This window comes from Nomascus leucogenys, chromosome 25 (genome assembly GCF_006542625.1).
Source record: "Nomascus leucogenys isolate Asia chromosome 25, Asia_NLE_v1, whole genome shotgun sequence".
NCBI lineage: Eukaryota > Metazoa > Chordata > Mammalia > Primates > Hylobatidae > Nomascus > Nomascus leucogenys.
Window position 1 is genome coordinate 29,587,969 of NC_044405.1, and position 103,315 is coordinate 29,691,283.

Below are 103,315 nucleotides of genomic sequence, written 5' to 3' on the forward strand. Positions count from 1 at the left end.
CCATTGAACTCGTGCTCTGATCTGAAAGTTCTCTTCAGACTCAGACTGTAATGTTGAGGATCCGAGATGGTGGCTGCCTGGTAGGGACCTGGCCCTGCAGTGGGAGGGTGAGCAGCTAGGCCCAGGCCTCTCAGTGGGTGACCTCCTGGAGGGATGCCATGCAGGGTGGGGCTCCATCCACCCCACGTTGGAGGAGCTCTCTTTCGGACAGGCCTGGGTGGGAAGGCATCCAGGAGCCATGTTGCTGACTGCTGCCAAGTCTCAGGTGGCCCCGTGGCTGTGCCCTGGAGGTGGCCCCATGTCACCCTTGTGAGGACGATGCCCCCTTCCCTCCTGGCACACATGCCCACTGCCACCTGAAGAGCTGACCGGGCAAGGGGCACAGCTGAGGACAAGATGTCCTGGCCACAGCTCAGACATGTGCTGGACTGGGAGGGACCAAGACAGGAGATCCTGCCCTGAGAGGCGGGTGGGGGCAGCCTCCTGGACACGCCCACAACAGGGAGGGATGCTGTCTCCCGAGCTACTCCATGTTCTCTGTGCTTTGCACACATGCTCTTTAATCCTCACTACCACTTAGGGCTGGGGTGTGACTGCCATCAAACCCATTCCCAGACCAGAAAACAAAGACCTAGACAGCTTCCCTAGCTAGCCCAGGTCGTACAGCTGCTGGGGTCTGAGGAAGGCCAAGCCCCAGCAGGCTGGCCAGAGCCACCTTCAACTGCCAGGCCCACAGCTCACCCACAGCCACTGACCAGGCAGCAGTGGGGCTGCCCCATGTCAGCCTCTGCCCACAGGCAGAACCACAGAACATACCCTGCCCTCCTTCCGACCCTCCCCCCCACCACCACCCCACACCAACTCTGCCCATGCCTATTCGGCGAGCCCCAGACAACAGTCCTGGCAATGCCATAAGCAGCTTTCAGGTCTGTGGCCCCCACATGACGGCGCCTATCCCCACCCACAGTCACACGACAGGGTGCCACTACAAAGCCTAAACCGGGGATAGAGCCCTGTATTGTCTCCCGACCACAGAGATGGGGCTGAATGCTCTGTGCTTACACACCTGAAAAACCAGTTCCTTTCACTTTGCCATCCTAGCCTCTCGTGAAATTGTACTCAAAAAAGAAAGCGATGGCAAAAGAAAGCTACAGTACGCGTTCTTGTTATCCCTATGACAAGCAACTTAGAGCAACAGCACTGCCAACTACCAGGCTAGCCAATCTTCACCCCAGCCCCCGGGAAGTTCTGATAAGGATGTAGGGGAGTGAGTCACCTGACCAGTGCACCACCCAGCTGGGGGCAGGGCCGCCGGCGGCTGCAGGGCCACACTTGTGGGAGGTGGACAACATGCGTGGCCACTGCAGGGGGAGGAAAATCTAGAGTCTGCAGCAGAAGGAAAGTGGCTGGGGCGTCCAGGGCTCTTCCCCGCTGAGCTGGTGGACAGAGGAACTCCCGGGCATGTAAGGGAGGGTGCTGAGGGCCGGGCCCTGGTGTCTCCTGGCCCCGAGTGGAAGGTGAGGCTTTGCCAAGTGCAGCAGGTGGGCTAATGAGCCTGATGGTGGAGGGACTTACAGGACCAGACCAGGGTGCGAGAAGAGGTGTGAGGTGGCTGTGTCGCAAAGGCCAGCATCTGAAGTGGGGGAAGGTGGAGCAGTGGAGGCTGCCCAGCAGGCCCCTGGGTCTGGGTGGACACTGCATACGAGGGTGCAGTGGGCCTCATGCCACCAACCGCACCCCATGGAGGCAGAGGGGCCACAGTCCTGGAGGGTGGGGGGCTTTGCAGATTCAGTGATGCATCAGGGCAGGGCGAGGACCATTTCTTGGCTGGGGCTGTGGCAAATGACCTCACCTCCCCCACCTCAACTCCTCAGAGCACGCCCTCGGACATCTCATGGCTGGGTTCACAGGGAAGCCTTCAGAGGGGAAGATGCCCGATCGTGTGAGGACTTGCCAACTTCTGGTGTCAGAGCTCGGGCCCTGGAGGTCAGGTCACAGCCAGCAGCACTCAGTCCAGGCATGGGAACGGGGGCACAGGATGGGCACAAAGGTGGAGAGCCCCATCTCCCTGACGCTCCTACAGAATCCCCGAACCAGTGCACCCACCCAGCAGAGGGCAGGGCTGGACATTCAACGGGGTGAGGCCAAGGGCTGGGGTTACAGCTGTTCGCCAGGGGATGACGAAGGGCATGTGCCAGCTGCCTCGGGGGCACCAGACAGTTGGCACTGCACAGTGGGTGGGTTCGGTGGGTGTTGAGGCCTGGAAGGTGTGTCCGGGACGGGCAGGGGGTGCAGGCTATGGCTGGCTGAGTGGTGCTGGGGTTTGGGGGAGGAAGCTGGTGTTTCCTGCCTCTGCAGGGAGGTTCACATTGCTTTGTCCCCTCAACAAAGCCAGGCTCTCGTGACAACGGGGCACAACCTGGACAGATCTGAGGAGCTGAACACCTCCAGCTTCCACAGGGCTCAGCCAGGACCTGGGCCCAACAGCACTGCCTCCCAGATGGGGCCACCACCCCACATCAGCACAAGACCTCCTCCCAGGGTGCCCCCCACAGCCCAGGGTCCAGGCCCCAGGCCAACACCCAGAGGGGTTGGCACTGTCCACAGCCCCTCTCCAACCCCTGCCCCCACCCCAACCGGCCCCACGGTCCCCTCCAGGGCAGGGTTTCCAGAATCCACCTGTCCTTAGTGTGTTCACTGTCCTTTGGCAGCCCCGAATCTTTGTACCTGTTTCCTGTCCCCTCCTTGTGTCCAGGTAGCATCCCCAGGGCCCTCGCCTCCAGCACAAATTCCAGCCTGCAGAAACCTTGTCAGCTCAGGGGGCCACGGTGCAGGGCACGCCCAAGGGAGGGAAGCTGGGGCTGCCCTGGGGTGCCTTTCTGTGCAGCTGGAGTAGTTCTGTATCCTATGAAGAAACTGATACAGAACAGCACTCCTCTGAAAAATTAGCAACCTCATCTACACAGAGACTGGACTGGAGAAGCCCCAGCAGGTGCAGCAATCCCGGAAGTGAGAGTCAGAGCTGTGGACGTCACCCCTGCTGTGGCCCAAACAGTGAACTGGGGCCGCTAGCCCCCAGAAAGGGTGAAAAGCCCCAACACCCAGAAGATGAGACCCTAGAGCTTCCCTGGCCACCCCAGCAGCCCTCCCCATCCCAGGAAGCAGACAGGCGCATGGGAAAATCAAGGACGGCACTCAGCCAGACAGGCAAACAACTGTGGCAAACCAGTGCCAGCAGAACCCAGAAACGCAGAGCAAATGAAATGGTAAAAATCACTATCAACCCCTAAGGCTATCTGTGCAGAAAGGGTCCATACAGTGGGTGGGGACGGCCGTCCTGAGGCCCGCTGGCCAGGCTGGCCCTTGGCTGGCGTCTGGGAACTGGGATTTCCGAGGCGCTCCCCGAGCCCCGCCTCGCTGGGCCTGTGCTGTTTGTACAAGGTGGTTTAGGCAGAACACCCACATCCCTGCTGAGAGTCTGGAATTGTAGCACAGCCCAGGCAGAAGCTGCTCACGTGACCAGTCCCCGGGTACATCACCAGGCAGGGCATCCCCAACATCACATGCGCGGCGTCCCAGCTGCTTGCAGGGGAGTGAGGCGCGTACTGCGTGACCCCCACCCCAGGAGAAGCCTCCAAAGCTGAGCCTGGTGCCTCTGGACTCGGCCCCAGGAGCCTTTCCCTTGGCCGATTTTGCTCAGTGTCCTCTCTGTGGGAAATCACAGCCATGGGTACCACGACCTGCGTGGCCTGTGTCCTCCTGGAGAATCACCGCCCTGGTGGTCTTGGGGACCCCAACTCAGTATCACATTAGAGTTCTTAGTCATTAAAAAGTATGCTTAGTGAGAACACTGGGCAAAGGGCAGAACAGACATGCCTGGGGGCCTGTGCTGAGGCACTCGCCCAGTGCACCCCACCAGGAGCAGCCTGGGAACCAGCCCAGGGAATGAGGCACCAGCACCTGGGGAAGCCTGGGGACCCTGCCTCACAGGATTACAAAGGAAAGCTGACCACCAACTACCAAAACAGAAACAGCAAATCACTGACACAGGAATCTGCCTCTTTATTGACATGCTAAGTAACAAGACGCAGAGGCAGGTCTCATCGCAACCGACTGTGACCACAGAGGACCACAGAGGACCACAGAGGAGTGATGACAGGGAGCTGTGCTTCTACACAACTGCAGGAGGGAAGGGCGGTCGGAACAGCCTGCTGGCTTCTAGTGGTCAAATGTGCCACTCACACGATGGCATCTGCTGAAAAAGCTAAAATGTCATTTATAGGTTAGTGAACACATCCGTCTGAGAATTCCAGAGAAAAACCACAGAATGACGGAAGGGAGATCAGAAACAGAGAAGAAAACGTGCCAGAGCTAACCCAAGTCTGCAGAAAAGCCCCCGCCGTGAGGAATCCCAGCTGGGATGACCTGGTGTGCTCCCTGGGGGCAGTGGCCACAGACTCCTCTGACAATACGACAAAGGGACACACACTGCAGGGCAGGGAAAACACAGAACTTTATTTCAACAGAGTGATTAGGTTCCACCACACAACAGGGACACCATGGCATTGTTTTTTCATTTAATAAACACAAATGAATAAAAATACTTTATTTTGTCAAGAGACTGCCTCTCCTCCCTCTCCCGATCTCACAGAAGCCTCCATGCAATTGTGTGCCCCTCCAGGGCCTGCACCCACAGACCCCGTCTACTTGCACAAATGACTCTTCTTTACAGAGAGGGCTCCATCTCATTTGCCTGAGAATACTACTTAGGTACAATACCGCTCCTTTCCCCCATCTCCTTCCAAATACGAGTTCTTGCCCTGCGTTCCATTTTCTTTTTTTTTTTTTTTGGAGACGGAGTCTCACTCTGTCGCCCAGGCTAGAGTGCAGTGGCGTGATCTCAGCTCACTGCAAGCTCCGCCTCCGGGTTCACGCCATTCCCGTCTCAGTCTCCGGAGTAGCTGGGACTACAGGTTCCCGACACCATACCCGGCTAAGTTTTTGTATTTTTAGTGGAGACAAGGTTTCACCATTAGCCAGGATGGTCTCGATCTCCTGACCTCATGATCCGCCCGCCTCAGTCTCCCAAAGTGCTGGGGTTGCAGGCGTGAGCCACGGCACCCAGCCTCCAAATTTTGAATGAGTCCCTTGTGAGAAGGAAAAGAATCTGCTGTCCACAGAAGCCCAACGTGGAGCTACTTCAACCAGAAACTGTCACCCATGACACTCTGTGTGGGTTCAGTCACACAGACCACGATCCATTATGGAAGGGAGGGAGAAAAGGATCACATCAAATCTACTGTATGCCTCGCAGACCATCCCTTATTTCAAAAATAGAAATTCCTATTTAAATGCCGCCTGTGTGCAACAGGCCTAATATTTGCTTCTGCATGTGGCAGATCTGTTATTGCTTACACAGTGGCCTCCTGGCCTGTGCTGCTCAGCTGGCCCTGTTAGAGAACATGGGAATCACATCAAAATCCTAAGTCATAAAATAAGGGCTCTGTCCCCAGCCTGGGCCCAGAGGCCCACATGCCCACCTCCACAGCCCAGTCAAGTGTGGGGATAAGGCACTCCTCTGTGCTCTGAGCTACAGTCCCTTCTGACTTTTGAGTTGCAAAGAATGATTTTGTGCTAATAAATTCCCAGTGCATCCAAAATGTACAAAAACCCTAGAATTTCCAGTTTTTAGATTGGAAAAAAAAAAATTTCCGTAGATCCAGAGGAAACTTCCATTGAAACTTTAAAGACCTCACCTGCACCTGCTCTAGTAATGCACTAGTTACTAATATACAAATGTAAATCTTTGATGAGTATGGTTGGGAAAAATCTGTCTGTCCTTGTGATCAGCAATAAATTTCTTTTTTCTTTTTTTTTCTTTTTTTTGAGACTGAGTCTCGCTCTGTTGCCCAGGCTGGAGTGCAGTGGCAGGACCTCAGCTCACTGCTACCTCTGCCTCCCAGGTTCAAGAGATTCTCCTGCCTCAGCCTCCTGAGTAGCTGAAACTACAGGCGTGCACCACCACGCCCAGCTAATTTTTTGTAATTTTAGTAGACATGGGGTTTCACTGTATTAGCCAGGATGGTCTCAATCTCCTGACCTTGTGATCTACCTGCCTTGGCCTCCCAAAGTGCTGGGATTACAGGCATGAACCACCGCGCCTGGCCAATCAGTGATAAATTTCTATCTACCCCATTTCTTATTAATTCACACTTTAAAAAAGCATGTCCTGGAAGTATTTCTAAGTGTGATGGTTTGTAATACATAACAAATGAAAAAGATGTAATTAGATTATAAGAAAAGCATCTGCCTGTAAAATATGAAGGAAGAAAGGAAGTAATGGACTTCTCATGGGGCCCACAGGGAACCAGGAGGGACCCAGAAAGGGTGCCGGGCCCTTCCCCTGTGCTGCAGCTACAGGGCCCCATTTCTTCAGAAGGAGCGTTCTGGGTATTCCATCGTGCCCTGGAAGTCTGGCAGGTACAACCCCCTCAACACTCCAGGGATGGAGGGAATCCACAGGAAGCCATGAACTGCTGGTTTCAGCGGGGAGAGGTAGTGCTGACAGCTCTGATAATCTACCTGAAGCCCTTTGTGAGGAATACTGTAAAACTGCAGTAAGCTGTCAATATTCGACATTAAGTCATCATTTCAGAAGAGAAGCCTGTTTGAAGTGGGAAAGGTTTGGAAAAAAAAAGATGCTGTGGTTCTTGCAAGTCTGCCTTGTTTGGTACCAGCACAGAGTATCACTGTCACTAAGTGCTCGGGGGAGAATGCTGAGCTGCTTGGCGGTGTGTGTGCGCCTGTGCGAGGCCCGGTCTCACAGTCCCAGAGACTTCTGGACGATCTGCTTGGCAATCTTATAGAACTGCTCCCGGTCATCGCGCCACATTTTGGACGCATCCACGTTAGCTCCACTTTCGTCATTGGGCTCTGAAAGAAAAGGGAACACCCTCCATGTAAAAGGGATCTTATACATAAGCAGGCTGGCAAGGTCTCCCATTTATTTAAAACACTGGAGGGGGCTTTCAAGAGCTGTGTCCCAGAAACAAACCAGAACCCGAGAACCGCGTGGGGTCGGTCCCACCTCTAGAGTGCTGGCCACGCAGGTCTCAAAGACAGCCACTCTCATGACTCCTGCGTTCTGAGTATCGGAAGACACCAGGACAAGTTGTCATCTGTCTTGCTGTGAACATGCGACAACCACCTAAGCACAGGCCCACACGGCCTCCCACAGCAGCCCCCTGGGCCACTGCACTTCTGGCACCTGGACAAGCTACACGGGGCCCACCTACTGCTTATTTCACCTTTCTCAAGACACTCTGCAGTGTGGCTTCTCTCTCAAAGAGCGCCCTCTCAGCAAAACTGCCCCTCACAGCTCCTACCAAGACAATCCCAAGCAAATGTGCAGCCTAAGACACCAGACCCCAGGATACCTGACCCACCCCCTAGCCAGTGGCACCGGCAGTCACTGCAGAACTGCAGTTAGGAGGCACGGAGGGAGTAGCCAGGGCCTGCCGGAAGGCAGAAACGAGAGAGACCACCAGAACCGGATGACATGTGCTGAAGCAGCAGCTGTGCAGCGTGGCGGCGGCGGCGCTGCTCAGAATGCACGTGGGGACTGGTTCAGAGCAGAGTTGATGAGGATAAAACCCACAGCTGACATCTGAGGACAGCCTGAGCCACTGCCTCCCTTCCAATCTCCAATCCCCTGGCCTGGCTCCCTCCACTCAGCACATGAAGAGGGTTCTGCCTCAGCCCTCTCAGCATACACACTCGCGTCACAGGCCCTGACGTCACATCCCTCTAGACCCCACTCCACAGCACCCAAGGGCTCTGCAGAGAACAGCTGAGGGGCCTCACTCTGGCATCGACCCCTGGCCCTCTGCTGGGTCTGCTCTTTCCTCTCAGACTCGCCGCCTTCCTTTCCCACACCCTTCCTCCTGCCTGCCCTGGAAGACTCCTCCCTGCTATGCTGTCACCCTCTGCCTCATCCAGAAATGACCCCACATCTTCACTCCCATGTCTGACCCCCTTTTGTGGATGGAGGCCCCTTGTCCCACACACCTCAAACTATTCCCGAAATCCTGCTGTCTCCTGAACCCAGAGCAGCACCTCTGGTAGACAAAGAACCAGGAGTCCCAGAGCCTGTACCTTCAAGGTCTCCCAAACCCACCCCTTCCTCTTAGCCCTGGGACCACTCAGCCCTTCTCTTTTCTCTCCAGGCTACTGCAACACCATGAAGTCTCTGTTTGTCTTCCATTACACTACTGGTAACTGCTTCAAGGATGGCCCCTCAAAGGCACAGCTCACAGGACGTCACACCCCCAACTCCAATCCCCAGGGTCTGCTGGGGCTCCTCTCCCTGCAGCCTTGGCTCCAGCCAAAATGAGCTGGCAGTGCCCCCATCAAGTCAGCCACCTCCTGCCTCTGGGCCTCAGCCCAGGCTGCTTCCTTTGCCCCAAAACGTCATTCCCTCCCTCCTACCTCATCAACACCTACCTGTCCTAAACACACCCCAGACAGCCCCACCAGGAAGTGGCCCGAGAGTCCCTGCATGTGTCTGATCTCAGGGTGCATCCCACTGGCCTCTAACTGCTGGTAGGCTTGGACAGTTGCCTAGAATGTAGGAACACAGAGTTGGGGTCTTTGTCACACAAAGCTTTACACCCCCAGTCCAGTGTGTGGCATGTAGCAGGTCCTCAATCAACACCTACTGAGGGAAAAAGACGATCAAGGACCAGAGACCAGTTAACTATGGCCGACAATACAACATACGACACCAGGCTGTGCTAGAAGGTATGCTTACAATTGGAAGAGTGTATGCAGATAACATTAAATGGCAATAGCATGTGTAAACTAACTGCAAACGAGTAAAAGTACATTATAAAGACAGGATGACGCAAGGCAGGAGAACACCTGCAGCCTGGGTGTCCACAGCAGCTCCTGCCAGGAGGCTCAGGCCTTACCTGCCAGCATGCTCACCACCGACAGCAGGATCTTCTCCACGCTCTGCACAGGACTCCACCGCTCCGCGCTGCTCTCGTAGCCCATTGGGTCGTCGCCTGGCGCGTGGAGGATGGAAATGCAGACTCTCCCATCAGGGTAGACTGCAAGGGTCAGAGGCAGCCAGGTGAGCCCAGGAATGGTGCCCAAGGCATCGCCGCGCTTGGGCAGGCTCCACAGATAACGAGAACAAGGATTGCAGACACAGCAACCAAGCTGTTTGCACAGCTGGGGCATAGCCTGGGGCCCTGAGTGTCACGCTTCATGTCTGCAGGAATCCTGGTGGGGCCTGCTCACTCACTGACAGGCTCCAGGCTGACCCAGCCAGTTCTAATCAGCTGTAGTAGTCTAATCCACTTTCATATGAATTTTTTTCAGGCAATACATACAAAAAGAGTAAATGAAAGGTTATCTGGCAAATATTTTATCAAAATATCTGATGTGATTAGGATTATGTACAATACTTTTCAGAGCTAGCTCCTTAGATATTTCTAATTCTACCATTAAATCCCTGAACTGGCCTGTGTAAAATATATGTTCACATGGCTACGATAAAGGCAACTGGAATTACTTAAATATCTACAAAAAGAAAGGCACCAGGATTTCTCTTGGTAGCTTACTCTAATAATAAGTAAATTATCATCAGTACAACCTGGAATGTAGGTCGGTGTGTCTAAATCAAATCCCTTTCCACCAAATATCATCATTAAAAAGATACACAAGGTCTGATAAAGAGAAATAAATTTTCAATTCACAGCATGTAATCAGTCCTCTTCTACATATAATTGAGAGGAATTATCAGATGGCTCCGTATATACTCAGATATCCAGTAATCCATCTAGATAGACTCAACTGTAAAATTATAAAGCCATTAAAGTTATAATAATAGAAACAGCAATTTTAAAATACATTTATTTAACTCACCTGAATTAATGAGTTCTGAATTTCATGAAAATTTACAAATGTTAACGGTCATCATTTACCTTCAAACAGTCTTGTCTTTCATACCTGGTCCTATGTGTTTCCACTCATCCATTGTTTCAGTGGTGAACGTTCAGCAGTGAACGCTCTCTACTATCCAGGAACTGAACCACAACTTCTCATTCAAGAAGAGTGGAAGAAACTAGAGGCATATTTGCCCTGGACATCAGGCTGTCCACCTAAGATCCACATCCACAAAATCAGGAAGTTTCCCACTTCTGTGTTGCCTTCTCCAGGAGTTGGTCCCATAGGGTGATACTGCATCCACAGAAGCACCAAAAGCACCTGTGTCCCTGCCACAGCCCCTCCTTCACCAAGTCTCAGCAGTGCCACATCCTAAACCTCTCGTGGATCCACCCACATCTCTTTATCTTTAGTGCCCACATTTAGTTCCCAAGTTGCCGGTGTCTCTACCCTAGACCACTATGGCCGAGGGCCTGCCTGGCTTCCTGCCACCTGTCCTTTGCACTGTACCCAGAGCCAGCCGTCAGAAATCATTCCAGTCATGCCACTCCCTTGGAGTCTTTCAATGGAGTTCCGCCACTCCCAGGAGAAAATATCAAAACCTTCAGTATTGACCAAAAGGCCTGAGGTAGTTTGGCCCCGGCCTTCCTCTCCCGTCACTTCCTGCGCTGGGCCTTTGCACATGTGAAGGGCCACTCCTCCCCGAATCACTCAGGTAACTCCTGCTTCACTCCCTACAGATGGTCCATCCAACCACCACCTCTTTAAGGTGCTGCCTGGAACCTCCTGATGTGACTTTGCGTTTTGTTTGTGTGATTCACCTATCAATGTCCATCCCTGTCCTTGGAATATAAGCTCCTGAAGGTCTATTATTATTTGCTCACCACTGTATAGCAGCAACTTTCAGTAAATGTGTTGAATTGCTTTTATTTACTGACTGTCTAATTTTTATGATATTGGTAGACCTACAGTTCTCAAAGATAATTTTTAAAAAATCAAAATAATCCAATTACACTAAGGCAAAAATTTAAAACTATATTATCTAAGCATTAAAACTAATTACCAGAACATTGAAAATAATAATCAGACAACCTGTAGTACAGTCACATAATGTAATCAGTTTATTGGTCATATTTGTTGCTAATGCCATGTCACAGGTATTGTTCTGAATAATATATGTATCCTCAATACAATCTTAGTATTTTAATTACCTACAATCCTCTTCATAGTTGCGTTTTACAGCTAACCAACTTGAAACTGACTACTTCAATTACTCTTACATATCAATTATATTTTTTAACTTTTTATTATGGAGAATTCCAAAAACACACTCAAGTAGACAGCGTATGATGAACCTCCATGTTATCATCTAACTCGGGCTCATGGCCAGTCTCCCTGAAGAAGGCACGCTTCTGAGCATCTCCTGTGCACACAAGACTGAAGTAGCTTTGAGATAAGAAAAGAAGTACCGAATGGTCTCTCTCAGGCGGCCGCCTACTACCTATGTGTACCAATATCTGCAGTAAATGAGAAGTCCTAAACGAGGGTTAGGACAGCAAGTCTAACAGCAGACGGCATTTCCACCAGGGAAGTGGCCGGGGGTGGGGGGGCAGTCCTGAAAACCCCTATGGCAAGGATGTAAAAGGAATGTAAAAGGAAAAAATAAAAACTACAGCTGTTCAGGAATTCCAATTCCTACTACTGGACACATTTTCAAGTAAGCTACAGTACAATTCACTTAAATGACCTTATTTTTTTCCTCCTTTTAAAATTAATATATATTAATTTTAGGGCAAAAAAAGATTTACAAAAAGGAAAAAAAATTTCAATCCGAAAAAAGAATCACTTTTAACATTTTTGTGCTTACTTTTCCAGTTATATATTTACATGTGAATTTATTTTTCAAGAGGAAATTATAACAGTCCTACTGCTTTTCCCAGTCAATATAACACAAATATTACTTTGTATCACTGATTCTTATTTTAGATCATTTTAAAAATCTACATCACATTCTAACATATATGATATGGTCTGGCTGTGTCCCCACCCAAATCTCATCTTGAATTGTAGCTCCCACAATTCCCACGTCATGGGAGGGACCCGGTGGGAAGTACTGAATCATGGAGGCACATCTTTCCCATGCTGTTCTCATGATAGTGTATAGGTCTCACGAGATCTGATGGTTCTGTAAAGGGCAAGTTCCCCTGCACACACTCTCTTGCCTGCTGCCACTAAGATGTGCCTTTGCTTCTCCTTTGCCTTCTGCCATGATTGTGAGGTCTCCCCAGCCATGTGGAACTGTGAGTCCATTAAATCTCTTTCCTTTATAAATTACCCAGACTTGAATATGTCTTTATTAGCAGTGTGACAACAGACTAATACAATATATAACTTAATTTATCCTTGTGTTAAAAACCCAGGTTAAGTCAAAATTTTCACCATTACAAATAACACTATGACAAAGATTAGCATAACCCCTTCTGAGCACACACCAATGTGTAAAACTTCCTCCCCAGTGAAGTAGGTGGCTGGGTCAAGTGGCATCCAGTTTTAGGTGCCTGTTGTCTTTTATCTATATTAAACTGACCTTCAAAATTGAAATCATGTGCTTAATACCACCATGCTTACTTGGCTGAATTTCAAAACATAAGAAGTGTTTTCTAAAGATCTACATCATAGACATATAGAATATACCACATTTCAGGTGGCTGATAATATTATCTCCGTACGTATCCTGGTACCACAAAAACTACTTCCAAAAGCACTTACTGTTGGGATGAAACATCTCACAGGTAAATCTCATCTTTGGGGGACTTAACGGGTAATCAAGTGGGAAACTCAAGATGGCAGGAAAAACGCCAAACTCAAAGCAGGTGTCTTCTGGGCCCCTAGAAGATATAAAATACGTAGACTGAACTTCGAAGTACATTTTTCAACGTCGAACACAATTGACAAATGGGTTAAGAACATTTTTACCACTTTAAAAATGCACATGAGGCCGGGTGCGGTGGCTCACGCCTGTAATCCCAGCACTTTGGGAGGCCGAGACGGGCAGATCATCTGAGGTCAGGAGTTCGAGACCAGCCTGGCCAACATGGTGAAACCCTGTCTCTACTAAAAATATAAAAATTCGCTGGGTGTAGTGGCACATGCCTGTAATCCCAGCTACTTGGGAGGCTGAGGCAGGACAATCATCTGAGCCCGGGAGGTGGAGGTTGCAGTGAGCCAAGATCTTGCCACTGCACTCAAGCCTGGGTGACAGAGCGAGACTCTGTCTCAAAAAATAAGCAAAAATAAAAATAAATAATAAAAATGCACACGAAAATATTATCTAAGTAACAATGAATTGGTACTTTTTTCTCAATGGAAAGCAATGTCTCATTCTCCTGTTTCAATCTGGTCTAAATCTTAGGTACAAGTACAAAGACTGAATTCCAGGCAGTTTTCACATTTATAAAGGTTAAGAGTCAAGCAGCAGAACCTCTTGATAAGAAGGGGATCAGAGAAAAGAACTAATGTCAATGCTCTAAGATCTGGGATTTTTTTCTGCAGATGTTGTACAATCACATTTTAGGATAAGGGTATGAATTATGGCACAGGGTATGAATTATGGCACAGGGTATAGCAAGATTCCATTGTATTTCAACAGATGAGGGGCTAAGGGTTGTATTTCAAAGGTGATTTTTAATTTTTAAACGTGCCCAAGAAGGCATCTTTGCAACCTTCAAGAAGCAGATGAGGAGCACATGTGATCACTGCTGCATGCTCAGTGAAAGGCTAGGCACACAGGTACCACCACTCCAGGCTGCACCTGCAGGCCCACGTGCTGTGCCTCATCCCACTGATGCAACATTGAAGCAACTCCCCGTCATGGACACAGACACAGGCACGTGAGTCTCCCTGGACCTATACTTTCCTCACGTGTAAATGGAAGAAACAGATGAAACCATTTCAGAAATCCTGCTTAAGGTTTAAAACCCAACAAGTATAAATTAACACTATCTTGACCAACAGTTAAAGGCATGATGGCCCCAGGAGAGGAAGAGTGTCAGCCACCATGTCTGTACCTTCACACCAGAGACAAACTCCTCTTCTCCTACAAATCACATTAATAAAACACACATTCGAGGAGTTCTAAAAGATCTTGCACCATCTTTCTTTGATAAGAAAGCAGGACCGCTGAATGACAGTGACAGACACTGAAACAGTGGAAACTGCATTGGGTGTGACTCATCAGATCAATAAATAAGTCAGTAAATCCGTTCTACTTCTATGAACTGAAAGAAGAAGTCCCTTCATAGACAGCTCTGCTCCTCTAACAATAAAGGCTAAGGCAGAAAGAACAGTTGCGCAGCGGCCAAGGCATGGATGAGCAGAGGACAGTCCACACCAGACCTACTGCCTTCAGAAAGAATCCAGGATATGGCACAGGAAAAAAATAATTTTAAAAAATATACATTTTTAATCTTCAGTTAAAAAATAGATTTCTTAAAAGTAAAAATTTGTTTTAAAAATCTTAAAATTATCTTGGTTCAGTGAAATTAATAACAACAGATTTGGAAATATTTATCTCTACGATTAAAGGAAAAAGACAAAAATCAAAAAGAAACTGAAGGAAGAGCTTTAGCTTTCACCTGGAGGCGGCACTCAGGGCTGTCGGCAGCAACAGCAGATGCCAACACGGCTCATGGCCCTGGCGGGGCTGATCTGCGGGCAACAGTCAGAAGAGAACAAAGCAGTGATTGCTTCATGGAGACAAGATTTTTCAATCTAAAAGACAAATTTTGATTCTGAAAACTGTCTTTGCTACCTTTTCGGAAGAAGATAGTGAATATGGCCACTTTGTTTTGGGGAGCCGGGGTGGGAGTGGGGGGTTACTATGTGACAGTCCCCAGGGCCTCAGCATGACCAGCACAGGGAACGCCACCGAGGGCGGAACGAGCATGAGCTCTTGCTACTGGTAAAACAGCCACGCTGGAGAGGGCAGTGTCCGGATGAGTACCCCCCCACCCCGGCCCACACTGGCACCCAGCGCCCGGCAGCCTGGGGACGCCTCAAGCCTAGGTTACTCTGCTCCCCCTGCAATGGCCTCAACAAACACATTCCTGAAGCCCCACCTTCTCAACACAGGATGGGCACACCCCGTGTATCAGAGTGATGCGTGGCCACCCTGAGCCTCCTGTCCAGTACAAGAGCTCATAGCAAACGATAACCGCCACCCATTCACTCTCCACATGCCCTCTGATGAAAGGGCACCAAGGATTGTGGTTTTCATTTTACAGTCAAGCAAGGCTGGAAAATCCAAGGATGAAATGACTTAGTCAAGGTCCTAGATCAATTTAGTATTAGAGTTAAGAGAACACAGTTCAAACTGCGAAATCAGAAGTCAGGCACATAAAGATACTATCTTTAAAAGTAACACTGTTCATATGTCAGGAATGCTTGCCAGCACTCAATATTTCTGGCACCTCTGAGTCTAGAATAAGAAAAAATGTCTGGGTAGTGTTTTTGGAATGAGCCAAATGGTATTTGCTCAATACTTTGATAACAGTTCTTTGTTTCTCATAATAGGGCTTTCTTTTAAAAAAAATTTTTTTAATCCACCGGGTCGTTCCTAGCCTCAGAAGCATGACCAAACATTTCCTGAAGTGCGCCCACATCTTAAATATCAAAGTTATTTGCAAATGCTCCGGTTTACTACTGGTTTGAAACTGGGGTTTCTTTCTCTTTTCTAGAACGCCTGGCGCCCAGACAGGAGGGCAGGTGGGCAGTGGTGTGCAGCAGCATGCCTGACCCTATGGAACATGCCTTCCAGGCAACTCCCGAGCCAGGAGTGGGAGACGCCACAGTGCTGTTTTTGGACAAGTTTTATTGCCATAATCCCAGACAACCTCACTTCTCTTTCACCGAAGATGGCCTCACCTGGGAATCTTCAAAAGAAACAACAAGAACAAGGAGGACGCAAATATATCCAAAGCAAATGTAAATTTTTCAAAGCCTGCAAATTATGCTGTCTTATTGATTGAAATCATGACCTAAACTGTTTTGGAGCTGAGCTAAGGACAAGCATTAGATTAAGCATCATAACGACCCTGCACTCTACACAGGAGGCACGCTTGCAACAGCTCAGACTGGTTTGCTGTCTTGTGGGTGATTTTAGATACAAAAGCAAATATTGAAAACACCCACGGCCTACTCCTAACTGACTAGCAATTCTCCCTCCTCACAAAGGACAACTGCCTTGTCACTGTCCTCCCCCAGAGCTGTGACCATTCCTCAGCAACAGTGTGGGTCACTTATAATGCCAGTGAAAAGCGAAGATCAGCCTCTTCTGTCTTTCCACACTCAACTCAAGGGAGAGATTGTTCTTCTTTGCATTGCCTTTCTAACACTTTTTACTTTCTAGATAACAGAAGCGGCAGGCAGGTCAGAGTGCCTTATGGAGCACCCAGGGCAAGTGGGTGCCCTGAGCTTCGCCAGCAAGCGGTGCTCCAGGAACTGGTGTGCTCGCCACTTCAGCTGCATGCAGGTGCTGGGAAAGCCGACTGCTTTTGCTGCTGTTCTCTTTATCAAGTTTGTCACAGCACATAGACAAAAAGTCTCCAACGCACATGTGATAAAGAATTAAAATCACAGAGAATGCAAACTCATCCATCAGTACTTAAAACCTGAAGTGGATGACTAAGGGACGATGGCCCTCCAAAAGCTGGAGCCAGCTGAGCTGGAGACGGGAAGGGCAAACTGCTTCACAGGCACCCTCCACTCTGGGGGAAGGATCCGCACCTCCCTTACACTACAGAATCGACAGAGGGCACCCAGCAGGAAGGGCATGAGGGCGCCTGGCATCTGAGCTTGGGTGCGTCTCCTTCCTTCAGTCCCTGCTCTGCAGTTCAGCAAAAGCTTCTTGCCGATGTTCCCACCCCACTAATGCCTGGGACAGCAGGACCAAGGTGGGCTGCACACACAGCCCCCGCACTGGGCACTTTAAACGCCCTAGGACGCCGGCTCTGCTATGCCAGGTTGTGCTTGTTGCTGTGCCAGGCAGTGAGGAGTTAAACAGAAACTGATCCCAATACCCTCGTAGTTAGAGGACGAGGCTGTAAGAAGCCATGATTTGGGGGAAGTGCCTTCCTGCACTTTCCTCAAGCACTTGGTCTCCACCAGGATGACATATTTGACCCTCACCCCCACAGCAGGGCCCTGGCTCTGGTCTAAACCCAGAGATCCCCTGTGTTTCCTTTCTGTTTTGTGGTGTTCTAGGCACTCCAGGCGATGCTCAGATAGATAACCAATGCTAAGAACTGCTGGGAAGAAAAGGGGGAACATTTCCGTTTTATGAAATCGTAGTGGGGCAAATAGAGCTTTTGCTCCATCTAATTATTTTCATAGTTAAACCTGCCCAAAAGGCCGCTACAGCCACACCCTAATTATTTTTTGCAATATAGATGTTTCTTAAAATTTTTAAATCCAATATATTTGAACTATAAAGCGTACTAAAAAAGTTCAACAATTATAAGAACTTTACAGTATATTCTAACATAGACAATCACTTTTACAACATAAACTTTGACCTTATTTAACTAGGAAAATAAGTTAGCCTGGCGTGGTGGCGGGCGCCTGTAGTCCCAGCTACTCGGAGAGGCTGAGGCAGGAGAATGGCGTGAACCCGGGGAGGCGGAGCTTGCAGTGAGCCGAGATTGTGCCACTGCACTCCAGCCTGGGCGACAGAGCGAGACTCCGTCTCAAAAAAAAAAAAAAAGGAAATATAAGAATGTTGGAAAGTATTCAAATACAGAAGTATATAAAATAAAAAGCAAATACCTCCCTCACTCCCCCTCCCAAAATCACCTCCTTGAGGTAACCAGAGTTAAGTTTGGTTATTGTTCCAGCTTTTCTCTGTGTGTGTATAAATTCACATACTCTGATCTACAATACTGGATTTCTAAAAATTCAAATGTATCATGGCATTGCTGAGAATTTTAAAACAACTAAATAAATGGAGAGACAGTCCATGTTCATGGATTAGAGCACCTCAGTATTGACAGGATGGCAATATCCCTCAAACTTATCTAAAGATTCAGTGTAGTCTCAATCAAAATCCCACCAAGCATTTTGTAGAAATTGACAAGCTGACCCTAAAATGTAACGGAAATGCAATGGCCCAGTAAACAATCTTGAAAAAGAACAAAGTTGGCAGACTTAAATTTCCCAATTTTAAAACTTACCATGAAGCTACAGTAATCATGACAGTGTAGTAATGGCCTAAGGAGAGGTATTGATCAATGGAATGCAATTCAGAGTCCAAAAATAAATCCTTGCATTTATAGTCAACTGATTTTTGACAAAGGTGCCAAAATTATGCAATGGGGAAAGAACTGTCTTTTCAACAAATGGTGCTGAGACAACTGGATAACCACATACAAAAGAATGAAACAGACTCCCACCTAACTCCATACATGACACTAACTCAAAATAGATCAAAGGCCTAAATGTAAAAGTGAAAAAACACAAAACTTCTACAAGAAAACATAAGAGAAAATCTTTGTAACCTTGGGTTATATACAACACCAAAAGCATGCTCTATATAAGAAAAAAAATGCAAAATCGCACTTCATCAAAATTAACAACTTTTTAGTTTCAAAAGACTCTATTAAGAAAACAAAATGGAGAGTTGCAGATTGGAAGAAAATATTTAAAAACCCTATGTCTAATGAAGGACTTGTATCAAAATATATTTAAAAAACTCTTATGTCCCACCAACAAGAAAACAACCTAATATAAAAATGGGGAAAAGTCCTGAAGTTCACCAAAGAAGATACACGAATGGCCAATAAGCCCATTAAGAAATGCTCAACATCATTAGTCATCAAGGAAATCCAAGTCAAATCTGTAAGGAGACCCCACTTTACACCCACAAGAACAGCTGTTATCAGACAACAGCAGTGTTGGTGTGGAAGTGGAGAAACTGGAATGCTCATACACTGCTGGTGGGAATGCAAAATGGTGAGCTACTCTAGGAAGATAGTCTGACAGTTTCTTAAAACATTAAATGCAAATTTACTCCACACCCCAGCAATTCCACACCTATCTGGTCTAGAGAAATGAACTCCATGTCCACACAGACAGTGTGACATGACAAGTGTTTACAGCAGCATTGCTCAAAAGAGCCCAAAAGTAGGAAGCCCAAATGTCCATCAACTGGGAAATGGAAAAGGAAGGAGCTGCTGATACATGGTGTAACATGGATGAATCGCAAACATGTTCTGCCAAGTACAAGGAGCCAGGCACAGATGATGAGACAATGTATGATTCCACACATAGGAAAAGTCAGAAAAGGAAATCTATAGTCAGAGGAAAGAGTAGGGATTGCCTGTGGGTTGGAATGGAAACGGACTGCAAATAGCCGTAAGACTCTTTTTGGAAATGTTCTAAAACTGGATTGCGGTGATGAGTACAAAACTCTAGAAATTTACTAAAACCACTAACTTTTATACTTAATGCAGGTAAAACTTACAGTATGTAAATTATCTCAATAAAGCTGTTTAGGCTGGGTGCCTTGGCTCCTGCCTGTAATCCCAGCACTTTGGGAGGCTGAGGCAGAAGGATTGCTTGAGGCCAGGAGTTCGAGACCAGCCTGGGAAACAGAGCAAGACCCCATCTCTACAAAGCATTTTAAAAACTAGCTGGGCGCAGTGGTGTGCACCTGTGGTCCCAGCTACTTGTGGGGCTGAGGTGGGAGGATTGTTTGAGCCTGGGAGTTTGAGGCTGCAGTGAGCTGTGATCAGGCCACTGCACTTCAGCCTGGGTGACAGAACTAGACCATGTCTCCATAAGAAAGGGAGGGGCGGGGAGGGAAGAAAGGAGGGGAGAAAGGAAGGGAGAGAGGAGAGAGGAGAGGAGAGGAAGGAAGGACGGACAGACGGTTCCGGACCTATTATTCTAGAATCTGCCTTTTCCATTTATATTGTGTACATCTTTCCACGCCAGGATAAAAATTCCACCTGAAGTGTTTTACAGCTACGTGGCATTACTCTATATAGATGCTCCATAAATTATGTGGAACAGTGATGCTTCCTTTTTTATTATTACTGCAATGAATGTGGCAATAACTTCTTCATATAGGGATCTTTGTAACACTTTTGTTGAAGAAACTGCTATGGTGAGATTACATACAATACAAATTATAAACACCTATTTTATTATCTCAGGTTTATTTTAGCAAGGCATAATACTGGCAAGAGATGCTCTGTGACAGGCTTCAGTCAACAAGAAACCTGGACATAAAGGGAGGCTGCTGTGCCCCTGACACTTGCCCCCAGTGTGAGAAGGGCTCCTGGTAGAAGAAGTGGCAGCCTGGGAACCCTCAAGCTGGCTGCCGTGAGCCAGCTGGAGAACCTGAGAGCATCCATCCACCAACTGGGCCCCAAACACATCATTCAGTAAAGGAAGGTCCTTCTTATTTCACCACAGCCTCTAGAACCACTGGTCTGGGGAGGTGACAGCAGTCAGGCATGAACCAGACAAGAAGGTCACCAAGCCAGCTGATTTAGGAATGCTGGGGCAGGACACAGAGGACAGCAAGGGCCAAGGGATTCCACGTCTTGTCCGGCCACTGGGGATGAACAGCTATCAAGGGTTCCTTCTGTCCTACATAAGTGCATCAATGAAAGAGGGCATCCACCCTCTCTGCAGCTACACCCCCGTCACCGTGGCTTAGTGGCAATGGGGTCACAGGCCATGGACCCTAGAGCTGGGTAAGACCTGTAACCATGTGTCTAGAAGATGCTGATAAACCTCTCTGTTTTGATCCAAGTAAGTCGAAGAGAGGCAAAGTGACTGGGCCAAGAGCAGCAGGCCATGCTAGCAACCACAGCCACGGTGGCCACATCCCCTGGTGTGCCGCCATCCCAGCCACACTCGATTTGATCCCAGGCTCAGACTCCACCTGTTCTTCCAAGGTAAAGATTTCAGTGCATCTTTGACATGTCTGCAGCCTCAGACAAGGGCCCTAATATATAAAAGGCACTTAGTATTTGTTGCTTAGATATCTAAAACGACATTTTCTTCACCGGCCCTTAAGGCAATCACAACAGCAAAAACCAACAGCCATTCGACTTCCGTGAGGCAAGCCCGGGTTTTAGAAATACTAGGGTAGAGAGGCGGCCCTGGAAGCCATCAAAGAATAAAGAGAAAAAGACGAAACTTATCACCAAGGAGCAAAGACTTAGCCAGATGTCTGCCAAAATAGCAGGGTGAGACAAATCTATGGGAGGACAGTTAATTCCCTAATAGTCGTTCTAAGTGCACTTGTAAACGGCCTCTTGTTTGTGAAGGGTCTGGAACAGAACCAAAACCCACAAACTCACCAGGATCTTCAAGCAGGGGAATTCCAAACTAATGCAAAAAGCCTTGTTCAAACACAAAAGTGCTCTACCTAAAAATAGTTCTAATTACTTTTTAAGACAGGTTTTCAAAATATTGGTTTAATTTTATACTGTTTATTTAAAATTCGTAATAGTTACCCTAATCAATTTTTAACAATGAACATTTTTTTAAAACCACACTGGACGGCTCAAGTGTTCCTTTAATGAGCTTCCAAATAGGCCTACTGAGGAGCCAACATCCCCCAAATACTGCAGACCCGACAGGCGCCTTCAACCTCTACACATAAGACAGGCCTCCCGCCACTCTGCCCTGCTGGCATGAGTGCAGGTGCGCCTGCGTTAACACATGAAACAAGCAGGTTACACATCAGTTCATGTATATGATCTCCTGCTTCTACAGAAATAAAAAGAGCTGCCCCAATATAAGTACACAGCCCCACAGTCCACTAATGAGGACAGCCCAGACTGTGGGACTCGCCATCCATCTCATAACTGCCTTGGGGGCCACATTACACACAAACACAGATTCCAGAAACCTTCGGACACAGAAAAAACGTGTGCCATAGGCCCAAGCAATTAGGATATTACAAATGATCAGGAAATGGCAGGCGTGCTGTACCATCTGAATAGCGTTTGATGATTTTTTTAAAAACATTTTGTTTATCCAAAATACTAATTTTCATATCAATTTAACCTCCACAGACAACACTTAGCTGCAATCTGTTTCACAGACCAACCCATAGAACATTAAGAATTAATGTGATCCAAGCAACTGGCAAATTCCAAAAGCATAATGAAGTTTAAGGTCACATCAAGCCAGAGCTCACACTTCTTTCACGGCCCTCACTTTTCCGGTCCTTGCCCTCTAGAGCACTTCTCAATGCAACAAAATCCAACCCGAGACCTTGCTGCAAATTAAAAGACCTCACTAATGAGAAAACAGACTGGGCTTGGCGCGGTGGCTCACACCTGTTATCCCAGCACTTTGGGAGGCCAAGGCAGGCGGAACACCTGAGGTCAGGAGTTGGAGACCAGCCTGGCCAACATGGGGAAACCCTGTCTCTACTAAAAATACGAAAATTAGCCGGGCACGGTGGCAGGTACCTGTAATCCCAGCTACTAGGGAGGCTGTGGAAGAATCGCTTGAACCCAAGGGGCAGAAGTGGCAGTGAGCCAAGGTCATGCCACTGCACTCCAGCCTGGGCAACAAGAGCGAAACTCCATCTCAAAAAAAAAAAAAAAAAGAAAAAGAAAGAAAATGAAAAGAAAGAAAACAGAGACTGATTACAAATTTCAACTTCCTGGCCGGGCACGGTGGCTCATGCCTGTAATCCCAGCACTTTGGGAGGCCGAGGCAGGGGGATCACATGAGGTCAGGAGTTCAAGAACAAATTTCGACTTCCTAAATTTTATTTAACCTCACTTTGCTGAAAATACACTAAGAATGGCCAAAAACTGCACATCTAAGGTAGAAAGAAGAAAAAGCAAAGTGAGTCAAGGCCACAGAACACTCTAAAATCAGGGGTCCATGTGTTTCTCTTTCCAAGCAACGTCACCCTAAGTGTAATGCCATGAATCCCAGAACCACACTGCTCACTTACTAAGCCATGTCTTGGGTCAGAAAGAATGCAAGGCCAACAAGCCCAGACAAGGCAACAGAAAAAGGAGAAGCAGCACAGGAAGATACGAAGTGGGAGGAAAGGAGAAGAAAAAGAAGTCCTGGCCCAAAGCAGGGCAGGCGAGGCTGCGCTAACATGCCTGGCATGGTCAGACACATCTTTGAGGACCCTTTTCTCATTAAAATTTCAGACCTGTAGGGACTACTTTTGGAAGCCAAAGCCACCTACACCATTTGAGGTTATTTTAACCACGATCATACAACATTCCAAAATTACCACCTTAAAACTCTCAAATATATAATACAGATATTACATAATTATAACTAAACCTTTGATTGGCTCTAAGGAAACACTCGGTTCTTTTGGATCAACACTCAGGTTCTCTGCTTTCAGACCAGCAGCCTAGACGAGAGCTGGGCATTACTGGAGAACTTAGTCTTTTTTCCAGCTGATGCTTTTGGGCATAGTCACACTGGCTGATGTGATTCTTACATCTGACTCCCAGCAAAGCCCTAAAAACTAGTACAACTAAGATTAACTTACATGATCAATGCCTCCCATTCAAAAAAATTCTCTTCATTCATGGGGCCTGTAGGGTGAGAAAAAATTTCACAACATTTTAACTTTTAAGGAACTTTGGCAATTAAAAGTAAATTATAAGGAAGTTAACTTTGGTACCTTACCTGCTACAATTCCTTCCGGAGGATTCAGTGTTAATTCTATAAAATTAATAAGTAAAACCATTACCAAACAGAATAAATGTTACATTGTCATTTTCACAAAACACCTTTACAAAATATATAAGCCTATAAACCATAGAATATGCATATTAACAAGTGAAAATTCTGTTTGCCCAAAGTGAATACCTAGTACAATAACGGTTCTGATAAAGACTACACAAACAGTTTTTTGTTTTTTTTTCGAGACAGAGTCTCACTCTGTCGCCCAGGCTGAAGTGCAGTGGTGCGATCTCAGCTCACTGCAAGCTCTGCCTCCCGGGTTCATGCCATTCTCCTGCCTCAGCCTCCCAAGTAGCTGGGACTACAGGCACCCACCACCACGCCCGGCTAATTTTTTGTATTTTTAGTAAAGACAGGGTTTCACCGTGTTAGCCAGCATGGTCTAGATCTCCTGACCTCGTGATCTGCCAGCCTCGGCCTCCCAAAGTGCTGGGATTACAGGCATGAGCCACCGCGCCGGCCCAAATAGTTCTTTATACCAACAAAACATAGACTTTTCATTTTTGTTTTTACAAATGCAAAAGCAAACATAAGGGGTAAACTGGCTGGAGTGCAGTGGGCAGAGTACTGGGGAAATTAATAAAACAGTAAGCAAACATACAGAAAAAAAAAAAAATCAATGAAACCAAAAGGTGGTTCTTTGAAGAGACAGAAAATTAATAAATCCTTGCCAAATAAATATAAGGACTGAAAAAGAAATAAAACTCATTATTCACAGATGCTATATCCATATACACAGGAAAGCCCAAAAGAATCTAAAGATAATTAGTAAAAGTGAGTTTGGCACAGTTGCTGAATATAAGGTGTGTATATATATATATATATATATATATATAGAGAGAGAGAGAGAGAGAGATATAAAGAGATATATATAAAGATATATAAAGAGAGATATATATAAAGATATATATAGAGACATATATATAAAGATATATATATAAAGAGACATATATAAAGATATATATATAAAGAGACATATATATAAAGATATATATATAAAGAGATATATAAAGATATAAAGAGATATATATAAAAATATATATAAAGAGATATATAAAGAGATATATATAAAGATATATATATAAAGAGATATATATATAAAGATATATATAAAGAGATATATATATATAAAGATATATAAAAATGCAAACAATCAAGAATAGCCAAGACACTATCTTTAAAAAGAATAAACAGAGGGCCGGGCGCGGTGGCTCACACCTGTAATCCCAGCATTTTGGAAGGCCGAGGCGGGTGGATCACCTGAGGTCAGGAGTTCGAGACCAGCCTGGCCAACATGGCGAAACCCCGTCTCTACTAAAAATAGAAAAATTAGCCGGGCGTGGTGGCATGCACCTGTAGTCCCAGCTACTTGGGAGGCTGAGGCAGGAGAATCACTTGAACCCGGGAGGTGGAGGTTGCAGTGAGCGGAGATCATGCCACTGCACTCCAGCCTGGGCGACAGAGCAAGACTCCATCTCAAAAAAAAAAAAAAAAAAACAGAAAGCTTCATCTATGAGTTACCAAGCCTTCCTTACAGAGCTATGGAAATTAAGGCAACGGAGCACTGGCTCAAAGTTGAATTGAACAATGGGGCAGAAGAGAGAACCCAGAAGCATACCTGTGCCAACACAGACCCTGACTCGAGGGAACACAGAGCTATGGCCCAGAGGCAAAGGGCAGTCTTTTCCATGAATGATGCTCATCTCTAAGACAAAAAAAAAATCAAACTTTCCCCATCTCACACCACATATAAAAATCAAAATAGGTAAGAAGAAAAATGGAGGCAGAGTTGAACAGAGCCACTGCCAGAGTCAACACTCTGTGGTCCAAACGCCTGTGTCCCCCAAAAATTCCTATGTTGAATCCTAATGTATGTGGTATTGGGAGGTGGGGCCTTTGGGAGGAGATTAGGTCAGGAGAGCAGAACTCTCATGAATGGAGTTAGTGCCTTTGTAAGAAGAAACGAGAGATTTGCCTCTTGGCCATGTAAGGGCACAAGGAGAAGACAGTCATCTGCAAACCAGGAAGACAGCCCTCACTGGACTTCCCAGCCTCCAGGATTGGGAGCAATAAATGTTTGTTGTTTAAGCTCCCTGGTCTTTGGTATTTTTTTACAGCAGCCTGAACTGACTAAAACAGACGGCAAATAAGCACGTGAGAAAATGCTCAACAGTGTGAATCATAAGGTAATGCAAATTAAAACCACAATAAGATACACCTCAATAGCTTCAGCATTATCAATATCTTTAGTCACAAAAGAATGGCCAAAAGCAAAGACTTAATCTGCCGGCAAGTTTAGCAAGTAGATCTCTCATGCACCACTAATGGGAATGCAAAATGGTTTGGTTACCCTTTGGGAAAGAAGTTTGACCATTTCTACTAAAATTAAATATATACTGACCCTAAGACCCAGCAATTGTACTGGGTCTTATGTTGCCATAGACTTTTGTGTGAATGTTCATAGTAGCTAAATTTGTAATAGCCCCAAACTGGAAACAACCCAAATGTCCATTGATATGGTTTGGCTTTGTGTCCCCACCCAAATGTCATCTTGAATTGTAATCTCCAGGTGTTGAGGGAGGAACCTAGTGGGAGGTGACTGGATCATGGGGGCAATTTCCTCCATGCTGTTCTCATGACAGTGAGTTCTCATGAGATCTGGTGGTTTTATAAGTGTTCGAAAGTTCCTCCTTCACTCTTCTCTCTTTCTTGCCACCTTGTGAAGAAGGTGCTTGCTTTGCCTTCGGCTTCTGTCATGATAAGTTTCCTGAGGCCTCCCTAGCCATGTGGAACTGTGAGTCAATTAAACCTCTTTCCTTTATAAATTACCCAGTCTCAGGGAAGTTCTTATAGGAGTGTGAAAACAGACGAATACAGTAAATTGGTATCAGGGGTACTGCTATGAAGATAACCTGAAAATGTGGACGCAACTTCGGAACTGGGTAGCAGACAGAGGTTGGAACAGTTTGGAGGGCTTAGAAGAAGGAAGATGTGGGAAAGTCTGGAACTTCCTAGAGACTTGCTGAATGCTTTTGACCAAAATGCTGATAGTGACATGGACAATGAAGCCCAGGCTGAGGTGGTCTGAAAAAAGACATGAGGAACTTCTTGGGAACTGAAGCAAAGGTCACTCTTGCTATGTTTCAACAAAGAGAATGCTGAGATTTTGCCCCTGCCCTAGAGATCTGTGGAACTTTGAACTTGAGAGAGATGATCTGAAATTGGAACTTGTGTTTAAAAGGAAAGCAGGGAATTAAAGTTTGAAAACTTTGCAGCATGACGGTGCAATAAAAAAGAAAAACCCATTTTCTGGAGAGAAATTCAAGGCAGCTGCAGAAATTCACATAAGTAACAAGAAGCCAAATATTAATCGCCAAGACAATGGGGTAAATGTCTCCAGAGCAGCAGCCCCTTCCATCACAAGCAGGGAGGCCTAGGAGGGAAAAATGGTTTTGTGGGCCAGGCCCAGCCCCGCCGCTACTCTGTGCAGCCTTGGTACTTGGTGCCCTGTGTCCCAGCTGTTCCAGCTCCAGCCATGGCTAAAAGGGGCCAAGGTACAGCTCAGGCTGTTGCTTCAGAGGGTGCAAACCCCAAGCCTTGGCAGCTTCCACGTGGTGTTGGGCCTGTGGGTGCAAAGAATTCAGTAACTGATGTTTGGGAACCTTCACCTACATTGCAGAGGGTGTATGGAAACGCCCGGATGTCCAGACAGAAATCTGCTGCAGGGGCAGGGCCCTCATGGAGAACCTCTGCTAGGGTACTGGAGAAGGGAAATGTGGGGTTGGAGCTCCCAGAGTCTCCACTGGGGCACTGCCTAGTGGTGCTGTGAGAAGAGGACAACCATCCTCCAGACCCCAGAACAGTAGATCCACCAAGAGCTTTGCACTGTGCACCTAGAAAAGCCGAAGACACTCAATGCCCACCATGAAAGTAGCTGAAGGGGGTGGGTACAGGAGGGCTGTACCCTACAAAGCCACAGGGGTGGAGCTGCCCAAGACCATGAAAGCCACTCCCTGTATCAGTGTGCCCTGGATGTGAGACACGGGGTCACAAAGGAGACCATTTTGAGCTTTAAGATTCAATGACTGCCCAGCCGGATTTCAGACTTGCATGGGAGCCTGTAGCCCTTTGTTTTGGCCAATTTCTTCCACTGGAAATGGGAGTATTTATCCAATGCCTGTATTTCCATTGTATCTTGAAAGTAACTAACTTGCTTTTGATTTTACAGGCTGCTAGGCAGAAGGGACTTACCTTGTCACAGATGAGACTTTGGACTTGGACTTTTGAGTTAATGACGAAATGAATTAAGACTTTGGGGGCCTTGCTGGGAAGGCATGATTTGTTTTGAAATGGAATGGTTTTGAAAGGAACATGAGATTTGGGAGGGGTCGGGGGAGAAATGATATGGTTTGGCTTTGTGTCCCTACCCAAATCTCACCTTGACTTGTAATCCCCAAAGTGTTGAGCGAGGAACCTGGTAGGAGGTGACTGGATCATGGGGGCAGTTTCCCTCACGCTGTTCTCCTGATAGCAAGTTCTCAGGAGATCTGATGGTTCTATAAATGTGTGGCAAGTTCTTTCTTGGCTTGCTCTTCTCTCTCCTACCGCCTTGAGAAGGGGTCTGTTTCCCCTTCTTCCATGATTATAAATTTCCTGAGGCCTTGCCATTTATGCAGAACTGTGAGTCAACTAAACCTCTTTCCTTTAAAATTACCCAGTCTCAGGTAGTATCTTTATAGCAGTATAAGAACGGGCTAATATATCGATTAACCATTTAATGAACCCACAACCTTGTGTAGAACAAGGCCTACCCAAGGAAAAGTTATTTCACTCAAAATGCCACTAACACCTGCTGAGAAGCCCTGATCCAGGGAACAGAGGTCCTGAAGAGACCTAAGTGCTGTCACAAGGGTGTGCTGACACCCAGAAGTGAGAGGAGGCAGAGTGGCAAGGAGGGGCCAGCAAAGCAAGCCAAAGGCAAGTGCTGGCCCCAAGGGCCAAGTGCATTAAACATTTCAGGGGCAGATGGGAACTGAATGTGAATGAGGTCAAGTACCAAGCCGACTAAGACCTTGGATTTCACAAGACACACCCTGATGGTCTCCCTCTGTGTCTCTTCATGTGGAGCAGATCAGGAGAAATAACCACAGAACCTAATTTGCCAGGCTTCCTACACCCAGTCATCTAAAATCTAGTCCTATTCTTGTGTCTCGAGCCAAACCGCCTAATTATAAGAAAAAAATAACAGATTAAGGCAGACAGACTGTAAACTGCTAAGCAGGTGGGGTGCGGGAGAAACACAATGTCAGTGGGCAACTAAGTAGAGGCCTGGCAGCAGAACACACAAAAGTTTTACAAATCACTTTCGTGGGACCATGAAGAAGAGCTCGTACCAAAGAGAGCTGGCTTTATTCTTCATCTGGAGTTCCCCTTTGGCACTCCCCTGTGTGACACCCTCCCTTAGGGAGGGGAAAGGGTGGTCTAAAAACTGCAGCTCCAGACCTGCTCCTGGCGATGCAGGCTCTGCACAGAGACCTGCCCGGGTGTGCGTTGGCCTTCCCGCCAGCTTTGTTATTCAACAGTGGCCTCTACTGGTCAATAAAGAATTACAGCAAATGAGTTCAGAGGCTGGAGGGAATGGTTCTGGACACTTGATTTTTTCCATTTTGTTTTTTGCTTCCAAAGCATATACGTGCGTACACAAAATAATATACAGTTTCATGTTTACTGATAAGAAACAAGTTCAAAAAAAGAGACGAATCTTAGTATCAGGGAAATTTTCAGAGGCCATTCCTTGCCACTTAAAATGGCTTAACAAATAGCTACCACCACAAAGTGAAATATAAATTTAACCTTTGACCCAGCAATTCCATTTCTAGGAATCCATCCCACAGATAACATTGGTGAAGATAAAAGATGTATACACAGGCTATTCATTTCAGGACTATTTGTAAAAACAAAAAGAAATTAAAAAGGACTCGAGTGTCTATCAACAGAGGACTAGTCAAATTATGATACATATACCAGTGGGGTACTTTGCAGCTATAAATACCTCTACCTGCTAGTACAGAACAAACTTCAGGACATATTACATGAAAAAAAACAAGGTGGAGAAAAGTGTGTAACTAGGGCCTTTAATGAGGTAATTAAAATTAATGTGGTCATTAGGGTGGACCTTAATCCAATCTGACTAATGTCCTTTTAAGAAGAGATGAGGACACAGGCATAGAGGACAGGGCCTCAGAAGAAACCAGCCCTGCCCTATCACTGATCTTGGACTTCCAGCCTCCAGGACTATGAGGAAATACATTTCTGTTGTTTAAGCCGCGCCCAGCCTGTGTGGTAGAGCAGCCCTAGCAAACACAGTGCTGAAACAACTGCACTGCCATTTACAAATAATTTACAAATAAACCTTGGCCTTTATGTCACACCATATGGAAAACTTTGATATGGATCCTAAACCTAAATATAAGAGCTGAAACTATAAAACATCTATCAGAAATCATAGGAGAAAATCCTACTGCCACCTGATGTTTGGCAGTTATTTCTTAAATATAACACAATAGCAAGAAATATTTTTAAAGTCAATAATTGAATTTTATTGAAATAATAAAAACTCTCCTTTTTTATTTTTTATTTATTTATTTTTTGAGACGGAGTCTTGCTCTGTCACCCAGGCTGGAGTGCAGTGGCGCGATCTCGGCTCCCTGCAAGCTCCACCTCCTGGGTTCACACCACTCTCCTGCCTCAGCCTCCTGAGTAGCTGGGACTACAGGCGTCCGCCACCATGCCTGGCTAATTTTTTGTATTTTTAGTAGAGAGGGGGGTTTCACCGTGTTAGCCAGGATGGTCTCGATCTCCTGACCTCGTGATCCACCAGCCTCGGCCCACAAAGTGCTGGGATTACAGGCATGAGCCATTGCGCCCAGCCAAAGAACTAAAACTTAAAAAAATCAACACAGTTTTAAAAGAAGCAAAGACTCAAGTCACTTCATCAAAAAAGACATATGGATGGCAAATAAACACGTGAAATGATGCTCAACAGTCTTATGGAAATGCAAATCAAAACCTCAGTAAGGGCCGGGGGCGGTGGCTCACGCCCATAAATCCCAGCACTTTGGGAGGCGAAGAGAACTCCTAAGGTCAGGAGTTAGAGACCAGCCTAGCTAACATAGTGAAACCCCGTTTCTACTAAAAATACAAAAATTAGCCAGGTGTGGTGGCACACGCCTGTAGCCCCAGCTACTTGGGAAGCTGAGGCAGGAGAATTACTTGAAGCCAGGAGGCAGATGTTGCAGTGAGCCGAGATCATGCCACTGCACTCCAGCCTGGATGACAGAGTGAGAGCACCTCAAAAAAAATAAAAATAAAAAAAAAAACCTCAGTAAGACTGCTATACACCCAATAGAATGGCTAAAATTTTTAAAACTGGATGGGCGCAGTGGCTCACAGTTGTAATTCCAACACTTTGGGAGGCCAAGATGGGCAGATTGCTTGGGCCCACGAGTTTGAGACAAGCCTGGGCAACATGGCGAAACCCTATCTCTACCAAAAATACAAAAATTAGCTAAGCGAGGTGGCATGCGACTGTAATCCCAGCTTCCTGGGAGGCTGAGGTGGCAGGATTGCTTGAGCCTGGGAGGCAGAGGCTGCCGTGAGCCATGACTACACCACTACACTCTAGCCTGAGTGACAGAGTGAGAACCTGTCTCAAAAAAAAAAAAAAAAAAAAAAGAAGAGAAAGAAAAGAAAAGAAAACAAAAAACAACTGGCCACGCCAAGTGTCAGCAAGGAGGTGGGGCAACAGGAACGCTTAATACACCGCTAGGGAAATGTGAACTAGAGGAAAACAGTTTGGCCATTTCTTTAAAAATTAAACATACAATTCCCATTATAACCCTGGTTATTTACACAGGAGAAATAAAAGCATATATCCACAGAAAGACATGTACACAAATGTTCATAGCAGGTTTATTTCTAATAGCCTAGACCTGGAAACAATCCAAATGTCCATCAACAAGTAAATACATAAACAAATTGTAGTCTATCCATGCAATGGGCTACTACTCTGCAATAAAAAAGAACAAAATACTGACAACAACACAAATGAATCTCAATATAATAACGCTGAATGAAATAAGTCTGACAAAAGGAAAATACAAAACAACCTACATGGTAGGTGAAAGTAGATGGGTCACTGCCTGAGAACTGGGGCAGAAGAAGGGAGGAAGGGAGAGATGAATTAAAAAGGGGGCAGGAGGAAACTTTTGGGGATAATAGACACATTCATCACCTTGACTGTGGTGATGGTTTCATGGGAATACACACATATCACAACTCACCAAATTCTATGCTTCAATACATCAGTTTACTATACATCAATAGTACTTCAAAGCCTTTTTTTTAAGGTGGCTGGTGAAAAAAAGATAGCATAAAGGCTAAAAAGATGAAGCACAAACAGGGACAAAATAATTATAGCATGTATAACCAACACAAGATTAGGGGTACATAAAGGGATGGGAATATAGAAAGAACTCCTACCAGTCAATAAGAAAAAGACAATTCACGTAAAATTGATTAAAAAAAAAAACATGAACAGAAATTTCACAAAGGAAAAAATATGAATGGCCTATCTACATGAAAGGATGCTCAACTTCATTCAGAGTCACAGATGTACAAATTAAAACCTCAAGATACCACATCATACTCATCGGATCACTAAAAATGAAACACAGCACACCACCAAGGTGTTAGCAACCATGATCAGCACTGGGAATGTTCAGCTGCTGCTGACAGCAATACATACTGGACAACCACACTGAAAAACAGTTCGGCATTACCTAGTAAAGCTGATTATGAGTGTTCTGTGACCCTGTGTTACGACCCAAATGTGTTCACCAAGATACATATTCAAAAACATTCACAGCAGCATTATTTGTAAAAATAAAAAATTGGAAATAACTCAAATGTCTAAAGATTAAATGGATGAATTCTGGCTTATTCACAAAATGAAATACTACTCAACAGTGAACATAAACTAAGGCTACAGTTATGCACGACATAATGCCATTTCAGTAGAGGATAGGCTGCATATACGAAGAGGGTCCCCTAAGATTATAATGGAGCTGAGAGATTCCAATCACTAATGATGTGTGTTACATTTTGCCTGCAGTATTCAGTACAGTCACATGCTGCACAGGTTTGTAGCCTAGGAGCAACAGGCTCCACCATATAGCCTAGGTGTGTAGTAGGCACTACCATTTGGGTTTGTGTAAGTACACTCTAGGATGTTTATACAATGACGAAATCATCTAACAACACGTTTCTCACTACCCTGGCATTAAGTGACATGACTATAAATGCTTCAACATACATGAATTTCAGAAACAAGGCTGAGCAAAAGATTTGATTCACAGAACACATATTGTATAATTCCATTTCTACTAAGTTCAAGAACAGGTAAAAGTAAACAATATGTTAAGTGGTATATATAAAGAAAAGAAAGATTTATACAAAATTCAGAAGGGCAGTTAAGTTTTGGTGGTGGTAGGATGGAGCACAAAGATTTCCAAGTTGCTGCCACTGTTCCATTGAAACTGGTGCCATGGACACAGATATTCATTTTACCATTTAATCTGAACATACACCTTTTCTATACTTCCACGTATACAATATTCTTCACAACAAAAAGTTTTAAAACTGGGCAAGGCCCTGTCTGTACAAAAATAAAGTTTTTAAAAACTAAAAAGGGGCAATCATGGGGAAACATGACAGTAATAGGAAGGACAGATTGAGTCTGGTGGTTCAGGGAGGGCTCCTCCCTGTAGTGGGGAGGGCACAAGTGATGAAACCGGCCAGGGAAGGAAACGGTCACTGCACCCAGGAGCCCAGGAGAGGAGCATATCAAGCCTGGAGAGTTAGTGGACGGCAATGAGGCCAGGAGGGCTGGAGGAGAGGGAGCCAGGGGAGAGCATGCAGAGCCACACAGGGCACCATGAGAACTCTGGTTCTGCTGCGACAAGGGTCCTGAGCAGGGCGGCATGATCACTCTCTGCCACGCTGAGGGCAGAGGAAAATGTGTCAAGAGCAGGCAGTAGAGGACCCAGCTGGATTCTACGCAAGAATCTAGGCCAGAGGTGAGAGGTGCTTGGACCAGCAGGGAGCAGTGAGTTAAGGCTGGGATGAAGTCTAAAGGAAGGACACCAGATTACACGTGGCTATAAAAGAGAGGTATTAAGGACATTCTAAGGATTTTAGCCCAACAACTGGAAGAACAAGGCTGCTGTCAGTGCAGAGGGGGAAGGTTGTGTCAACAATGACAGCGGAAAACGCAGCTCAGTTTTAGAGCTCAGTTTCATACACGTAAGTTTTGGGTTCCTATTAGATACTGTACTGGGTTAGCGTCCCCTGAAAATTCAAGTACACCCAGGCTCTGTGACTGTGACCTTATTTAGACCAGATTGGGTCTTTGCAGATGTAATTGAGTTAAAATGAGGTCACATCAATTAGGTGGGCCCTAAACCCAATTACTGGTGTTCTTTTAAGAGAGAATATGGGCACCAATGCACACAAGGGGAAGATGGCCAGGTGAAGATGGAGGCAGAGATTGGAATTACACTACCTCAAGCAAGAGAATGACAATAAATGCCAAGGATGACCAACAATCACCATTAGCTGGAAGAGGCAAGTAAGGGTTCTCCCCTCCAGCCCTCAAGAGGAAGAATGACCCCATCAACACCTTTATTTTAAGATGTCTGGTCTCCAGAACTGTAAAAGAATGAATTTCTGTTGTGCTAAGCCCCCCATGGGCAGCCCACTTCTACCTGGGTCTATCTCTGACACTCCTAGGAAAGGCTGGATAATGAATGAAGACAGAACATCAAGATAAGACAGCAGTTTACAACAACTGAGTTCTTTCCTGGCTCTCCTTTTTTCCTGTTAATGAACCTAGGCAAAATCATCTTGTCTGTTGCTCAATTCCGTAAAATCTGTAAAATTAGGGGGCCTCAACAGAATCATAGCCAAGGTCCCACCGCCTCTGAATTTCTGCAGTTCTACGAGTACTCCCAAATACAATAAAGTGTGCCTGAACATCTATCCAAATCTATCTAAACCCCTTCTATGTAGAGATTGATTCTGTCAAGTCCACCTTTACACTGGAATGTGCTACCTTAAAATACGTTATGAGGACAAACTACTAGATGTTAAGATACATAAAAAAAACCACTAAATGATACACAAAAAATAAACACTAAATTTTATCACATTATTAAGACACAGTCCCCTCAATAACGAAGTCCCCTCAATAACACACTGTATTCATCTTCTGTCACTGCTGTAACAAATTACCACAAATTTAGTGATTTAAAACAATACTCATTGATGATCTCAGAGTTTCCAAGTGTCAGAGGTCTGAACACAGCATGGGCCAGCTAGTTCTCTGCTCAGAGTCTCACCAGGCCTGCCACTCCAAGTTCACCGAGGTTGCTGACAGAATTCATTTCCATGGGGCTGTTGGTCTGGGGTCATTCTCAGCTTCTTGAGGCTGCCCCCTTCCTTAGGTCACGGCTCCTTCTTCCATCTTCACAGCCAGCCACAGAAGGTAGAGATCTTGTCATATGTTGAATCTCTCTGACTGCCCCCATCCTGCCTTCACTGCGTGCTTTTGAGCCTTATGTGATTATTGGATCCTCCAAGGTAATCCAGAATAATCTCCCTCTCTTTAGGTCTGCTGATTAGTAACCTGACTTACATCTCCAAAGTCCCTCCACCGCAGTACTAGAAAGTGCTTGAATAACTAGGGCATGGGAATCTTAGGGAGATATGTTTAGAGTTATACCTTCCACACATAGTCCAAAATTTCATGTTAACACGTAAAAACACACAACACACTTCTGTGACAAACCTTCGGAAATCAACCATTATTTAGGTCTTATTACTGCAAACTAATTGACAATATAATTGAAATAACAGATGAAGCTTCTGTCAGGACAGTAAAAAGGAGAACATACCTTTGCTAATGCAAATACCCTTAGAAAATGCAAGTTCAACAATGCAAAGACTAGCCTGAAGCAGCAGCCTGAACTTAATTTCCTATGCAGGGGTTTAATGATTTTCTTCTCAATAAAAATGAGAAAATACCTGCTCACAGTCTAGCCTAACCCTAGAAATAGGGCTAAAATAAAACTAAAACAGAGACACAAACACAAACCAGGATACCAAGAAATGGTAGGTGTTCACACATCTGACCCACCAGACAGGTTTCCCATGAGGACACAGAAGTAACAGTCCTCCACATCCAACCCTCTGTTCGAGTATGAACGTTGTCAGAATCAAAATGGAGTCACTTTCGCCAAATCCTGACAACATGGAGGGAGGTCAAGATGAAGACAGAAAAATCAGCCAGGTGTAGTGACACGTGCCTGTAGTCTCAGCTACTCAGGAGGATTGAGAGGATAGCTTGAGCCCAGGTCAAGGCTTGCAATGAGCTGTGGTTGTGCCACTGCACTCCAGCCTGGGTGACAGAGCAAGACCCTGTCTCAAAAAAAAAATAAATAAATAATAATTATTATTATTATTATTTGCCAAAATACGCTTAATTTTTATTGCTAAAAAATGCTAACAATCATATGAGCCTTCAGCAAGTCATAATCTTTTTGCCGGTGCAGTCTTGCCCGGATATTGATGACTGCTGACTGATCAGGGTGGTAGTTGCTGAAGGCAGGAGTGGCTGTGGTAGTTTCTGAAAATAAGACAACAATTAAGTTTGCCACAGGGACTGACTGTTACTTTCACAAAAGATTGCTCTGTAGTCTGTGATGTTGTTTGACAGCATTTTACCCATAGTGGAACTTCAGTCAAAACTGGAGTCAATATCCTCAAACCCTGCCACTGCTTTATCAACTAAGTTTATGGAACAGTCTCAATCTTTTGTCATTTCAACAATTTTCACAGCATTTTCACCAGGAGTAGATTCCATCTAAAGAATCACTTCTTTGCTCATCTATAAGACTCAACTCCCCATCTGTTCAAGTTTGATCATGAGATTGTAGCAACTGAGTGACATCTTCAGGCTCCACCTCTAATTCCAGTCCCCTTGCTATTCCTACCACACCTGCAGTTGCTTCCTCCCCTTAAAGTCATCCATGAGCGTTGAAATCAACTTTTTCAAACACCTGTTGTTGATATGGTGACCTCCCATGAATCACAGATGTTCTTAATGCCATCTAGAATGATAAATCCTTTCCAGAAGACTTTTGATTTTCTTTGCCCAGATCCATCAAAGAAATCACTTTTCATAGCAGCTATGGCCTTATGAAATGTATTTCTTAAATAAAAGTCAAAATTGCTCCTGGATCCATGGGCTGCAGAATGGGTACGTTGTGTTAGCAGGCATAAAAACATTTATCTCCTTACACATCTCCATCAGAGCTCTTGAGTGACCAGGTGCACTGTCAGGAATAATATTTTGAAAATAATCTTTTTTTCTGAGCAGTAGGTCTCAACAGTGGGCTTATATTCAGTAAACCATGCTGTACATAGATATGCTGTCATCCAGGCTGTTTTTCCATCTCTAGAGCTCAGAGTAGATTTAGCATAATTTTTAAGGGCCCTAAGATTTTCTGAATGATAAATGAGCACTGGCTTCAACTCAAAGTCAACGTAGTGACCGACATTAGCCCCTAACAAGAGAGTCACCCTGTCCTTTGAAGCCAGTCATTGACTTCTCTCTAGCTGTTTATGTTGTATATGGCATCTCCTCTCAGTACTGTATAAGGCTATTTTACGTACCTTGTAAATCTACTGCTTAATTTAGGAGCCACTTTCATCTTGATCTTAGCTAGATCTTCTGGAGAACTTGCTGCTTCACCTTGTGCTTTTGTTATGGAGACAGGTTATTTACTTCAATCTCATGAACCAACCTCTGTTAGCTCCCAATTTTTCTTCTGCAGCTTCCTCACTGCTCTCAGCCTTCATAAAACTGAAGAGTTAGGACCTTGCTCTGGTTTAGGCTTTGGCTTAAGGGAATGTTATGGCTGGTTTGATCTTCTATCCAAACCACTAAAACTTTCTCCGTATCAGCAGTAAGGCTTTTTCACCTTATCATTCATTGTGTTCAACAGAGCAGCACTTTCAATTTCCTTCAAGAACTTTCCTTTGCATTCACAACTTGGCTAACAAGAGACCCAGCTTTCAGCCTATCTTGACTTTCAACATTCCTTCCTCACTAAACTTAATCATTTCTAGATTTTGATTTGAAGTGGGTGGAGTGCAACTCTTCACTTGAACACTTGAGCCCACTGTACAGTTACTATTGGCCTAATTTCAATGTTGTTTTGTCTCAGGGAAGAGAGAGGCCGGGAGAGAGATGGGGAAACAGCCAGTCAGTGAAGCACACACAACATTTATTAGGACTACCATCTTTCATGGACATAGTTCGTGATGCCCCAAAATAATTACAATAGTAACATCAAAGATTACTGATCATAGATCACCGTAATAGATTAAAATGTGACAGAGAGACACGAAGCGAGCAAAAATGGTGCCAACAGACTTGCTCCCATGCAAGGTTGCTTGTAAAAAGCTTGTAAACTTGTAAAAAACGCAAGAGCTGCGAAGTGAAGCTCAATAAAGCAAAGCGCGCGGGAAAGTGAGGTGCGCCTCTATGTTCTGCTTTAGCAGACACTAGGTGGCGAGCGTTATTTGAACGTTTACAGGAGGCCCTGTGTATCTGCGGCTGCATATCCACGGATCCGACCAACCAGGAACACAAACTTTGAAAAAAAAAAAAACAATAAAAAATGACGATTTAAAAATACAAGTAAAAAAAATCAGTATAACTATTTGCACAGCATTTACATTGCATTAGGTACTATAAGTAACCTTGAGATAATTTAAAAGTTATGACAGGCTATGCATACATTAAATGCAAATACCACGCCACTTTATAGTAGGGACTTGAGCATCCGAGGATTCTGGTATCTGCAGGGGGGCCTGGTAACAATCCCCTCCAGATACCAAGGGAAGAATGACCATAAGTGAGTGAGCCTGTATTTGCAATGTTTTGGTCTGCTTAAGCCAAACATCAACTCTCACTGTGCAGTGTCACCAATAGTTTTACGAAATCAAGCTACATGTATATTCACCACTTTTTTTTTTTTATCACATTCATTCTTTTAGCTTATTTTTAACTTTCTTCCAAAATTACCCTCAATCTAATTACAAAAGCAGCGGCTAACTTTATTAAGAGTTACACATCAGGTATTTTGCTAAGCACTTCACCTGCAGTATCAAGTTTAACCCTTTAAGATAAGGAAACTGCAGAGACAGAGAGAGGAACAAGGTCAAAGAGCTAACAAGCAGAGAGGCCGGGTCTGAACTCAGGCCCTGCTCTTAGCCGGCTACCGTCCTGTCTCCACCAGCGAGTCAGGCTCCTGGCGCTTTCCACACAATGGCATTCCAAGGCTTCTCGCAGCAGTTCTTCCAAGCGGGCATTCGGTGTAAAACGATGGAATGCCAAGTGTGCCTAGGTTCTCATTTCTCCCTTCGCTCTCCTCAGACATTAGAAATACCTAATTTACCGGGTACGAAAGCACTCAAGAGGTTTTCTCAACACTACCTAAGAGGAGTGACAGGTGGCACTGTTCAAAAACCCTTTTCCTTCATTAGAGGGAAAGCCAAAATCTGACCTTTCAGCTAAGGCTCCACCAACGAGCCTTTCCCCTTTCAACGCATACACTTTTCCCTCCTAATTCCGCAGCAGCAAGTCAGGCCTTCTTCCTCAAGCTCTCACTGCACGTTCTCAAGGCTGCCAAGAAAAAATAGAAGAGGAAAAAAAAGCCCGCAAAGACTCAACTGTGTGCTCCCAACTAACACGGCGCCGGCGCTGCCTTTACTGATGCTGGGAAGGCTTCTCTTCACGACTCCACGCGTGTGACCGGGCAGCGGGCGCAGAGCACTGCACTCCGCGGGACCCACAGCGGGGCTCGCGGTGGAGGCCCCGGGCCCGGCTCCCCCGCCAGGCTCCCTGCCCCAGCCCCGCCAGACGACGCGGGCCCGGGAGCAGGAACGCGGGACGGTGCTAACGGCCCGGGTCCCCGAACTCACGTTTGTACTCGGCCATCAGCCTCTTGAGCGCCGTCCCCGCCATGACCCCGCAACAGCTGCGCTGAGCGACCTCGCCTCAGCCGCTCGCGTCCCTCCTGCCCCGACACCGGGGACTGCTTCCGGGCCACCGTCGCGGGCCCAGGAACTCTTCCGGGGCGTGGCGCGTAGCGCGCGTGCGCGATCGCCGAGGCGCGCTGTCGCGGCGGTGGGAGCTCAACCGGCGGCCGCGGGTACGGTTCTCTTGGTTCCTGCCCCAGCCTTAGTCGCTCTGCGGGGTTGGTTCGGTCCCGGCACTTCCAGAGGCCTCAGGGTCCTGGTCTTGTAGAGACTTCCTGAACGGTGGCGCCTGTTCTGTGCCAGCCGCGCGCGGCCGAAGGGCGGGAGGACGGGGGTTGTGGAGGGGAGGATGGAGGTTGGGGAGAGAGAGTGGGGACGAGATAGGAGGTCGGGGGGTGGGGAGGATGGTCGCGGGGCGGTCCGGGGCTGGGGACAAGGGGCCTGAGGCGCGGGGACGCACTGAACGTTCCGACCGTCCCCGGCCGGCCGGGTTTCAGGTTTGAAAAGGTGGGAAGGTTAGCTGTCCTGGCGCTTTTCCTCCACGTGTTGTGCGGCTCCGCTCGAGTTCGGGTCCAGCACCTTCTACTCCGAGGGAGAGAGCCGCGGGGAGAGCCCCGTTCGGGCCCGTGGCTCGAACTGACCGCCGGCTCTGCCGAGCAGCCTCGACCCCAGAGCACCCCCGGGAGGGAGGGCGCGGCTCAGGTCCCTGCCCGAGCCCCTGGGGTACTGAGACTCCCCAGCGCCTCGCGTGGGCTCCCGGCCTCTCCACAGTTAAGGATCCTGTAAGGCGCGAGCCCTTTTCCCATAATGGCTGTAGTGAGTGGGTGTGCTTTCTCGATTGACCAGCTGTGAGTAGGTGAGCGATTTTAACCCACATCCTTACTGACTTCACGGCACAGTAAGTGCTTCGTGGCTGTCCAGTGCAAGGATGTATATACACACACACCTTTGCAAAAAAAGTTTGCATCTCTTGCCTGGCTGTTTGTTGCAATAACCTATCATTTGTCTTTTCCTTTCCAGCATTGCAGATGATCCCTTTAAAAGAAGTCTGATCACATTCACAAGCTGCTCGGCCCATTTCACTCAGTAAAGCTTAAGTCCTGCAGTGCTTTGCTCTGCCTCCGGCCACCCCGCCGTCCTCCCAGACCCTCCCTCCCTCTCACTCCACTCCAGCTGTCCTGGCCTGGTTCAGACTCCCTGACTCTTCCCTCCCCGGAAACACTTTCTAGCGGCTCTTGTCCCCTACTCTTCCCACCCTCTTTCAGTCTTTGCTCCAATGTTGCCTCTTCAGCTTGGCCTAGGCCATCACCACCCGGCCTTCACCGCATACATTTTTCTCTGCAACACCTACTCAACACACCGTACTATAGAACCTACTAGCATGCTATAAATGTATTACCCTTATCTGTTGCCTCTAACCAAAAGCGTGTTCCATGAGAGCCATGGGTCCCTGCCTACTTCTGTCTTGTTTCTGGGGCAGCCTCTGTACCTGGACACCGTATACTCTTAACACGGATTTGTCAAATCAAATGAAATTTAACAATACAAACTTCACAAGTATGCATAGTGTAGGAAAATTCCCAAAAATTCAAAATTTCAGACTACCTCTATCTTTTCAAATGACCACAGTGCTTTATAAAAATGACATGGTCTTTTGAGGCTGTTTCAGAGAGTAATTTGTGCAAATGCAATGTGCAAAAAGTCACAGTGGAGGTGTTTCCTCCCCCATTCAAGAGCTGCTCTCTCTCTAATCAGACAGCACCCCACACCCCAAGGCAGTCTGACCAGTGCTACTAAAGGAAAGCAGCTCCCCTATTCCAGTTACGGGAAATGTGGGCAATAAAGCATTACTGTCAATGCCGTGATGCTCACTGTAACATCATATGCTTGATGTCTTCATAATTTTATCAGTCTTTTCCAGACATCTTACTGTAGAACACTGTATGTTCTCCAGTTATTATTTTTCAGAAATGTGCTTTACAACTTCTATCAGGATTAGCTTCAGCTTCAAGTGACAAAAGTCCAAAATATGAGTTGCTGAAACGAAATGGCAGTCTCTCCCCTCAACAGGGCTGTTACAACACCTTATCTTCAGAGAACCAGGCTCTCTGCAACATTTCATGGTCATCGTTCAGTACCTTATGTGAAATTCAAGTTTAGCTGGGCCTCCTGTATTTTAATTGGCTAATTCGTGCAACTCTCAACTTGGATCAAGTGGCACTGGAGTCCCAGGGATTCTGAGCAGCCAGTGTGTAATACTGCATGGCAGCACACCCTGGGGAGGCCAACTGTACAGAATAAAATTAATGCTTTCTATCTTTAGCAACTAAAGTTCTGAAATATAAAAAGGACCTCACAGCTTAACCCATGTTATACGGTGGGGTTTTCCCGTGAACATCACGCGTTTCCAGCTGGGCACTCCTACAGCATGGCTAAGATGACAACTCAAGTTTCCTGGGAGTGGGGGTTCCTGGGATGTGAACCTTTCGGTGCAAAAACGAGAAGTTCCAGTTGGGACCCCAGGCGTAGATACCAGGATAAATAGGGCCTCTCTCCTCCAAGAGCATCAATTCAACCCAAAGATTCTTGGAGTCAGTTTCACATATGTAATGTTCTTGAAAATAGTAATCCCAACAGATCTATTTTTCCAAATGCACCATTTGCATACATCTCAGAAAAAAGACAACTTCAAGGACATACCTTTGTTGGGCACCGTGGCTCATGCCTGTAATCCCAACTACTTGGGAGGCTGAGGCAGGAGGATCACTTGAGGCCAGGAGTCTGAGATCAGCTTGGGCAACTGATTTATGGTTTGGATTTGTGTCCATGCCCTTCCTCTTCTGCCATGATTGTAAGTTTCCTGAGGCCTGCCTAGCCATGCTTCCTGTACAGCCTATAGAACTATGAGTCAGTTAAACCTCTTCTTTATAAATTACCCAGTCTGAGGTACTTCTTTATAGTAATGTGAGGATGCACTAATACAGCAATATAGTGAGACCCCCATCTCTACAAATCTTTTAGAAAGAAAGGACATCCTGCTGGTTCTGCTGTGAGGTGTGGGTGGAAGTTCAAGCAGCGCTGCCCTAATACATCCACATAATGCTCCTGGCCATTATTCTCATCTAACCTACGGTGCCTGGGACACATCCCTTTCCTCATGGATTTTGGCAGCCGCTTCGCCCCAGGCTGCCTAGGGAATCTGGCAGATGTCCCCATCTCTGTATTGTGCCTTAATCCATGCACTCTTCCTGGTGCAGGCGTATCACGTGTTCCATCTCCACAGCTGCCCATCTTTCTTCACCTTGGGTTCACTCAACTGATGGGCTAAAACGGCTCATTTTCAACCTGAGTTTTGTTACACCATTGCATACTGGGAACTTCTTAAAGCCAAATCAGTGGCAGTTCAGTTTCAAAGCAGATAGGTAAGTTGTCCATGGCAGAAGGAAAGCCGACTTACATTCAAACACCAGAAAACGAGAAATGTCCTAGACTAACATCCAAACTCATCTGCCTCTAAAATCCACCCTTTCTTGACATAGGAAACCCAGGAGAGGGAGGGTAACACGTCACAGTGATGCTAGCTCAGACAGCTGTCAGCCAGGAGGGCTCTGAGGAGAGGATGCATCCCTCAGCGGGAAGAAGGCTGGACTAGCGTTGGTGATGTGCCAGGGGAGGGGAAATGAGCTGCCAGGTGAATACTAACCTTCCAGCGGCTAGCTTCTCAATCAAAGTTTCTCAGTGCAGTGGCCGCGCGGAATGGTCAATTCAAACACTGAATTGTACCAGTACGCCCCAACCTTCAAATGCAGTGTTTAGTAGAAGCCAAGAGACAGAATACCAAACTATATTTACTGTTTACAGTAGTAAAGGACAACAAATAATGTACAAATTGGTGAATAAACACAACAGAGCCAACAAACATCCCACCCGAGCCCATACAGCAAACAGGAAATGGGAACATTTCAGCAAGATTTCAAGCAAGCAAGAGATGATGGGTCTTTGTTCAGGTGACTACAAAAAGGCAGAGAATGGCCACCAAGCAGCAATGGAGCCTCAGGGAAGGACAATAGGCAGAACTATGTAGATGTTTAATTGGTATAGATCCCAAAATATTTCACAGAACTGAAATCACCAGACTAATGCATAAATTCAATACATATTTGGAAAGCAGCACGGCACAAACCCACGAGAAGAACATGAAGTCATCATTCCATGGGTTCATTTGTAACCACAGTTGGAAGTAGCTCTTATACACGACAACGTAACTGCAAATTCAGCAATACTTAATCTTACTTTTTAATGTATAGACCATAATTATTCATCAGAAGCAAATACTAGAAGAAATCTGAGGCCATAACACCATTACCAAATGAGAAATGTGGGAATTTCTTCAATATTAAGAGGAAGAAAAAAGACAATTTTGGTTGTGCCAATCCTTGCCTGTGTACCAACGCCAGGTACTGAGCAGGGAGTGGGGTGGGAGGGGTGGCAGGGGGTGGGTCCTGGGCCTCAGACCCCGAGGTTACATGCTTGAGGGCCAGAGAGCATGTGGGGTCAAACTACCAAAAGACTTGGTTATTTTTTAACCTTTGAAGAAGCATTCCAGTATTTTCCCTTCAACTTTTCCATATACTGACAAAGCTTAAATTTGCAATATTTAGCATTTTAATCACCTGTGCCTGTAACAGCAAGTGACAATCTGTCCTCCCTACCCACCTTGCCCCCAATACCTGTCCAACAGCTGCATCCCCACTGCGGGAAACACCAATTCTCTATGTGACTGGAGTGAGCAGGGGAGAGGCAACCAACTCAGGAGTCAGATCCCTGGCCAGACTAAAAGCGAACATTCAGGCTATAATTTTGGGGTTAAAAAAATGTTTTGGGGGGCAGGGAACACAAATGAACACAAAAAAACCCAAAATATCTTGCAACTCATTTTACCTGAACAAAGATAACAATTCTGATTGGCCCAATTTAAGTTACAGATTCATCCCTGCAGATATAGTTTTGAGTTGCACTTGAAGTACATCAAAGAGAGGAAAATCATTGTGGTGAATGTCCTCGAGTTTCCGCAGACGCCTTTGTGGTCGGCATGGTCACGTGCTCACCATTCAACAGCAATGCGAGGACGGATGGCCCGGGCTGGGGACAGGCCCTCTAGAAACTGTGCCCTGCCAGGCTGCTCTCCAGCGCACCTCCTGTCTGCTGCTGGAACACGTCGATGGTGTCCTCGTCCTCCATCTCCAGCTGTCATGGTTGTCACAACAGGCACAGCGAGAGAGAGGGGAGCCTGTTAGTTTTCATCAGAGAGTGGGAAGATCCTCACTGGCATGAGTGTTCCCTGACACTAGCGACATCACCTGGTCACACCTTGGCTCTTGTCCGTCCCCTCACTGCAGCTCAGCACGCATGGAAGAGGCATTGCTGTGTGCTCTCTACAGCCCTTAGGGTTCAGCAAGCTTCCCCTAACAAAACTCACAGAAGCAGATTCAAAGCTAAAATGTTAACTGAGAGAAAAACTGAGTCTAGAAGATAAACTGAAATGTCTAAAATTCTTACTGAAAATTACACAAAATCAGATTCTAATTACGAACATCTGATCAGCAGCACAGAGTCCTACGACCCACAGGAGGCTTGCGATTCATACCAAGTGCGGGGGACCATGCCATGAAAGCCAAAGCCCCCAGCTCACAGAAGGGCCCGTCAAGTGAGGGTCCACTGCCGGCTTCTCCCCACCCCTCCCCGTTCAAAGCCCAGGCAAGGTAGTGCAACACCCCCGCTCACTTCTCTCCTCCCGACACAGTGGGCGCAAAACACCCACCCTGATCTTCTTCCATCCTCTAAGCAAGAGGAAGCTTCTGCCAGTTCCTACACAGACTCAGCAAGGCTGGAAGCAGTCATGCTCCCAGATGGAAAGGAGTCCCATCAGGGCTGTCGGCCACCCTCACCCTGCCACCGACACTACGGGCTGGAGGGAGAGCCCCCAGGCAGGGCTCCCTCTGCCTCTCGGTCCACCTGTCCACAGCCTGCCCCCTGACCCCCAGTCACGCCCCAGAGACTCCATGAGGCCCTCCCTGCTCAGCTGCTCTCAGCAGCTTCTCCCTGGTGAACACTCCCAGAGCTGCCACTGTCTCAGCGGTGTGTAGACTTCCTAAAGCAGCTAGAAAGGGATACTTATTGCAAAGATGTTTTCAATATTTATTAAATACTGAATATTAAATATTTAAAATCTTAAATGTTTTGCAAAAATATTTCCACATAAAACATTCCAGTGGATTCTCACAACCGTGAAAGGGAGAAAAAGCAGGTATTGGTTCCATTTATGGACAGACAAAACTGAGACTCCACAAGATGAAGTGACGCTTGGTCACGGGGCCATCAGCTGACAAATGACAAGAGCTGCAACTTGAACCAAGTTTTTAAAAAAAGTCTGTTTTGGCCGGGCGCGGTGGCTCATGCCTGTAATCCCAGCACTTTGGGAGGCCAAGGCGGGCAGATCACAAGGTCAGGAGATCGAGACCATCCTGGCTAACATGGTGAAACCCCTTCTCTACTAAAAATACAAAAAAAAGTAGCCAGGAGTGGTGGCAGGCACCTGTAGTCCCAGCTACTCGGGAGGCTGAGGCAGGAGAATGGCGTGAACCCAGGAGGCGGAGCTTGCACAGTGAACCGAGACTACGCCACTGCACTCCAGCCTGGGCGACAAAGCGAGACTCTGTCTCAAAAAAAAAAAAAAAAAGTCTGTTTCCAAGTCCAAAGCTGTTTCCACGACAGTATGATGCCCTGCGACGTGACAGATGAAATCTCACTCATTTCGGCATGTGCCTGAGAGAAACGAGCTGTGCAGACTGATAATCAGGTGTTATGGCACATTCTGCACACCCACGTCACTTGTGCAAGATGCTTAAAGGGCACAAGAATCCAGCTGGGCCCTGAGCTGCACACGGGCCACAACGGCAGGTGTCCAGACGATGAGTGGGAAGGGGCCACTGAGTGGTCCTTGCACCCCCGCTTCCCTTACAGTGAGGACGGGCCCAGCACTTGGCTCCATCTCCAAACAGCAAGAATGACGTCTGCAAAGCAGTTTTCTCATTTGAAAATTTAAATTTAAAATTTGAAAAATAAATAATCTAATAATCAATATCATTAAGAAAAAAAAAGGAAGGCATTCTGTATGAGCTGCCATCTACGATTCTCAAATAAGCGTATCCCAAACGGCAGTTACCCCACGCAAATCGGAAGTCGCCCTGGAACCACACGAAGCCAGCTCCATACCTGTGCTGGAGTGTCGGTTTCATTAATTGGTTGCCCGTCGAACCTGAATCTAATCTGTCTCATTGACAAGCCCTGAAAAGGAAAAGCAATGGCCATTAAATATTTCCAGATGTAGCTTAATTCAAAAATCAAATACTTTAATCCAAGTATCAGCATTCTGATATGCAGATTTATGATCCAGCTCAGTATTAAAAACTCACCAGTGGGCCTACAATCTCTTTCACACAGTGCCTGACACCACTGCTTTCAGAACCCACTCTTCTACCATCTTCTCTCTGATGAGCTAAAACAGCTCATTTTCAACCCGGGTTTTGTTACACCATTGCATACTGGGAACTTCTTAAAGCCAAATCAGTGGCAGTTCAGTTTCAAAGCAGATAAGTAAGTTGTCCATGGCAGAAGGAAAGCCGACTTTCCTTCAAACACCAGAAGACAAGAAATGTCCTAGACTAACACTCAAGCTCATCTGCCTCTAAAATCCACCCTTTCCTTACATACGAAACCCAGGAGAGGGAGGGTAACATGTCGCAGTGATGCTAGCTCAGACAGCTGTCAGCCAGGAGATCTCTGAGGAGCAGGAAAAAAGCTGGACTAGCATTGGTGATGTGCCAGGGGAGGGTAAATGAGCCGCCGGGTGAATACTAACCTTCCAGTGGCTAGCTTTTCAATCAAAGTTTCTCAGTGCAGTGGCTGTGTGGAATTGTCAGTTCAAACACTGAATCTTCTCTGTCCTGGTGCCCTGACCTGTGTCATCCCTCCCATTTCCTTCCAGAAGCCGAGTAGAACTTCTACAATGCTGGCACCACTACTTCCCCCCTTAACAAAGTTCTCAGCAAGGAACAGGTTGTGTGCCAATGAGGGACAGATAAGAAGGCTGCGTGAGGCCAGGGAGCAGTCACCACCATGACTTTGGCCTTGAGGAGGGCAGCAGGAAGGAGAGCACGCAGCCTTTCTGCGTCCTGAGGGAATGGAGAAATGTGGTCAGGGGCAGAAACATTTCCTCAACGAGCAGTTCTGATTTAACTGAAACAGGACAGACGGGGTTAAAACGTGCATCTCTGCTCCCTCTGGAAACCCCACTGAAATGACGTAAATGAAAAAGGCACAAACAGGAAGGACAAAGAAAATGGGAGTGGGGATGGGAAGAGATGTCAATGCTGGGCTGAGCCAGAGGCTACTGAGGCGTGGACACTGGTGGTCTGATGGACACTGGACTAGTATCCTAGGGCGGAGGGACTGGGCACACCCCGACCTGTGAGGCAGAGCTGTGGCAGGCGGCTGATTCTGAACAGCTGCCTGGAAGTTCACATGCAGACCCCTCAGGCAGGACCCCCACAACCCTGTGCCTCCCACGGCAGCACACAGGAGATCTGCTTTCTGAAGAGGTGGGTGCAGAGCTCCAGGCGCAGGGTGGAAACAGGCCCATGAAAGCACGAGCCCTCAACACTGCACGCCAAGCCCCCTCTCCCCTCCAGGTGTGCCCCCAGGAAGCTGGCCGGAGCCTGGAGGACTCAATTCTCAAACTGTAGCTTCTGGGCGCCTCCAGAACCTGCAATCTAGACAGATCACCCCATGTGGATGCACAGCCCTGGCAGCACAGCCATCCATGTACATAGCTTTTCAGCAGCTTCTCGGTGCTCCATGCTTGCACAGAAGTCAGCCTGCGTGAGAGCGGTCAGGGAAAGGCTCACTGTGCAGCAGCCCAGAGAGGAGGGGAGGAGCGCAGAGGAGAACGGACAGGAAGGAGGCAGGAGAACACTCCCAACACAGGCCCACACACGCGCGCACACACACACATGCACACACACACGCACACACCCACACACGCATGCACACACATGCACGCACACACACGCACACACCCGCACATGCACACACCCATACACACACATGCACACACACACGCACACACCTGCACATGTGCACACACCCACACATGCACACACCCATACACACATATGCGCGCACACACATGCACACATCCATGCACACATGCACACACCCACACATACACACACATGCACACACCCACACATACACGTGCACAAAGACACGGACATACACACCACACACACCTACACTCACGATTCAAATTCTATGGGAAGTAAAAAATACTACTACCTTCAGAAAACAATTGCTACTGAGGATGGGTGCGGTGGCTCACACATGTAATCCCAGCACTTTGGGAGACCGAGGTAGAAGGATCGCTTGAGCCCAGGAATTGGAGACTAGCCTGGACCACATAAGGAGACCCCATCTCCACAAAATAAAAAAGTGAGCCAGGCGTGGTGGCGTGTACCTGGAGTCCCACCTACTCGGGAGGCTGAGGCGGGAGGATCACCTGAGCCCCAGGGCTCAAGGCTGCAGTGAACCGTGATCACACCACTGCACTCCAGCCTGGGGGACAGAGTGAGACCCTGTCTCAAAAAAATAAATAAATTGCTACTGAGAAAAAAAGAACACTCAAAGAACAGAAAGAAAAAAGAACTTTTGGAAATTAAAAATCGTGACAGAGATGAGAATGTCCACAGAAAGTGGAAAGATAAAGTTGACATGACCTCCAGGAAAGAAGCCCAAATGCAACAATAAAGCCCAAAGCAAAATGGGAGAAAAATTATCAAATTTAAAATATCTAGGACAATGAGCAGCAGGAGAAACAGGAACTCCAAAAAGAGGGAACAGAGTCTGGAGAAGGACACAAATTATCAAAGAACTAACATAAGGTGTATTTCCTGAATAAAAATAAACATCCAGACCCATAAAGTACCCAGCAGCATGAGTGAGAAAATCACCCACCTGTGAGGCACATAAGGGAACACTGGAATGCCAGAATATGGTCCCAGATACTTCCAGAGAAAAACCAAGTTACAAAGCACAGAGAATCAGAATCCACTGAACTTCTCACCATTTTTTTTTTTTTTTTTGTGAGACAGGGTCTTGCTCTGTCACCCAGGCTGGAGCAGTGATACGACCTCAGCTCCCTGCAGCCTCCACCTCCTGGGCTCAAACAATCCTCCCACCTCAGTCTCCTGAGTAGCTGGGACTATAGGCTTGCACCACCACACCTGGATAATTTTTTTAATGTTTCGTAGAGACAGGGTCTCCTTGTGTTGCCCAGGCTGGTCTTGAACTCCTGACCTCAAGTGATCCTCCCACATCAGCCTCCCAAAGTGCTGGGATTACAGGCATAAGTCACGATGCCTGGTGAACTTTTCACTTTTAACATTGGGAGCTATTCTCATGGCTGACCTCTGAAATAAAAAAGAAAAAAAGGGGGGAGGGACAGCATTAGGAGATATACCTAATGCTAAATGACGAGTTAATGGGTACAGCACACCAACATGGCACATGGATACATATGTAACAAACCTGCACATTGTGCATATGTACCCTAAAACTTAAAGTATAATAATAATAATAATAAAGAAAAAAAAAAAAGAGTTTCAACCGAGAATACTATGTGCAGCCACATACTGAAGCGTGAAGGTTTATAAAAGCAAAAGTCACGTTCAGCCATGCAGTGTCTCAAAGACGCTGCCCTTCTGTGCCTGTTCTGACAAGACCCTGGAGGATGTGCTCCACCACAAAACACAAAAGGGAGGAGGACTAATCCAGGAAACACCCAAGAGAGAACCCAAGTTTCTAGAAGGATTTGAACAGGAGGCCCTGGACCACGGCTGAGCAGCCAGCCTCACAAGCAGCAGTGCAGGTGGGGCAAGAGGGGAGCCCCAGGAGAGCAGGAGAAGGGCAGAGCCCCCACCACATGTACACGGCCCCACACGCCTGCCATCCCACAGTGCAGAGAAGGTGGGCACCCGGGAAGTCACACACACAGTGGCCACGAGCCCAAGCAGCACAAACTCCAACAAGGGCCAGGGTCCAGCACCAGGCAGAGGCTGGATCACGGGGCCTGCACGGCGCCAGGCCACTCGCTCTGCTGGGAAGACCGGGGCCTGCGTGTCTGGAAGCTCAGTCTCACCTTTTGCAGGTGAAAATAAGATCTGCCATCAGCAAACACGAAGAAAGGAAGTCAGAAGGGCTGCTTGCCAATAAAGAATGCAAGGCGGTCGCCAGTGACTGCCCCTATGAGCAGGGTACCCAAAGTGGGAGGGAAAGAGGAGGAAATCTAACTGAAAATCCACAGGCAAAAGAGTAAAATAAAAGAGCAACGAGTTGCTGTATTTTCAAAGCGGCTGAAGAAAAGCAGCCTCTAGGTCCCACTCAGGCAAGCAGGGCTCCCTGGGAAAGGGCACCTGGCTGCAGGGCTGGGCCCCCGACACACCAGGCAGCAGCTCGTGGGCAAAGCCCATAGAAGTGGCCTAGAGAGGGACCCCTTGGCCCAGGGTGAGTCCTCCACAGCATTACCAAGAACAACAGACACACACACACCACGTCACACACAGCAGCCAGAAGGCATCCACCCAGCTGGGCACTGCCAGTGAAGCAGCTCATTATCCTGAAACTGGGGAAGAAGGGGAAAGAACCACGCACTTTCTCGCCTTTCCTAACAAAATGGAAAACCACACTGCAGATGAGGGCAGTGTCTCTCCAGGGTCACACCAGCTCATACGCAAGGACGGGGTGACAGCGGCATGGGGCACACGCCACCTGCAGCCCCAGAATGGCCAGACCTGAGCAAGGCCCCCAAGAGCCTTCAGCATCACAGACTTCACAGGTGTTAGTACCCCATGGAGAATACAGCACCCTGGGCAGCCGCCTTGTCAGGAAGAAAAACCCACGACATTTCTCCAAGCCTCTAGGTCCCTCCACCTCACAAAAGGCCATGGGGGGCAAGCCCAGCCTGGCCCAAGTTTACAGCACAAGCCCCGGCCTGCCCATCCATGAAGAGGGCGCCTTGAGCAGCTGCATCTGGGTCCAGCCCCAACGCGCGTGCTCTGGGGATGCCTGGACCGCACATGGGGAGGCCCTGCAGGGGAGCGAGGTGCCGCACCTGCCTCTCGCAGTAGGCCTTCATCAGCTTGCTCAGCGGTGTGTGCCTCTTGATCTTGAACTGCACCACAGAGCCGTCCTGCCCGGCCACCTTCAGGTTGATGTGGTCATTCTCTGTCTTCACGCCCTCCTGCAGAAGACACCAGAGACTGGCCTCAAAACTGTGTCTCAAAATAACCGCGACTTGAAAGGGCAAGTCTTTAGGTAATTGTTGGCTTTTTAAAGTCATTAAAACCAACCTAATTCTTAAAATTCTCCAGCAATTCAGAGTCACTCGTGATGGTTTTATTTTTACACAGAATTTATTTTTAACTTCCACTTAAGCATCCACGTGTAAAACAATGCAAGTCTATGGTCCTCTGACATTGTTAATTCAAAGAAAAAAACCTGTTTAATAAGTCTAGGGAAAAATAAGAGAAAATCCATCTTTATTTTAAAGTTATTCTTGTGGGCTGGGAACGGTGGCTCACACCTGTTATCCCAGCACTTTGGGAGTTGACGTGGAAGGATGGCTTAAGCCCAGGAGTTTGAGACCAGCCTGGGCAACATAGCAAGACCCCATCTCTTTTTTTAAAAATTCTTATGAAACCAGTAAAAACACATATCCAAAAGTCACGCAGCTATACAGCACTAGTAAAAGAAACCAAAAACAGAAGAAAACATTTGTGACTCAGAGGAAACCCTGTGGGACATTCGAGTGGTGACTTCGGGAATCCACCTGAGGACGGCCACTCCCCACAGCAGGCGGCCAGGCTCCTTCTTGCTGCCCTGACTGACATCGGCAAATGTGAGGGAAGCCACCTCCGAGTATTTTCTGGTTTCAAACTGTCCTATCTGAGCGGCAGTAGGTGGTACTATTTTATTTTTTAATTCATGCCATACTTGAAGCTACTCAACAATGGCACAATTGGGGTGTCTTGTTGCCTGAAAATGCATTTTGAGTTGAGGCAAAAAGTTGACGTCAAGAGACTGGGAGCCAACTTCGGGGCAGCTCAGTCTGAGCAGAAAAGTGGGGCACCCCTCTGCCGGCCTGCGCTGCTGGGATGAAGTCGTTTGTGAGTGAAGCAATGAGGCAGGGCCCTCCGGCTCACTCTGAAAGTCAAGTCTGGAGCGTCCTGGTACCCTTTCACCCCATGCTGAACTGCTGCCCTCAGGGAGCACTGTACATCACATGCCTTTTCTCTCCACTTCTCCTTTCCTTCCCTGGCTGGGAGAGGGACAACTGTCCCAGCGATGCCCAAATACAGCAAGTGGGATGTAGAAGGCTTGCCCGAGGGTGAACCCGGGGACTGCACCCATGCTTGGTTCCTGGAGACCCTGGGGAGGTATGGTGCTGTCAGGGGGGCTACAGTGGCCTGCAAGGGGCCTTGGTGAGGGGCTCCAGCTGCGGGCCTGAAGGTGCGTGTCCTGGGGCAGCACTCGCCCCCCAACTCCAGTCTTGGGCCAGACATGCCTGCCCACTCCCGGGACGCCAGTGGCTTGGCGGCAGCCTGAGTGGTGAGCTGGCACACCCCCATCCCCCCATCCTGAATGTGGCCTCCAGCGCAGGGAAAACTGGCCTAGGAAGGAAGAGCATGCAAACAGCTCCAGGCAGGATGGAAGTGGGGACCCCTGCATGAGCCCCCTTCACTTCCCCAAGCATGAAGATGAACTGGCTTCTTTAGGGAAGGAAGATATGAGTGTGTTCAGAGGCACAGATGCAGGGCCCAGACATGCCCCCATGGGGTAATGGCTGCAGCCCCGAGAGAGGCTGGGGCAGGGCAGGGCCACAGTGCCTCTGCTCCAAACAGTTGGACACCAGGAATGACGATCTGTCCCAGACCCCTGGTGAATTCCTAATAAGCAAGTGAACTCATGAGTTAAAAAGTGAAGCCCTAAAAACATGGGCCTCAGTTTGCTACAGTCAGTCTCCACCTCAGCTATCCAGGGAAGTCAGAACCATTCTCCTGCCTGACCCAAAAGCTCTTCTTTCCAGCACCACTGGGCCCCAGAGTCCACTTCTTCCCCTTCCTCAGAGCCCCAGAGGGCAGAGCTGCTCCCACATGGGCTCAGAGGAGACCTACCAGGAGCGGGGCCTGTGAGGTGGCAGCCACTCAGTCATTCTGGAATTAAACAAGTGTTTTCAACGGAAGTGGAGCCTGAGATTGACCACAGGGCAGACCTACGTGTAAATACTGCTGAGAAAATGAGTATCATATGTGTTTTATTACATTTATTCTTCATTAAGAGGAAACCACCTACAAAAACATAAAGAAAGGACATTTATATTTGGCCTAGTTTTAACAAGTATTTAAATATTCAGCCTTCCTTCCTTCCTTCCTTCCTTCTTTCTCTTTCTTTCTTTCTCTTTCTTTCTTTCTTTCTTTCTTTCTTTCTTTCTTTCTTTCTTTCTTTTCTTTTCTTTCTTTTCTTTCTTTTCTTTCTTTTCTTTCTTTCTTTTCTTTCTTCTTTCTTCTTTCCCTCCGTGGCCCAGGCTGCAATCTACTCAGCTCGCTGCTGCCCGCGCCACGGACTCCCTGGGACTGCCGCCGCACGCCACCGCCGCCTGCTTTTTCTCGTTCGGCTGCAGGCGCGCGGTCGCCATGTTGGCCACGCTGCTCGCCAGCTCCTGACGCCGACTGCTCTGCCCGCCTCAGCCTCCCGAGCCCCTGCCCGGCCACCACCCCGTCTGGGACGTGGGGAGCGCCTCTGCCCGGCCGCCCCGTACGGGAAGAAGTGAGGAGCGCCTCTGCCTGGCCGCCCCGTCCGGGAAGAAGTGAGGAGCACCTCTGCCCGGCCGCCCCGTCTGGGAAGAGGTGAGGGGTACCTCTGCCCGGCCGCCCCGTCTGGGAAGTGAGCAGCACCTCTGCCCGGCCGCCCCGTCTGGGAAGTGAGGAGCACCTCCGCCCGGCCGCCCCGTCCGGGAAGAAGTGAGGAGCGCCTCCGCCCGGCCGCCCCGTCCGGGAAGAAGTGAGGAGCGCCTCCGCCCGGCCGCCCCGTCCGGGAAGAAGTGAGGAGCGCCTCTCGCCCGGCCGCCCCGTCTGGGAAGTGGGGAGCGCCTCTGCCCGGCCACCCACCGTCTGGGAAGTGAGGAGCGCCTCTGCCCGGCCGTCCTGTCTGGGAAGTGAGGAGCGCCTCTGCCCGGCCGTCCTGTCCGGGAAGTGAGGAGCGCCTCTGCCCGGCCACCCACCGTCTGGGAAGTGAGGAGCGCCTCTGCCCGGCCACCCACCGTCTGGGAAGTGAGGAGCGCCTCTGCCCGGCCACCCACCGTCTGGGAAGTGAGGAGCGCCTCTGCCCGGCCACCCACCGTCTGGGAAGTGAGGAGCGCCTCTGCCCGGCCACCCACCGTCTGGGAAGTGAGGAGCGCCTCTGCCCGGCCACCCACCGTCTGGGAAGTGAGGAGCGCCTCTGCCCGGCCACCCACCGTCTGGGAAGTGAGGAGCGCCTCTGCCCGGCCACCCACCGTCTGGGAAGTGAGGAGCGCCTCTGCCCGGCCACCCACCGTCTGGGAAGTGAGGAGCGCCTCTGCCCGGCCACCCACCGTCTGGGAAGTGAGGAGCGCCTCTGCCCGGCCACCCCGTCTGGGAAGTGAGGAGCGCCTCTGCCCGGCCGCCCCGTCTGGGAAGTGAGGAGCGCCTCTGCCCGGCCACCCACCGTCTGGGAAGTGAGGAGCGCCTCTGCCCGGCCACCCACCGTCTGGGAAGTGAGGAGCGCCTCCGCCCGGCCGCCCCGTCTGGGAAGTGAGGAGCGCCTCTGCCCGGCCACCCACCGTCTGGGAAGTGAGGAGCGCCTCCGCCCGGCCGCCCCGTCTGGGAAGTGAGGAGCGCCTCTGCCCGGCCGCCCCATCCGGGAAGAAGTGAGGAGCCCCTCCGCCCGGCCGCCCCGTCCGGGAAGAAGTGAGGAGCGCCTCTGCCCGGCCGCCCCGTCCGGGAAGAAGTGAGGAGCGCCTCTGCCCGGCCGCCCCGTCTGGGAAGAAGTGAGGAGCGCCTCTGCCCGGCTGCCCCGTCTGGGAGGTGAGGAGAACCTCTGCCCGGCCACCCATCATCTGGGAGATGAGGAGCGCCTCTGCCCGGCCACCGCATCTGGGAAGTGAGGAGCGCCTCTGCCCGGCCGCCCCGTCTGGGAAGTGAGGAGCGCCTCTGCCCGGCCGCCCCATCTGGGAAGTGAGGAGCGCCTCTGCCCGGCCACCCACCGTCTGGGAAGTGAGGAGCGCCTCCGCCCGGCCGCCCCGTCCGGGAAGAAGTGAGGAGCGCCTCTGCCCGGCCACCCACCGTCTGGGAAGTGAGGAGCGCCTCTGCCCGGCCACCCACCGTCTGGGAAGTGAGGAGCGCCTCTGCCCGGCCGCCCCGTCTGGCAAGTGAGGAGCGCCTCTGCCCGGCCACCCATCGTCTGGGAAGTGAGGACCGCCTCTGCCCGGCCACCCACCGTCTGGGAAGTGAGGAGCGCCTCTGCCCGGCCACCCCGTCTGGGAAGTGAGGAGCGCCTCTGCCCGGCCACCCATCATCTGGGAAGTGAGGAGCGCCTCTGCCCGGCCGCCCCATCTGGGAAGTGAGGAGCGCCTCTGCCCGGCCGTCCCGTCTGGGAAGTGAGGAGCGCCTCTGCCCGGCCACCCACCGTCTGGGAAGTGAGGAGCGCCTCTGCCCGGCCACCCCGTCTGGGAAGTGAGGAGCGCCTCTGCCCGGCCGCCCCATCTGTGAAATGAGGAGCGCCTCTGCCCGGCCACCTATCGTCTGGGAGGTGAGGAGCGCCTCCGCCCGGCCGCCCCGTCCGGGAAGAAGTGAGGAGCGCCTCTGCCCGGCCTCCCCGTCCGGGAAGAAGTGAGGAGCGCCTCTGCCCGGCCGCCCCGTCCGGGAAGAAGTGAGGAGTGCCTCTGCCCGGCCGGCCCGTCTGGGAAGTGAGGACCGCCTCTGCCCGGCCGCCCCGTCCGGGAAGAAGTGAGGAGCGCCTCTGCCTGGCCGCCCCGTCCGGGAAGAAGTGAGGAGCGCCTCTGCCCGGCCGCCCCGTCTGGGAAGTGAGGAGCGCCTCTGCCCGGCCGCCCCGTCCAGGAAGAAGTGAGGAGCGCCTCTGCCCGGCCGCCCCGTCCGGGAAGAAGTGAGGAGCGCCTCTGCCCGGCTGCCCCGTCTGGGAAGTGAGGAGCGCCTCGGCCCGGCCGCCCCGTCTGGGAAGTGAGGAGCACCTCTGCCCGGCCACCCATCGTCTGGGAAGTGAGGAGCGCCTCTGCCCGGCCACCCATTGTCTGGGAAGTGAGGGGCGCCTCTGCCCGGCCACCTATCGTCTGGGAAGAAGTGAGGAGCGTCTCTGCCTGGCCGCCCCGTCTGGGAAGTGAGGAGCGCCTCTGCCCGGCCGCCCCGTGTCTGGGAAGAAGTGAGGAGCGCCTCTGCCCGGCCGCTCCGTCTGGGAGGTCTACCACGGAGGCCAGAAGCAATGTGGGGGCTGGACGTGGTGGCTCACGCCTGTGGTCCCGGCACTCTGGGGGGCGAGGCGGGTTGATCACTTCGGGCTAGGAGTTGGAGACCAGTCTGGCCAACTTGGCGAAACATGAAAAATACAACAGACAAACCAACCAACCAACTCAGTGACAACAAAACAGGTCTACCCTGGAGTCATACTCTAATTTTTTTATTTTCCTCCCTTTCTGATCCTTTATCCCACTTTCTTTTTCTTCCTCTTCCTTCTCCCTCTTCTTTGTCAAATAGAGGATTGAGTTATTATCACTGATCCACATAAAGTCCCTCTCTACCTTATTTTAACTCCCACCCCCCATTTCTATTCCCCGACTTCCCATGTGTAACCTTCCTAATATGTTTGATATGCATCTTTTTGTTTGTATGTATTTTTAGAAAATGTTTATTGTTTTTGTGTGCAAAAAAAAAATTAATAAAAAAAAAAAAAAAAAAAAAAAAAAAAAAAAAAATATTCAAACAACCCCAGAGTGGGAGAACTTTGACTTCACTGGAGTCAAAATGTAAAAAGCAAAGGTCACTCCAAATGCCATCTGGATAGGGCAGGTTTCCCTGAAGTCTGACCACAGCAAGCAGAGTGCAGACTTCCACGGGCCGCGACCATAGCTCCGGACGGTTCCACCCCACTTCCCGCCAGTGTCTGGCACTGAGCCTCCACCCTCATCTGTAAAGGGAGGGTGGTCACCTCCAGGACCAGGCCAGTATCAGAGACAGCCTCCTTACAGAGCCTTTAGCTGTAGTCATCTTCCACTGGGATGTAACATAGAGGCCGACATGCACACCAAGGGCTTCGGAAAGGTTCTCTTTTTATGAACACTGGAGAACGCGACTACAGACCCTCCCAAGAAGGAATGGCCAGGGCACCTGAATGCAGGGTGCATACCCGAGGACTGAGACTGGAGGGAGGCACACCCCAGCGTGGCAATGGGGGAGACTAGAGCCCACCCAAGGCTGGATAAGGAGGGGTGGGCGCGCATGGCGGGGGAGGCGCAATGCGGAGAGGTGGGCGCACACCGTGGGGCGTGATAGGGAGGGGTGGGCACACACTATAGGGGGCGTGATGGGGAGGGATGGGCGCACATCGTGGAGGGGGTGATGGGGAGGGGTGGGCGCACACTGGGGGTGTGATGGAAAGGGGGACGCGATGGAGAGGGGTTGGCGCACACTGGGGGACGCGACGGGGAGGGGTGGGCACACTCTGGGGGTGTGATGGAGAGGGTGACGCAATAGGGAGGGGTGGGCGCACACCAGGGACGCGATTATGGGGAGGGGTGGGCGCACACCGGGGGGCGCGATGGAGGCGGTGGGTGCACACGGGGCGCGATGGGTGGGAGTGGGTGCACACTGGGGGCACAATTGGAGAGACAAGAAGGAGAGGGGTGGGCGCACACTGGGGGACGCGATGGCCGGGACGCGATGCGGAGAAGTGGGTGAATACCGGGGGCACGATGGGCGCCCTGGAAGGACTGCAGTGCTGCTCACAGGGGCCAGGACCCTCAGAGCGCGCCCCTCGGGGGTAACCCCAGACGGTTGTTCCTGAGCCTACTCCGCGCACTCGACACGGGATCCCGCACCCAGAGCGATGCCAGGGGAGAGGGCGACCCCACCCAGCAATGACTCAGGAGAGGACCACGCAAAGACGCTTCGGGGACACTGCCGGGGCGGGATCCGAGGGCGCCGCGCTCGGCAGGAGCAGCAGCGCGGGGCCCGACACCCGGCGGTCAACGAGGCGCTAGGCGCGCGCCTTCCCAGCTGGGAAGAAGACGGGCGTGGAGCGGAGGCGTGGCCAGGCCCGGAGGGGGCGGAGCTCGTGGCACAGTGCCCTTCGCGGGGGGGAGGGGGGCGCGCCTTGGGCGGGCCCACTTAGGGGCGGGGCGCTAGAGGGCGGGGATGGGCGGAGCCTGGCGGGGGCGGGGCACGGGGCGGAGCCGGGCTGGAGGCGGAGCCAGGCTGGGGGCGGGGCGCGCCGCCGAGCGCCGCCGGGCGGGGGAGGGGAGAGGCGCCGCCGGACGGGAGCGGGGGAGGGGCGGGGACGCGGACGGCGCCGCAGGCCTGGGCGCGGGTCCCCGTGGGCGCCGCGGTCTCCTAGGGCCATGGGAGCGGCGGGCGGCGGCGGAGGCGCCCGGGACGCCTGCGAGGGCCGCGCGTGCGGGCGGGGGCGCCGCGCTTACCTTGGGCTTCTCCTCGGACATGGCTGCGCGGGCGGCGCGGGCAGGCGGCGCGGGGGAAGCAGCGCGGAGCGGGCGAGTCACGCTCTCGGCCCCGCCGCTCTCCCGCCGCAACTGTGCGCGGGGCCGCGCTTTATCCCCCCAAATCCCGGCGCGCCCGTTGGCCGGCACGGGGTCACGTGGCTGTGCGCGTGCACGAGGCGCGCTCCCCGGGGCGTCGGGCGCGCGCAGGCCGGGCCGCGGCTCCGGGCTGTTGGAGATGCGTCACGGGGCGGGTCCCGCGCGACCCCGGCGGGCGCGGACGCCCTAGGGCGGTGTGGGGCGCGGGCCAGGAGCGTTTACGGGGAGTCCGGGCCCTGGGGACCCCTGCCCGCCTCCCCGCGTCGCCCGGGCCCCGACTCCTTTCCTGGGGGCCGCGTTCCTGGGGCGCCGGGAAGTGAGGCCGGGGCCGCCGCCCATGGCCCCAGGGACCTGGGGCGGAGGAGGGAGGACCCTGGGGGTGACGTTCCCTCTCAGGAGCCGCGGACAGAGCGGAGAAGGCGGCCCGCGGGGTCCCGTCCGCAGAGGCCGCGCGAATCAGGCCAGCACCCTAGACGATTGGGGGCGCCACCCGCCTCCCTGCAGCCGGGGTTTCCTGTCAGCCCCAGGCCGGGCTCCTTTGGCCAACGCGCCTACGGGGCTGCCCCGGGCCCTCCACACCCGTCCTCAAGAAGACCCGTTTTACCTATGAAGAAACTGAGACACTGGGAGGTCAAACCACCCCCAGATCAGCGCTGGTGAGCGGCGCCGAGCTTGGCCACCCCGTCGCCGAGCGCGGGCAAACCCAGGCTGGACGCCGCCAGTGCCGGCGGAACGGGGACCGCGTGGACGCGGGAAACGCGCTGGAGCGCTGGGCCGGCAGGACGGCCTCCCCGGACTTGCGGGCTCCGTTCCTGGGATGCCCGGCCCGCCCCAGCCTCCACGTCTGTGATGCCAGGGCCTCGGATGGAACTGACCTGAGGGCGGACACCCCTGCTACCCTCAGGAGTGCCAGGGTGGTGCCAGCCGGGGCGTGGCGGAGGTCTCATCTGATGGTGAGCCCGGCCGAAGGCGGGGGAGGCCGCACTTCACAGGCTCAGCTGGGAAATGGCAGGGCCTGAATTTGAACCTAAGCGTCTGAGCCGTTTCTGTCCTGCCTGGGAAAGGCTCAGCCAACTGAGCAACGTCGCAAACCCATGGAGACAAGTCTTCATGGACCATAACTTCACAAACCGTCTTCTACTCAAAAATTCACTTTCTTGGCTAGAGCCCCCACTTAGGAGGGGGAAGGCTGCTCAAGTCTCTCGGGGAGAGGGTCTGAGAGTCAGCCCCAGTCCCAGGCAGGTCATAAGGTGTGGTCCCTTCCTTCTGGAACCTGGAGCCCAGGGCCTCAGCAGAGGATGTGGAGGTGGGCAGCCAGCTCAGACTGTCCTGGGAGGGGCCTCGCAACCAGCCCCTTCCGAGGGGACGTGGCGCCTCAGAGCCCACAGATTGCTGGCCCTGGAAGTGTCCTAGGGCAGGCAGGGTTCAGAGAGTTATCGACTCCAAGACACCGTTAATCATAAAACAACACGACCGTAGGTAGCACAGACACGCTAAACTCCGGCAGGCTGTGGATGACGGCAGCCCGCTTCAGTGTTGTGGAAGTGAGAAACACGTAGCTTAGAAATCATGAGACACAGAACCCAAATGTGTTACCACTCGAAATTAAGCCAGTTGCTGTGTCACGAAGTGATGCGTGACTACAGTCATGGATAAGGGAAAATGAGGCTCAGATGACATTAGGTTTTAAAAAGCCAGGCTATGAGACAATGGTGGTCTGAATTCAATTCATGCTGTGTCTGTCTCCCACACTCTGACCTGCCCCGATTCCTTCATGTGACAGCAAAGATGCAAAAAGGCTCCGTCGCAGCTGTGGGGACACAAAGGACGCCGCTGGTGGACCGAACGCCAAGAGGTTTCTGAAGGACACAGCCAAAGGGGATCGAATGGACGGAGGAACCAGAGCTCAGGAAAAACCATGGCCTACCATGAGCACAGGGTAAAGAACCCAGATGGCCAGAGCCCCTCCAGAGGGTCGCCACACCTGGCAACGGTCCCAACAAGAAGACTCACGAGAAGGCAGGGAACTGGCAAATGAGTAACAGGATTGCTGACGTGAAAGCTCGACCCACATGCTGACTAGGAGAGGGGTCCTGGCTGAGGACACAAAGAACTGCGAGACAAAGTCACAGGACTCTCCCATGATGGAGAAGTTAAGAGAGGAAAGGTCGGGGCTGGGCTCAGTGGCTCATGCCTGTAATCCCAGCACTTTGAGAGGCTGAGGCTGGTGGATCACAAGGTCAGGAGTTCGAGACCAGCCTGGTCAACATGGTGAAACCCCGTCTCCAAAAAAAAATTAGCCAGGCCTGGTGGCGCATGCCTGTAATCCCAGCTACTTGGGAGGCTGAGGCAGGAGAATCGCTTAAATCCAGGAGGCAGAGGTTGCAGTGAGCTAAGATGGTGCCATGGCACTCCAGCCTGGGCAACAGGGTGAGACTCGATTTCAAAAAAAAAAAAAAGAGAGAGAGGAGGTCGGAAGGCCGAGACACCGGGCATCAGTACGGGAAGGGCTACATCCACCTGACAGGAGCTGCAGGAGAAGGTGGAAAAAAGGAAAGCAGGACAAAATCAAAGACAGGATTGAAGAAAATATCTCTGAGGCCAGGCACAGTGGCTCACACTTGTAATCCCAGCACTTTGGGAGGCTGAGGCAGGCGGATCACCTGAGGTCGGGAGTTGAACCAGCCTGAGCAATATGGTGAAACCCCATCTCTACTAAAAATACAAAAATTAGCTGGGTGTGGTTGTGCGTGCCTATAATTCCGGCTCCTTAGAAGGCTGAGGCTGGAGAATCAGCTTGAACTCAGGAGGCAGAAGCTGCAGTGAGCCAAGGTTGCACCACTGCACTCCAGCCTGGGCAACAGGGCAAGACCGTATCTCAAAGAAAAAATAAAAATAAGAAATTTCTCTGAACTAAAGAAATATTTGGCTCCATAAATGGAAAGGGCCCCTGAGTATCAAATGGCTGAGTGAGAAGACTGACACAGATGCGTGGCATGTGAGGAGAAATCCCTGAGGCGTTCAGAGACGTTTCTACTTACAGTTAGGGAGGACTGGTTGCCTCAGACAAACCCAACAAAAATAGTCCAAAAATCAGTATAAAATATTTTTTAAATCTGTTTAAGGCTATCAGATAGCTAGCAAAACAAGTCTTTCGGCAGGGCGCGGTGGCTCACGCTTGTAATCCCAGCACTTTGGGAGGCCGAGGTGGGCGGATCACGAGGTCAGGAGATCGAGACCACGGTGAAACCCCGTCTCTACTAAAAAATACAAAAAATTAGCCGGGCGTGGTGGCGGGTGCCTGTAGTCCCAGCTACTCGGAGAGGCTGAAGCAGGAGAATGGCGTGAACCCGGGAGGCGGAGCTTGCAGTGAGCCGAGTTTGCGCCACTGCACTCCAGCCTGGGTGACAGAGCAAGACTCCATCTCAAAAAAAAAAAAAAGTCTTTCTGTGAGGGGCAAAGACCTTCCCCCACCTCAAAAAAAAAAAGGAAGTGTTTTTTTTCCTTTGAGGCACTTGGTGATTAGTATCCTGTGTTAGCCTAGACTTCCATAAAAAAATACAGACTGGGGGCCGGACGCGGTGGATCACGCCTGTAATCCCAGCACTTTGAGAGGCTGAGCCAGGCAGCTCACCTGAGGTTGGGAGTTTGAGACCAGCATGAACAATGTGGAGGAACCCCGTCTCTACTAAAAATACAAAATCAGCCGGGTGTGGTGGTGCATGCCTGTAATCCCAGCTACTCGGGAGGCTGAGGCAGGAGAATCGCTTGAACCTGGGAGGCAGAGGTTGTGGTGAGCCAAAATAGCACCATTGCACTGCAGCCTGGGCAACAAGAGCGAAACTCTGTCTCAAAAAAATAGTAATAAATAATACAGACTGGGCAGCTTAAACCATCGATAGTTATTTCCCAGCCTCCAGACAGTTCTAGAGACTGGAAGCCCAAAATCAGTGAGCCATCAGGGTTGGTGTCCAGTGAAGCCTCTCCTCCCAGCTTGTGTGCGGCCAACTTGGCGTGTTCTCACAATGGCTTTTCTGCTGTGTGTGCAGAGAGGGAGAGATCTCTGGTGTATCTTCCTCCTTTTACAAGGACACTAGTCCTCTGGGATTAGGGTCCCACCCTGATCACCTCAGTTAACCTTAATCACCTCTTTAAAGGTCCTGTCTCCAAATGAAATCACATTGGGGGTCAGGGCTTCAACATGTGAATGCTGAGGGGACACAATTAAGTCTCACATATGCAGTGGAAAGAAGTTGACACACTGAGCAGAGCTTTTGCATCTCCTAGGGTTGGGGAGACAATAATTGGTGATAGCCCACAAGATAGGGAGACTCTGATGAGTGACCCAGACCTTCAGCTGAGAGCACTGAGGGCTGCAATAGGGGAGGAAGGCTGAGGGGTGAGTAGATCCTCCCTCTCAAAGTCTGAAACCAAGCTTCCAAAGGGCTCAATCCCAGACTAAGTTGATCTGCCCTCTTTCCCACAGCCAGCCCGAAGCAAAAGGAAATATGCAGAGGAAAATAACATCATCCAGGGCCTCAAATTAACTAAAATATTTCCATATACAATATCCAGATTTAAAGTTTACAAAGAAAACCAGGAGACAAATGATCCAAAACCAAAATATATATATATAAATGTAGTAGGAATAATTCCATGGTATTATCATGTCAACAGGATATTGACATTATCATACACAGACTTTAAGGTAATGTGATTAATATGTTCAAGAAAATAGATTATGAGATGGAAATGTTCAGCAGAGAAGTGGGGTGTATAAAAAAGAATTTAAAAACAAAATAATAGCTGAAGTTATAAATTCAACGGATGGGTTTGAAACAGATTAGACACAGTGAAAGGGATGATTAATGAACTGAAAGATAGGCCAGAAGAAAATATTCAGGCTGGGTGCAGTGTAATCCCAGCACTTTGGGAGGCCGAGGTGGGTGGATCACCTGAGCTCAGGAGTTTAAGACCAGCCTGGCCAATATGGCAAAACCCCATCTCTACTAAAAATACAAAAAATTAGCCAAGCATGGTGGTGGGCGCCTGTAATTGCTTGAACCCAGGAGATGGAAGTTGCAGTGAGCTGAGATCACGCCATTGCACTCTAGCCTGGGCAAAAAAGCAAGACTGTCTCAAAAAAAAAAAAATTGATCAAAGGTAACAAAACATAGATTACAAATATACTATCAACATCAATCAGAATAGATTAAATAAACACGTGGTTACATACTAAACCTGCTGAAAAATGAAGACAAAGAGAATAGAAGCTAGACATATAAAGGAGAAACTAAAGGACTTACACCTGACTTTGTGACAGAACCATGGAAGCCAGGTGACAATGGAATTAACATCTTCAAAGTGCTGAAAGAAAACAGCTATCTACATAGAATTTTATATCGAATGAAAGCATCATATAAAGGCAGAAGTGAAATAAAGATATTTCAGAAAAAGCAAATCATAGAGAAATCTGAAAGGCAAATAAAAACTTGGGACCCCAATTCACTCTGCCAAAAGGAAAAAATTAAGCTGAAAGCTGAGTCAGACAAGAAGCTGCCTTTCCTTCAGTTCCTAAGCAGACAGCTAGAGGTAAAAGGTTAAACATCACCACAAGTAGCTGCTCTAAGTTCACATTATCTTATGGAAAGTGCCAATTTGCTGGGGATAAGATGAATACACAATTGACTCCTCCCCACTGGCTCCTTTTCTCTTGCACCATGTACATTCAGTCATGTGACCACACCCTTCCTCTTTCCCCTCTAGCCCACTTTTCCTCTTCAAATACTGAAGCCCTCAGAGTCATCTTTGGAGAAAGGCACAGACCACAGGCTGTTTCTGTGATTCCATGCTTTTTTCTCCCAGGAATTGTTCTTAACCTTGGCAGAGTAAACTTCTAAATTGATTGAGACCTGTCTCCGACACTTTTTGGTTTGCAGAATTAACTGCCAGAAAGCGTACACTAAAATAAATACTCAAAGGATTTCTTCAGCAGAGGGAAAGTGGTCCCGGACGGTAGTATGAAGTACAGGAAGGAATGAAGAACAATAAAAAGGCTGCATATCTGGATAAATCTAAATGGACACTGACTGCATAGAACAACAATAATAATGTCTTCTGGAGTTCTAAAATTAGAATAAGTGATAATGACAGCACAAGGCAGGAGGAATTAGGGTGTTCTAGGGTTCTTGCAGTGTCTAAAAAGCGGTAACGGGGAGGACAGACAAGTTTAAGATATTTTCAGAAACGCAAATATTCACTGGGTTTTCCATCCACGGATCCTCATTGAAAGAATCATCATGGATTCACTGCAGCAAAATGCAAATGGAACTCATGACAGGGACATTCAAGCAGGATCAGTGTGTGCCGTTGAGTGGACCGTGCACTGCACAACTCCAGAAACATCTGGAACCCAACTCCAGGAACATCACTGGTTTTAAACTACAGTGTGATCGATGAGTTCTTTGAGAGTTCTGTATTGTTTCCTGGCTGGAAAAAAAAAATGAGCAAAGAAACCAGCAAAAGTCATTTTTAATACTAAATACTTTGTGCTGCATACTGTAAAAAAAATATATATATAGTATCTGGGATTAAAATCCCAGCAGATTGTAACACAGCAGACGTAAGGGGTAGATGGAGGAGAAGGAGACAGGAAGAAGGGAAGTACAAGCACACTACAGTTCTTGTCTGGTTCAAGGTGAAAACATAAAAATATTAATATTTGTTGATAGAATAATGAGAGTTTAAACACATATAAAAATGCTCAAGTTATGTATGCACTTTTCTGTATGTATGTTTCATTTCAATGAAAAAGTGGTTTATAAAAAAAAAATGTACCCACCTGGCCAACATGGTAAAACCTTGTCTCTACTAAAAATACAAAAATTAGCCAGGCATGGTGGCAGGCGTCTGTCATCCCAGATACTCCTGCTGAGGCAGGAGAATCGCTTGAACCCAGGAGGTGGAGGTTTCAGTGAGCCTAGATTGTGCTACTGCACTCCAGCCTGGGCGACAAGAGCAAAGACTTTGTCTCAACAAAAAAAGAAAAAGAAAAAGAAAAAAAAATCAGGATAATCTAAAGAAAATTAGAAGTAGCTTTCAAACCACTGGGAGGAAAGCAATACAGCAAAAATCAACCAATGTAACAAATTCATTAAAAGAGATATAAACAATAAAAATAATAATGGAAGACAATGCGTAGCACTTGTGTGAAATGCATTCCCCTATACCTTTATATGTACTAATGATAGGAGGTAGTTACTGTTATCGTGCCATTTTACAGATATGGGAGCTGAGGCAAAATCATACAAGGGTAAGGTTCCGCCTAGAATGTAGCAATCTGGGAAGAGCATTGCCCCTAACCTAAAAACAGAAACGCGGAATGACCTACAAAATCATCACTGTTCTTATATCTATCAGGGAGCTGAAATTGCAATGTAATCAACCAGCCTGAAATCCAAGGATAGACAGGGTAATTGGCTCACCCTTGACAAGGAACAGGAGGAAGATCGAGCTGCTGTAAAAGTGGACGAGAATAATTCAGACAACCTTATTAGAAAATGGCTTAAGACCGGCCGGGCGCGGTGGCTCACGCTTGTAATCCCAGCACTTTTGGAGGCCGAGGCGGGCGGATCATGAGGTCAGGAGATCGAGACCACGGTGAAACCCTGTCTCTACTAAAAATACAAAACATTAGCCGGGCGTGGTGGCGGGCGCCTGTAGTCCCAGCTACTCGGAGAGGCTGAGGCAGGAGAATGGCGTGAACCTGGGAGGCGGAGCTTGCAGTGAGCCCAGATCGCGCCACTGCACTCCAGCCTGGGTGACAGAGCGAGACTCCATCTCAAAGAAAAAAAAAAGAAGAAAAAAAAGAAAATGGCTTAAGACCAAGTGTGGGCTTCTGTGGAATAAGAACCCCAAGAACTGGAGACGCAATGGAGGTTCACTCTGCTTATAGGCTCTTCACACATCACACCCTGGGCACTCACAGGAAAGGCTGGAGCAGGTGGGAGGCCAGAGGAAGCAATATGTGATGGCGGAGGCCCTGGGAGGGGAGGACCCCCCACTGTGGTGGGGGGGCGGGGTAGAGGAAAAACCCCACCAGACAGTTCTTCCCTATGGAACGGGTGCCTTAAGATGCCAGGGAGAGAGGAGCAGAAAATCCTGCCACCTAGGGACCTGTTGTGGCTGGGGAAAACAACAAGAAAATAATTCCACCTCTAAGGGAGGGGTTGAAACATATGTACACTCAGCCCTTCAGAGGTCTTCCATCTCCAGGGAAGGAACAGGATTACTGAAAAAAATCCCACTCTGAGACTCAAGGATGTGAGTCCTGCATGAGACTGAGCTGGACCAGGGCAGAGAGAAATAAGCAAGAGCAGCCCTCCTGAGTGAGGGGCACCAACAGGCCCTGTCTCAAGGGCAGACATGCAAAGAAGACCTAAGTTAAAGGTGCAGAGCAGGCTCATTGAGAAAAGTCCTGCAGCAAACCATCCTCAACCCTAAGTTCAAGGTCTTGCTACCCTCAAGGTGACCACAGCAACAGCAAAAGTCAAATCCAGCTTGACTCCTAGCTTGATTGACTCAAACCCCCATGATGACAACCTAATGGGGAATGTCCATTTCCAGATAGAAATACTGTTGTCTCACATACAATGGCTGGCTTTCAGTAAATAATTATGAGGCACAAAAAAAAAAAAAAAAAAAGAAAAAAGAAAAAGAAAAGAAAAACCACAACCAGGAGACAAAAATCAGTAGAACCAGATTCAGATATGACTCAGATGCAAGGATTTTCAGGTAGGACTTTATGTGAAAGGTTCTAGTGGAAACAGTAAACAATATGAATGGAAAGGTGAGGAGCTTCAGCACAGACATTGAAATGCTAAGAAAGAGTCCAATGAAAATGCTAGAGAGGAAGGCTACCTCCAACAGGCTCATGAGTAGCCTCAACACAGCCAAGAAAAGAAGCAGTGAGCTTCCAGATAAGTCCACAGAAATTATCAAAGCTAAAAAACATGAGGAAAAAGTGGAAAACAAATGAAAACATCAGACGTAAAAGAGCAAGCAGAAGCCCTGGAGTAATTTCAAATGGTCTAACATATGTGTAATTGGAGTAACAGAAGAAGAAGAGAGAATGAGGGAGAATAAATATTTTTAAAATAATGGCAAATTTTTTTTCAGGAATAATGAAAGACACCACATCACACATCCAAGTTCAGAAAACCATAGCCAGGATTAAAAATCTTTTTTAGAAAGAAAACACCATATTCAGCTGCTCAAAACCAAAGATAAAGAAAACATCTTGAAGGCAAATAGAAAAAAAAAAAAAGACACATTACACCCAGAGGAACGAGAAGTACAACACACTGGTTAGTAGAAACTAAGCAAGCCAGAAGACAATGAAGTGACATCTTTCAAGACTGTAAACCCAAATTTCTATACCCAGCAAAACACCTTTCAAAAATGAAGAAGAGACTTCCAGTGCTGGACAATATGGAGCAAGCCCTCTCCAGCCTATATTCTTACTGAAGACAACAGAAAGTTCTGGATAACACATAAAAAACTATCTGAGGACTCGGAAAAGTTAACAGTAGAAAGCAAATTAGGGAATGAGACTGAAACACACAAAAAAAGGTGGTGAGTGATTCCAGGTATTTTTCATCTTTCATCACCCAGCTTAGACTGCAGGCTGACCCCTGTGTGGAACTGCACAACATATGCGGACAGAAAAAACTCCAAAAGAAATTCTGTTTTTTTTCTGGCCAGAGGAAAAGAGACCCTGCAAGCCAAAGCAAAGATTGCAGGGTCTCTGTCCTCGCAGCAGAGCATGGGCACCATCCCCTCAGGGCTGGGCCCTCGTTCTTGCCCTGTGACTCTGCAGAGACAATCGTGTGACTCGCAGTACATGAATTAGCCTGGTAGACAGGAGGCTGGAGAAGCCCGGATGCCTGGTCTGGGTGCCCGTGTGTCCTGGGGGACAGACCCTGCCCAGCCCAGGGGCCTGCCATGCTCTCTGGACATGTTGGGATGCCTAAGGGTGGGGCAAGAGAGAGAGAAGGAGAGGGAGAAAGGGAGAGAGGGGCGGAGAAGGAAAGAAAGAAAGGTAGAGAAGGAGAGGGTGGGGTGGAGGGGGGGTACAGGGCTGCCGTAGGTCCCTGTGGCCACCGCACAGGGTGGCTGTGGGCTATGGGGCCTAAGGTTGGGGCCGGCCTATTCCTCGTGTGGGTGTGTGGCTCTGACCCAGTGGCAGGGCCGTGTCTTTGCCTGTTGGAGCCCGGCTTGGAGCAGGAGCAGGTGGGGTGTAGGGCCAGGCTGCGGCACTGGTGGCCCTGGGGCCTGGGAACCTGCCTATGGTGCAGGTGTCTGCCCTTCCTAGAGGAGGCGCTGGGTGAGACCCTCCAGGGTGTTTGGGCCCAAGCTGTGCACACATTTGATGCCAGCTGTTCTCGGTTTGGAAAGCGTTCATTGTGCATGTGGTGCTGGGGGCTGAGCTGCAGGTTCCAGGCCCCCCCGCACACATCGTGGCCCACAGCCATGAGCCTCGCAGCGCCACCATAAAGGGGAATCATAAATAGGGACCAGTTCCCAGAAGGTGCACACAGCACACAGCACGCAGGGCACCAGCGCCAGGGTACGTCCTGCCCACCCCTCCCAGGCTCACCCCTCCTAACTCACCCCTGGGGCTGCTGGCCCCGCCCACCCACCCCCAGGCTCACCGCCCCCCCAGGCTCACCCCCCCAGACTCAACCCTGGGGCTGCTGGCCCCACCCACCCCTCCCAGGCTCACCTCTCCCAGGCTCACCCCTCCCAGACTCACCCCTGGGGCTGCTGGCCCCACCCACCCCTCCCAGGCTCACCCCTCCCAGACTCCCCCCTCCTAGACTCAACCCTGGGGCTGCTGGCCCCGCCCACCCCTCCCAGGCTCACCCCTCCCAGGCTCACCCCTCCCAGACTCAACCCTGGGGCTGTTGGCCCCGCCCACCCCTCCCAGGCCCACCCCTCCCAGGCTCACCCCTCCCAGGCTCACCCCTCCCAGGCTCACCCCTCCCAGACTCACCCCGGGGCTGCTGGCCCCCGCCCACCCCTCCTAGGCTCAACCCTGGGGCTGCTGGTCCCGCCAAGCTGGGCAGCTGCTGCCTCAAAGCCTGGCCAGGCAGCCGGAGCGGGCAGGGGATCCCTGGAGCAAAACTTCAGGTTGAACGTGGGCTTCCACCTCACGTGGAAGGAAGACAGCTGAGGCGTGGGCCTGAACAGGCTCTTGGGCAGTGGCTGTCAGGAGCCCAAGGCCAGGGGCATGCACAGAGCAGGGCCGGAGGGTTGCTGAGCAGGGACCTGGGGCGGCTGTGTGGCTGCGCCTCTCAGAGCCATCAGAGTGTGACAAACTTCCAGCCCCACCAAAGGCCACTGGGGGCACCCACTGCAGAGGAGGCCCCTGCTCAAGTTGAAGATGGCCTGTCCCCTAGATGTCCCCAGGCCCCCCATCCGCCCTTGTCAATGGGTCCTTGTACAATGTGGGCACGGTGACTTGAGGGGGCTCTGCACCGACACCCCCTTCCCAAGCCTGCTCCGACTGCTCTCTCAAGGCCCGGCACGGCACTCGTCGGCCCTCCTGCCCGGTCACTGTGAGCTGGCCACTCCTCTTGACTGGTAGGGGGTAGTGGCGGCTGCCAGCGACCGCCCCCTCCCCGTGCCCCTTCAGGCCCAGTGGTGGCGAAGGCTCCCACTGTGCCATCAGGGGCTGCCATCCGTCATGCTCAACTCCGCCCACACCTCTGTAAGGAACTCCGTGATTAGATTTGCCTGTGCTTTTTGTGGTCAACAACTTTGCCTGGACTGAGCCAGGCGGTTCCTTTGCTGGCTTTGCCTGGGCTCACTGACATGGCCGTGGTCAGCTGCTGGCCCAGTGAGAGCTGGACAGTCCGAGATGACCTCAGCCACATGTCTGGTGTGTGGTGCTGGCTGCGGCTGGGCTCCCATCTCCAGCAGGAGAGCCTGGGCTTCTCCACCCAGCAGCATTCCCAGAGGAGAGAGGAGAAACACAGGGCCTCTTGGAGCCCGGGAAAGGCACTTCCACCACATTCTGTTGGTCAAAGTGAGCCACACACAGCCAGCCAACCAGCATGGGAGGGGACCAAGAGACGAGATTCCCTGACGGCCATCACACAGCCACCGACCACAGTAATAACATAGAAAAAAGAGACTCCATCAGTAGATCTGACTCCGCTCCTATGAAAAGTGAATAAAATGGAAAAGTTCACAAGTCTGAAAAAGACAGAATGGAAAAAGCAGTAGGAATTTTAAACGGTGAGGCTGGGTGCAGTGGGGTCGCTACACCTGTAATCCCAGTGAGGCGGGAGGATCACCTGAGCCCAGGAGTTCAAGACCAGCCTGGGCAACATAGTGAGACCCTATCTCTACAAAAAAAATTAACCAGGCGTGGTGGTGCGCACCTGTAGACCCTGCTACTCAGGAGGCTGAAGCAGGATTGCTTGAGCCTGGGAGTTCAAGACCACAGTGAGCTATGATCATGCCACTGCACTCAGCCTAGGTGACAGAGTAAGACCCTGCCTCTGAAAAAAAAAAAAGGATGTTGGCTGGGCGCGGTGGCTCATGCCTGTAATCCCAGCACTTTCGGAGGCCAAGGCAGGCGGATCACGAAGTCAGGAGTTCGAGACAATCGTGGCTAACATGGTGAAACCCTGTCTCTACTAAAAACATAAATAAATTAGCTGGGCGTGGTGGCGGGTACCTGTAGTCCCAGCTACTTGGGAGACTGAGGCAGGAGAATGGCGTGAACCCAGGAGGCAGAGTTTGTAGTGAGCCGAGATTGGGCCACTGCACTCCAGCCTGGGCAACAGAGCGAGACTCATCTCAAAAAAAAAAAAAAAAGTTAGACAAGGAAAACCCCTCATCACCCCACAGGGCACAGGCGGCCTCCCACCACCGCCACCGAATCAGGCCCAGAGTCTGACCCAGGACCCCCTCCCCTGCAGCCCCTGACCTCCTCTCCGCTTCCTATTCCTCCTCGGCCGAAATCTCAGCCCCTGAACCAAGCCCTGCCTGACTCCTGCTTGGGTCAAACCCTACTCCGGCCTGGGCTCCAAATGCTGGGAGTCCCTCTGAGCGCTTCCCGTCTGGAAACATCTGCAGGGTCACGCTCATTCCTGGGGTGGGGGACGTGCAGCCCCCGACTCTGGGCGGCTCAGGTCTCTGTGCCCACCCCGTGCCCAGCCTGATACACAACCGTTTCTCCTTTGCAGATTTGTTACAGGACCCTAACACTTACCCAGCGGCAGCCGTCAGGTCAGGATTTCCGCACTAGAGTCCCTGCTGTGGTCGCTAGAAATACGTTACAGGAATGAGGTTTGGCTCCAGACCCCAAGAGAGGGCTCTTGGATCTCCTGCAAGAAAGAATTCAGGGCAAGTCCACAGTGCAAAGCAATAGCAAGTTTATTGCAAAAGTAAAGTGGTGAAAGAATAGCTGCTCCATAGACAGAGCAGGGCGTTCCCGAAAGTAAGAGGGGGAACGCGTCCACCGTAGGTACAGTGCTGGTATATATGGGGAGATGTGCTCGGATGCGAGGGTTTGTGATAAAGGATTAATTTTCTTTTCTTTTCTTTCTTTCTTTCTTTTTTTTTTTTTTTGAGACAGAGTCTCACTCTGTTGCCCAGGCTGGAATGCAGTGGTGTGATCTCAGCTCACTGCAACCTCTCTGTCTCCCGGGTTCAAGCGCTTCTCGTGTCTCAGCCTCCCGAGTAGCTGAGAATACAGGCGCAAGCCACCACGCCCGGCTGATTTTTGTATTTTTAGTAGAGACAGGGTTTCACCATGTTGGCCACGCTGGTCTCGAACTCCTGACCTCAGGTGATCCACCCACCTTGGCCTCTCAAAGTGCTGGGATTACAGACGTGAGCCACTGCACCCAGCCTATTTTCTTAATTACTATATGTTGCCAGAATCGATATTACTGTCTTTAAAGCAAAATCAGGGATGCCTTTGTTCTCCGGATATGGGCTATCTGGACACTCCCAAGTCTCAGTCTGTGTAGTAAACGTTACTAATCTGTTCCCTTAACAGTAAACATCTAGAGGCCAGGAATGCTGGGCTTGCTGAGAATGCAGCCCACCAAGTCCCAGACCCTACTCAAGATGGAGTCACTCTGGTTCGAACGCCTCTGACAGATGTGTCCAATGCATGGATGAAATTCTGCCAAGACGTTTTGCATCTCGTGCAACCCCTCCAACCCCTTTCCTCCGACGTCTGCAGTTCATCTCCATTCTGTCCGGCTTCTGTGGACGCAGGAGGGAGGCTGGGAGGAGTGGACGGGGGAGGGGGGCCGCCCACGCCTCGCTGGGCTCAGGGTCCCATCTGGTCCTCACAGGGCTGGGGCTTCCCATCTGAGGTCCCCGGCAGCGCATCCAACAAGCGAAAGTGGAAACAACCACTAGGCACCACCCAGGCCCCGGGTGAGGGCGGGACCACGGACCCCAAGACTCCTCCCCGCAGCGACGCTGCAGGGTCCTCCCGCTCTTTCCACACCCAGCACCCGCAAACGGAGCGGGGGCGGAGCCGGGCTTCCAAAAGTCCCTGTGGCCAGGAAGGAAGGGTGTGTCCTGGGCCGGAGAGCGTGGCTGGGCCCCTGGGATTCTTTGCGTCCAGCAGCACAGCAGGGTTCTCCACAGCCGTGCCCCGTGCTCTGGCCCTGGCAACCTGGAGGCAGCAGCAGTGATCACCAGTTTGTTCTGGAGAGAGGGCGGCTACTCAATGGCGCCCTCTTGGAGAAAATTCCATGAACCAGACGCCTCCGGCCAGGCCCGCCCTGCCTCATGCAGGTCCCTGCAGCCTCATCAGCAAAGCCCACTCTCAAAAAAATTCTTTTCATTGTTTACTAAGTGCCTCTACATGGAAGCTCAGAGAAATCGGATTTGTGGGAGAGAGTACTGAAGAATACTGCTATTGGCTGTATTTTACGATTATCTCTAGTTAGAAATTGTTTCTTGGTATTCAAGGTTTAAAAGAACAAAACATCTGCAGCCTGATGGTGGGTTAAGTAACATTCTGTAGCTTTGGAGGGTGGAAAACCATCAGACTGAGTAAGTACTGGCTGAGCTGGCAGCTCTGACGTTCCTCTGTGACACGGGCTTTTATTCTGCGCACCTGTCGGCCTCTGCTTGTACTGAGAGGTTCCATTGTGGCTTCGTTAAAACGGCTTTGAGGAGGAAGTGGAGACCCTATTAGACAGGGGTCTTCTCCATGCAGAGACGGCCCCAGAGGTGCCCCCACCCACGTGGGAGGCAAGTGCCTAGGTCCCAGGGGGGTGACCAGCTCTTGCCAGTGGAATGAGTTGAGGGGACAGTCATTCCAACCGGGCGCTTCTCCCCATCTGCTGGAGGGATGGGCTCCAAGAGCCCTGGGGAGGCAGAGCCACAGATGAGGGCCTGGAGTCAGGCTCTGGGGTGTGAGCCACTGTGCATGTGGGAGTCCATCCACGTGAGCACCCAAGGGTAACAGACGTGCCGCCGAAGTCCATGTGGCTCACGGGCTGCTTCCATCCTTCCAGATGTTGCCGGCTCTGATTCAAAGGCTGTTTTGTGGGGGCTGTTCCCCAGTGAATGCATGAGACTGCTGACTAAGGGGGGCAGCAGGCAGTCCACTCGGGGACCTGGGCCACCCCTGTCAGGCTCAAGCAGACACCTCTGTGTCACAATGACCTGACCACCCCCGTCAGGCTCAAGCAGACACCTTTGTGTCACAATGAGGGCTCCCCCTGAAGAGGCGGCTGCCCCAGGTCACTCTGGGCTCACGGTAGATGCACGGTGGCCTTCATGATGGACTCTGGGGCAGACAGGCTTCTGTAACATGGGCCTCGCAGAGCTAGTCCGGAATGCTGGGGGTGCCCTGGGTACCTGCTGGGACCGCCCATCGAGTGAGCACCGAGAACTGAACTGCCACGGCTACCGCCTGACTGCGGCCTCCACGCGGCACCATTCGGTAGAGGGGGGACTGCAGGCGTGCTGCCAGGCTAGGGGTCAGGGGAGCCCCAGGACCACCTGCAGCAGGACAAGAGCGTGTCTCACCACCCTCCTGCCGCCTTCTTAGAAGCTGTGTCTGCCCCTGGCCCAAAGTCAGTGACAGGATGGAGTCAACATCCCACCTGCTCTTCTGGCCTCCCCGCTTCACACCCAGGCCCAGTTCTTGCCTTCAGCCGCTGTGGTCCCCATGTTCTCGCCTTTGCCCAGGCCAGCCCCCGTCTGTGTGTCCGCGAGTGTGCTGAACACACTGGACAACCCCACTCCCCTCCATCTGTCCTGCCCGGGGTCAGATCCCCACAGTCAGGCATCTTCTTTGGAGGGAAATTTGGCAGATTCAACTCAACATTTTAAGTACACATCACACACACTTTGATCCAGAATTCTACTTCTAGAAGCTGACCTCAACAGCTGATTCAAATGCCACACTGAGGCAGCACGAACTGGACTGCAGGTGGAAGCTACGCCTCCCAAAGCAGACGGGTGGGACCGGGTGAGGACCCTGACGGCCCTGAGAAGCCTTGCACCTGGTGCTCCACGGAGGCTGAAGGACAGACTGGCTTTGGAAGGCACACAAGACCAGCTAACAGGGACGCTGGCCTGGGCACCCACAGTGACTGCATTTTTATTTTTATTTTTTGAGATGGAGTCTCGCTCTGTTGCCCAGGCTGGAGTGCAATGGCGTGGTCTCAGCTCACTGCAACCTCCACCTCCTGGGTTCAGGCAGTTCACCAGCCTCAGCCTCCCGAGTAGCTGGGATTATAGGCACCTGCCACCACGCCCGGCTAATTTTTTCTATTTTTAGTAGAGATGGGGTTTCACCATGTTGGTCAGGCTGGTCTTGAACTCCTGACCTCAGTGATCCACCAGCCTTGGCCTCCCAAAGTGCTGGGATTACAGGCGTGAGCACTGTGCCTGGCCAGAAAATTTGCAACTTCTTAAACGATTCTAAGCCTAATGTTTCTGACAGGGATGAGCCTCTCAAACGAGCTACTGGGCACTAATACCACACCATGGCAGTGCATCTGGGGGCAGGAGTCGCGACCTCACGTCTCCCCATTCCAGATGCAAGTTAGCAGCTGCCACGCATTCCTGAATGAGCCGGAAGCGGGTCGAGCACAGGGGGTTTCCGCTGCAGACGGGCTGGTGCTCGCAGCCACAAACGCTGGGCCCTGCTGGGCAGGTCCACGGGACAGACAGACGCACCAATACTCTGCTGCTCGGACTAAATCCTGTGTCCCAGAGGACTGAAGTGGCAGGAGCAACACAGAAGGGGGCCGGGGTGGGGGGCACTCCCTAAAAACCCAGCACGGAAGACACCCAGGGAAGGATGGGAGGTGAGCACGGAGCGCAGGAGCCTCATGCAGGTGTGCGTTTCACACAGGGGGGCCAAGGTCGCCCTTCTCGAAGGCAGCCCTGCTTTCTCCCCGGGCCCTCAGCACCCAGCGCAAGTGGAGGGCATGCGATGGGCAGGGCAGCTGTGGAGGGCAGAGACGGCCAAGACCTCCCCTGCGGGGCAGGCCTGTGGGCACAGTTTTAGGACACAGCCTGGTCCGTTCTGACAGCCACAGGCATTTAGTCTGGAGACTGCCCAGGCATCCCATGATGGGTCAGAGGCCCAGTTTACCCAAAAAAGCCAACCTGCCTCCCAGCATTCCAAGCAGTCATGTCGACACCACTGAGATGAAACACAGGAACACACAGCATAGTAAATAAATGCAGGTATTAAACCGTTTTATTGGAAACTGGTTAAAAATTAAGGCACTCCAAGCTTTATGGTTTCCTTGAGGTTACAGTTTTGTGGCTGCTCTTAAGTGTATTTCAGAAAAAAGCAGATGGACTAAGAGCAATCTTACAGACGTGGGTTTCTACGCTGAACGCAAGGATTAACTACACTGTATTTAACGACCAAGCTCTACCTTCAGCTCAGCAACCTACGTTCAGGAAACTGGTTTTGCACACTCACTACTGTATTCCTACAAAGTTCGCCAAAGTCTATTACAAAGGTTCTTTTATGACTAAACAATACAAAGTCCAATTCTGATGGCTGCTATAAAATACTTAGGAATCTCTGCAATACTTTACTACAAATACAAATGCCCAAGAAGTCAGGGAAATCAGCCTGAAGAACTGGGTACAGGTTCTATTCTTGGTGAAAATTTCAGCCTAGGAATGTTATTCCCGGTACAGATGTACACAGTCAAAAAGGCTTATCAAGCTGTTTGATGAGTTCTTAAAGTGTTCTGGATCAGTGATCTGCCTGTGCACTTTCGTTCACGCTGAAGACAGTCTTCTCAGTTTTCATGACTGTCAAGTGTGAAAATGGAATGCATCATTGATCTTAGGTGCTGCTGACCTACTTTCCCAAAGCAAAATGTTTTAAAATTCAAGGCAATCTGGAATGGGGACTATTTTCAAACTTCCTTAGGCAGCACTTTTCAGTGACTTCCCCGCACGCCGCTTTCCCTGCCACGAAGCGCTTGGTCTGCTTATTAAAGCCACGTATCCTGATTTTACAGAAACGTGGGGCAGGTCCAGCAGTGCCACTGGAGAGCTCCCAGAGAAGCCCACTCACAGAAGGAAGTGCTCAGATCACTCTCGAGCCAGAGCGGCTGGAAGCTGGACTGGTCCCGTGAGGCAGAGGAGCACCGGCGCCTGCTGGGTGGTGTGGGGAGAGCCCTCAGCTGGCTCTGGACACACTTGCTTCCGGGGCACACAGCCCAGAGCCAGGCCTGTGGATGGGCCTTTCTTTCTTCTTGGGGTGGACCCCGTCCCCACGATCCCTCAGTGGCCACCCCCCAGACAGCCCAACAGGCAGGGAGAGGCCTGCAGGCACTGAGGATGCCAACAGGGCTGGAGAGAGCTGCAGCGTCCTGCCCTGTCCTCCCCACACCGCTGGCACACGAGCAGTCAACTGGTGCTGCAGAGGCAGGCCAAACACCACGTTTATAATTCAAACTTCCAAGGGAAAAAGATTCTCATGTTCTAGTAAAGATACAAATTTTTAAAATTGTCCAAAAAGGGCCTGAATTTTTATATGAAAGTTTTCTGGTGAAATCTTTTAAGTAGGGAGGAAAATCCAGTAATTTTTTTTTTTTAAAAGGTTTACCTATTCCCCAATGCTATTTAATACAATTGAGGTTAGGAAGTAAGTCCTTATCAGACTGTGTACTGGAGCCCCGTGTCATCAGCAAAAGCCACGTGAGTCAACAGGTGTGAAGACTCAAGACGCGCACACAGACGCTGTCCGTGGTTTTACGGGGAATGATGAGGGCTGGTCAATTCTCCTCACGACAAAAGTCAAACCGACTTCCCTGTGTTGCGTGTGAAGCTTGTTAGTGGACAGAGAGGAACGCAGGGTTCTGCTGCTGCCCCAGGAGAATGACAGCCACAGCGCTGGGTGCCGTCAGGCGGCTTCGTGTGCAGTTAGCATTTTACAAACTGAGAAGAGTATAAAAAAGCCCAAACCCCAAAGATTTCTTATTTCAAGTGACTAAATCTAGAAACAGAGATGAACAGGGAATAGAAGGTCACCATTTGCAGGACGAGAGGAGGACTGTCCTTCAGGGGCAGCTCTCCGGCCACCTGTCCTGGAAGGCTGGCAGGTTCACTGGTCAAGGTCAGGAGACCGCGATGGCCAAGTGGTCTCCCGGCTGGGCTGTGCTGCGGAGTGTGCACCTCACAGGAAGCGTCGGGACTGACGTGCTGGAGCGCTTTAGTTGTTTTCAAATCTAGCATATGGGTTTTCTTCTTTAAACAGGCCTGAAAACAAAATAAACTTGAATCATAACTTCATTCATTCAACCAGAAACAACATCTTAGAAAGCCATACAAACCAAGTTTCATAAGAAGATTTACTGAGGACATAGCAACAACGGGTGTTGTAAGCAGGCTCTCATACTGTGCTTAACCTTTTTTGAAGTCAAACCACTTTAAACTTTAAAACTGAAATAAAATTCACTAGAAACAAGAACTCTAACAGATCCTAAGGGATAAGCACTTATTTCCTGATGCTCGGCGAAGAAAAGAAATTTGAGGCAAATATTTCTTTCCACAGTGGATGGCTAGTATTAAACAAGATAACCTTACTTTGTGCTTACACCTGCTCTTAAACCTTTGGAATTAAGGCTACAGAAAGAACTAAGATGACCATCAATCTAACTCTCACGAACTCTGACAGAACTGGGATACAATGTGTATTTGACCATAAGAGTAAACCCATGGTACTTCCCCAAAGACCAGGAGTCTTCCCTTCACACTGCAGAAACACACGCACCTACACACACTCTCTCTCCCTTTAGTTATTTTTTTTTTTTTGAGACGGAGTTTTGCTCTTTGCCCAGGATAGAGTGCAATGGCGCAGTCTCGGCTCACTGCAATCTCCACCTCCTGGGTTCAAGGAATTCTCCTGCCTCAGCCTCCGGGTAGCTAGGATTGCAGGCACCCACCACCATAACTGGCTAATTTTTTGTATTTTTTAGTAGAGACGGGGTTTCACCATGTTGGTCAGGCTGGTCTCGAACTACCAACCTCAGGTGATCCACCCACCTCGGTCTCCCAAAGTGTTGGGATTACAGGCGTGAGCCACTGTGCCTGGCCTCTCTCTCCCTTTAAAAATCTGTATTGTACACTAAAATTATCTGCAGCGATTACAACAAAGCTACTCACTGCATGTGTTCTGGAGGCTGGGTGGAAGAGGAGGCGGGGAAGCAGAGGGATGGTAAGAAGGGCCTAGCCATGTTTCTTTCTTGCCTGTCAAGGAGGCATCAGGCTTTGGGAGATGAGGCTCAAAGTCGGTTTTGGGAAAGAGTCATCAGATACCAGCAAGGAGGCTGGTTAAGGTCTTACTGAAAAACTCGCTCCTGAGTCTACTTCCAGTTTAGAGGGGAAAACCAAAGCCAAAAGAAGGGTTTTTGCGTGCGTGCTGGTATTTTATGTAACTGCACCAGGTTGACTCACATGCTTTCTCCCACTCTCCCATCAGGAATTCCTGGGAATTCTTCTAACTAGCCGAGGCTTCCCAAAGCACAGGCCATTCAATGGCTTTATTACAAACTGGCACAAAAAGCTCATTTCATCAATACAATTAAAGGGCCAAATTAACCACCAAAATGGCAGGTGCAAGTCAATCAGGGCCCTGACACAGAAGACACGGCTCCACCAAGAGCCTGGCCGGCCGCCCACAGCCTCACACCCGCTGGGAGTCGGGGCACAGTAAAGGTCGCGCAACTTTAAACACAGCTTGCGCTTGGTGATAACAGGTGCTGGGCAGTGTGTGTGCGTGTGTATGCGTGTATCCACCTTGTCTTTTATTTACATTAGCATTAGTCTGGCCGGGTGTGGTGGCTCACACCTGTAATCCCAGCACTCTGGGAGGATGAGGCGGGCGGATCACGAGGTCAGGAGATCGGGACCATCCTGGCTAACACGGTGAAATCCCGTCTCTACTAAAAAATACAAAAAATTAGCCAGGCGTAGTGGTGGGCACCTGTAGTCCCAGCTACTCGGGAGGCTGAGGCAGAAGAATGGTGTGAACCTGGGAGGCAGAGCTTGCAGTGAGCTGAGATCGCGCCACTGCACTCCAGCCTGGGTGACAAAGCAAGACTCCGTCTCAAAAAAAAAAAAAAATTAGGTGCCAAAAAGCTCTTTTTGACTCTTACATTTCAGGGAAAGCACACTGCCTCCAGCCAAGGCCTGCACAGACGCTGCTGGGCCCATGTTCCACATACACAGGCATGCACTCGCTGAGAAGGGCAACCCTGGTGCTGCTCCTTGTGACAGTCGCACGCAGGTACCCGGTCACCACCCACTCCAGACACACACCAGGAAACACAGGCAACGGAGGGGCTGGGGCAAGGACAAGGCAGCAGTGAAAAGAACCCAGAAAGTCAGCGCCCAAGCACGCAGCACTCACGAGACTGATGGGTGGGAACACATAGGAAAAAGCCTCCATCAGCCACTAGGCATCTCGAGGCCAGCAGCCAACGCAGCCTCACGCCCCCAAGCCAACACTTCGAGACTGGCAGGACTCACATGGCCTCAGGTCACAGCACAGTCACACGGAGGTGACTTTCCAAGAAGGCCAGAACTGACAGGGAGGGGATGTCCCGGCCAGTGGGCAGAGCTACCCAGCGTTTACAGCCCAGGGCGCCAGCAGCATGGGGCCTCTGCAGCCCCCATGAAAGGGAACCAAGCCTCTGGGGGCTACAAGGCCAATCACCTGCACCTGACAGAGGCGCTGCTCACAGTGGCTGCTGGGCTTTGCAGCCCATCCCCCACCCGATGACCAAAACAACTGCAGTGATGTCATCATGCCCCCAGTGGGTGGGATCCTAAAATACCACAAATATATGATATTTCCTAAAACAAACAGAAGACTCAAAACACGTGCATTAGTCAGAAAAGGCTCTGAAATTTTCCAATTAGGTTTAGCCTTTAATACACTGCTTCAAGGAAAGCACCGTGGGCGCAGGACGACAGATTCCTGAGGCCCACAGCTGCCGTGAACCCAGGACCACGCGCCTCGCACAGGCGAGGAGTCAGTTCCCACCATGTCCATGACGCCACACAACCACAAACCCAGCACGGGAGACACTAGACTCTCTGCGGACTTTAAAATCAGGACAGAATCAACGAAGCACGGCTGGGTGGTGGTGTTCAGTGTGAAGCAGTGAACATCACGTGGTTTGGGGGAGTATAGATAATGTAATGTGCATTTCCAATTCACTCCAACTAAATAAAAGGTTCACACTTGGCAAATACATTCATTCTGGCTCCTTCAAAGCTCCTCTCCAAAACCTGTCCAGACACAACTAAACAAGAACAGAACACCGAGGCTGGGCGAGAAGAAGCGGGGCCGGCGCTGGGGAGTGCTTGAAGGAGCGCCTGCCACATTCAGAAGATGGCAACGAGCAACGCTCCCGAGGATGAGGGGCCGCCCTGAAACGCGCAGCACCTCGGCTACGCAGGCGCGCCCACAGGAAGCCAAACATGACAGCAGAACAGCTGCAGACTTCCGGCCCAGAAGTCTTGGGACTTGATAAGCCAATAGGTATCTGAGAAAACAGACTTCATGAAGACGAGTGGCTGAGATAAAAATATTCTTAGCAGTGAGTTCACCACAGGACCGCTGGGGACAACCGCCAGCTGCTCCTCTCTGGAGAGACGTCCTTCTGTTCCGATGGATGAACCCACAGCGCAATCTCAGGCCCCACTGGCACTAACGAGGACCGAGACAGCGTGCTATCGCCTCCCAACCAGTCAAAAAGGAGGCATAAGCAGTCCCCTTACCGTATTTTTTTCTGATTTCATCATGTCTTGTCTTCATCTCTGCCCTCCTAAAACACAGAGGAACATTATTAGCACCGAACTACAGCGCACGGTGTAACTGCTAGACGCGCCCTTCCGTGTCCCTCAGTGGGGGTTCCAGGTTTCTTCTGGTGGCTTCCCTCCAGTTCCCAGAGTGAAACCGGGGTGAGGACAAGCTTGGTCATCAGGCCACATACCCACCAGGACAGGCAAGGTGACGACAAACCCAGTCTTCAAAGGCCGTTCCAATGTATTATTCTACTCTTTTCAATAAAAGCAATTCAAATGCCCAATACTGTGATTTTTAAAAAGCTTTTTTTATACAAAGAAAACACAGTAAAAATCATACACCAGGTTCTGAAGATTAAGGTTAGGAAAATGAGATTGTCAGCTTTTACTTAGTAGCATGTGACTTCAAGGTGACTACATGGAAAATCTGTCCCACTTCCACCCTCGCCCACTGCCAACGTGACAGGTGGCCCCTCAGGTCCTCTCCTTTGCCAGGTGTGGATTACATCACCTCCTCCTGGGGCTGCCCCAGAGCCCCAGCACACACTCAGGAGAGTGCTGTGTCACCAGGGAAAGGGCGACAGGAGAGCTGACCCAGCCACAGTCAGACGCTCTCCCCTCTGAGCCTCAGCTTGCTCTTGGCAAATGCTGGGCCTGGACGAGCCGCCTTAGCAGCCGTCACACACCCGTGACACCGCGCACAGACTCAGCCTTACTGCAACGATGGGAGGAGACCGGGCGAAGAAGCCTGTGGAAGCAAGGTTCACAGCCACTGCTAGGTTCCCATCACAGTCTCTCCCTCTCTACCACAACCTAGAAGATCCCCTGGGCACTACCCACATTCTTAATTTCTAAAAACTGAGGAAAACTCAGGATGTATCCATGTGATTTCCACGGCCTTGCAGATCTGAATCCCCTCGAAGTAACCTTCTTCCCAGCAGGCATCGCCGCGACCTCACCGCTCCTCCTGCCGTATCCGCCTCTCCTCCCGCTCGCGCATGGCCTTCTCCTCACTCCTGTCCGGCTTCCGGCTCCGCTTCCTCCTGCAGCAGCAGCAGCAGCAGATGGCAATGCCCAGGAGGACGGTTCCCCCGACCACCGACATGGTGATGATCAACGCCTCAAAGTTCACTGGAGATTCAAGCACCTGGAGTTAGGGCCGCCCCAGACACAGAACCCACCCAGCACAGCAGCCTTCCCTCGTCCCTGGGGAACAACCTCAGGACACAGGAGCATAAGCAGGAAAGCCGCCTCGGCCAGGCTGCTGGCTCCTGGGGTGTGGAAAGCCTGTGGCCCTGCCTCCACCCCACGGCGTCCCGCCCTCTCCGAGTCTCCTTTCAGCCACATGTTCCCATCTGTGACTTAGAATTTAGTGACAATTTATAATATTAACCATAATGAACCGAAGTGACAGGGTAGTCTGTCTCAGTTGAGTTTGAAAAGGTATTTCAAGCCTGAGAAAAGTTAACTAACCAAAATTCCAAGCTACATATTCAGACTCTCATAAGACATTCTAAACTCATAGAAATGGAGGTTAAGCCTGATGCAGCTTTGTTTTTGATTTAAACCAAAGTCAAGAATATTACAATGATTTACAAGATAAATAGACTCTCAGGGCACATACTGGCGGCCAGGTTCGAAAGGAATGACCGTGCAGGAGCGGACGAGGCAGAACAAGACGGGATCATCTTCAAATCTGAGTATTCTGAAGACCTCGGGGTTGAAGAACGGCTGACTCATCAGTCCCAAACCCTGTTATGATTTCCTTAACCAGCCTTCAGGCACACATGCACATTTAAAACAGATCTTACTATTCTTTTAAACTTCTTTTGAAGATCTATACATTAAAATCAGCCAAGATTTTTCCATTCAGTTCAAACCAGAGCCAATTAAAAAATACCCTAAAACTACTTTTGCAAATGTGTTTTCAATCATGCAGTTCAAACAGCCTCCTTGGCTGGACACTGTGGCTCACACTTATAATCCCAGCACTTTGGGAGGCCAAATCGGGAGGATTGCTTGAGCCCAGGAGTTCAACACCCGCCTCGCCAACAAAGTGAGACCCACCCCTGCCCATCTCTACAAAACTGTTTAGCAAATTAGCTGGGTGTGGTGCATGCACCTCTGGTCCCAGCGACATGGGAGGCTGAGGTGGGAGGATCGCTTGAGCTCGGGAGGTTGAGGCTGCAGTGAGCCGGGCCTGCACTATTGCACTCCAGCCTGGGCAACAGGGCAAGACACCATCTCGAAAAAAACAAAAAACACCCAGCCAGCCTCCTGAAGATGGCTTTATAAGCAAACTCCCCTGGGCAGTAGATTACCACATGATTCACTCTTTTTAACTACAGTTAATAGCTGTGCCACCACCACAGGTGACGCCCTCTGACCTCCAGGGGCTGGGAGTTGAACACTTGCTGCACGCCTGGGCCCTGGCAAGGAGGCCGACGGCCAGGCCTCTGGGGCTCCCGCAGCCTCACCCCCCTGCTGCCCTGGACCCTGAGATCCGTTTCTAGTGGGTTACTCGTTTAACGGAACTCATTTCTTAGTTTATTAAAACAGTCTGAAAATCAGGAATAGGAGGTTACATCTGATCAAATGCCTTTTGAGCTTTTAATCCTGTGTTTTTTCCTCCGCTGACCTGTTCTGGAAGTGTAGAATTGCAAAAATTATAGTAATAGGCAGAACTACAGAGGGGACCTTCATTGGCAGAAGATGTCATTTTTTGACTGGAGAACTCCAGAAAAATCAACTAAAAAACCCAATGAGATCAACAAGATGGCTGGCCCTAAAACATATCTACCCCTCAGATAGCTTTTCTGATTAGCAGCTAAAACTAGTTAAAAAACAAACAGAAATCCTATCACAATGGGAAATGAACTTTGGGCTCCTTTTTGCTGATTCTACACGGTAAAACCCATGAACTTGAACTTGAACCAAAGGATGCGGGAGAGGCCTGGCAAAGAGAGGCATCTTTGCCTCTGGACAAACGGCCAATGCTGTAGACATTTCATCTTCCTTCAAGTAAGTGTGTTTTTCAGGTCATTACAATTAAAGCTCCAAAATAATTTTGCCTAGAACTGGATAAAATCGTTTTAAGGTTATTTGTAAGAATAAACAAGGACCTGTGGTGCAAGACCTAAAACTGGTATCATGTGCGCCATGGCATCTGGTGAAACCAGGAGGGCCCTGAGGGCCCAGCCACAACTTCTCCTCCCCACTCTGCTCCCGTGGACAAGGCTGGACAAGGTCCCAGCTCAGATAGCCTCTTCCTCCTCCTGGCAGGGCCAGGTACACTTCCTGTTTCTCCCGGAGGGGCAGGTGTCAGTTCCCTCTCAGCCTCAGAATTAACCAAACAAGTCCATCGCACCCCACCCTCCTGTAACGAAATGGCTGCCTCCCCGAGCCCTGTTCCCCTGCGGGACCCTGTGTGGCGTGTGGTGTCCCCTCCCCACTGTGACTGTGACTAGTCACCTGCTGTTGCTCTCATGTGCAGGGCTGGGTGTTGTGTGTCCATCCACTTCTGCAGCCTATCGTGGGAATTTCATTTCACAAGAGAATTGTCAAAAACACCCACCACTTGTAAAGGTGCTCAGCATGATCGGCTAGTCACTGCAGAAATGCAGATGAGAAGCACAGGACACCACTACACACCCATTAGATGGACTGAACTGAGGGTGACTGGTTACCCTAAACGTTGGGAAGGATGTGGAGCAACCAAGTCCCACATTGCCTGGGGGAGGCCAAACTGGTACAGCCACTCCAAAAACATTTGACAGACGTACTAAGGCTAAACACAAATATGCTCCGTGACACAGCAACTCCACTCCTACGCTCCTCCAGAAGTGAGCGCCTGTGCTGGCGCCAACACAAGACCACTCACGGCAGCACCAGAAAGACCCAGACGTCCCCGAGCAGCAGCACCAGAAAGACCCAGAACAGTAGCACTAGAAGGACCCAGACATAGCTGAACAGTAGCACCAGAAGGACCCAGGCGTCCCTTAGCAGCAGCACTAGAAGGATCCGGGCGTCCCTGAGCAGCAGCACCAGAAGGACCCAGGCATCCCTGAGTGGCAGCATGGCTGAAGAGCTGTAGAACACTGCACGAGACAGACAACTGGTACAGGCAACCGACATGAATCTCGGGCACATGCTGAATAAAACATCCAATGAAGCACAGGATTTCCTCCACAAAGGCGGGAACCAGTAATACTAATCTGTGGTGACGGGACGTCCAGTCAGTGGCTCCCGTGGGGGTCCTGACAGGAACTGGGCCTTCTGAGAGTCCTGGAAGTCCTACCTACTTTGCTGAGTGGTGATAACCTGTATACGTATGCAAAAATGCACTGAATATATGTAGGCACACATGTATGCATTATGTAGGCTATAAACCGTGGTCCATGTACGCACACACATGTGCATTATGTAGGCTATAAACCACGGTCCATGTATGCACACACGTGTGCATTATGTAGGCTATAAACCGCGGTCCATGTACGCACACACATAGTAAAAGCATAAAATATTAGGCTATAAACCACGGTCCATGTACGCACACACATGTGCATTATGTAGGCTATAAACCACGGTCCATGTATGCACACACGTGTGCATTATGTAGGCTATAAACCGCGGTCCATGTACGCACACACGTGTGCATTATGTAGGCTATAAACCGCGGTCCATGTACGCACACACGTGCATTATGTAGGCTATAAACCACGGTCCATGTACGCACACACGTGTGCATTATGTAGGCTATAAAACCACAGTCATGCAGAGAGAGACTTCAGATGTGTGCACTTCATCAGAAGCTACGTGCCATTAAAAACACCTCCAGAACGGCTGCTCCAAAAGGCAAGGCTCCCCAGGTCCAGGAGCTGTCTCTACAGAGTGGTCATTAAGAGAAGTTCCATGGAAGGGACGAGGCAAGGTGGAGGCAGGCATGACCAGGCCCTGGGCAGACATGACAGGAACACACAAGACATGATGGGCACATGCATGTTCACAAACACACATGCATCACACACAGTACACACATCACACATGAAGGTGCACACACACCACCACCACCCCCTGCCAGACATCCCACACTACAACCACCACCACCACACAAACTTTTGAATTCTCTAGGGCCTCAACACCAGCAACAAGTTGTTTCAGATGGAGGCTGATAGATTTTGAAATGGAAATCAATTAGAAGAGCGATAAATAAGACGTAAGTTGCAGAGGGATCCAAAATGCAAATAAACAAAAAGAATCATCAAAACACCTTAAGAAAATATTGCTCCTTTACAAAGCTTAGGAACCCTATGTATTGCCCCAAAACCTGAAGCCTAAAAGATTAATAAATTCAACTACATAATAATGAGTTCCAGGTTACAAAACACACCACAAACTGATTTAAAAGGCAAACTAGGGGGCCAGGCACAGTGGCTCACGCCTGTAATCCCAGCACTTTGGGAGGCTGAGGTGGGCAGATCATGAGGTCAGGAGATCGAGACCATCCTGGCCAACATGGTTAAACCCCGTCTCTACTAAAAAATACAAGAAATTAGCCGGACGTGGTGGCAGGCGCCTGTAGTCCCAGCTACTCAGGAGGCTGAGGCAGGAGAATGGCGTGAACCTGGGAGGTGGAGGTTGCAGTGAGCCGAGATAGTGCCATTGCACTCCAGCCTGGGCGACTGAGCGAGACTCTGTCTCAAAAATAAATAAATAAAATTAAAATAATAATAATAATAAATAAATAAATAAATAAAGGCAAACTAGGAAACAACTTGAATCTCACAAGAGCTGATTTCCCTAATTTAAAAACGCCCGTAAAATCAAATATACAAAGACATGCACACAAAAAAAGAGGGCTGTGGATTCTTAAGCTGGGAAAACTGGAGATTCTAGGGGAATTCACAGGTGAGTTTCAGGGGTGACACATGAACAAAACATACTGAGCAGAGAAGCCAAACATGCTGCCTTCAAACTCGCCCTTTCCCCCACACCTTCTGTAACGTGGTGAGATAGAGCTCAGTGCTGGGGCTGATGACCTTGAAGGAGGTCCTCCAGATTCCCCAGGGAGCCCCAGGGCTGCTTTCCCGGTCACCAGATCACCCCTGACTTCCCATCCTCTCCCTGGGAGTCACAGAGCGATTGGCAGCACATTTTCTAGCAACTTCTGCTAACTGAGCACATAATATACTATTTTCTTTTTTTTGAGACAGAGTCTCGCTCTGTCGCCAGGCTGGAGTGCAGTGGCATGATCTCGGCTCACTGCAACCTCCGCCTCCCGGGTTCAAGCGAGTCTCCTGTCTCAGCCTCCCTAATAGCTGGGATTACAAGTGCGTGCCACCACGCCCACCTAATTTTTGTATTTTTAATAGAGACGGGGCTTCACCATGTTGGCCAGGATGGTCTCAATCTCCTGACCTCGTGATCCACCCGCCTCCACCTCCCAAAGTGCTGGGATTACAGACGTAAGCCACTGCGCCTGGCCCATCCTACTATTTTCAAAGAAGCATCGATTTTGCAAGCAGCAAATGAAAACAATGACTTACCCCAACAAACTCCCCAGCGTGCAGAGCTCAATTTACAAAGGGAAGCAGGTGGCAAGACGCTTGTAACTGGGTAGTCCAGACAAGCCTTGTTAGTGTTGCACCAAAGACACTGAAAGAGACCAACATTAAGCAAGCGTTAGAAACACAACAGAAAAACCAAAGAACTGTCCAGGCCCTGCCCACAGCCCACCAGTGCTGCCATCGCTCTGCGGATGGCTGTAAAGGCTCAGCCTCCCTCCCCACACCTCGTCTCGGCCTTCACCCTCACCACCCTTCAGTCCACACCCAGCACAGCGGCCAGCAGCCCCGTCAGCTCTCCACGGACTCATCCAAGGCCCGTGTCACTCAGACCTCTTCCACAACTCACCCTGCTGAGGCCACGGGGCCTCTGCGCTACTCCTGAGTGCTGCCAACCCCACCTCCTGCTCACAGCCTCAGCTCAGCCTGCCTGTTCTACCTGGAGTACTCTCCCCATATCTGTGTGGCTCCCCACTGACTGGATGAGCCCTGCCTCGATCAACCGACTGGACACAACCACCTGCCTCCACCCCCTCCTCACCTCCTGTGAGGTTTGCTTCCGTAGACCTCTCCTCCCCACATGCTGGGCACCTGTGCACTTCACTGGCTGAAGCATCCCAAGAACACAGGACACAGCCTGGCCCATCACAGGCACTCATTGAGTTTGTGTTGAATGGACTTGGGTGGGCATGGTCATCATTTGTAGAAAGGACCTTGCTTCCTACCTCTGACCTTCACAAATGCACTAAGTTGCACAGCTTGAAAGATGATGCAACTACGGCTCAGCCTGCCCTAAACCGAGAGCTAGAGAGAACCTCATGGATGCTCTTGTCTGAGCCCCTCGAACGTCAGTGGTGAGGCCGCAGTGGTGTGGAGACAACACCATCACACCCGTGTGTGTGTGTAAGAGCCCAGAGCTGGGCCCAGCTCATGCCACAGCAGTACACGACGAGGCCTGAAAGTGGTCTGTGAGGCAGGCGCTGAGCGCGACAGGGAACAGCCTAGCGCGCAGGCAGGGGGCACAGGAAGGGGTGAAAGAACTGTCGTTAGGGCCGGGCGCGGTGGCTCACGCCTGTAATCCCAGCACTTTGGGAGGCCGGGCGGGCGGATCACCTGAGGTCGGAAGTTCGAGATCAGCCTGACCAACATGGAGAAACCCCGTCTCTGTTAAAAATACAAAATAAGCCGGGCGTGGTGGCGCATGCCTGTAATCCCAGCTACTCCAGAGGCTGAGGCAGGAGAATCGCTTGAGCCCAGGAGGCGCAGGTTGTGGTGAGCCGAGATCGCACCATTGCACTCCAGCCTGGGCGACAAGAGCGAAACTCCGTCTCAAAAGGAAAAAAAAAAAAAGAACGGCCGTTCGGCAGCACCTCATGTGCTAGCCCGAGTCCAGACCCAAGTCCAGACTGCCTGTTACCCCAAATCTCCACATTAACAGTGTCACTGACTTTTCAATAGGATAGAAAGTCATGACGTTTTTGGCCCAGGTTAGGGCTAAAGTCTATTACAAAAAAATATTAATTACAATGTCCCTTAGGCCTTCTTTCCCAGGGCTACTTATACAGTGACCACTTTAGTGTCGTGTTTAAGTGGTTTCCAGCAAAATGTAACAATTAACAGTTAAACCCTGTTTATTCTGGTCATTCGGGAGTATCTTATATTTCAGGGGTTTTGCTTGCAATTAACGATTTTTGGCTAATCCTCCCTTTTCAAGTGGCTCAAGTTGTAAATGTCTGATTTTCCATTTTTCCATGACAGTGGTACCATGAGCGACAAGAGCGCATTGGGAGGACACGGCATTCTCTTCTCTGGTTGTTGTGCTGCTTTTCTGATCGATGAAGTAACATGCACATAGCAAGCAGCTCGGGCAGCCCACCACAGCCTCAGCACAGAGACACCACCCACCCCCCACAGCACACCACCCCACCCCCAGCAGCAGACACACACCCACCACCGCCTCAGCAGCAGAGACACACACAGCCCACAGCAAGACACACACAGCCCACCACAGCCTCAGCAAAGCGGAGACACACAGCCACCACAGCCCACCACCACAGCCCACTCAGCAGCACAGACACACACAGCACCAGCCCACAGCCCACAGCCACAGCCTCAGCAGCACAGACACACACAGCCCACCACAGCCTCAGCAGAGACACACACACCCCCCCCCCAGCACAGACACCACAGCCCACCAGCCCAGCCCACCCCACCACCGCCTCAGCAGACACACAACACCACAGCCCAGAACGGACACACAGCCCACCACGCCTCAGCAGCACAGACACACACAGCCCACCACAGCCTCAGCAGCGAGAGACACACAGCCCACCACAGCCTCAGCACAGAGACACACAGCCCACCACAGCCTCAGCACAGAGACACACAGCCCACCACAGCCTCAGCACAGAGACACACAGCCCACCCCCCCCAGCCCACCCCCACAGCCTCAGCACAGAGACACACAGCCCACCACAGCCTCAGGAGCATGGACACAGCCCACCACAGCCTCTGTTCCAACACGCAGGGTCCTCTTGTGGCCTCCCAGGCACTGACACCTCCTTCCAGAAGCCTCCTGTGTGCCCAAGAGCACACCCACACATGCCTGGAGCTAGCTGTAAGGCAAGCGGCCCTCTTCACCGCCCTGTCTGGGTTCAGAACTGGAGTCAGGCCTTCAGCCCTTCTGGACTGGCCCCATCCACAATGACCTGGGCAAGTCCCTCGGCCGCCTCATCCACGAGATGGCTGTCACCACCACAACCCGCCCAGGGTGGTGAAGGTTACACAGGGCACTACGGCAAAAACGCACTCCAGGCTACAAAGCCACATACAATAGTGAGCTATGTTTAAGGCTGAAATGACTTCCAACAGAAAAATCCAGAGACTAAAAAGAAGCACCATCTAGAAAATGCACCAGGACCAGGCGCGTTAGAGCAAGTTCAACATCACCAATGTCAAGATCTGAACCACAGAAACAGCGTCTTTCAATTTTTAATCAGCAAATAGAAGTATCCACTTACGTCCCACAAACTGACAAGGTGTGTCTCAAACCTACGCTACTGTCTCTTGGAGAAAGAGCAGTGCTTTAAGAACATGGCTCACGCCTTAGAATGGAAATCATCGAATACATCTTTCTCAGCCTCCTCAAATCATCAGACCTCACTGCCGGGGAAAGGAAGCCTCTGGCCCTGCAGTTCTCAACACCTGGTAAACCCCTGACTGGAAGGGGCCCCACAGGATGCTGTTTTCTGCCTAACCACTCCCCGCTGCCGTGGGCCTTCCCTCAGGTTTCCCGCGCTGATTTCACAGCGCTGCGAGGAGACTTGGGTGCTGCCAAACCAAGAGCGGCAAGGCAAGCTCAAGAGGTGCCAGCCAGGCTGGCCCGGGAGCAGGCCACCACGCAGGGAAAGCCAAAGAACACTGTGCACATGTTTTTGTTTTTTTAAAAGACAGTTTTTTGCTCTTGTTGCCCAGGCTAGAGTGCAGTGGTGCAATCTCGGCTCACTGCAATCTCCGACTTCAGTTTCAAGAGACTCTCCTGCCTCAGCCTCCCAAGTAGCTGGGGTTACAGGCACCCGCCACCACACCTAGCTAATTTTTTTGTATTTTTACTAGAGATCGGGTTTCACTATGTTGGTCAGGCTGGTCTCGAACTGCTGACCTCGTGATCCACGCGCCTCGGCCTCCCAAAGTGCTGGGATTACAGGCGTGAGCCACTGCACCCAGCCCTGTTCACACGTCTTTAACAAGACCTGCACTGTGGCGCTGCTTCCCCACCACGGGTGCTCCTTCTCCCAGGTGGACATCTGCATCAGACTCCATCAGACTCCATCAGGAAGGCACCCCGGGGAGTCTCGGGCCCCACCTCATGCCGTGGAGGCTTAGGGAACTTTGCTCCAGACCGCTACCCTCTTGTTGAAGGTCACACAGGTATTTAAAAGACCCGGGGACAAAATCCAAACCTGAGCCCCAGGTCACGACCAGAGAGTGTTATGGACAGCCTGGCCCACCGGCCCAGGGGGCTGGTGTCTCTCTCTCCTTGCTCTGCCCCTTCCAATCCTGTGTGAGGAGCTCAGAAAGCAGCCTCTGCTGCAGCCCCTGACAGCCTGGGAAAACATGGGTTCACAGCCTTGCTTTATGGACAGCCCAATTTCTCGCTATGGGCCTCGTTAGGAAGGCTGGCCCCGCAGTGCTGGCCCCATCTGCACAGGAGTGAAATCATGGATACTGACCATGCTCAGACAGTAACTGCAGTTTTCATGAGAAGGTTTAACATACCTGAAATGACTAAAATAACATTTGATAACGATTCCAAAAAACATCCCCCCAAATCCCAAACAACAGAGCCCTCCACACATCCCGGCGACTCCCTGGACCTAGAGAAAGCCCGTGTGCCTTTGGACGGTTTGGACGGCACTCTAGTCTCTAGTCCGCGTGCTACTTACGGAGACATTCTTCAGGCATTCTTCACAGGTTTTGTTTGTGTTCTGAGAACAAGCTGCAGGAAAGAGGCAAGAGACAAGTCAGTCACTAAGAATCAGGCAGTGTAAATATTAGTCCAGCAGGGCAGGGTGGGCACCAGTGAGGGGTGTGGCACCAAGAACCTCTGATGTGGAATTACCAAATGAAGGTCCTCTTCCTGAACCCTGCTGGTAACAAGGCTTCTTCAAGACATGTGGAGCGAGTGCTCAGGAAGCCCGCTGCAGGCAGGGCACTGAGAGTGTAAACACGCAGCTCCTATCCACAAGGGCTCTTCTGGGAGAGAAGAGTCCCAGCACAGAAGGCTGTGTTTCAGATCTCTCTGTGAGGGGAGGTGTGCCCTGCGGCTGTGTAATCACTAACCACGAACCCGCTGGGACCTTCCGCTCATCAGCAGGCACTCTTTTGGGAACCCAAGAGCCTGCACCCAAGGCCACAGCAATGCCAGCGACACTGCCACGCAGCACACTTGTGTCTTCAGACTCACCTACAGATCTCATGTGACAAAGCAAGTTCTCAGTCCCCTGGCAGCCTCACCCCAGACTGGGCTATGCTCCCTGTACCAACCTGTACCAAGGGAGAGGCCTGGCGCACCAGCCTGCTCCAACCACGCAGAACACCCTGAGACTCTGCCCACTACTCAAAGCGCTGCTACTAAGGAAGGGGTCAAACTCCACGCAGCCAAAAGCTCTGGAACTCAAGCCAATCCGAAGCAAGAGCGACTGCATGAATAACTTCCAACACGCAACCAAGCTGACTGCCTACTCCCCCGATCCCGTAACACACACACACGCACACACACACACACACCCACAGTGCACACTGAAAAGAGCTCTGTGCTCATCACCAGTCACCAGAGAAATGCAAATTAAAACTCCAATGAGAGAGGACTACACACCTACTAGAATGGCTAAAATTAAAGAGAATGACAATACCAAATGTTGGCAAGGATGTACAGCAACAGAACTCTCACACAGTGTTGGTGGAAGTGTAAATGGCTCAACCATTTGCAAAGAAGGTCTGGCAGCTGCTCCCAAACAAACATGCGACCACCTATGACTCAGCAATTCCATTCTTAGTATTTCATCCAGGAGAGAGGGAGCCTGCATCCACAGATAGACCTGCGCAGGAATGCTCTGTGACAGCCCCAAGCTGAACACAGCCCAGATGTCACTCTGTAGGAGGGTGGACAGACAGACTGGAACACTCACACGATATCAGCAGGGCATCAAGAATAGCAAACATGCGGCTCTCGTATGAAGGGGTCTTCTGGAAAAGGCATTCCAAACACAAAAGGCTGGGTTTTTTTTTTTTTTTTTTTGAGACAGAGTCTCGCTCTTTCAACTCAGGCCGGACTAGGGCGCTATCTTGGCTCACTGCAAGCTCCGCCTCCCGGGTTCACGCCATTCTCCTGCCTCAGCCTCTCGAGTAGCTGAGACTACAGGCGCCCGCTGCCGCGCCCGGCTTATTTTTTGTAATTTCAGTAGAGACGGGGTTTCACCGTGTCAGCCAGGATGGTCTTGATCTCCTGACCTCGTGATCCGCCCGCCTCGGCCTCCCAAAGTGCTGGAATTACAGGCGTGAGCCACCGTGCCCAGCCAAAAGGCTGTTTCATGTGTCTCTCCTTTAGGGGTGAGCTATGTGGCTGTGCAATCACTAACACTGTTCAGCAATAAAAAGAAATGAACTGGTCTATGTAAAACATGGACGAGTCTGAAGGACATCATGTGAGTGAAAGACGTCTTCCACAAAAGACCCTACCGTGTAATTTCGTGGCCATGCCGCTCTAGAAAAGGTGAGACTCACCTATGGAGGGAGGGGGGCAATGGCTGCCTGGGGGCGGCCAGGCGCCGGGGAGGCTGAATCTTCCAGATCGAGGGTCTGTCTCGGTCACGGCTATGTGGGTGTAACTCACTGAACAGCACAATTAAGTTTCCCACATTTCCCTGTATGAAAAATGTATCTCAAAAGAAAAAACAAGACAACTGCTGAACTCTGGCACCTGACAGGCATGGTGAAGGCAGGAGAGCACGCTCATGTCTGTGACTGACGCTCACGTCTGTGACTGACACTCACTCAGGCGTGGAAGGCTGTGGGGGACACCTGGACAAATGCAACACAGCAAAGCATGGCGACACGGCTGAAGTGGCGGGTATACAAGCGCGTACAACAAAATCCTTCAGCTTTGCTGTACGTGGGAAGAGCTTCATGATGAAATGGAGGGAAAAGAGCTTCAGCTTTAACTTACAATTTCACTCATTACGTTTACCAAGAGGGACTAATCGAGTACATTGCTGTGATCCTTCTATTTAACAGTGTAGTTCTACACTCCACTTTTCTAAATAAATCTCCACTTTATTTGAAATGAAAGCACGTTTTGTCACATGTTCTATAGCAATTATCACTAAGCAGTACTTTTCTCAGAGTCTCTAGTGATGTGCTATTCGGTTTATGGAGAAGTTTCTTTTAAGCCACTTTAGATACTTGAAACAACAGGCTGTATTCAGCCCCAGGGAGGCAAAGAAAATTGACAACCAGTGAAAAGCCTTAATTTCTTAAATCACTGCTGAGAAGCAGGGTTACAGGAAACTTTGATAAGAACAGCACTGCTGACTTCCGAAGTCCCCAGGGACCTGGCACTGTGGGAGGAAGGAGCAACTGTGGGCTGATGGTGGGCAAAGACCCCCGTGGTGTTGCGATGTGACAGGCACCATGATGAACTCTTGGTTTTAAAATTCAACTCCTAGCTCTGTCCACTGAAAGGGCCTAGAAAGGACAACACCCAGCAGCAGAGGTGTATTCTTGGTGCCCAGGTCGTGGTTTCTAGATGCTGTTCCCCATCAGCAGGAAGCATGGCTCCTCAGAGAAATGGCTGTTTCCAGAAGTGGGGCAGAAGGTGGACAAGATGAGCCACAGACAGTGTGCAGTGCTCAAGAGTGGCACAGACATGAACGAATGGCAAGAGGACCCAGAAGCCAGCCTGGAGGGAGTCTTTCTGGCCAAATCTGGGCCAACTGAACATCAAAATAAATGATAACAGTCATGAACTCTAACCCCTAGAAGCCATACTGACATGAAATAAAGAGAAGGCCGAGTGGCAAATGCTGAAGAAATGATGAGTTGAGAAGCCTCCATTTTACAATCATCACAGCCAACACTAATGCAGGCAAGAATTCCCTGAAGATGCCAGGTCCACTGGGTCTGCCCCCGAAAATGCCAAGACCACTGGGTCTGCCCATGGACTGACAAGACAGTCTCAAAGCACCTCCCCACAGGTGAGTCATTACTCATGGAGAGAAGGTGGCACCTTCCAAGAGATCAGTTATCTCCACCATAACCCAGAACAACATGATGGGACAAAGTGACAGCACGTGCCTCCCATGGAGGACGCTGAGAGGACAGAATCACTGCGCCGTGCTCCTGCCAAAAAGCACCTGAATCAAATCAAAGGAAACACCCAGTAAGACCCACTGAGGGTCCGTCCACAAACTGGCTTTCTGAAAACAAAGAGGAACTATTCCAGATCAATGGAGATTAAAGAGACACAACAATTAAATGCAACTTGTGATCCTGGATTTCAGGGGGTAGGGGAACAGGACATTGTTGGGGTAACTGGTAAAATTTGTATACAGATTGTAAGTTAAATCAGGTATTCAATGTTACATGTCCAGATTTTGATAATTATATAAATTTCAGTTATGTAGAAGAACAGCCTCCTTCTTAGGAGATAAACTCTGAAGAATGTAGGGATAAACGGTCACAATAGTAACTTACTCTCAAATGGTTTGGTCAAAATAACAACAGGCAATACAATTGTGATTGTCAATTTACAATACATTTTAAAACTATAAGTAGAGATAGAGTCTTGCTATGTCACCCAGGCTGGTCTTGAACTCCTGGCCTCCTGCAATCCTCCCAGCTCAGCCTCCAAAAGTGCTGGGATTACAGGGGTGAGCAACTGTGCCCAGCTGAATCAATTTCTAAAAATAAATAAAACACAAACAATTGTATTATAAATTTAAAAAATAACAAGGAGATCTAGAGAGAGAGTGCTAAGGCAAACAGAGCCAATGTTGAGAACGGAAGGGCATCCAGGACTTCACTGCACTATTCCTTCAACTTTCTGCACCTCTGAGGTCTTTCTAAATACAACCTGGGCAAGAAGACACAGCGTGTGCCCAACACACCCACTCGAGTCCTTTCTGAAAAGTCATCTATGAGGAAGGGTGCGTGTGCTTCCTCTCCTCAGCCCAACAGTGGCTACAAGTGACAGGGATGATGCCGTTCTCGTTCATGGGGATTTTCATTTTTAAAGCTTCTTTCTGATAACTAGGTCTTGTGTGAACTAAAAGAACTGAGCTCCAAAACACACACCATCAACTCCATCTACCCCCAGACCTCTGGATTACTGGTCAGTCTGAGTCAGCGGAGAGGCATGAGAGGAAGAGGGAGAGAAAAACCGCCCAACATTCCTCCTGCTCCCAGCAGGCCAAGAACAGAGCGGGCTTTCAATAAGGGGGAAAACACCAATGTTTACAGTCCTCATGAAAATAACATCAAAGATGAAAAAAGGTCATTCTGTTCTATCCTTTGAAAACACATCATCTTGCATAGTAAGAAAAGAAAGGCCAGGTGCAGTGGCTCACACCTGTAATTCCAAAACTTTGGGAGGCCGAGGTGGGCAGATCACCTGAGGTCAGGAGTTCGAGACCGGCTGGCCAACATGGAGAAACCCCATGTCTACTAAAAATACGAAAATTAGCCGGGTGTGATGTCACACGCCTGTAATCCCTGAGGCAGGAGAATCACTTGAACCTGGGAGGCGGAGGTTGCAGTGACCTGACATCACGCCACTGCACTCTAGCCTGGGCAACAGGGCAAGACTCCATCTCAAAAAAAAAAAAAAAAAAAAAAAAAGGCATGAATCATTTGTTACTGCTTCAGAGACAAGCAGTGTTTATTTCTCTAAGAGATCACTATCTCTTATCTCATCACAAGATACAGAAAAAACATGTGCTAGAAAACCAGAGATAAAAACTGCCCTTGTGTTGCTTAAGTGTAACACTGAATGTGACTGCCCTGACTTCTCGGTCCTATGACTGCAAGGCTTCAACTTAGACTCCATTTATCAATTTTTAAAGACCTTTCAGTCTCATTTGTTTCAGAAATTAAAGGAAAAACAACAACAACAAAACAAATAACGTTTTCTTCTGTCAAGATACACCAACCCTCCATGACCCATTTGAGTGCTTTCTTGAAGTTTCAGGTGAGTCAATAAACGCACTAAGCACAAAGGAACACACCAGCAAGTGTACGTATTTCCTCGTCATGCTCCTGTCACACCGCAGGCCACCGGCTGCAGTCTCCATGCTCCATCAGCAGAATGAGTGGCCAAAGGGGCATGATGCCCACTCTGCACTGTGACAGAGGCATGGAGAACAACTACACTGTCAATTCCAGGTGAGAAAAGAGGGCAGATATGGAGACAAAAAAATGTCCTTGGAAACTCCACTATTTCAAAAGAAAGAGTTGAAGACTAGTAGTACATATCAACACTGTGAACCCTGTGTCCACTGTAGCACTCGGTACAGTTAGAAAGCCACGCTTCTCAGGGTGACAGGGGCAGAACTACGATACCCCCTCCGCATCGGGAGTCCCCACTGTAAGGAGCAGCTGAGTGGGACCCACCACCTCGGGGACCTGCACTGGCCACCACTGCGCCAGCCCTCAGACAGCAGTCCGAGCTCCTTTTCGGGGTCGTCTTTCCTCCAGATGAAGCTCTTGGATTGAGTCTGACCCCATACACAAATAAAGTGGGGTCCAAAAGCCCTATCCAGGTTTAACTTCAAGAATCTTGCTCTAAAGATCTTCAATACACCATGGGTTCAAGATGCTTAAAAGTGTTGGATTTGGATTGGTGTAATGTATTCTTTAAATTCACACAGTGTCCTTGTAAAGGAGACAAAACGTTTTAAACATCAGTACTGTGGTCACATTCCTGTAACCATGACAAGCAGTAAAAATCTCACACTAAGCAAGTACTCTGTGGGAAGAGGGGAGTTCTCCAGGCTATAAATAGCCCCTCTCTCCAAGGACAAGGGGCACGCAGACACCAAGGGCGCCTGGGCGGTGAATGCCAACACGACACGGCACCATTCTTCCTATTCCAAGGGGTCCTCAGTGAGAGAAACAACAGTCCACCCACCAGGACTTGGTGATTACTGTAAGTGGAAGCAACCAAATGCAGCCTCCAAGTGGAGAAGGAAGTGCTTTTCAGCTGACACACCAAATGGCAGTTCTGGATTAATTCCCACACTGTCCACTCCACTTGTCCACACCCATCTCTGCACCCTTCGGGAGTGCAGAGCAGGAGCAATCAGTCAAACAAAAACAGAAGTGCAGAGCAGGAGGAATCACAGTCAAACAAAACCTCATGGTTGTTTTCCTGACACTCTCGCTTTAACAATGCAAGCAAACACACCCCCGAGCCACTGATACAGTTTCCAGTGAATCACACACTCTGCCGGCAGACGCCCATTCTGTTTGCGGAAACGTACTCACTGCACATTTGTGCTTAGAACTCAGTCTGGGCCAAAAGTTCCCAGTACAATACCACTGGCCTCTCTGATTAACAAACTTCAAGGCAGCTGCATTGCTAACGTCACAAACACTAAGTACACCCTGAGGCAGGTAAGAAGAAACATAAATAATCCGGCATCGGAATAAACATTCCATAAGGTCACAAAAAGAAAAGGTGCTCTACTATGCTGAACAGACCCCGACAGGGCCTGGACTAACAAGAGCTGAGAAAAGTATTCGCCCCTCAAGCTGGGCCCAGGTCAACCCTAATTGTAATTAGGTCAGGAAACTGAAGTTAAGGTGGCACTATTCCCCACCAGTAGTGGTCACCTGGAAACTCTACACACGGAAGCCAGCATGACATTCTGAAACGGGTCCAACCATGACACTCTCCAGCTGAGAACCTGCTGGATTTTCCCGCAGCCCACCAGGCCCTGGAGGCCCAGCCCCACAGGAAGCCACCCTCTATAAACACTCCCTGTTTCTGGAACTCTGAGTCTCCTGTCATGCACTTTCCTCCCCCAGCCCCCGCGCCCTCACTAGCTCTGTCTGTCGGTCACCACTGTGGCCGCAGGGCCTGGCGCAAACGGGATAAACGATGAAGAATGCCACCTGCGGGTCTGGACAGCGTAGAACCGCAATCAGCTTGCTTCAAAATCAGATGCTACAGCCTGGTTTTGGGGACGCCTTCCTTTCTAAGGCATAAGATAAGTGCGAGCGTTCGCTGCTGCGCACGGAACTGCGGCCGGGAGGGAATGGTGGCGTGAACGCTGGCGGCTATAGAGGCACACCGGCCGCGGCCCCCATCACCCTCCAGGGGCCTGGGGACGCCATCCCGGCCTGCCCCCGACCAGCTGTGCGACCTCGAGCACGTCGTGAGCCGGCTTCTCGGCTCGGGATGGAACCCGAGAAGAGCTGTCTGGGGTCGCAGTGAGGCTAAGGGAGGCCGCAGGTGCCAAGCGTCCCGCCTGCCGGGCGAGGGCCAACCCGCGGCCACGCGCGAGGAGCGGCCGCAGCGACTGGACAAAACAAAGACGGAGACAAAGACAGCTCTTCCCCGGCCCGCGCCCCAGCCGCGACGGCAGCTCCCGCGGCCGCCAGACCGGCGTGACCCTCGAGGAGCCTCCGCCGGGGCGCTGCCTGCGACGGTGGGCCCAGGCCGCCCGCCGAGCCCAGCGCCCTGGCCGAAACCCCGACCCCGACCCCGACCTGGACCCACCAGCCGCCCCGCCCCCTTCGCGGCCCCGCCCGCCCCGGCACCCTCACCCGCTCCGGGAGGCTCCTGCGCGGCGGCCACCGGGATGAGCAGCAGGAGCAGCGCGGCGCCACCGAGGGGCAACCTCCAGTAGGGCGTCGGCCCGCGGGCCACTCCGGGCGCCATGGTCGGCGGGTCGCTCTGTCAGTCAGTGGGGCTTTACAACTCCGACTCTAGCACAAGCAGTCTCCGCCCGGAAGAGCCGCGGCGCCGGAAGTGGACCTGCGGGGCGGGGCCATGCGAGTGCGCAGCCTCAAAAAGCAGCTCGCCCCGCCCCCTCGCCATCCGCCCCGCCCCCTCGCAACCGGCTCGCTTCCCGGGGCGGCTGAGGCTCAGTGCGCCTGCGCGGGGGAGGAAAGGAGCCTGGTAGTGAGGGGAGCGGCTGAGGCTCAGTGCGCCTGCGCGGCGCGGATGGGCGAGGAGTGACCGAGGGGCGAGGAGTGACCGAGGGGCGAGGAGTGACCGAGGGGCTCGCCGCGGCTCCTGCGCCTGCGCGGCGGGGAAGGGCGACCGGCTGAGGGGACTAAGGGAGCGCGGTGCTTCGGTAGTGGAGGTCACGGTGGCCTCCATCCTAAAAGGCTGCGGGCGTCGCGGACGGCGGCTCCAAGCGCTGCTCACGCTGCTCTTAAGTGAGCCCTGGACGAGGCCCGGGTGGGCCCTCATAGTCCGCGCCGGCGCCCTCGCTCCACAGCGCGGCGTCCGGCCCTGGGCTCCGGCCGATGTCCGCGTGGGGCTTTTCGGGGATTTGTTTATTTTCGTACGTTAACCACACTAGAAACGGCCCCAGAATGGGCTGAAACGTGTGCTGCTGAATCTGCCACCTAAATTCCCGAGAGAAGCGTCCCGACGCCCTCGCTGCGGCCTTCCGGGCCCCTCGGTTGATAATGGGACTAAATAGTGATGGACATTTTTAAGGCTACTTAAGAAATGGCAGAAATACATTTAGAGGTGTGAACCCGAACGCACTGCGCGCTTTAAGCCCCGCGAGAGCCGGGCCGCCCGCTTCCGTGCGCCCGTAGCTCCTTTCTCGGGTCCGGGATTCGCCGGTGCCGGGCACAGAAACCTCCTGCCTTCTTAGTTCACGACCCTTGTAGAGGAACTTCCCCTGTTCTCTGCACTGCTTAGACCAGAAGACGGGAAACCGTGACTGCTGCACCCTCTGGCAGGTTAAATGTACCCTGCCCCGAAACAGGCACTGCCCGTCATCCATCAAACGCTGGGACTGCGCCCACCTCGTAGGAAGGACGCCGCGGTCCTGCTAAAAGCCTCCGCCTCTGCCTGCCC

General features: G+C 50.2%; 3 protein-coding genes across 8 annotated transcripts; all 3 read right to left on the minus strand.

Annotated features, from left to right (window-relative positions):
* Positions 1–4,489: 4,489 nt before the first annotated feature.
* On the minus strand, positions 4,490–39,948 carry UBE2G2 (ubiquitin conjugating enzyme E2 G2). Of its 6 annotated transcripts, none has more exons than XM_003277380.4 (7): positions 39,802–39,919; positions 23,638–23,673; positions 23,498–23,543; positions 14,586–14,658; positions 12,721–12,839; positions 8,970–9,110; positions 4,490–6,933 (listed from the first exon to the last, which is right to left on the minus strand). In XM_003277380.4, the coding sequence occupies exons 5-7, from the start codon at positions 12,752–12,754 to the stop codon at positions 6,821–6,823; spliced, it is 288 nt and encodes a 95-aa protein (XP_003277428.1). In that variant the 5' UTR covers positions 12,755–12,839; positions 14,586–14,658; positions 23,498–23,543; positions 23,638–23,673; positions 39,802–39,919; the 3' UTR covers positions 4,490–6,820. The 6 variants fall into 6 exon arrangements, with proteins under 6 accessions (XP_003277428.1, XP_030662142.1, XP_030662140.1 ...); XM_030806282.1 differs by lacking the exons at positions 14,586–14,658; positions 39,802–39,919 and adding exons at positions 35,836–35,838; positions 39,551–39,769; XM_030806280.1 differs by lacking the exons at positions 14,586–14,658; positions 39,802–39,919 and adding exons at positions 37,656–37,657; positions 39,551–39,769.
* Positions 39,949–43,686: 3,738 nt separating this feature from the next.
* Positions 43,687–59,884, minus strand: SUMO3 (small ubiquitin like modifier 3). The gene is made up of 4 exons (XM_003277381.4): positions 59,696–59,884; positions 52,085–52,213; positions 47,134–47,205; positions 43,687–45,105 (listed from the first exon to the last, which is right to left on the minus strand). The coding sequence occupies exons 1-4, from the start codon at positions 59,714–59,716 to the stop codon at positions 45,016–45,018; spliced, it is 312 nt and encodes a 103-aa protein (XP_003277429.1). The 5' UTR covers positions 59,717–59,884; the 3' UTR covers positions 43,687–45,015.
* Positions 59,885–77,547: 17,663 nt separating this feature from the next.
* On the minus strand, positions 77,548–102,370 carry PTTG1IP (PTTG1 interacting protein). Its single transcript, XM_030806284.1, has 6 exons — positions 102,043–102,370; positions 94,164–94,216; positions 89,701–89,809; positions 84,115–84,286; positions 83,129–83,175; positions 77,548–79,600 (listed from the first exon to the last, which is right to left on the minus strand). The coding sequence occupies exons 1-6, from the start codon at positions 102,155–102,157 to the stop codon at positions 79,554–79,556; spliced, it is 543 nt and encodes a 180-aa protein (XP_030662144.1). The 5' UTR covers positions 102,158–102,370; the 3' UTR covers positions 77,548–79,553.
* Between the last annotated feature and the right edge of the window lie 945 nt (positions 102,371–103,315).

Excerpts from the sequence above, each read along its gene's own strand:
- UBE2G2 (XM_003277378.4), bottom strand. The coding sequence starts at position 39,844 with ATGGCGGGGACGGCGCTCAAGAGGCTGATGGCCGAGTACAAAC. Across the intron at positions 12,840-23,497 it reads GAATGGGAGGCATTGATCAT|GGGCCCAGAAGACACCTGCT; the intron begins GTAAGTTAATCT and ends TATATCTTCTAG. Across the intron at positions 6,934-8,969 it reads GGTGGTGAGCATGCTGGCAG|AGCCCAATGACGAAAGTGGA; the intron begins GTAAGGCCTGAG and ends CTTTTCTTTCAG.
- SUMO3 (XM_003277381.4), bottom strand. The coding sequence starts at position 59,716 with ATGTCCGAGGAGAAGCCCAAG. Across the intron at positions 52,214-59,695 it reads TGTCCGAGGAGAAGCCCAAG|GAGGGCGTGAAGACAGAGAA; the intron begins GTAAGCGCGGCG and ends TGTCTTCTGCAG. Across the intron at positions 45,106-47,133 it reads AAACCGACACTCCAGCACAG|CTGGAGATGGAGGACGAGGA; the intron begins GTATGGAGCTGG and ends CAACCATGACAG.
- PTTG1IP (XM_030806284.1), bottom strand. The coding sequence starts at position 102,157 with ATGGCGCCCGGAGTGGCCCGCGGGCCGACGCCCTACTGGAGGTTGCCC. Across the intron at positions 84,287-89,700 it reads ACGCTGGGGAGTTTGTTGGG|TGAACTTTGAGGCGTTGATC; the intron begins GTAAGTCATTGT and ends TTGAATCTCCAG. Across the intron at positions 79,601-83,128 it reads TGAAATCAGAAAAAAATACG|GCCTGTTTAAAGAAGAAAAC; the intron begins GTAAGGGGACTG and ends TTTTGTTTTCAG.